Consider the following 144179-nt stretch of genomic DNA (forward strand, 5'->3'; position numbering starts at 1 on the left):
GGAAAGGATAGGGCCCAGACTAGGAAGGAGTCTAGTTTGTGAAAGAAGCTTATTGGAACATCTCTGAGGGTGAGATAATACCTGTAATCAGTTTCTTAGTGTATTAGGCTTAGACTTGCATTTTTTATTTTATTTTGCTTGGTGACTTACTTTGTTCTGTCTGTTATTACTTGAAACCACTTAAATCCTATGTGTTATACTTAATAAAATCACTTTTGTGTATTAATAAACCCCAGAGTAAGTGATTAATACCTGAGGCGGTAAACAGCTGTGCATCTCTCTCTATCCATGTTATAGAGGGCGGACAATTTATGAATTTACCCTGTATAAGCTTTATACAGAGTAAAACAGATGTATTTGGGGGTTGGATCCCATTGGGAGCTGGGTGTCTGGGTGCTAGAGACAGGAGCACTTCTTAAGCTGTTTTCACTTACAGCCTGCAGCTTTGGGGGGTGTGGTCCAGACCCTGGGTCTGTGTTGCAGCAGGCTAGAGTGTCTGCTTCAACAAGGCAGGGTTCTGAAGTCCTGAGTTGGCAGGGAAAACAGGCTCAGAGGTAATTTCAGCATGGCAGGTGACAGTCCCAAGGGGGGTCTCTGTGATGAACTGGTCACATCCAGTATGGTGGTGGTGATGTTCATAACACTGACACACAAATTAGAGGCAGTGTAAATTTGTGCTCCGTCTCCTTCGTCAGGGAAGGGATGTTGTCAAACTCCAGGTCATGACTGAAGGCACAGTGTGAACTACAATCTTTACTGTTCTTGAATGAATCGTACTGTGTAACTCATCAGATATAAGCAGAAAGGCTCCGTGGTCAGAACGCCGAGATTCCGACTTGCTCAGCAGAATTGTTTTCTTTCACAGCTTCAACCTATGCTGCATCGTTTGCCATACGTCGCAGGCTGGGGTGCCCCCGTTCCGCATTCCCCCTCCCGGTCAAGTGAAACACACACTCTGTCGCGCTCACTCGTCCCTCCCTGGTCGTCCCCCGCCCCCAGCTGAGCGATAGCTCCTGCGCCGCTGCCACCCAGCGGTGCTGGCCGCGGCTGCGAGACTGCGCCGCCGGCTGGGTGCCGCTCGCGGGCTGCGCTGCAGGTGGTGGCGGGAGAAGCAGGAAGCGGGCCGGGCCGGGGAGCAGGATGGCGGCCGGGGACTCGGAGAACATCCGCTACTGTGCGCGCTTCTCCTACCTCTGCCTCAAGTTCACCCTCATCACCTACGCCACGCTCTTCTGGGTGAGCGCGGGCGGGGGGCCGGGGAGAGACCCCGAGCCCCGCTGGGACCAGTCTGCAGCCACCGCCCTGCCCAGCAAATCCCCCCAGGCCAGGGCAGGGCGGGAGCTGCCCGCGCACTCCGCGGGGCAGAGTTGTTGGTTTTATTTATTGGGGGGTGGAGGAGAGGGAACGCTCGAGTCATCCTCCGCGTGGATGTGCGTTCCCGGTCCGCGAAGTGCGGGGGAAGGCCAGGGAGGTTTTCCCCTTCGGCGGGGTTTGGTGCGTGGGCATGGACGAATGTTGTAACCGAATGAGATCTCTGGCGTCAATGCACCGCCTGCCCTAGGAGGACCTTCGGAAGCCTCTGGGGCGCAGATCTGTGGTTGTCACTGGGTAACAATCAACTGGTGTTGGCAGTTAGCGACTTTCCGAGGTGGAAGCGTGTGGCAGGTGGCATGAAAATCAGTTGTGTACAGTAACAGCAAAACATTGCTTTGTCTCACTCAGATGGGAGTAGGAAAGCTAAGAAGGGGAAAGACCTCACCCACTAGAGAACCAGTTGTTTTGTGTCTGATTAATGTAGGATGGTTTCAATTTTAAGTTTGTGGGTTGTTCAGTGATGTTTCATCTGCTCTGTTCTGTGCTTTTAAAAGAGGAAGGTGCAATGTTGCTTGATGTCTTTTACTGATTTTCTTAGGAAAGGTAGTACAAACTCTCTGCGCGTGATATTTATACTATCGTGCAAAGCAGCAGACCAGCTCTCATAGTGCTGAAGACAATTGTTCAGGCTTGGTAGGTGAAGAACTTCTGTTGAAAGAGACATCATCCAGGCTGTTACAGCCCAAATCCAATTTACATGTTTGTCCTTCTCAAAAATGGCAACTTCACCTTTGATATGCATCCTGAGTATGAAAACAATGATCAGAGGCGAACACTCATTTAGGGGGAAAAAATAGCAAATTTCCATTTTCAGGGTGTGAAGTTCTGGATTTACAGCACAATCTGACAGACCATTTTCTGGTGAGATTTGTTTCTGTCTTTGTCTTCACAGGGCTCCAAATTCAAGACTACTGCATTTCTTGTTTTGAAGATCTGATAATTTTTCCCTAGTAGAGAGAGATTTTTAAAGTAAGACTTTTTGTTTTAAAGCATGAGTTGGGAGAACATGTTACTTTGGGTTTCTGAGTCTTCATAATGTAGTATCCCTTTAGGTTTTGTTTTGAAGAAACAACTACAATTTGAGGAATAACTGAAAATCAGAACATAAAGCACATTGCCTTTACTTCAGACTTTTTTGGGTATTCAGTATCTTTTAGCCTCTTTTGTTTTATTATTATTTTTTTTAATAGAAAATTAACCTTTTCTTCTCCTTGGATTCCTAATTTCACTCTAGCAACCATTCCCTAAGTAGAACCTTCTGCAAAAAATGGTCAGGGCAACAATAATTATAGTCTCCCAGATTAGGATACTTGTCCTAGTAATAACATTTTACTAATTTTGTTCTGTTGTTCTGTGTTCAAAGGGTTTCTAGTAAATTGATTTATATACAGATATGCCTTCTGTTCTTTCTTAAACACCACATTATCTTTTTTTCTGTAAGCAAACTTTCTGTAAAGGCACCCTTGTACCTCATTTACTTGTCTGCTCTTTCATTTGGCATGGTGGGCTTGTTCTAATGTGGCATATTACACCACTTAATAATACACCACTTAGTAACAGAAAAGTCAGCCCTGGTATCACTGAGTACCTGCCCAGACCAAAGTAGCTTTCAAACACCTTAAGAAATTTAGTCTTTATTTGTAATTCTCCCCTCCCTCCCCCCTGGATTTTCAACTAGGAAAGTATGCTAAACTTGTTCCTCCTATCATATATCAAAATACATAAAGTGCAGTCTAACACCATGGAATAGTTGTTAAAAGGAAATTAGATATAATGTTTTGGTAATTAGAAATGTTAGTTAATAATAATGTTCGGGTGAGCTAAGATTAGCTTATGTGAATGGAGTTTGCAAACATATAGTTTACAAAAACAATCCTGAAGAGACAGAATTTAAATTTGTACGTTAATGGAGGAAAGTTTATACACACTATCTTCCCTTAATAACTCCTTGACACCTCAGCACAGAGTCCAGGCAGGTTTTACCATGCCACCCCATCCTCAACAAAATTACTGTAAATGTTCCAAAAATGAAAAGAAGAAAAACTATAAATAACAGACCTGCAAATATAGAATTCCCAAGGCATCTATATTTTAGTGATCCTTTCAATTTATTTATTTTATTTATTTAAACTTTATTTATATCTAAATGCTTAACTCATTAATATATTAAGAAGGCGGTTTGGAACTTGAAAGTGGGACAGAGGCCACAATGAAAGAGCTGTTGGAGGAGGAAAGGATGGGGGCTGATAGCATTTATTCTTGCAGAGGGCTTCCTTTGTTAGTATAATTGTCTTCTTTCACAGATTGAATGTATGATGTATTGTTTGAAATATGTCGCAGGCTTGTGTTCCCTCTAAATTCTCCATTCTCCCAATGAAGTAAAACAGATCTCCTTACTTGTCCAAATGTGTAATAAGTACCTAAGGCTGAATTATTTTTTCTGTTATGCTGACACAATCCCACTGACTTCTGAGAGTAGATTTTTGTTCTTTATAGTGAACAACCCTTCTAGCTTGTGAAGGAATTTCAATATATTACTCACTTGTTTACATCTTTATTGACTGTACTTAACTGCTCTATACTTTCTCCTCTGTTAGGGTTATACTTTGGTTCATGCTGAGCACATTCACCTCCCATTTACTTCCATTAGTTTCTGTGGGCACTACTCTCTTAAGCACACTTGCAAAGCAGCCAGAGAGCTGGCCTACTGGGGCAACTGGGAATTCCTCTGGTGTCAGAGTTTTGCTAACCTGCAATAGGGGCCAAACCACTTGCTGGCAGTCTCAGCATAGAATTGAGGCAAAGGTGATGTAAAGCCAACTTAACCCCTTGTTTCTCCTGGTAATTGCCAGAATTACTGTTCTCGTCATATTTTTTAACGCTTAATAGTAATGATTTTTTTGCAATAATGGGTTCAAGGCTGGAGCATTTAATTAAAGAATAAGTATAAAATTTGTAAATTGTAAGACTTTTTTTTCTTAATTTGTGGGTTTGATCAAGCAAATGGGTCTCTCTCAAAATCTGATCCTGTTGCTTGCCCACATGCATTTTACAGATTTTCTGAGACAAATCTGTTTGTTTAAACTAATTTTTGCTCCTGTCAACATTATTGAAAATGCACAAAGAAGAATAAAAATAGTCTGCAAAAACTTGATTTGACTGTCAAAATGAATAAATTTGTTTCAAGGTCCTGTCTCTGCTATGGTTTCAACTGTGCATCTAGAACTCTGTTCAAAAACTGCTGACTTTTCTAGACAACTGATTTCCAACACTTCCAGCTAATGAGATAGTAGCATAATTTATCTCTCCAATGTGAAGAGGTATTTATGTTATGCTAGCCATAATAACATTATCAATTCCCTTCTCCTCCAAGGCCTGCATCCTAGGTTGGCCTGTAGTAGGGTTTGTAACAATAGTGAGTGTGATGTGAACATAAAGCATTTTATAACACTGTTAGACTGTAATTGAGTTTTGAAACTGGTGTCAAACACGAATACAGCCTTAATGTAGACAAGATGTTAGTCACTGATACAGGTTTAAAAAGCTGTTTTCCCAGAGGTTCTAACCATAATTATGTTTTAAAATAAAACCCATTTCCCCCATCCAAGGTTTCAAGATGAAAATAACTAGTGCTGATAGTCACAGAATTACTTGACACACTTAAACTTTTGTATGTGAATTAAATAGTAAATTTAGTGCTGGGACCAGTAGTTAAAAAACTGCTTTTTCTTCCACTTGGGAAAGTGACTCCACTCTTTTCCACACACACAAAAATACAGAGGATGTCCCTATCCTTTGGTGATACATATCCAATTAATACAAATAAAGGCCAAATCACTTCTGGCGTGAATAAAATATGATTTGCCAAATTTAAATTCAGTTGTGAAGGGATAGGATACAAAATATACATATGTCTTTGTGGTTATCTATGGCCTTGTCTACACTGCCATGTTTTGTTGCCAAAACTGCCCTTTGTCGACCAAAACAGTGAGTGCATACACTGCGAGGAGACTTTTGTTGGGAAAAGTCCCAGTAGCATAGGGAGCAGGGCAAAAGCCACAAGCATGGAGTAGATGTACCCTCGTTTCCCTGCTTACCCTTATCAGTGAGATGTCTGCTAGAATGATCTCCGCCTGTGGAAAAGTGTGGGGGAATTTTAGAATTTGTTCCCTAGAATGCTGCACCATGAACACACATGTGTTCTTTTCCCCGTGTGGAGAGCCCTCCCTCTCTCATCCCAGCCAACACTCACAATGCTTTGGCTGTTCGCAGAGATGTGTGCCTGGCTAGGGTCAGTGAGAAAGTGATGGCAATGTTGCAAAGGGTGTATTTAACCGAATTGTTTCAATGCTGTGTGTGAATTTAACAATCTCACTTCTGTGCATTGTCCCCTGTGCTTCGCCAGATGTGGCCTTCAGGAACACCCCATGCACCTGGCTGAGCGTCTCCACAGGTAAGAAAGCACCCAGACGTAGCAAAGAAGACATGTTCTGGGAGGTTCTGCAGTGCTCCATACAGAAAAGAGGGAACACAAGTAGTACTGGGAAGCCGAATGGCATGACAGAAAAGAGAATCGCGCATTTGTTAAGGATGGAACTGAGCGGATGATTAAAGTAATGGAGGAGCAAACGCAGATGCTGATGTCCTTAATAATGCTGCAGACTGAGCAGATCCGTGCTCCACCTCCACTGCAGAATATTCAGAACTATTTTCCATTGAGGCACCTCTGACAGAGATATGTTACTGGTGCTCATTGTCAAAGTGCTGCCTCAAAGCCTCCCTGATTCGAATAGCCCCCTTCTGGGCTCCTCTGACAGCCCTGGTATCTGGCTGCTCAAAATCAGCGGCCAAGCAGTCTGCTTCAACACTCTACCCCTGAGCAAATCTTTCACCCTTAGCTTCACAGAGATTATGCAACATACAGCACCCGGCTATGACCATGGATATATTATCCTCAGTGAGGGCTAATCTGCCATAAAGGCATCACCAGCATGCCTTTAATCTGCCAAAGGCACATTCAACTGTCATCTGGCACCCATGGATCCTGTTGTTGAACCATTCCTTACTGCTGTTCAGGTGTCCTGTATAAGGTTTCATGAGCCATGGCTGTAAGGGATACGTCGGATCCTCCAGGATCACTATGGGCATTTCAACATCCCCCACTGTAATCTTCTGGTTTGGAAAGAAAGTCCTCGCTTGAAGCTTTCTGTACAGGCCGGTGTTCCTGAAGATGCATGAGTCATGCACCTTTCCAGACCACCCTGCAATGATGTCAGTGAAATGCCCATGGTGATCCACAAGTGCCTGCAACACCATGGAGAAATACCCCTTCCTATTGATATACTCCATCGCAAGGTGTTCTGGTGCCAAAATGGGAATGTGTGCGCCATCTATCACCCCTCCGCCATTAGGGAAACCCATTTCTGCAAAGCCATCCACTAGCTCATGCACATTTCCCAGAGTCACAGTCCAGGATGTGATTTATTGCCCTGCACACTTGTATTAACACAGCCCCAATGGTCGACTTCCCCACGCCAAACTGATTCGTGACTGACTGGTAGCAGTCTGAAGTCACCAGCTTCCACACAGCGATTGCCACACGCTTCTCTACTGAAAGGGCAGCTCTCATTCTGGTGTCCTTGTGCCACAGATCTGGGGCGAGCTCCGCACACAGTTCCAGGAAGGTGGCTTTCAGCATCCGAAAGTTCTGTAGCCACTGCTCCTTATCCCACATGTGCATGATGATATGATCCCACCATTCAGTTCTTGCTTCCTGAGCCCAAAAGTGATGATCTATCCTATGCACCTGCTCTGTGAATGCCAAAAGCAATCTAAAGTTGCTCCTATCCATATCACATAGAATGTTGGGCACCTGCGAGTCTTCCTCAGTTAGGAACTTCACGATTAACTGCACTGCCATCTGCGAAGTCTTCATGACAGTTAACAGAGCATAGGCGAGCAGGGCAGGATCCATCCCTTCTCACAAAGATGCCAGGGTGCATAGCAAAGAAGGGCCATTGCAAAAATGCCACAAAAAAAGCCAGAAGACCCTGGAGTGCTGGGACAGAAAGCAATGCATCACAGGACATTTAGCCCTGTCCCAAAATGCACCGTGATCCACCGTGATTTGCTGGTTATGAGTATGCCATTTGTATGCATGTATCTTTTTTTATTTGAAGTTATTTGAAGTTATAAGTATTGGCTGTATACCCAGATTTCAAATGTTTGCTCCTGGGGTAACGCCCACAAGGTAGTTAGCCAGCACATCTTGGAGGTACTATTCAAATTGAGTGACCAATCAAAAGAACATTTAACTGACAATGAACCATGCAAGATTCCTATTACACTTAATGGAATTTCCTGTAATGACTATGCGAAATGCATGAACATGTGACTTGTCCATGTGACTCCAACCGCCATCTTGTTACTGTACTTTTCCACAGTAAGAACAATGGGATTCTCTCCACATGGCAGAAGATATCAAAGGCTCTGGAAACACCTCTGTTTTGCCTCTTTTCTGCTCCAGCCTCTGGACTATGAACTTACATTAATGGAAGCATTCTAACCAAGGAATTGAGGACCTTCCAGTGATTTGGAAGCAGCCAGAGACTTGACTTAGCAGTGATGGAATAAACTGCTGGCCTATGAGCCTGAACCAAGAACTTTGCGATTATTGTATGTATTTGATTCCTTTAACTAATTTTAACTCTCACCTTTCTTTCTTTTTATGAATAAACCTTTAGATTTTAGATACTAAAGGATTGGCATCAGCATGATTTTTGGGTAAGATCTGGGTTATATATTGATCTGGGTGTGTGGCTGGTCCTTTGGGATCAGGACAACCTTTTATTTGATGAGACTGGTTGTAAAGAACCACTCACCTTGAAATCCACCGTTTTTGGTGGTGATATAAGAACTGGAATGTCTAAGGAAACTGCTTTTATCGCTTCTTGTTAGCCAGTGTGGTGAAACAGAAGTTTACTTTTGTTGCTGGTTTGGTATATCCTATGGGGGATTAGCCACCAGTCTTGGGGCATGTCATCAGTTTTTCTCATCAGTTTTTCCTGAATTTGGCATCCTCAGTTGTGGCCCACAAAGGCACGGTTACAGGTGTCGTGCTGCACTGTGGGATAGGTACCCACAGTGCATTGCTCACACTGTCGATGGTGCCCCCACTGTGGACGCGATCTGCCGACAGAGGGAGGAAGTGTGAACATGAAATTGCGATTTTTATTATGTCAACTTTTGGGTGTCGACATCACTTTTGTCGACACAAATTGGTAGCGTAGACATGGCCTATGTGTGGTTTGGATTTCTGCAGCAGCTGGAAGAAGGAGAAGAGTCAACACTGGCAGAAAAGGGTAAGTTGGAGGGGTTAAAGTTCTTTCCCAATCTGTTACCTCTTGGTTGAGGCAAAGCAATGATGCCGGTTTTTTTAGTCATCTGTGTGAGGTTTTTTTTAGCCATTTAGGCTGTGAGTTTTGGTTTTTTTGATGGTTTGCCAATAGAAATAATGAATACAGTAATAAAGCTGGGTAGTATGCACATTTTACAAAAAATTATTCCACCTGTGTGTAAGAGAAGTGCACACGAGGACAAGTTTATTCAAGTAATGGTATTGCTGGATAGAGGGGTAATTATATTGTCAGCATCATACTTTTTGATCTGTATATTAATGCTAATTTAGGATTTTAAAAAAATTCACATTTCAAAAATGTACAAGTAAATATAAGCATAACCCACGTGCACAGGGATTATAATAATGTATCTATTCTTTCTTTAGGAATTCCCTCTGCTAAAAAAAAAGTCTTTATACAGTATGGAATATGTGTGTATTGCATGATGGTATGGAGTAAATGTTTTATTAGCATGATTGTGGGAAGGTAGCATTACTCCTGAATGGGAAAGCTACAAACGAGTGCCAGTAAATGCTTTATACCTCCCACATTTCTATGTCATGTTTTGCAGAATAACTATTTTAGAAATATTCTAGTGAGTTTTTATACATTTTATTGGCACCAAGTTTTGTAACTGTCTACCTGTCAAATGCCACTATTTTGAAATGTGAAATGTTGGAGCCTTCCAGAAGTAGAAGTACATGCTGTATGTCCTGTTGGGAAGCTCGGACTATCCCTTGTGTATAGTTTGCATTTCAAGTCTTGATGGGTTATGAGATATCACGTCTTAAACCTGTCATTTTTCCAACACTGAATAGTGTCCATTCTGGTTCTCAGGCAGCCCAGTGTAATCTTTTGGGGAATGGGAAGAAAGGAGACATAGTTGTGGTATGTTGATTTAATAAAAGAAAATAGCTGAAACTTCTTCTGAGTTTGGAATATCTAAAGTAGTCTTGGAGGAGATGGATGGGCAGAATGCAGGATTAAGTGGACAAAAGTGCATTTCGTCATATGGCCCTGCAGTTTTTTAGCTAGGTATCATCACCAGATATGCAAAATTTGTATGTGGAGCATATATGTTCCTACTTCCAGACAAAAATCTTTAGGAAGATGTGGTTAGGTTTGCAAATATGGATCAATAACTCAAGGGAAAAATCTTTCAACAGAATTTTCTAGTGTTAAAACTACAAACTTCTGAAAACCAGGGAATTCATATGTAAGTTTCTTTGTAGAAACTTAACTCTGACTTTATATCCCTACCATCTTGCGTGCCCTCTGTGTAAGGTATATACTTGCTTGACAAGTATTTCAGCTACTAGACAAAACAAATCCTCAAATCTTGATGGTTTGGCTATAAATGCTGACAGCTGAGGACATCTTAAACACTGTATACTGTACTTTAGTGTCTTATGTGCAGTTGCTTATGATAGTGCATAGTAAGTTCTACCAACTTCCTAGCAGAGTATACTTAGTATAACTGCAAGTCTATACTAGGTTTAAATTATCTGCAGTAGCAGGGGTGGCTCTAGGAATTGCGCCGCCCCAAGCAGGGCGGCACGCCGCGGGGGGCGCTCTGGCGGTCGCCGGTCCCGCGGCTCTGGTGGACCTCCTGCAGACATGCCTGCAGAGGGTCCGCTGGTCCCGCGGCTCCGGTGGACCTCCCGCAGGCACGCCTGCGGGAGGTCCACCGGAGCCGCCTGCCGCCCTCCCGCGGCACACCGCCCCAAGCACGCGCTTGGCACGCTGGGGTCTGGAGCCGGCCCTGTGCAGTAGTAGGGAGCTTGAACAGTGTATAGTAAAGGGTTGTAAAATTTCTAAGCTACGAGAGTGCAAACATACACCTGAAACTTGTTTTTCAGTTCTTACAATGTATACAAGAGATTATTGTGGACAGATTTCTTATTTTCTTTTTAAACAAACTAATTCCAAACAGGAAACATTGTATACCAGCTTTATTCTGGAGTAGATTTTATTGTTGAGATTTAAGTTCCTGAAAGTTGGAGTTTGTAATGGAAAAACGGACACAGTCCTAACTGTGGTGGCTGTGAGAGGCTTTGATATAGCAGAGTGTAAAGCAGGCATTTGAAATCATGGCAGATCTGAAGGTGCTGATTTAATCAAATTCAGATTTAGACCTGTACATCAGCAGCAGTGTGTAACAGAAAAAGCGGTGCTGTTTCTGGGCAGTAACACTAGGAACTTTATTGACTTAATAATGAGTGTATCTATTCTTAAAAGAGCACTTTTAAAATTTTTTATTGCAAATCATTTCACTGCATATTTATTTTTAAGGTCTTGGATAGGAAGATCTAACACACAAATTAATATAAAACTTTAAGCTAAGTAAGGAATATAGGGCTGTAAGGCTAGCCAAACCCAGATGTATATATTTTAACAAAAAAGGTATTTTCTAGACATTTTTAGTTATGTTAATATGCATGCTATAATAGCCGAAAAGCCGGCCATTTATCCATTAAGTTGGTACTGAAGATTTTTGATAAGACACTGTTTAAAGAGTGAACATGAAAAATCATATACAATTGTATTCAAGTGATGAGAGACAGATTTTAAATAAACACAGGACTAATCCATTTGTGTGTTCTGTTTTTGGCTTTTAGCAAACTATTTCCCCCATCTCAGAGTTTTTTGTAAACTGCAATAACCTCAAAGCATTATTCAGTATCAATATTTTTAGAATAAGATTAAAATACTACATTACATAATAATTCTTTTTAAATTAATGGACTTTGCAAATCTATTATTATACAATTGCTATTATAAGGTTTATTGAAGATTCTTTGGGTTGTTTGCCAATGTGCCTAAGTTTCATACCAGCTAAAGTAATATGAATTGTTATGATAAATAATATAATTTATAACTGATAATTCAAAACATTTTGCTTTTTAAAAGCTAAACTAACATTAGAGATCAGCCTTCTAAAGATGTAAAACCAGTTAAAAATAGCTACAGTAGAAAAGGGCTTGTAATGTAAATAGTAAAGTTGAATAAGCGCTGACTGTCTTTTCTCTTCTGTGATTCATAAACTCCCTTATACAAAAGGCACTCTGAAGTCAGGAAATCGTGTTAGCCTGAATTCAGTCTTATTGATTTAGTTATTTAATGGTTGAATTCAACAAGACAGTGAGAAGTGTTAATGCACAAAGAGAAAAAGACACTAATATCAAGTACACCATCTACACAAGCAGGGCTGACTCCAGGGGTTTGGCCGCCCCAAGCAGCCAAAAAAAAAAAAAAAAAGCCGCGATCGCAATCGGGAGGTCCTTTGCTCCGAGCGGGAGTGAGGGACCCTCCGCCGAATCCCTGAAAGTGCCGCCCCACTCCCGAGTTGCCGCCCCAAGCACCTGCTTGATTAGCTGGTGCCTGGAGCTGGCCCTGTACACAAGTACACCATCAGGTACACCCTTGCAAAGCTCTTGGAAGTTGCATAGTATTACTGGCTAGGTCTACACTACAGACCTTACCGGGGCACAGAAGCTGCACCATGGTAAGGTCTCCTGCGCTCTTTGCCAATTGGTGAGAGCTCTCCCATTGGCATAATTAAACCACCCCCAACGACTGGTGGTAGCTATGTTGGAGGAAGAGCGCCTCCCGCCGACAGAGCTGTCCACCACAGGCACTTAGGTCTGTCGGGAGTGTTTTTTCACGCCCCTGACTGGCAAAAGTTTTACTGACAAAAGTGCTAGTGCAGACATAGCCTAACACAGTGGTTCTCAAACTGGGGGCTTTCCCTACACAAGCGGTGGCCCCAGTTTGAGAACCGCTGGCCTAACAAGAGTAATAGAAACTGTGACCAAATACATGTGTCCATAGCTAATACGAGTCCAAATGCAATCATCTTGTGGACTGAATAGTAGAGAATTTGAATTGGCAGGTTGAAATAGCCATACAAGAGCAGAATAACAAGTATAATTATTTCCTGAAAGCTTGCATTTATGATGTAAAGGGGAAAATTGCTAATCTTGGCAAAATTGAATTATAGTAACAGTCATGCCTATAGTTTAAAGCAGTGGTTCTCAAACTGGGGTTGCCGCTTGTGTAGCGAAAGCCCCTGGCGGGCCGGGCTGGTTTGTTTACCTGCCGGGTCCGCAGGTTAGGCCGATCGCGGCTCCCACTGGCCACGGTTTGCAGCTCCAGGTCAATGAGGGCTGCGTGAAGCGGCGGCCAGCAAATTCCTTGTAAACAAACCAGCCCGGCCCACCAGGGGCTTTCCCTACACAAGCGGCGGCCCCACTTTGAGAACCACTGGTTTAACATGAGTAATATACAGACTTTTTTGCAATACTGATATACAAGTAGGAAGATCTTGTCTACAAGGAACATAAAATTCTCTCTTCAAATTCACTTGGAGGAGGGAAGGAAAAAAGGTAGGTTGGTAAAACTTGCACATGGACTAAGCCCTTGTACATCTTATGCAGAGATTTGGTAAGTGGAAAAGTGCCTGTGTGACTGTTCTTGTCATAATGTGGAGTTATGAGACTGACTCCCAAAAGAGTATCTATAGTGGAGTATCTATAGGTCCAATATCTATAGTAAACTTTTTTTATCAACTTTTCATTATAGTTCTCTTGGCATGAAGTGGTGTGCAAATGAATAACTATGTTCAGGATCACTTTGAACTCATTTGCTTGCAGTGTACTTTAATTTTGGGGTGTGTATAATCTGCAAAGAGAACATTATACAAGTTAAATGTAGAGACCAGTACTTTTAAGTTTTTTTTCTTAACCTAGTGCATGGTGATTGTAGAAGTAAATGATTTGTAATTCATTCCAAAGCAATTAGTGACAATATTTGTATATGACAAGAAGTGACAAAGACAAATTTAATACAATTCATTAAATGACATCTCTATATTTAAGGTAAATATTATTATTTGAAAAAAAATAACACCTGTTTTTCTTTTTTTCATTTCAGTTGATAGGAGCACTTGTTCTTGCTATTGGAATTTATGCAGAAGTTGAAAGACAGAAGTATAAAACCCTTGAAAGTGCCTTTCTAGCCCCAGCAATTATTTTAATACTCTTGGGCATTGTAATGTTTCTTGTATCATTTGTGGGTGTACTGGCTTCTTTAAGAGACAATATATGCCTTCTTCAAGCAGTAAGTACTCCATTTTTTACTGTCTTTTATAGTTTTTGTATTTTTAGATATTACTTGAACTCAACCACCCTAACCATTGCTTCATCTATCTTTTATAACACTGTATAAAAAAAACACAGTATTTTTTCCTCTCCTTCAATTAAATAATAGAGATAAACTATGTAAAGCAAGGCTGGTACACACAACTTTAAAAGCAATACAATCAAGTCACTTTTCTGACTTTAATTAAACATTATAAAATCCTTTATGACGACCTGTTCTTACAAATATTTCTTTGTACAGGCATCTTTGTAATGAATCATCTGGATTATTATTTAATATGTACAAGTGGGATTTTCACAAGTGCTCAGCATTGGCCTAGCTCTGCTCCCACTGATATCATTATTGACGTCTGTGGGAGCAGAGGTCAGCCAATTCTGAGCACTTTTGAAAATCTCATCGTGTGTGTGCATAGCGCCGTAAGTGAACAAATGATGAATAAATAAAAATGTCAAATATTGAGAGATTAGATTGTTTATTTATAAGTAGAATTAATATTATAAATACTTGTAATATTTTCTAATTAGTAGTAAGGTAATAAGATTCCCATCATCATAATATCTCATCTCACTTTATATACCTTGAGATTAGAAATGTACCAAACAGCATCTTCTAAAAACAAAGAGCATATTCTTTGCAGTCCTGAGTTGCAGTAAATCGAGCTTCTCTCAAGCGATCTATATCAGATGAAAATTGTAAATAAACAGTTTAAAGAGATTCCAAGGCTTACAGCTAGAGAAAAGCTAAAGAAAGGGATATCCTATACCTCACTTTAAAAGCCGGTGAATGCCTCGTGATATCTAATTCTAGAGGGTTCACCACTATGAATGCCCTACCTCAAAAGCTTCACCCTTGAAAAAGATAGCTGAAGCATTCTTTCTATGTGTAGTTGATATAACAGCACCTAGGAGGAGAATCAGTCTTTGGCCTGGTCTACACTAGGGTGGGAATCAATCTAAGATAAGCAACTTCAGCTATGAGAATAGTATAGCTGAAGTCGATGTATTTTAGGTCGACTTACCTCACGTCCTCACGGTGCAGGGTCGACTGCCACCGCTCCCCTGTCGCCACCGCTTCCGCCTCTTGCCGCGGTGGTGTACAGGGGTCGATGGCAGAGCGATCGGGGATCGATTTATCGCATTTACACTAGACACGATAAATCGATCCCTGATAGATCGATCACTACCGGCCGATCCGGCGGGTAGTGTAGATGTACCACTAGATGAGATAACTGGGACCTAGAGAAGTAAAGGCTTTATCGATAATAACCCCAATCATGAATAGGCAGTCAAAGTGGATTGCACTGTCTGACGCTTACAAATAGCTGTCTAAGTTAGCCCCAGGTACAATGTGTGCCATTTGTGTAGCCTAATGATAACAAAGGCATGTATTGTGGTAAGGGACTGCATTTGAGAGGAAATGGCACAGTCTCTAGGTCAGCTGAAAATGAAAGAAAAAATATCTGGCCACTGCAACTATTTGAGAACAGAGAAGAGTAGAACCTTGAAACTGCGAATTACTTTGATGGATGGATTTTGCAGCAGTTCTCAAACTGTGGGTTGGGACCCTGTAGACGGGCGGACTCACCCCTGCGGCGCCTCCTGCTGGTGACTTCTGGGAATTAGCTTGATTCAGCTCTGGAGCGCCCTCTGCAGGCCAGTGATCCGCCTGTCCTCTGGCCACCATGTCCCTCCCTGGACCTAGTGCCCCTTTTACATGGGGTGCTGTCCCCTGGCAGTAACCCCTTTCTCTCATGGTCTCCCCTCCCCAGGGAACCCCCACCCTCTATCCCCACCTTGCCTCAGTATATGGCTACTGCCAGTCATTGTCTAGCCCCAACGCCCTGGGGCAGACTGCAGTATCCGCCTACTCATCACTGGCAAGGAGGGTTTGGACCTGCTGCCTTGGCCTACCCCTGAGCTGCCCTCTGCAACCCCCAGTACCTATTAGCCCAATGCTAGGCCGCAGCCTGGGGCTTTCCAGGCTAGAGCTCCCCAGCGCTTCTGCCTTTCCCCAGCCCTGCTCCCCTCAGGTACCTTGTGTCTAGCTCCCTGCAGCCAGGCCCTTCTCCCACTACAAACAGAGAGAGACTAACTGGCTTCTGGCTTCCCTGGCCTTCTTATAAGGCCCTGTTGCTCAGTTTGGGGCATGGCCCCAGCTGCAGCCACTTCCCCCAATCAGCCCAGCCTAAAGGCTGCTTTCTCCAGCCACAACCCCCTCCCAGGGCTGTTTTTAACCCCTTCAGGGCAGGAGCAGGGTAAGCACCCTGCTACAGACCCCAAAGTGGGTTGTGACTCTGTTTTAATGGGGTCGCTAGGGCTGGCTTAGACTTGCTGGGGCCTGGGGCCAAAGCCCAAGGGCTTCAGCCCTGGGTGGCGGGGCTCAGGTTACAGGCCCCCTGCCTGACGCTGAAGCCCTTGGGCTTCGGCTTTGGCCTCCCTGTACAGGGTGGTGGGACGCGGGCTTTGGCCTCCCCACTCAGGGAGGCAGGGCTCGGGCGGGCTCAGGCTTCCATCCCCCCTCCTGGGATCATGTAGTAATTTTTGTTGTCAGAAGGGGCTCACTGCACAACGAAGTTTGAGAACTCCTGGGTTAAGGCATTAAACTGAGAAGCTAGTTGTCAGAAGAAGCATTTTGAGGAGATGGCAGACTCAGACTGAATCTAAACAAGTTGGCTCACATCCAGATCTCTGTCTACCGTTCATTGGGGAAAGCAGGGGGAATGGTTCTGTGGGGTTCATTGAAAAGGAGATGTACAACTGCATATTCAGTATATTGATGGCATTGTAGCACATAGCTCCTCAAAGTCTTAGAGCTGAGACCCCGAGGAGGAAACAGCAGTAACCTAGCACTTCTCTGCTATTTTTGTGAAAGAATGAGTGTAGCTATTTGAGGGCAATTCTGTTCACCCCTGCAGAGTGCTGTGGTCACAAACTTAAGTCATAAACATAAATTACAATAAGGAAAACATATAAACATAATTTTTATTCACCTGTCAAATTTTATTTACTGAATAGTTAAATGTGATACGTAATGTAGGCTAAAATGATGGGTGATTGCGATTTTAAAAAGTACACTGGAAATTGACAGATACCATACAGATACAGAGAAAACTGCTGAGAATCCGAGGTTGAATGATCATAGTCTCTAATTTTACAGCGGTATTGCTTCCCAATGAAGGTTCATGGTGCTTGTTTCTTAGACTAATTCTGTCTCTAGCAGAGGAAAAGACTTCGATCTGTAGTAGTTCCAGGTTGTTCACAACAGTCTGAATAAGATCAGTTTATTAATGTGGGCAGTCTGCAGTGTTTACTTCTGGGCCTTGTTTACCCTTGGTATGTGTCTGTGTTCACAAGTGACAAACTGTATTTTCCTGGTTGGGGGTTGGGAGAGGAAGGAGTAGGTCAGAAGCAGGAAGTACAAAAATTTCCAGTGCTCTACGTACATAGTACAGCACTAGTTTTTGCCCTCATGTTTCTGAAAAAGGGAAGTGTGGTGGTAGTTAACATCTGACCCTCTTAAAGCGCTCTCACTTTGCTATCAAATGTACTAAGTCCCAGATTTGGCTGACCTTGAATACTACTGATCTTTTCTGGAAGCACAAAAACATAATGTTCTGTGTTTGTTCTAGCAGTTTGTTAATATGCTATTCCAAGAGCTATGATGCTGTTATAAAGAGAGGAAGAGGTATTTTGGCATGATAAATGCAATGCAAGTCTTTAAAAGCTGAAATAAATTTGTTAGTCTCTAAGGTGCCACAAGTACTCCTGTTCTTTTTGCGGATACAGACTAACACGGCTTCTACTCTGAAACCTCTCAAACCACAGTTTATATATATATTAACCTTGAGTTTTCTTGTTGTCTTCAAAAGTATATCGAGATTTAGAAAATTGTTCAGTATGTTGGAGGTTAAAAATTCCTGATTTAAAGCAGAACAATTGAAGGAATAACTGAGGAAATTTGATCCTAAGCTTATTTAGGATATTTTTTTGCAATTACATTTTGCAGTTTATGTACATCCTTGGTATTTGTCTCCTCATTGAACTGGTCGGTGGAGTTGTGGCACTGATCTTCAGAAATAAGGTGAGCAAAATTAGTTTGTTTTTTACTCCTTAGTAATATTATGTATAATATGCAAATGCGTGGCTACACTGTTTACATCTGAACACTAAAAGGTGAGGGACTAAAGAAAGGTACTATTTTTAAAGTTTTTTTCAAATTAGTAGGAAAAAAGGAAGTGTCATAACTTGTGCAACTGGGAAAAGGTTATGTATATGGCTCATTAGTAAGGATCTGCAATACATGCAGAACTGGTTTGCAAAAGCTTTCTGTGTTGTGAAATGCTTTTCTTCGTTTTATCTCCCATGTTCCACCCTTTGCTGCTTTCTGAAAATTTCAGCTGCCTAGGGAGACTTGGGCACTTCTGGGTGAACAATCTGTTTTGCATTTCATTTTCACCTTACTCGTGTATGTTAGTACAGTAGTGCTTAACATTATCTCAGTTCTGTTACTAGGTCAGAGAATCTTTCTTTCAATAACCAAACTACTTTGCTCTGACAGACTAGATCAACCAAACACTTTGCATATTGATTAAATTAAAAAATGGACTGTTTAATCTATGTGTGTGTGTGTTTTTGGCAGATAGGTAATAGATTACTCTTTTCTGTTAAAGTTTTAGGACATAAATGTATATGCCAGGTTAAGTAGCAGAAGCCTATACACATTTATTTTATTTTTTCTATTGGCAAAATCAGTAAGAACATTCAAAAGGAACAAAGGAGCAAAAAACAAAGGGCCACCCCCCCCAGTGTCCTACATCTATCTCTTCGAAAGAAAGCGTTCTTATGGATAGCTTTAAACACATAATTTTTAAACAAGTTGCCATTTTACTTCTCACTGTTGTATTGAAACAAGCTTTCCCTTTCCCCAGCATTGCTCTTTCCACTTGATGCTACAGTGAAGTTCTGAAATTGAATTGTAACATCAAAAGATGGGTTATCTTCACTTTTAAAAGTTATATTTAACAGTGACAGTAACATATACTTAACATTGAGCAAATTATTCTTCTAAATTCCACTTAAAGTGAGAAACTAGACATCAGAATGGAACCCAACAAATGTGTTTACATTGTATTAGAATCAAAATGAGCGGACATTATAGTAAATAGAAGATTTGAGTCATGGTAAATAAAAAATCTGAAGTTCAATTTGCTGGTTTTTGAGTGTGGGGAAAGGGTTGCTATTGATTTTCATAAAGAAAAGGGTCCAATTGGTCATTCCTCTGACTCTCCCCTCACAACTTTATTTCTATTGGCTTAGTTGACTCTCTCAGCAGAGAGATTAATAACTGAAGGGATCTGGGGGCTGTACTGCCCTCTTTCAGGGTTGGTGGAGAGCTTGGTGCTAATGGTTTATGGGTAAGGAAATGATTTTAAACATCCTATTGTATTCAGTGATGCACTGAATTTAAATGCTGATGTTTTGCATAAGCCACTTCCCTCTGAAAGCTGAAATGTTACGTTGCTTTGCTTTGAGTCATACTTACTGTAAGAAACATCTTATAATGGCATCTGTTTACCATCCTTTATCTTTCATAACAGAGAAAGTATCAGTTATGTATTTATTTTTCATGCAGCTATTCTGTACAGTCAGTCCCTGTTATTCTAGTATGTAAGTGATGTTTGAAATTGTTATAACTATTTCATTTTTATGGGGCCATTTGTGTATTCTCTAGGGGATTTTGGTTGTTAATCTAGATTCGATATTTTTTGTGTGTGTTCATTTTACAGTTTAATTGTGCCTTGAAAAATATCATGTAACACTGAAGTGTACATCCTTCTTTTTAAAAACAGAGGTTATGTATTGTCCTTGAGCTTCTGACATAAAGGATGATTCCATGGAGTGCTGACTTGCTTATTCAGCCCACTGTTCTTTCTTGTTCTTGAACAAGTATATTTTATACTTCCTGAAAGTAACAAACAAGTACATTTTATATTCATTGCTACTGATTCTCTAGATGGCAGCATGAAACTGCACCACATCACATTAGCTCTAAGTTTCCCATGGGATAACCAAAATTGAGAATTTGACTAAGCACAAGTATCATCCCTTCTGGTATCCAATTAGGCAGAATATTGCTTCAATTTGATCAAGAAAGAAAACTATCATGCACGTGGAAATATGAAAGTTTGGTGGTGTGTATAAATATAAGATATACATCTCTTCTAGAAAAGCATCTTCTTATCTTCTCTTCCTACTTCTATTTGCCTGTGGAAGGTTGTTTTATTATTTCCTATTGTGCAGCAGAAATGAATTCATCAGGACAGCAGCACAATGTCTCTTGCACGCAATTATCAGCCAATAAGATACACCAGTTGGATCTCAACCTTCTGAAACATTATCAGATATAACTAAGCTGGAGAATCTTTATTCCCTCCCTCCCTTAGCAAATATCTGCAATCTTTTACATGTCAGATGAGCCCTCTCCTTTGCCTTTCTAGCCAAGGGATGAGCAATTACAGTTAACTAGAAGAGAAATAGATGAGGGCTTCAGAAGGGAAAATGAGATTCCCAGATGAAAGAGGTGAGATGACCACTGACCATCCTTTGGGGACTAAGGCACGGTCTATACTACAAAGGTAGATTGACATAAGCTGACTTGCGTTGATCTAATTGTGCATGTGTCTACACTTAAATTTGTCTCCCTCTGATCTAAGCACCCTGTTATGGCGATACCATAACACCACCTCCCCAAGCAGCGCTGAGTCTTGTTCGATGTACTGGGGTCAACACAGCATGTGTGTAGATGCTGCGTTACTTATGTTGACCCTAATTGTCCTCCAGCAGCTGTCCCACAATGCCCAACCCTGACTGCTCTGGTCACATTTGTGAACTGCACTGCCCAAAGGACATGGAGACCAGAAGACCTCTCCACCTGTAAAACCCCACAAATTTTTGAAATGCATTTTCCTGATTGTTCAGCTCAGCGAGCACACATGTTGGCTCTCCATTGTTATGTGCAAGTGCCCAGCTGTCCATGCCGGCTACACATTCCAGACATACTCTGGCCTGGACTAGACTGGAGATATTGGACCTCCTGGGACTGTGGGGAGAAGAGGCTGTGCAGGCACAGATATGGACCAGCCACAGAAATGTAGATATCTGCAAGCAGATTGCATGGAGGATCAGCAAAAGTGCCGTGTGAAAGTGAAGTACCTGTGGCAGGCATACCAGAAGGCCTGGGACGCCAACAGTCAAGCTGATGCTGAGCCACAGACCTGCCTTTTATACAATGAGTTGCATGCCATACTTGGTGGAGACCTGGCCACAACCCTGCAGATCACCGTGGATACCTGTGAACAGCAAGGATGATGATGATGATGGGGAACATGCAACCAGGGAGTCCAGCTATGCCATGAACCAGGACCTTTTTGAGATTCTACTTGTAATCCAGTCAGTCAGGCAGCTGAGCCCAGGTCAAGGGGAAGGAAATTGGAGTATGTGTATAAATGTATTTCTCCTTTCAGTTATGTACTAATGATGCCCCCAACTTAGCAGGACACAGCTATTGACTTTTCATTAATTTACTGGTATTGGAAGAAGCATTGGTACAACAAACAGAGATAGTGTTGTTATCTGCTTTTCATCCCCCTATAGAGTTATGTGGTGGGGGCCATACAGAGCACTTTGTGTGTGTACATGGGAATTTCCCTTGTCCTCCTGAAAGATATTGCTGAAACTTTCATCGAGGTACTCTGCAATCCTCTCCTGAAGGTTTCTGTGAAGGCAGCCTTATTTCTTCCTCTGTGGTAGGATGCTTCCCACGCCAGTTGGCTGTAACTTTGGCACACACCATTGCAGTAAACAGGCTAGTGGCATACGGGCCCATGCGGGATACTGGCAGCAGCTGTGCTCTCTGTGCTTTTGTTACCCTCAGGAGGGAGACATCAGTTAAAATGACCACCGCCTGTGAAAATGGTGCCAGTTTTCAGTGCCATTGCTCTATACTCATAGTCTCATGCAATCAAGCAATTTCCTCCTCATTTCCCTCACCCCTGGTGGGCCATACTCACCATGGCTGGTGTTGTGAGTGGTGCTGTGCACAAGCACTCTGAAGCAGAAGTGTCAGTAAGCATGTTTTGTTTAAAACTTTAGGGGAATGTGATGGGGTATACAAATCCCACACTGGGCAACAAGGGGTTAAGGAACTGCTCTGGGTTCAGCCAGCCCTGCCCCTCCACACCTGTAGGAAATGCACCAATTGGTAGAGGAGTTAAAAGGTAGGGGAGCAGCTCATTTGGTGGCAGAGGAGAGGAGAGACCAGAGCTGCAATCCCAGCAGAAGAGAGTGGAAGGAAAGGCAAAATCTTTCCCCAGGACAACTGCCAAAGGGTACCTCCCTGAGGGAAGGGAGGACCTGCTACAGAGACAGCCTGAGAGGGAAGCATTCCCCTCTTCCTCTCATATGAACTTCAATTATTAATTTCCCTTTGTTTTGTTTGGACTACCCCAGCAGGGGAAAGCCCTAGGATTGATCTGGCCCAGATGGGTGGGCTATACTGCAGAAGGAGGCAGTTGCCGCACGAGAAAGAGAGCTACCACACTACATGCAGTTGCCAGAAGGTGGCACAAAAATTATGGGATATGGATGAAATTATGGGATGGAATAGTTGCATGCTGGGAAGTTGATCCCTTGCTCCCAGTCACCTCTGCACAATTCATTACTGCCCCAACATGCAATGCCAAAACTTTCCAAAAGACAGTGCGCTGGATGGTGGTGAGTTGCACATTGGGTTACCTGCCCATGGTGCACCACACAGTGCATTGATGCAAGCAATCCTGGTGAGCGTGTGCAGCTCTGACTCAAGGAGCCAAGTATGCACGTGCATGAGTGATAGATATACTACTTGGGGCGTGTTTATACTGATATGTTGCAGTCAAAGTTTGTAGTGTAGACATAGCCTTAGTCATGATGAGGAACAAGCCACCCTGACAAGCTCATGGGACCTACCTTGTTGTAATGATGAAGGCTTTCCCTGGGGAGCTGACAGCTGAAGAAAATGAGTCCATCTTCTTGCATAGATATGTGTTGGCTATACTGTTAAACTACTGCTACTAATGTTAAGCTACCAGAGCTAAAGGGAAAGAACTACTGTGGCCTCAGTTAGCTTCTTCCTTGTGTGTCAGAACTGAACAAAAATGTCAAGAAAAGTTGAGGGCTTGGAGAGAGGAGAGACCAAATCCGTGATTGTGTGCAGATCTAGGTATACAAATGTATTATAAATCTTTAGCTTGCTTTATGTGTGCTCCCTTACAATTGTTTTCAACTAGGTATAAAGAAATACAGGTTTATAGACTCAAACTCTAAACTATTTATTTAATTTTCAGTTTTTTATAGTTTAATTTTGCATATTGTGAAGACAAATTTGGTTTTCTTATTGATATATTCTTGACTTTTACAGTGTTATTCTCTTCTTTTGGGATGCTCTTATATAAGTGTACAAAAGTTAGAAATTAAAAGATCCATCACTTGCAGGATTTTGATTCTTGGATAAAGGGTGTATTTGACATTGGCAAAAAGATGAAGATTAGATTTCTTATATAATCAATTGTTTTCTGCAGACATTTGTTTTATTGGGATTTAAGAAATCTAATATTAACAGAATAGAAGAAGTGAACACAATACTTTATTCTTTCTACAGACTTTATTTATTGTGGGGCATTCTCTGCATACCAAGGAAACTACTATACCTATTTCTGACCAGTGAAGTCTAGTCTTGATACATTTCTTAATTATGGAAGTTTTAGTTGTAAGGAAGATTGAGGTGTTCTGGTTCTGAGCACTGCCTATTTCAGGAAGGCTGTGACTGTACTGGATACTTAAAAGAGAAAAGTTCTAGACATTTTTTTCTTACCTCTTAGGCTCTCTTCTTGATTCATGTCTGTAGTTCCCATACACTGAGCTCAGGAGACATCACTTCTTATATCTACAGCTTCTTTTCTGGATAACTTTTATATGTGCTCAATGCCATGATTGTAAAGTATGCAAATATTCATTTCTTCCCTCTCCTTTCTATTCCAGCGAAACTGAAGCTCTTTTTTCACTAATGATCTTTAGCACAATTATTTATTTTCATGTTAGACCATAAACTATTTGTATGTTTGATGAGAGATTATTCTGCTTTGTATCATTGGGAATGGCAGGGGAGCAGTGAGGATAGAGACAGATACTGAAATATTTTGGCCAAGTAACTAGGGTTGCCAACTTTCTAATCTCAGAAAACCAAATACCCTTGCTCCACCCTCTGCCCTGTCTCTTCCCTGAGGCCACACTCCTGCCCTGTGCCTTCTTCAAGGCCTCGCCTCCCCTCATTCTCTCCCCCCACTCACTCTCTCGCTCATTTTCACTGGTCTGGGGCAGGGGGTTGGGGTGTGGGAGGGGCTGATGGCTCTGGCTAAGGGTGCAGGCTCTGGGGTGGGGCTGGGGATGAGGGATTTGGGATGCAGGAAGGGGCTCCGGGCTGGGGGTGTGGGACTGAGGGGTTTGGAGTGTAGGAGGGAGCTCCGAGCTGAGGCAGGGGGTTGGGGTGTGGGAGGGGCTATGGGGTCTGGGCTCTGGGAAGGAGTTTGAGTGCAGGAAGGGGCTCAGCACTGGGGCAGGGGGTTGGGGTGCAGGAGGGTGTTCAGGGTGCGGGCTCCTGGGAAGTAGCCGGCATGTCCCTCCGGCTCCTAGGTGGAGGGGCAGCCAGGAGGCTCTGTGCGCTGCCCCTGCCTGCAGGCGCTGCCCCCGCAGCTCCCATTGGCCGGGGGGAGCCAGCGCGTGGGGCGGGGGCAGTGCATGGAACCCCTGTGGCTGCCCTTATGCCTAGGAGCTGGGGGGACATGCCAGCTGCTTCCCGGGAGCTGTGCAGAGTCAGGTAGGGAGCCTGCCAGCCCCACATCAACCTGACTTTTAACAGTCCAGTCAGCTGTGCTGACTGGAGCCACCAGGGTCCCTTTTCGACCAGGTGGTCCAGTCTAAAACCAGACACCTGGCAACCTTATGAGTGACAGGAACTGTACTAAACTTTTAACTTAAACACAGTGTTTTCTAAAGGCACTTTTCCTGGCAGCAGTGAAAAGGAGAGAAGACCACTTTCCAATGCTCAAAGACAGAGCATCCTAACATATTCTGGCCCAAAGCAAACCCATGTTACTCTAAGACCTACCAAGTCTTGCAGCTGTTCTAAAACCTGATCGAGGTCAAAGTCTTGTGCAGACCTCTTCATGAGGCCTTACATAACAACCAGGCCTTACATAAGCAGTATTGCCAACTCAAGCATACAAAAATTGTGAGTCAGACCTCATAAAATGTGTCTTTTTAAAATAAAAACCAGATCCACTTATTGCCCTTCTGGTTTTACAGCCTTTAGGATTTATGTTTTCAATCTTTTCTCCGCAAACTTGAGGGTTAGAAACTTTTTAAAACATGGAAGCTGAGAGTCTTACATAATCACATGGTTCCATGAGTTTGGGATTAAGAAGAACAACCAAATATTGCAAGTCTTGGATAAAATTATGAGAGTGAACAACATTTTCTAAGTGCCTAGGCCTCCATGCATCTCCAGGCCCTTTTTTTAGACCCAATGTACTAGTAAGAGGCATTATTCTAACTCCTGACCACTGTAGGGTTGAGAGCACCAATAACCTCTTTGTTAATTTTATCACCTGAAGGGAATCTAACCCAATCTGCCAGGGAAAACCAGACAAAGTTGTGATTTTGCAAATCAAAGACAAATGAATTCTACCACATGTACCCATGAAATCTCTTCCAACCCAGTGAACCTCACAGCATGTACTTTCATGCAAGGAATAACCCTGAAGGAAGGAGGGCAACAGAGACTGGGATGTGGAGCAGCAAGGAAGGTAGAGCAGGAAGAAGCCTGGTTCCACTTTGTGCCTCCCTTTATGCAGTGTGCCTGGGTCCATCCAGCTAATCCTTTTAGTTTTAAGTGTAGGCATAGATCTTACTGGGCATGAGTAAACTTGCATATAGCTTGATTTGAGTGCAAGGTTACACAGTAAACAAGGGTGTGAGAGACTGTGTGCTGGAGACTGGTTGCGATAAGCGGGAACACCCTGATCTGATGAGCTTGTAATATTAAGGTGAGGACATAAGCAATTGTGTCTGGGCCTGGCCAGGATGGGCATAGAGTTGTTACATGCCTAATAAAGTAACCCGAATGAGTAGCTGGAGTTGCACTGAGTTTTTGGATCCCAGAGAACTGGATGAAGTGTTTTCCCAGAACTCAACTAGGTGTTCTGGGTAAGCTGAGAGGAAAAGTTCTCAGCGGGCATTCCAAAAATGAGAGAGGTTGTGAATTTACCATTTGTAGCTCCTCTAACCCAGGAGGGCTCCCTTTGGCAGGCCATTGCCCTCGAGCTGCCAGGGATCTGGACCATTCCCCAATCCCACAATCTGAGCTGACTTGTTAAGGATCAGGTTGCACTAGACTTGGTCTCAGATGACCTGGGCTGTTTCCTGTGTCTGCCACTAGCCTGCTGGGTGACCTTGGGCAAATCATTTCATTTCGCCATCCCTCGGTTTCCTTATCTGTAAAATGGGGATAATGATATTTGCCTCCTTTGTAAAGTGCTTTGTGTTCTATAGATGAAAAGTGCTATGTAAGAGCTAGGCAATGTTAATTATTTATACTATCATAAAAAGTGACATCTAAGGCACTGATTATCCAAAAACATATGCATGTGCTTAAACTTTAATCAGTGGTGTCAATGGGACTACTTATCTGCTTAAAATTAAGCAAGTGAATAAGTCTTTACATGATCAGGGCCTAATTTAGTAACTACCTGCATCTATTATGACAGAATATCTGTTTGTGATATTGATAGGGTAACTAATGGGCATAAAACTAAGTGCTGAGTCTTAAATATTGTTGTAGTATATGTAAGTGATGCATCTTATTTTGCTTTTATCCCCTAGACAATTGACTTTTTAAATGATAATATCCGAAGAGGAATTAAGAATTATTATGATGATCTGGACTTCAAAAACATAATGGATTTTGTTCAAAAGCAGGTTTGTTTGTCTGGGAGTATTTAATTAAAACTAATGCTAGAAGGGAACGTGGTAAACCCTTGAATGTCACTCTTGATAATAAATATTACGGAGCATATTCTTCCATTGGTGTGTTAATCTAACTCCCATTAACAGGGGGAATAGACTCCCTTGTGTGAGCTGGAAAATCTCTTGTAGACTTTCAACTGGCAGGGATTTTATGGAGTTCTAGTTGGCTTTTAAAGCCCCCTTTCCCTCTCAGGTGTGGATCCTGCTCTTCGGGAGCCCAATTCTTTAGCTGTCTTAATATTCTTTCTGTTTCAGGGGCAATACAATGTACACACACACCTGCTAATCAAAGCAAAGTTGATAGCCCCATTACAGCCCCAGCTTCAACACTGCCCATTAATGCATATGTACGTTAACAACAAACTAGATCTTTCAATTTAGCTTTTCCCTCCTTGTCAGTCAGATAGAAACTTTCCTGTGGATACAATTTTATGCAAAATATTGTATTTAACCATCTCTAAAGACATGTTGAGAGCTTTTCCTCTTTCATTTTGCCTCTAATCCTATGGTTTTACTGGTTTCTTCTATAGAAGATGTTTGGGCTTTTTACTTGAAACATTGACTCTGATCCAATGCATTTTAAATTTGATTTTCCCTTATCCTGCATATTTTATTTGTGACTTTGACTACAATTTTGGGACATGCTGTCCTAGAACTTTTGCTAATGAGTCAATGGTATGACAAGCAGATACCTTAGTAGTTGCTGCCTCGTTCCTCTCTGATATTTGAACTTTCTTAAAATTAATTCATTTTTATATTTGATTCATTCTGCAATTATTAGAAACATATTTTTAAGACAGATTTTTTTTCTTTTTTAAGTTTAAGTGTTGTGGTGGGGAAGATTTTAAAGACTGGTCACAGAATATGTACCATGAGTGTTCTGCACCAGGGCCGTTAGCCTGTGGAGTGCCTTATACTTGTTGTATTACAAATAAGGTATGTATACTCTATTTGATCTTATTATTTTAGCTGGTTTCTGTTAAATCTCACTGATTCACAGAAAAAGAACTATCCTAGATTACTCATTCTCTTAAAGAATAACTTTTCATCAGTTAAGAATCTTGGGAAATATGTCTGTTAATTAAGCAAAAAGGAACAGATTTTCATAGTTGCTAGGTTTTTATGCTAAATATAGTCTCCCCAAGGTTGTTACGGGGCCAATATAGTATATAGTGGGGTGCCACTTGACAGGGGCGCTGAGAGGATTCAGGGGGTCTGGGGCAAAGCAATTTCAAGGGCTCCTTCCATAAAAAAAGTTGCAATACTACAGAATACTATATTCTCGTGGGGTCCCCTGCGGGGCCTGGGGCAAATTGCCCCACTTGCCCCCCCCCCGGGCGGCCCTGCCACTTGAAGTGGGAGCTGGTGATCTGTGACTCTGAGGAACTTTAAAAGGGGAACGTAATTCTGATTTGGCTGAATACTAAATACTTCTCTTATCCTTGCTAATTTGCACATCACCTCTAAGTTCTTTTGACTGTTCATGCTTTTCCTTTAGCATTATATGCATTCTCATAAGTTGCATTCACATATGTATGTACACACACACTAGCTGTTCATCCCCAATGATGTGAGAAACCTGAATACATACAATGAGAAACTAACCTCTCCTTTCTTCAAATGGCATGACACACAGCAGGAAAATTGGTCTGCATAGCTCAAAAATACCCCTGCTCTTTCTGCTGCATGCCCAAAAGCAGTGAATGTCAGCTTGCTGTCAGAGAGACAGGCAGAAACTAACTTTTCTTTTTTTTCATCTGAACCCTTCCAAAAGTACTGGTTTGATTAGAGGTTTGGAACAGTTTCTAAATCTATCATACCCATCACAAGCATTCTGTAACCAGTGCTCTTACTTTGAAGGCTAAGTGTAACTCTAAGTTTGATAAGGAAATGGTCCACAATTAAAAAAAAAAACTGGAAATGCCTTTCCCACTTTGTTTCAGTCTTTAGAAGTGAGGTCTATGTACAAGACAGAAAAATAAGGTACTTGTATAGTTTTTCAACTTTCTTCATTGTGCAGTTCCATGTTTTCCTGATCCTGACCAAATTAGTTTTGAAATAAGGGAATTTGGCATTAACATCTATACTTGCTGCATACATCTTTCTGCATGTGCCCAGTAGGGGGCCAGACAGTAAGTGTGAAAAATGGGGACAGGAGATGGGGGGTAATAGGAGCCTATATAAGAAAAAGACCCCAAAATCGGGTCTGTCCCTATAAAATCGGGACATCTGGTCACCCTAGTGCCCAGGTACTTGTGGTTCTCCAACTTAGATAAAAGGCTACCCGATTGTCTTTTATACTGTATTTGTCATGCCAAATCTAAATGTTTGCTTTCTGCACAGATCCAGGCCCTGCCAACTTGAATACATCTAACTTATCTAAATATTCTTTAACTTGTTCTTTCCCTGTTCTGGCTTTTGTTCCTTCCCCCTCATCGTTAATATTAATTGTGTTAAGCATCTGGTCATTTTTTAGTGAAGACTAAAGCAAAACAGGTACAAAACACCTCAGCCTTCTTGGTGTCTTCCATTATTAGCTCTCCTTCTCTGCTAAGTAGTGGACCTACACTTTCTTTCATCCCGGTCTACACTACAAAGTTAGGTCAATGTAAGTCACTTTGTGTCAATCTATTTGTGCATGTGTCTATGCTCAAATTTGTATCCGGACGAAGTAAGTGTCCCATTACAGCGATGCAGTAAAACCACCTCTTTGAATGGCGTGAAGCCGTGGTCAACCTACTGAGATTGACACAGTGCAAGTGTAGACACTTTGTGACTTGTGTCTACCCTAACTGTCCTCCAACAGCTGTCTCACAATAATCCATTCCTTGTGACGGTGACTGCTCTAGTCACCATAAATTCTACTGGCCAGATGTCACAAAAACTGGAATCCACCCCTCTTTAAAATATACTTGTATTTTTGAATGCCTTTTCCTGACTGCCCACCTTGGCAAGCACACCTAGCAGCTCACCCTAGTGTGCAACTGCCTAACCAACCATGCTGGCTCCATGCACAAGACATGATTCTCCCTGGACAAGGAAGGCCTATGAGGAGAAGAGGTTGTGTAGGCACAGCTATGGCTTCACTGCCAGTTTTGAAGTTGCTTTTACATAAATCTGATAAGTGAAAAGTAAAAATAAATTTGCTTTTGTGAGTATTTTTTCCAATTTTTGACATTTATTTTTTCTTTTCAGACAGACATTATGAACACTATGTGTGGATATAAAACGATTGACAGAGAGGTAATTTAATTGTAAGGTCTCTTAATTGTAAAGTGTTTCATGTTCCTTCTTTCTGGATTTTGTTAAGGTTAAGTAAATTACTAATATAATGCTTACATTATTTTAACTTTTTTTGCCAATTTTTGAAGTATAAAGAAATCAAAGATTAACCTGATTTATCTAGAGTAATCCATGAGGAAACATATGGCTTGCCTGTGAAATGCTCTTTCTTCCACCTTTGGGTTTGCTGGTTTGACTCAGATGAAAAATCCCTTTCCAAATAGGAGAAATACAAACCACCATCTAATGCTGCATATTCAGTATACAACAGACTATTTCAGTAATGCTCATGCCATGACTACAACCAGGAAATTATTTTTTTGGAAAATCAAGGCTTCTCACTAAATAAAAACACATCTTCGTAAAGTGTCCTTTTAGTTCTTACAGTATCTTATATGCCATAGTAGTTGGTACATTATTTTGTGAAGTTTTCTAAATTTTATAACACTGGAGAGGAAGTAGGACATTCCGTATTTTTTGTGAGCAGGCTTTTAATGCTTTTTAAGTGTAGTTGTGACATATGGCCTAGTCCTGTAGATCTCACTCATGGAGTAGTCCATTGACTTTAGTGTTGTGGGCTTTGTTGGGACTAGCCATGTGAGAAAGGGCTGCATGCTCAGGCCCACAGTTCAGTAGTGGAGTGCATACTGAACAGAAGCCAATAACTTGATCTGCCACAGGTCTGTACTTCATAGGCTTGTAGAACACGAATTACTGTTGCACTAAAATACCTCTCTCATAAGGCATTTAGCATAAAATGTCAATTTCAACTGTTAATTTTTTTAGATTAGCAATCACCTTTAAAAATGATCTTTCCCTTCATTTAGTCTCATTGACTGAGGGCTTTATCCTGCAAGCTGCTAAGTATTCCAGTCTGGCCCTGGTCCAGCAAAGCATTTAAACATGTGCTTAATTTTAACCACATGAGCAGTTCCATTCATTTCAATGGGACTACTCATGGGCTCAAATGCCTTATCAGTCCAGGTCTAGAGTGCTCAAAATATTGTAGGATTGAGACTTATATTCTTTTGTCTCCAACCTACTTGGAGCCTATTGCAAGGCAGGATAGCACTTTGTCTATGGTTTTGTATTTTTTTATTCCAGCAGCAGCAGCTTGGAAAGTAGGGATGTAAAGGTGGATAGACGCCTCTGTATTCCATATGGTCTAAAATTAGGATCAGGTATATTTTTTTCAGCAAAGTATAAATGGAATGTAAAAAGCACTTGTTTAGACTTGAAAAACTTCAGAATACATTATTTGAGAGTTGGTGATAAACCCTCTGTGCCAAATTCAGAGGGGTTGCATGGATGTGAATGAGGCAGAATTTGCCCCTTTATATTCCAAAAATACATCTCTGTTCTCTTCTAATTAAACTGTTGTTTGAAGGTATATTTCATTATTTTACAGCATCTGAGTGTTCGAGACATTATATATGTCCGAGGATGCACAAATGCAGTACTCCTTTGGTTCTTAGACAACTACAGCATCATGGCTGGCGTCATGCTTGGCATATTGTTACCCCAGGTAAGGCTAGGTCATTACATTGTCCGTTAAAGGGAATATTTGGTTCACTGATTTGGTAAAAAAAAATTGGATTTAATTTTATAGTTCATAAAATACATTTTTATTTAAAATTTATGTATTCTGTAAACTTATGTGGCTGGACCTTTGTGCCTGTACAGACCCCCACTGATTTAGTGACAGCAATGTCATATTTTGCATTTTTTCATGACCCTAATCACCTCACCTGAACTCTGCCCACTAATCTGTCTCCACCAAGACTTATTCTAACATTCCATATCCCAGAGCGGTTTCAAACAGCCTCTATTGTCTTTTTAAAAATCAGCTGGTCATTAATATATTTCCTTTGTTCCTCCCAAATGTGGATTTTCCCTTCTCCAAGATTGCGCTGGCTTGAGGCCCCAATTTTTATATATAAAAATTTAGAGTGAGAGGTGTTGGATAAGCAGAACTTTGTCTCCTATTTATATTTGCTGTTTTATTTTACAGTTCCTTGGAGTGTTGTTATCTTTACTTTACATAACTCGCGTAGAGGATATCATTGCTGAATACAAACTTAGTGAGAATCTTTTAGATGAAACACAGCCGAAATCAGAAACTGAATTTGCAAGCACAGGTTGCTGTATGTGTTATCCTGAGTAATGTAGCTGCCATGCAAGACCTCAAGTGCTGTTTAAAAAAACCAAATCTTGTGTTATGGCTTGTATGTATTTCTGCAGATCTTAAAGATCTTGAGTCTAATTAATCTGTAAATCTTCTTGATTTTTTAAAAAAACATGTACTTCAAATCAGAAACTTAACTCTCTCCACCATGCGCTCTTAACTGCTTTTCCTATGTATTTCAGCTTGAGTATGCTTTGAATTTTTAAAGGCTCTCTCAGGCTGTGCATTCTGGGGCATTTCATACCCTGGAGAGTGCTAAATCTCATGAGAATTAAAACGTGGGCCAGGTAATCCATTGTATTTTAAAGGAATGTGGGTTCTGCAAAGGCAGAAGCATTGCCACCATATTATAGCTTAGTTCAAACATTTATTTTGGTGCTTTCCCCAACTCTGCTGCCCCAGGTGGCTGTTTGCCTCTAACACAGGCCCTGTATCTCCCATCCTGTCCTCATTTATATCTCTAAGGCAGCAAATGGCCTCCAAGGCTGACACAGGCCAGCTGTGGATTCATAGATTCTAGGACTGGAAGGGACCTCGAGAGGTCATCAAGTCCAGTCCCCTGCCCTCATGGCAGGACCAAATACTATCTAGACCATCCCTGATAGACATTTATCTAACCTACTCTTAAATATCTCCAGAGATGGAGATTCCACAACCACCCTGACAGTTAGGAACTTTTTTCCTAATGTCCACCCTAAACCTCCCTTGCTGCAGTTTAAGCCCATTGCTTCTTGTTCTATCCTTAGAGGCTAAGGTGAACAAGTTTTCTCCCTCCTCCTGATGACACCCTTTTAGGTACCTGAAAACTGCTATCATGTCCCCTCTCAGTCTTCTCTTTTCCAAACTAAACAAACCCAATTTTGTTTTATGGATGGTTAATTGCAGTGTAGATCTACCCTCAAAGCACAAGCCCAGGGGCCTACCCTGCTTGACAGTGGCTGACTGAACATTTTCTAATGATTACTGAAAGATCTGTGGTGAGGAATACTTTATGTTGGGGAAACTCAGAGCTAAATTTTTTTGAAAGAGCTTTTGTATTCTAGTTTGACATATTTAAATGTTTGTATTTTCATATTGATTCCTAATAATAAGGGAAACTTGTGTGTCTCTATAAGGGAAACTATATTGAGCTAAATTGTAATATCAAATACATGTTTAATAACTTTTTCATGCTGGTCCTGACTAGGGCTGCCAATTTTGGCTGGACATATTCCTGGAGGTTTCATCACATGACATAATCTTTAATTAAAGATTAATCTTTAATTCCTGGGAACGCCAGGACAATCCTGGAGGGTTGGCAACCCTAGTGACTGATTTAATGACATCATATAACTGCATGTAATGCAGCACACTTTCATAGATGAATCTTTTGTGCCTTTTAATAATGTCGGTATACACTAATGTTTGAGTCAGTCAGGTAATGCTTTGACAAACTTTTTAACGCAGTTTATTACTATACAGATTTTGTATGAGAGTTATTGGATGTTTGGCTAATTTAAATCTTGTAAATATTGTATTTTCCCCTCCAAGTAAATTAACTAGATTGCCTATTGATTTTTGGAGTTGTTCTGATATGTGCAGATATTTCAAACCGGATTGTTCTCATAAACAATAAATTTTTTGATTTGTTTTAAAAAACAAACACCTTATTTCAGGGATGGGCAAACTTCTTGACCTGAGGGCCACATCTGGGAATAGAAACTGTATGGAGGGCTACGAATGCTCACAAAATTGGCGTTGGGATGTGGGAGGGGTGAGGGCTCTGGTTGGGGAGTGCGGGCTCCGGGGTGGGGCCAGAAATGAGCAGTTCAGAGTGTGGGAGGGAGCTCTGGGCTGGGATGGGGGAGTGGGGTGCAGGATGGGGGTGAGGAGGGTGCTCTGGGCTGGGATCGAGGGGTTTGGAGAGCAGGAGGGGGATCAGGGCTGGGGTGGGCTTGGGGCGTGGGGAGAGGCTAAGGGGTGCAGGTTCCCAGCGGCGTTTACCTCAAGCGACTCCCGGAAGCAGCGGCATGTCCCTTCTTCGGCTCCGTCCGCAGGCACTGCCACTGCAGCTCCCATTGGAGTGCTGGAGGGGGGCCACTGGAGCAGGGCCATTGGAGCACGTAGGAGTTGGAGTGGGGCCATGCCACGGCTTCCGGGAGCTGCGTGGAGCGGCCCTCGACTCTGCTCCCCAGATGGAGTGCTGGGGCGGGGCAAGCCCCAGACCCCACTCCCCAGCGGGAGCTCGCGGGCCGGCTTAAAACGGTTTGCAGGCCGAATCCGGCCTGCGGGCTGTAGTTTGCCCACCCTGCCTTATTTAAATCTAATTTTGATTATAGTTTTAAAGGGGATTTGTTCGATCATTAACATTACTAGATTTGAGATACTGACAAGAAAAATCTCTCCCTAGTCTATTTTTCATGAACTCTCAGGTAAGTGCAGAGAAGTTCAGTTGTTCTTTGAGGAATGTCCCTGTGGGTGCTCCACTTGTAGGTGTTTGAGCGCCCCAGCGTTTCTAGTCGGTGATTTAAGGTAGCAGTGCCCTGGTTGGCCATGCACGTGCTGCAGCCAGCTCGTGCTGCTCTGAGTGGGTGTCGCATGCATGCAGCCAACCGTCCCCCAGTTCCTTCTGTGCTGCCGTTGGCTTTGGTCAGAGCAACAGCAGCGCCTCAGCATACTCTTCCTCAGAATACTTTTTCCTTTCTGCCCGAAATTACCCCTTCCTGTTCCCTGCAGGGTTTCTGTCTCTTCCCTTTCCATTTAAAAAAACAACAACCCCTGTCCCCCAGATACTCTCTTCAGACGGCTATGCCTGGCTTCCCAGGCTTTAAAGTAGAGGTGGGCAAACTTTTTGGCCTGAGGGCCACATCTGGGTATTGAAATTGTATGGCGGGACATGAATGTGGGAGGGGGTGAGGGCTCCGGCTGGGAGAGCGGGCTCTGGGGTGGGGCCAGAAATGAGGCGTTCAGGGTGAGGGAGGGTGCTCCGGGCTGGGACCGATGGGTTCGGAAGTCAGGAGGGGGATAAGGGCTGGCGCAGGGGGTTGGAGCGCGGGAGGGGGTCAGCAGTGCAGGCTCTGGGCGGTGCTTACCTCAAGCAGCGGAGGCACGGCCAGGCAGCTCTGTGCGTTGCCCTGTCTGCAGGCGCTGCCCCTACAGCTCCCATTAGCCATGGTTCCTGGCCAATGGGAGCTGCGGGGGCAGCACTTGGGGTGGGATGCAGCCCCCAAGCTGTAGTTTGTCCACCCCTGCTTTAAACATTGCCTCACCTGTAGACTATCAATACCAGTGTCTGATGGTCACTCCCAGTGTGTTCGCTGCCTGGGGGAGACTCACGTTACTCAGAAGTGCCAGCACTGCAAAAAGTTAACGGCAAGGACCAGAAAGGCTAGGGAACTCCAGCTCAAACTGATGCTTCTGGAGACATCCCTGTGTCCTATCTCTGACCCTGAGCAGGGGACCCCTCCCCACCAGCTCACTCACTCACCAACTCCCATGTCAGACATGGGATCCTCCTCTAAGATGAGCACAAAGGACCCAGCCCCCATGAAAACAAAGAAGCGGTCTCACTCCTCCCTCCAGGGAGACTCGCCATGCAAAAAGCGATCTCCGACTGCTAAATCTGCCCTGGTGCTGTCGGTACATAGATCCTTGGACCCTGTGGCATCGGGTTCCTCCAGTACAGAGGCAACCTGAGGAGTGAAAGACCCGGTATGGTCTAGCTCTGAGACAGGCAGCCGTGGCAAAAAAGACAGTTAGTTACCTTTCCATAACTGGTGTTCTTCGAGATGTGTTGCTCATGTGTATTCCACAATAGGTATGCGTGTTCGCCGTGTGCACCGGTGCCAGAAGATTTTTGCTGTAGCAGTACCTGTAGGGGAGCGCCCCTAGCAATCCCTGGAGTGGTGCCACTATGGTAGTGGTATAAGGGGCGCTGCGTGCTCCCTCAGTTCCTTCTTGCCAGAGACCTCTGACAGAGGGGAAGGAGGGTGGGATGTGGAATGGACATGAGCAAAACGTCTCGAAGAACACCAGTTATGGAAAAGGTAACTGTCTTTTCTTCTTCGAGTGATTGCTCATGTGCATTCCACAATAGGTGATTCCAAGTTATATCTGTTGGAGGTGGGTAGGAGTTTGCAGACACTAGAGATGGAGCACTGCCCTGCCGAACCTGGTGTCCTCCTTGGTTTGGGAGACGATCGCATAATGCGAGGTGAACGTGTGGACCACGACCATGTAGCAGCCCTACAGATGTCCTGAATAGGGTCGTGGGCCAGAAAGGCAGCCGACAAGGCTTGCGCCCTAGTTCAGTGCACTCTCACAATCGGCGGCAGGGGAACTCCCACCACGTCGTAACAAGTATCGATACACAAAGTGATCCAGTTGGAGGGACGCTGAGTGGCGATCAGCTGACCTTTCATGCATTCGGCCGTGGTGATGAACAGTTGCAAAGACTTCCTGAACAGCTTTGTATGTTCCAAGTAAAAAGCGAGAGCCCGTCTCACATCCAGCATGTGGAGGTGGCGCTCCTCACTGGATGCATAGGGTTTGGGACAGAGCACTGGCAGGAAAATGTCCTGGCCTATATGATAGGCAGAGACCACCTCGGGGAGGAACGAAGGGTGTGGGCAGAGCTGGACATTATCCTTATTGAACACCATGTACTAGGGTTTGGAGGTCAGGGCCTAGAGCTCCGAGATCCATCTAGCAGACGTGATCGCCACCAGAAAGGCTACTTTCCACGAGACGTGTGACCAGGAGCATGTAGCAAGCAGCTCAAATAGAGGTCCAGTTAGCCTGGCCAACACGAAGTTCAGGTCCCACTGGGGGACTCAGGGTCTAACATACGGAAAGAGGTGATCCAAGCCCTTAAGAAATTGACCGTCATGGCATGAGAGAATATCATGTGGCCCTGCACTGGCGGGTGGAAGGCTGATATGGATGCCAGGTGCACCTTGACGGACGAGGGCGCTAGGCCCTGGGCTCTAAGATGAAGGAGGTAGTCTAGTATAAGTTGGATCAGAGCAGTCACTGAGACACCCCAATCAGTGGTCTATTGGGAAAACGGAGACCATTTTGCCAGGTAGGCCTGACGCGTGGAGGGCCTCCTGCTCTCCAGGAGGACATGCTGAACACCTTCCGAGCAAGTCCTCTCCTCCAGGCCTAACCATTGAGCAGCCACGCCATGAGGTGGAGGCTGCTAGGTTGGGGTGGAGAAGGTGACCTTGGTCCGAGGAGAGCAGGTCCGGGTGGGTTGGCAACGGCCATGGCAGGGCGACTGCCAAGCTCGTGAGAGTCCCTTACCAATGCTGTCTGGGCCATGCTGGGGTGATCAGAAGGACACAGGCCCTGTCCATCTTTATCTTTTCCAAGTCCTTGCCAATCAGTGGAATCGGGGAAAAGGCATAGAAAAGCTGACCCAACCAAGACAGAAGGAAGGTGACAGAAGTCCTGGCTCAGCTGATCCGCCCGAGAGTTTCGGACGCCCGGTAAGTGGTGGGCTTCCAAGTAGATATCGTGGGCTATGCAGAAGTCCCACAGCCTGAGGGCTTCCCCGCAGAAGGCTGAGGAGCGAATCCCACCTTGCCTGTTGATGTAAAACATCGAGGCTGTGTTGTCCATGAGAACCCTGACCACTCTGCCTGCTAGGCACAAGCGAAAAGCCACGCAGGCTAGATGGACTTTGTCCATCCTGTCTCTGGACTGGGAGAATATGGTGTCAAGAATACCGAGGCCAACCAGAGCTGAAGGGGCCGCATCCTGAGACACCCCAAGTCCTGAGTCATGACCATGCCAATGAGCTCCCTTAGGGTTTCAAATCTGTCGAGTGGGAGGGAGGCTCTGACTGATGTCGCGTCCAGAATTGCCCCAGTGAACTCTATGCATTGCACCGGTACCAGTGTGGACTTGGTGTTGTTTACCAGCAGACCCACTGTGGTGCACGTGGACAGGAGGAATGTTACGTGGTCCTGTACCTGTGACCTGGAGCTGCCCTTGACCAGCCAGTCGTCAAGGTAGGGAAAGATCTGGACCCCCCGGTGCCTGAGGTAGGCTGCTACCACAAACATACACTTTGTGAAGACTCTGGGAGCCGTCGCTAGGCCAAATGGGAAGACTGAACTGGTAGTGCTCCTGCCCTACTGTGAAGCAGAGTCAAATGCCTATGGCCCTCGAATATATGAATGTGGAAGTATGCATCCTGTAGATTGAGGGTGATGTAGCAGTCTCCGGGATCCAGGGAGGGGATGATGGAGGCCAGAGAGACCATGCAAAACTTGAGCTTTACCATGTACTAGTTCAGGCCTCGCAGGTCCAGGATGGGCCTGAGCCCCCCTTTGGCCTTCGGGATAAGGAAACAGTGGGAGTAGAACCCCTTGTGTCTGAACTCCGCCGGCACCACTTCCACCACTCCTAAGCAAAGGAGCCGCCTCACCTCCTGCTCAAGGAAGATCTTGTGAGAGGGGTCCCTGAAGAGGGATGGGGAGGGAGGGTGGATAGGTGGGGTAGAAAGAAACTGGAGGGTATAGCCCCGGGAGATGGTGTTGAGGACCCATTGGTCCGAGGTCAGCAGCAACCACGCCGGGAGGAAAGTACATAGGCGGTTGGATAAATGAAGGTCGAGTGGATCCTTGTCACAAACTGGTAAGTCGTCCCTGGGAGTCCCATCAAAACTGGTGCTTACCTGACTGCTTGCCCTTAGAGGGCCCAGGCTGGGGCACAGGCCAAGATTGCCTTTGTAGGCGCTTTTTATAGTCCCTTGATTTTTTATAAGGGGGCTCGTATCTGGAGGGGGTGGCCTGACTGGGAGCCTGCTGCGGTTTGAACTTGGTCCTGGCCAGGGCCGGGACATAGAGACCAGAGGTTTTTAATGTCATGTGGGAGTCCTTAAGACTGTGTACCTTCAGGTCTGTTTGTTCTTCAAACAGGGCCTTGCCACTGAATAGAAGGTCCTGCAAGGAGTTCTCTGCCTCGCTGGACAACCCAGACAGCAGGAGCCACAACACTCTGCTCATCGACACCGTGGAGTCCATAGACTGTGCAGCCATAACCGCAGCGTCCGAGGCTGCCTGAAGGGCTGCCCTAGTGGCAGCCATGCCCTCCTCAACCAGAGCCTTAAACTCCTGCTTATTACGCTCCTGGAGGGAGTCCGCAAATTTGAGCATTGAACTCCACAAATTGAAGTCGTATCTGCCCAGCAGGGCGGGGTGGATAGCCACCCTCAGTTAGAAGCTCGAGAACAAATAAATCTTTCTACCAAATAAATCTAGTCTCCTTGGGTCCTTATTCTTAGGAGCAGGAGCAGGTTGACCTTGACACTCCCTATGGTTGACCACCTCGATCACCAGAGAGTTGGGGGTGTGGTGGGTATACAGATATTCGTGTCTCTTGGTGGGCATGAAATACTTCCGTTCTGACCTCTTAGAGATGTGGGGCAAGGAAGCCAGGGTTTGCCACAGGGCATTTGAGATCTTTGCGGCCCTTCATGGAGTGGGAGAGCCACCCTGACTGGTGCTGAAGCCGAGAGGACATTGAAGAAGGAGTCCGAGGGTTCCTCCACCTCCCCAGCTTGCAGGTTGAGGCTTGATGCTACCCTTTTCAACAGTTCCTGGTGGGCTTTCATGTCCTCCTGCAGGACAGGAGGAGGAGAGGCCATGATTGCCTCATCGGGGGAGGATGAGGAAGGGGATGCGGTGGTCTGTATCCCCACCGGTGACGCAGGCCCCACCACTTGGTCCCCTTCTAAGTGTGGGACTGGGGATAAGCGCTCTGCTGACCCTTTTCTGGGATGCTGAGAGAGGGAGGCCAACGGTCTTTCTGAGGCTCCGGCCACTGAGTGAGCCACCACTGGGGGCTGCATCGGGGCCCACGGGGCCCATTGGTACCATGGCGCTGGCCAGGGAGCCCGGTGCCACTGCACCTGCTGTGGCACCATCAGAGCAGACTGCCCTGCCTGACTCGCCTGGCCCACCGACTGTCGACTTTGAAGGGAGGCTGGGCTGGCATACAATCTACTGCTATCCCGGGATGGGGACAAGTAACGGCGTTGGGAGCAGTCCGAACACGAGACCACAATCCTGGCGTGGAGGAGCGGGAGTACCGTCTGTAGTGGCTGCTCCGCGAACAGCTCCGATGGGTAGATCCGTGGTGGCGGGGTGCCGGCAATTGACTCCTGGGACTGTGGGAGCGGTGCCGTGGTGGGGATCTTGAACGGGACAAAGAGTGGGAGCGGCGTCGACATCTGTACCACGAGGGGCTACGATAGCTTCTCGGAGATAACGACCTCTGGTGCTGTCTGTCCCAGTCTCGGCGGGGCATGCTCTCGTCACAAGGTCTGCGTTCCCTTGAGGCGGAGTGGTGCCTGGAACCCCTGCTGCTTGGTAGGTGTCTACAAGGACCAGCATGGGCGGCACGTGGGACAGTCACTGTGCAGAGAATAGCATCGGGAACCTTCCCTCGACCGTGACCGGTACCATCCAGGTGGTGACTGTGGGGGTCCAGGTGGCAGCTTGCCTCTGGACCAGGGAGCTGTTGACGGTGGTGTGACCAGTACCGGTAGAGACATAATGTCTCGGGCTGCCTGCAGGGCCTTCAGTGTGGAGGGCACCCAAATGTGGCCACTGGCATCCGGGGAGGTCGACTCGGAGTGGACTGGGCTACTCCGCTCGACTTGAGTCAGAGGCCGCGAGGCTGATGAGGACCAAGAGCTGCATAACCCGGGTCTAGTCTCTCCCCCAGCCTGCTCCGGTGCCTTGGCGGAGAAGGTCTCTTCTTCGCCTTTTTAGGGTGTCCCGTGGACGGGGAGCGGTGCCGACTGGTGGACGGCAGCGTTGGGTCGCCACGCATGGATGCTGTGGTGCTTGGTGCCAACTCAGAGCGGTGTTGGGGTCAGGGACGACTCCATCGAAATGGCTCGGAGCTGTATGTCCCGCTCCTTCTTGGTCCGAGGTTTGACGGATCTAAAAATTTTGCAGTGGTCACTGAGGTGGGTTTCTCCGAGACAGCGTAAATAGTCCACTCACAGGCATAGGCCGTTTGCAAGTGTCACACAACTTAAAGCGCAGGGCGCTGGGCATGCCCCGACCTGGGAGCGCTTATCTATTCTAACTAACTTTTTTTTTTTGGTAACTATAGGTACTAACTAACAAAGTCCAAAGAAGGAAAGCTACAGCAAAGCTCGAGCAGAGCAGTTCCGAAGCACCTTCACTGGTGGCAAGAAGGAACTTGTGGCGGGGGGGGAGGAGGAGCGTGCAGCTCTCTTTAAACCACACCATAGTGGCACCACTCCAGTGGTCACTAGGGGCGCTGCCTATGGGTACTGCTAAGGGAAAAACTTCCAGCACCGGTACACGTGGCAAGCTCACACACCTATTGTGGAATGCACATGAGCAATCACTCAAAGAAGAACAAAGCCTGTTCCCTCACAGCCTAGAGAGCTGAAGTCCTCAGCACTGAGCAGTGCTATGGCACCACCTGCTGTTCCTATATATTACAGTAAGCCCACAGCACCAGCGGCACAGATGCTGACTAACCTCTGTGTGCCTCATACGCTTCCCGGTGCCGCAGAATTTCATTAGTCAGGCAGACCTTGTTGTTGCCTCTACCCCCGTCATGCCTCTCTTCAGCACAGATGGCATCCCAGCCAGACCAGCCGTGAGTTTCACAGCTACACCTGCTGGCTTAGCCCCTCCTCTCTCAAGCGATGAGGAGGATGAAGTGGCTGTTGGGATGGGCACCCCACACCATTCATCACCAAACCTGGAACCTCAGGGCTACAACCCACAGTGTGGCAACCCCCTCAATGGATACCCCCCCAATGGCCCTCCCACCAAAGTGGCCATACTGAGACCCATCAGCACTGTACAGGTCTCACAATATTCAGCCCTCAAACCAGTCCAGGTCCTTATCACCAATATCAGCTAGACCTACCTCACTGGTTGCCCCAGTTTCCCCTGACGTCACCGGGGAGGAGCATTATGGCAATGAGGATTTAATAGAGGGTGACATCCAGCTCCTACCCATGTTTCTTCATCGTCCCCAGAGGACACAATCATGCCTCCCCACACACTGTGGGACGACTTTAAATCTTTCCAAGATCTATTCAAGCGTGTGGCTGATTTCCTAGGCATCGGCTTAAAAGAGCTGCCAGAAACACAGTATAAGCTCACTGACATTCTCCATGCCTCTCCTACAGCCAAGATTGCATTGCCTATTAATTCTGCCATATGGACCCGGCAGAAAGGGTCTGGCACATACCGACCATGGCCCCACCTTCTTGTAAACGTTCAGACAAGAAGTATTACGTGCCAGTAAAAAGGCCTGAGTTCCTCTTCACTCACCCTCGCCCAAACTCACTGGTTGTGGAAGCTGTTAATCAAGGGAAAAACAACACCTGGTTCGTACCACCTCTTATGACAAAGACTGGAAATGCCTTGACTTGTTTGGTAGAAAGGTCTATTCCTCAGCGTCTCTTCAGTTACACATTGCTTACTACTCCACGCTATTAGCCAAATACACTCACAACATTTTTGCACAGATGTCTACGTTCATTGAGCATCTCCAAACAGACAAAAAAGACCAATACTAAGTGAGCATCTCAGGTTCCCTGATTGCCAGGATGGCCTTGCAGGCATCATTGGATTCTGCAGACACAGCAACTCGCTCCATCACCACATCAGTAGTCATGCGGAGGGCCTCTTGGCTCCACCTTTCCAGCTTCCCCAAGGAAATCCAGGCCACGATCAAGGACTTACCTGTTGAGGGACAGAAACTCTTTGCAGACATCACGGATGCAGACTTGCATACAGTCAAGGACTCCCGTGCCACACTGAAAACCTTGGGAATTCATGTACTTGATAACAAAAAAAACAGGGTGCATTTTACACCCGTACTGCTCTGTATACCCAGCAACAGAGACAGTACTACCAACGTTGCAAACAATGTCAGCCAAGACGACGACAGACACTGGGGCAATCCACCACATCCCAACCATCTACTTCTAGACAGGCATTTTGAAGTATTGGTCGAGGGCATGAGAGCCCCTCAAATTCCATTGCCGCAACCATCTCCTGATTCCAGTCCATTTGGAGACCGCCTAACACCTTTCTATCCGGTCTGGGCAACCATTACATCAGACAAATGGGTTCTGGAAATTATACGCAAGGGGTATTCCATCCCCTTCACCTCTACTCACCCCTCTTCCCTGTCCCTCTTCAGGGACCCTTCTCACGAGCACTTACTACAGCAGGAAATAAATCACCTCCTGCAACTCGGTGCTGTAGAACCTGTATCTCCCAAACACAGGAGGACCGGGTTTTATTCACATTATTTCCTCACCCAAAAGAAAACGGGCAGCTGGAGGCCCATATTGGACTTGCACAAGCTAAACAAGTTTATCAGAGCTCAGTGTTTCAAGATGATTACTCTTGTAACCATAATCCCAGCATTGGAGAAGGGAGATTGGCTCTGAGCCCTCCACCTCCAGGATGCTTATTTCCATGTTACCATACATCCTGCACACAGAAATTTCCTTCCTTTCACAGTAGGCAACCTGCACTTCCAGTACAAAGTGCTCCTATTTGGACTTTCCATGACCCCACGAGTTTTCTCCAAAGTCCTCGCTGTGGTCGCAGCCCATTTTTGTGGACAGGGAGTAATTATATTCCCTTATCTGGATGATTGCCTATTGAAAGCTTCTGTATACCAACAGGCGGTGGATGCTTTGTCACTCACTGCAACTCTATTCAGAAGACTAGGCCTACAAATCAATGCCCTAAAATCCACCCTAATTCTGACCCAACAGTTGGAATTCATAGGTGCCCACCTGGACTAAACCACGGCATTGGCAAGTCTACCCCAACAATGCTTCCTGACATTAACGAACCTCATAGCAACCATACAAAACAGCTCAGAGACATCCGCCAGGTTATGCCTCCAACTTCTAGGACACATGTCAGCAACCACATTTGTCGTGAAACATGCACTACTTCTTATGAGGCACCTTCAGGCATGGCTCTGTACAGTAGACATTCCTCACAGACATGCCATTCATAAGCAACTCACCATGCCCACCATGATAAAGACCTCGTTATCCTGGTGGACAAACCATTCCAACGTCTGCACAAGTGTTCCGTTCCAATGACACACCCCGTCAGTAATGATAACCACGGATGAGTCTATCCTGGGCTGGGAGGCACATCTGTCTGAACATACCATCCAGGGAAGATGGTCCTTCATGGAGTCCATGCTCCATATAAATCTATTGGAGCTCCGGGCAGTCCGCAATGCATGCCACCATTTTCTGCTCCTCATTCGCGACAAGACAGTGCAGATCCTTACAGACAATTTGGCCACCAGGTTTTATATAAATCGCCAAGGTGGGGCTCGATCTTACCCACTCTGCACAGAAGCGGTTCACCTTTGGGAGTGGTGCATCTCCCACAATATAGACCTCAAAGCAGCCTACCTACTGGGAAGCCAAAACAGCACAGTGGAGGAGCTAAGCAGAAACTTCTCCCAGACACGTGACTGGGAAATGGATCTGGAAATCCTCACCACTATCTTCCAACAGTGGGGTTTCCCCACAATAGACCTTTTTGCAATGCCCCAAGTGCCCTCAATACTGCTCCTGGGCAGGACTCAGGGAAAAGTCCCTCAGGGACACCTTCCTCATGAAATGGGAAACACCTCTAATGTATGTTTTCCCCCGATTCCTCTGATATCTCATGTCCTTTACAAGATAAAACAGTACAGATCCCGAGTAATCCTGAGTGCACCAACGTGGCCCAGACAAACCTGGTTTCCCTACCTCAACCAGATGATCACAACAGCACTGTGGCCCCTCCCTCTCATACCTGACCTACTCACACAGGACTCAGGTCATCTCCGACACCCCAACATCCCAATCCTCCATCTTAAGGCATGGCTAATCTGTGGCTGACATCTCTGGAGGCAGACTGTTCCACAGAGGTCTGGGATATTTTGATGGACAGCAGACGATTAACCACACGAAAAACATATACTCAAATGTGGTGTCATTTCTCCATATGATGTGGAGACAAACAACTCTCCCCTTGAACGACTACATTACCCGCAATACTTGAATATTTGCTGACCCTAAAAAAATCGGGTCTTTCTATCAGTTCACTCCGGGTACACTTATCTGCAATCACAGCTTTCCATTCCAAAATAGATGGCCTCACTATATTTGCGCATCCTCTCACTAAATGCTTCCTCAAAGGTATACAGAATACTTACCCTATGGTCAGAGACCCTACCCCTATGTGGGACCTTAACTTAGTCCTCTGTACCCTCATGGGCAAACCTTTTGAGCCCCTGGCTACCTGCTCCCTTTTACACTTGTCCATGAAAGTCACCTTCCTAGTCACAATTATGTTGGCATGACGGGTTGGAGAGCTTGCTGCTTTGGTGGTAACTTCACTTACACCATATTCCTCAAGGACAAGGTAATCCTTTACCCACATCCAAAATTCATGCCTAAAGTGGTCTCATCCTTCCATCTCAACCAGTATATGTACTTACCTGTATTCTTCCCGAAGCCGCACACTGACAGCAGGGAAGCATCTCTTCACACGTTGAATGTTCGTAGAGCACTTGCATTCTATATAGATAGAACAAAGACATTCAGAAAACCCACCAGACTGTTCGTTTCCAAAACGGAATGATTTCAAGGACTAACCATTTTCAAACAATGACTTTCAGAATGGATATCGGAGTGCATCCGATTATGCTACCACGAACATGATCTAGAACCCCACTCTGTTCTTTGCACGCACTCCACCAGGGCTATATCCACATCAATAGCTTTTCTTAAAGATATACCCATCACTGATATATGTAAAACTGCTACCTGGGCATCAGCTCACATCTTCACCAGACATTATGCCTTATAGAAGCAATCAGCTGCTGACGCTCATTTTGGGGAATCTGAGTTATCCACCACTCAGTAAACATCTCCGAAGCCCGCCCTTCCACTGAACGGTACTGCTCCATAGTCACCTAAAAGTGGAGCACCCACAGGGACATTCCTCAAAGAAGAAGAGTCGGTTACTCATCTGTGCAGTAACTGACGTTCTTTGAGATGGTTGTCCCTGTGGGTGCTCTACTACCCCCCCCCATCTGCTTTGGAGTGTCTCTTTGATCCTCTGCAGCAGAGAAGGAACTGGGGGACGGTTGGCTGCACGTGCGCAATACCCACTCAGAGCAGCACAAACTGGCTGCAGCACCTGCATGGCCAACCAGGGCACTGCTACCTTAAATCTCCGACTAGAAGTGCAGGGGCGCTCAAACACCTAAAAGTGGAGCACCCACAGGGGCAACCATATCGAAGAACATCAGTTACTGCACAGGTGAGTAACCTTCTCTTATACTGCACTACCTGCAGTAATAAGATTTTTAAACAGCAACAGAATCCGTTTTTTCTTGAGACTTTTGAAGATTTGGATGTCAACAGTCTGCATAATATCTCAGCCTTTTTTGACTAGGGAAAAATATCCATTTTTTGTCTGAGCACCTTTTCTGTAGTATTTCCAACCCCTGTCATACTCACAGGCAAAAGGTGAAGATATAATTGGGTTCTGCAAATAAATAAAAGGCAAGTGTTATGCCAAGAAATCTTTTTCTGGTGTTTTGTTTTTGCCTTCATGAACCCTACCCGCCCCCCCCCCCCGCCTTTTTTTTTTGGATACTCGAAGTGGCATGGCAAAAATCCAGCATCACCGTTTTCTCCTTATTTCTTCTCCCATTCCTATTTTATTTCCTTTCCATCCACTTCTCTTGTTCTCTCTGTCCTCTTCCCGCATTTCCCCACTCATTTCTTCTTAGCTTTCCTCAACTACCAGAGGTATCTAATAAAGAAAGCTCCATATTTCTTCAAGGGTCCTTGGTGCCAGAAATGTCAAACTTGATCTTAAACTACTATCATAGGAATTAGAGAGGGGAAACGCCTACTGGATCATCCAGTCTACTCTGTGTCAGTGAGGTCATCCCTACAGTACATTTTCTAGAGTTGTGACCAGACCAGGGTTAAATATTTCTGATTATTTCACAGTTTTACAGATCTCAATGCCATTAAATTTTTCCTGATATTTATTCTGAATTGCACACGTCTTTCTCTGATAGGTCATCTTTGATAAGGTTAAGGAGAAAGGTGTTTTTTAATTCAGGATTTGAATAAAGAGAGAGAAGGAATTGTAAATGAAGGGGGCATCTTGAAAAGAAGAATCAAGATGAGTATTGGTGAAGGATAAAAAGGGGCATTTTGGAGGGGCTTAAGCAAAAGCAGGAAGCAGAAAACAATGAATGAGTAGAAAGAAGTGAAAGCTGAGATGTAGGTGGGGCATGGTATTGAACATGAGGACATATATCTTGAACTTACTGGGGAAAATGAGAGGAAGCCAATGTCAGATTGACCAGTGGGAATCAAGAGCGTGAGTACCAACCTCAGGGCAGACTCTTAAGAACTAGTGCACAAACCCCAAATTGGCTGTGAATTCCATACTTAGATTTCATCAACCAATTATCAAGTATAAACTCATCAGGCAGTATAACATCACAGACAACTCTCTTGGGTACTCCAATCTTTCTTGTCACCTAGGCAAGCTTGCCTTTGTGTCCCTTATACCACAAATCAGCAATATGTAGGTTACTTCCACTCCCAAAGGACTAGTCACTTACCCCAGGTCATTTGCACCTTACATCTCACACCAAAGGCAACGCTTGTAGCCAATCCGATAATAAACTAGACACAGATTTATTATATAGGAAAAGGAAATTAAAGAATTATTTACAAGGTTAAAGCAGGTAAACATAATATACAGACAAATGATTTCCAATCTTAAATTTCAATAAATAATAGACAATTTTGTAATAAGCAAGCTCTATTTGTCCTTTAGGGCTAACTCAGGCTTAGCAGCTGGGGATCCCTTGTTTATGCCTAGAAACCTTGCCACCAGAGTCCAAGGAGCAATGAGATACAGTTCCTTCTTGTTAGGGGTTTTTATTCCTGTTCCCCCTTCTGCTTTGAGCTGCAAATTTAGCTGATGTGAGGAATTCACTTGCAAGATTCTTCTTCATGGGTGGAAGGAGAGTAAACAATGAAGTCTTTTGTCCTCTTCAACATTCTACTCAGTCTGTCTGGTGTTGATGAGCCTTCCTTGTTGGGCAGGACATAACACCTTCTGTCGGAGACCAGCATTTCACACTGGTTAGTGTCTCTCTCCTATCTCATGATTTACACAATTACAGGGGCTTACAGTGCAAATGCTCAAATATTACCTTACAATATGGGATACGGATATTTTAAGTGAGATTAATGCATGCAGCAACTCACAAGCATTCTATAAAGTCTAAACACATTCTTATAATTCTAATACCTATTTTAACAATACAAAACACACAGGTGAGCCAAACTGATTTCAACTATGTATTTGTCAGTATTCAATTGAGGTATGGGAACCATGGTGTTTGCTGGCCCTTGATCTGCCAGCATCACAGCCAGAACACAGTTCTGAAGAGGTAAATTGATATAAGGATGTTTGGGGTATTTTGCATAGATAGTGATGAGCTGAGATGTGGTATGGCCAGAAAAGTAGAAGTTGGGGTAGTCATAGCAAATGATGACCAAAGCATAATCAAGAATTTGTGTAGTAAGGATGGAAAGGAAAGAATAATTATTGGTAGCTAGAGACAATTCTCCTTTAGCTAAGGGGTTAGTGGCTTGTCCTATGTTTTAGCAGAAAACTACCTTGAGTTCTGTTCACCACACTTTGTGTGAGGTTAGCTGATTATTATGGGCCATGGATTGTTATGAGTGTATCATATAATGTTTTCTACATAAAAAGGTAAAATACATTTTTATTTAATGAATGTTTTTACACACATGTTGACACTTTCCAGTCTGTCAGTCTTGGTCAAATTAACTTTGTATTTACGGCCTTCTGGTGGTTGAAGGGAAGAAGTGCACAAATCAGGAGGTATCCGAAACCAAGACTATACTGGTAGGAGGGGACAAAGTGAACTCTGCATGGCTGCTGCCCTGGTGGATGATAACTGGAAATTGCCCAGTTTACTTCCAGCGATTCACTCTTAACAGCTGGATGTAGGCAAAGAACAGGAATGCAAGTGACAAGCACAGGAGAGCAACCTCATTCTCCCACAAGCCCCAGGTGCTGTAGTTGATGCCTTGCTGCTGCAAGTACACCTCTCCAGGGACCCTGCAACAAACAGACATGGGTGTTTGACACTGTTCAAACAAATAAAACACAATGATTGTTTCTAATTTTAAATGTTACGATAAGTTTTAGTGGTGATACGTGAGAAAGTATTGATTAGAAGCAGGCACAGCAAAGGAGGGCACTGTGCAAGTCTCTCCTTCTGTTCCTTTCCCACAAATTTGCTAATGCAAATAGGTCCTGACCTGCAAGGTTGTCACTTCAAGTTATTCCAGTCTCTGAGCCGCATGTGGCTCTGTCAATGCACTGTGATCCTGTCCTGGACAAAGACTGCTCTCTGGAGGCTATCTGGAGAATACCAAATTCACTAACTCTTTTAATTTGTGTAATTAGTCATAAGAACTACTAATTAGTGAAAAATGGAGTGCGATAACTTTCTGCAACATCTAGCTCTATGATATTCCCTGTCGTGAAGTATTGCAGTGCTTCATTCAGAGAGTGCTATCTTCTCTTTATTTTACAGTTGCTTGGAAGCAACTGTGGGGAAGCCTTTTGCTTGGTGGGCTGCAGTAGATAAGGCGTGTTATGGAAGTGATGCATTTGCTCTTGTGGACAGCTGCTAGCCTTGACCCACCCACCTGGATGCTTCCTGAATGAAGAGGTGTAGTCCATGTTCAAATGCCTAGAAGACCCTTGACAAATAAATCTGGTTCTTCTAAATCAGGGATCGACAACCTTTGGTACGCGGCTTGCCAGGGTAAGCACCCTGGCGGGCCAGGCCGGTTTGTTTACCAGCTGTGTTCACAGATTTGGCCAATCGCGGCTCCCACTGGCCGCAGTTCGCCGCTCCAGGCCAATGGGGGCTGCAGGAAGCGGCATGGGCCGAGGGATGTGCTGGCCGCTGCTTCCCACCACCCTCATTGGCCTGGAGCGGCGAACTGCGGCCCGTAGGAGCCGCGATCAGCCAAATCTGTGGACGCGGCCAGTAAACAAACTGGCCCAGCCCGCCAGGGTACTAAAGGTTGCCGATCCCTGTTCTAAATAAATGAGCTGTCCTTGTTAATGGGACATTGTACTGGTTTTTATTGGGCCTATTGTATGCCTCTGTGTATTCTGTAATTCTACAATAGCTGTTGCTGTTTTATCAAGTTATAAAACTCCTGTAAGGGTGTATTAGGTGTCCTGCCCAGTGAGTTCCTATAATGAGCCCTTCTAAGTACTGATGATGTGACTATGTGAGTCCCCAGGTGAGCCATTAAGTGTTTGTAAATACTTTAACTGTAATACATATATATGCTCCTGTAACATCCCGCTATGAACTTCCTGTGGGCCCACTCTGCATGAACCTCTGTGGTGTCCCATATGTGCCCTGCCAATCCCTAAGTTACATAAATGCTTAATATGATCTTGTTGTTCACTTGCTATATGCCTCCTGTGTTGCCTAAAATTACCACGTGAAATGCCCCCATATATTTCTCTGGTCTGAAAATGCCTTGTAATTCCCGATAGGTGACCTCCGTGATATCCATGTTCTTTGTTTCCTGAAAGTTCCTTTGTCTTGCATCTGTCCTGACAAATTTTGGTATGGTGGTGCAGGTTATCTGCATGAGGAGCAGCCAGAACCAAATTCTAACCTAATAATTACAGTGACTCTTTGATTACCATGCCTGCTGAGTTACAATAGAGAAATCTAGTGACATTTACAGATTCACCTTCCCTTGGGTGAGGGAAGAAAGAGATAACTGGAGACACTGCACTGACTATCACACTTCAGAAGGGGAAAAATATTGCACACAAGGAATCAAACAAACACTCCTAGTTAGAGACATTTATCTATGCATTTTAAATAATTTTAGATTATAGATATCGGGTGAGATTCAGAGAAGTACTCAAGTTTCTTGAGCACTTCTGAAAATCTCACCCGTTGTGCTGTTTGTATTTAGTGCAGCATTTAAATTTATATGTACTGGTATGTGAAGAAATGTTGCTAAAGCATTATGTACCATTTATGCATGACACATTATGTTAAAAGAACATTTTAAAAATGGTGAAATTAGAGATTTTGGAAGAAGAATACTGTTATATATTGAAATGACTAACACGGGACCCTCTAATGTGTAATATTTATTACTTGATATTCCTGTGTACTGTTCTTCCTGCTAATAAGTTAGTTAAACATTGGCTCTCTGTATGTGTATTGACACTGCAGCTTCTCTTTCAACAGGTATCACATCATGGCCTCCTATTTATGCTTCATGCTGTGTGGTATGTCAGACTCCTCTGTATCCAAAAATACTCTATAAATTGAGTGCTTGTATGTACCCCTGTGGTGAAGTGTGTCAGATATGACAGCCTCTGCCTTCCCTCAGCTCTTTTGGGTTGTTTTTGGCGGTTGGTGAACAGAGTGAGTACTTACGTGGAAGAGTTCAAATGGAAAACTGCTCCTTGGAGCTCATTGATGGTCAGGGCCTAAAATAGGAAACATATGTTTAAAAAATCTAGTCTGTTAGAAAATGGCAGATGAAGAAATTATACAGCAAGAACAGCAGTGCCTCCCCAGAAACATGGAATGTTCCATTTTGACAGTGCTCCCTTCTCGACCTTTTCCCTACTGTATTCAGAGATTTGGGAAATGCAGCATGACCATGATGCCCTGACACAATTTTGGCAATGGTTCTTGACCTATTCCGTATCATGACCACCCTCTGTTCAGCAATTTAGGAAGTGCAGTGTGGCCATGATGCCCGACACCTATTCATGATCCCTGGTTGTGAACCCTTGGATTATGAGAATCAAAGATAATTAATTATGGGCTAATTATCAAATGAATCTGCCCTGTAGCTTTTAAAACATAGCTCCCTCTCTTTCATCAGGCATTTCAAGGTAGACACGCATCTGGGCTCCTTTTGTCTTTGGCTAGCATTGGAGAGACTCCATGGTGCCAGGATGTTTGGAGTGGAGTTAGGACAGGAGAGGGAAGAGGGAGGGGATGAGATTCTCATAAAAACAAAGCCCAAAACAACATTCAGCTAAAGGCTTTTCTTCTGCGAATCTTATTGTAAACATATATGGAAATGTTTATTCTTAGCCCCAGAAGCAGGAATTTAATCAATCTTCATTGAAAAGAAGATAGTGATTTATTTTACAGCATCAATATTGGATGCTGCCAGTAGATGGTGATGTAGTTTCTATAAGAATTATATTTAGGGCAGACTTCATATAAACTGTGTTTTATTATAGGAATACAGTAAAGCTCATGTTCTGGCATAGCTTGTGAATGTGCATGTATGCTTATTGTTTCCTTTACTTCTGATGAGTACCATTGTCTGTGACAAAGCACAGTACCAACTTTACAGAGTGAGAGACAGAAATGCAGATTTACAGATGTTGTCAGTCATACAAACTCAGACAGTTGGCATTTTCTTGGTCAGACAGACAGGGGCGGCTCCAGGCCCCAGCACGCCAAGCGCGTGCTTGGGGCAGCATGCCGTGGAGGGGGGGGGGCTCTGCCGGTCGCCGGGAGGGCGGCAGGCAGGCAGCCTTCGGTGGCATGCCTGCGGAGGGTCCGCTGGTCCCGCAGCTTCGGTGGGGCCGCGGGACCAGCGGACCCTCCGCAGGCATGCCTGCGGGAGGTCCACCAAAGCCGCGGGACCAGCGGACCCTCCGCAGGCACACCTGCGGGAGATCCACTGGAGTCGCGGGACCGGCGACCGGCAGAGCGCCCCCCGCGGCATGCTGCCGTGCTTGGGGCGGCAAAATGTCTAGAGCTGCACCTGCAGACAGAAGTGGGCTTCTAGGACTTCTTCAGAAGACATGTGAAGACGACAGTCTACCAACATAGACTGGATGATATTTTTTATTAGAACATGGTAGTATCAGGTGATTCTATTCTGTCTTTGGCTAAGAGCTTGTGAACAATCCGAGACATGAGAAGTGAGATGGCAAACAGGCTTGAGGGATTTTCTACAATTGGGGGATGAAGTTCACTTTACTTTTGAACCTTCTGTTTTGCACTTTGCCAAATCTTCCCCATAAGGGCTGTGACTCACATTCATTCCATAATGGAAGATGCTGATCCATTTGATCCAGGACAGCCAACTCAGCATGGAGTTCAGGTTTACAAGGAACCCACCAAAGACCTGTACGAGACAGTGCAAAAAAAACAAACAATGCAGAACACATTATAAATGATATGCTTGCCTTTTGTCCCCCAAATTGCTTGGGAGTTGTTCCTCAGTACCAGACATCTTGAGCCAAATAGTGGCCCTGATTCATGAAAGGGAGAATAGGGAAATTTATCAAATATATGGTGTTCCTATCCACTATATTCTGAGTAGGAAAATAAGAATGCTAAGGATGTTTCTCCAGTTTCTGTGTTGTTAAAAATAATCTAGTTTAAGATTACTAATATATTTATTAGCTAAAAATTGTTTTGTAAAATATTTGTTCAGACTATTTGGCCCTAAAGTTTACTAGGACTTCCTAATACTAGTAGCTTTCATTTAAAATGAGTAGCTTAGAACAGTGGCTAATGTGTGTGTTCAGTAACTACTTTTTCATAAGAGATGTCTCTAGTTGTTTTAGCATATAGTGTTTTAGGCACCTCCAGTGGCTACATGTTGTTTGTATTGTGCAGTGTATTACAATAAAAAATACAAAGCCCATTAAAGCCTGGACTGAAGCCTCTTCTAATCATACATCCCAGTGGGGAGGATAATGTACCATTCCACTGTTACTCAGGACATGGAATACAAATATGCATATTTTTCATACAATATGTGTGAGAAGTTAAAAAGTCTGTAATGTTTTCCATTATTAAATTGCTTTACAAATATTTAATAAACAGATCTCAAACCACCCATTTGAAATAGGTAAGGATTAACCTCATTTACAAGTGGAAAAACTGAGCCAGAGACTTTGTGACTTAATTAAGATCACAGGTACAGTAATGGAATGTTAAACTGCATTATACTGTTCAATCACTAGGTGCCGCTGCATGAAAATACCTGGCAGAGTGGTAAAGGATCTTATGATGAACACATCTGGGGTGTATAATAAGCAAGCTCTGTAGCCAGTCCATACCTGGTACAGGAATGTGACATGGTGTCAGGAGTAAACTAAGAACAGAAACAGAAGGAAAATAGCAACAATGTTGCAAACAGAAGGAACAAAGCAACAAAGATTGCAGGATCTCATCAACATGCCACTCTTTAATGCCCCAGAGAACTTCAGCTTTGATAGACAGACTGGAAACAATATTCTGCAAGATTTCATATTGCTAACCAGCTGCACAAAGAAACTGGAAATATACAGGTATCAAATCACCTTTATGCTACTATGGGGAAACAGGTAGAACATATCTTTAAATCTTTTGACTTTACTGAAGACAGTCACAAAGATGACTCTGAAAGGGTTCTGGCTATGTTTGATGCATGCTTTATACCTCAGAGAAATGTGGTTTATGAAAGAGCGTGTTTTCACCTGAGAATTCAAGAACCAGGGGAAAATGTTAAATGTTTTATAAGAGCTCTGCATACATTGGATTTGAGGAATGCAAAACATGAAAATACCAGAGAGAGGCTGGTTATTGGGTTAACAGAAAAAAACCTTTCACAGAAGTTATAGTTGAAGAGAGATTTAACCCTAGTCACAGCTATTGAAATAGCAAAACAGTCTGAAATGGTGAACAGCAAAACATAGAGAAATTTGTTTACAGTTTCTAAGCCAGTTTCAGTTTTTTCAAGTTTTTCAGACATTTGACTGTTAAAAGTCATTACCATAAAACCCCTGAAGCAAAGAGCAAGAACTCCCAGGCGACAAATTCCAGCCTAGATGCACAGGATATGGAAAAAGTCATATCCTAAGAGTTGATGCATGTCCAGACAGATGCACACAGTGTAATACATGCAGGAAATATGGACATATTGCAGGTGTTTTGTCACACCAAAGCAGTCTGGAAGTTGACTCATATTACAGACAAACAAGAGCCATTGTTTCTGGGATCTGTCACTTGTGATGACATAGAGCCTGCATGTAGAGTGAAATTTAATATTTATGACAAGACTCTTGACTTTCAAACTAACTCAGGAGCCGATGACACATCATCTCAGAAGGAACTTACAATCACCTTCAACCCCTTCTAGAGATGAAGTGACAGAACTCTGACTAGCCCTGGAGGTATTCTGAACTGCATGGTCCAGTTCACCACAGAAACAACCTACATAGACAAAAGCTATGCATTCAGTGTGCATGTGACTAAAGGATCAAACAACCTTCGCAGCTGCAGTGTGGCAGCCATGATGGGCCTAGTGAAAAACAAGGAAGAACCTGATGGAGGATTTGATGATATTGTACTTTTGAAAGGACATCCAGTACAAATCAACTTGAGGTAATACTGAACCATACAGTGTACAAACACTATTAGCAGAGAAACCTTGAAAGAAACTAGCTGCAGGATTTATGCAAATTTAGATTACATCATTACCTGGCTGTAGTGGGCTATTTTTCCAGGTATATAAAAAATAATGTGCTTGAAAGATATAACGTTGCAGTATTATCGAGAAATTCAAATGTACTTTTACTCACATCAGTATTCCAGAACAACTAGTGACAGACAAGGGACCACAGTTCACTGGAGCAGAATTTAACTGAATCCAAATGAAATATGTTTTTGACTATATTACTAGTGGCCCATGTTATCCACAAGAGAATGGAAAGGCTGAGAGACCTGTACAGATAGCCAAGAAAATCCTACAGCTGGAAGATCCATTTCTTGTTCTTCTGAGTTACAGATCAACACAAATAGTGGCTACTGGATATAGTCCAGGACAACTCCTGATGGAAAAATACCTCAGAATGACTGTTCCAGTTTTGGAAAAGAATGTATCCAAAGTGCCCAGACATGAAGAGACTAGCCAAGTCAGATAAAAAGGCTAAAAGGGTTTATGAACACTTTTACAACAGACGTCATTCAGTTCGAGAACTGCCGGATCTACAATATGGTGACTGTGTTCATGTCAAATTGGATGGAGAAAAAGGATGGACACCTCTAGCTGTTGTAAAGAAAATCCAGCACCCAGATTATATGTGATTGAGATTGGCAATGGAGAGTTCAGCAGAGACCACCAACATCTACAGTTTCTTTCCTCAGAAAGAACAATCAACAGAGCAAACGCTACAGATGACAGATGCAGAACAACAAGAAGAATACTCAGGCATTCCAAACCAACCACAACCTGTCATGGAAACTAATAGACAGCTAGATGACCAAGTTGTTACACATTTGGGTCATATAATTAGAATACCAGTATGATACAGATACACTTAGCTGACTGATACGTACTGAACTTCAAAGACAATGAGACAGTGTAAATATTATAAATGGTAGGAATATAGAACTTAAAGGGGGAGATGTACTGGAATGCTAAACTGTATTATGCTGTTCATACACTAGGTGGTGTTGTGTACAAAATACAGTAGAACCCTGTTTATCCGACCTGCATTATCTGGCTCTCCATATTAACCCAACAACCAGTACACACACATCCAGAAGCGGGCAGTGTCTCCTGTGGCCCTAGATGGCGCTGCAGCCTCACAATTTCCAATTCTCTGAATTAGCCGAATATTTGATTATCCAGTCTGGCCCTGGCCCCAATGAGATCAGATAAATGGGGTTCTGCTGTACCTTATTTACACTAACCTCAGCCATACCTGGCAATGTGGTAAAGGATCTTATGATGATCACATCTGGTGTGTATAAGCAAGCTGTAGTAGCCAGTCCATATCTGGTACAGGAACATGACAGGTCCAGAGGCAGGATTAGAACTCAGGCATTGCTGACTGCCTGTCTTGTGCTCAGAACAGACCAGACCTCTCCTCTTAGACCAGATGTACTAATAACATATTGTTTATAGCTACAGTTGCTCTGTATCTTGCTTTCCTATGTCATAAATACTCCCGGTTTTTTAAAAATGCACCTTCCCAGACCATTCCAGTAGGGACCCAAACCAAAGCCTCAGATCTGAGCACCCCTGCAATTTGGGATATTTGAACTGAATGCTGAGATTTAGGCCCATCTCTGATTCCAGTAGACTATACATCCTGCAAGGCAGCTCTTGAGTGGATAAAAAGTTCTCACCATCATGAAGACGAAGGGCAGTGCGATTAAGACATTAGCGATGGCGAAGGTGCTGACGCTGGCGCTCACCAGGAAGGCCATGCTCACGGCTGCCAGATTTGTCAGGCTGAGGGAAAGAACATACAGGAAGAAAGATCCTGCATCCTGTTTCAGACCTGTGTATGACGACAGAGAGAAAGTGACTCAGTACTGTGGGAAGGTCTGGATCCATAACAGGCATTGTCATGGAATTGCTACAGTATAAGGTGGTTCCCAGTACAAGACTCCAGCTTGGCATTTTCCGGAATTAAAGCCTTCATAACAAGCACTGCGGTGCATGCTTTCAGTGCTGGATCCATACAGTATCCTTCCAGGATAATGTTGTGAGAAATCTGCTATGACTAAATTTTGGATTGTATTTTGGGCATGGTTATGACAAAGCTCACTGGGTCCATGAGGAATTTGCAGGGTGGGGCAGTGAGTGCCAGATTTACCACTAAAGAGCTGCTAGAGAGTGCACCTCTCAACATGTTTTTATTTACTGGAAAGCTAGGCCTGTTTTCATCCTAGTGTATATAATCATGCTAAAATTAACAGTTTGGTTGCGTGGGTTTGTTTAACTCTTCACATGTCTCAAACATTGAGACCATCTGATTGGTTTTCCTGCACTATTACCTAAGCTCTGGGGGAACCTTAGAAGGCCACACTGCTGGAGTCCTGTCGGGAACTGATACAGCACTGCTTTGTGAAAACTCAACCAACTGGAGTCAGAGCTAGTGGTATGCTAGAAATAAGATGATTTTGTGTGTGGGTGTCTTATTGGGGGGAAAGAAAAAATGATGAACAGAGGCACCCTGGGAAGTTCTATACAAAGTTTGTACATAAGGAGAGAATTTTGTACCTCTGATTATGAGCAATGTAATATAACTGCACAAATTAATAACAAAGCACAATCACCACAGACATCTGTGCAATGACATTTCATTCTTGTCAGAGTTTGATATTACTCCCAAAGTTTTTGTGGCATTTTCCCATGGTGATTTTTGTCCTGAATCACTTCCTCAAAGAGTTGCTGAGCTAAGGGAAATTCAGTACTTACCCATCATGAAGTACGATATGCCAGAGAACATCAACAAGGGGATGATACGATTGGGAATCAGATCGGCAAACACCTTGGCCAGAAAATATGCTGAGGTCCTGTAGTATCCCCTAGAGCTCTCATGACTGGAAAAATGTATGCAATAAATAAAAATATTGAAAATCAAAGTAGCTACTTCATATATTTATGATATTTAACTCTATAACCGCTTTAGCATTTCAGTCCTTTCCTTACTCCTGTCTCCCTCAATTTCATCAGAACTTTCTTCACCTCCATATAGATATGCCATTAAATAATTAGTAAGCACAACAGCCTGAAGAAAAACTATCCCCTTCATCTTTGATACACTTCTCTCATTTACCCTTACTTTCTGAAACATATACATTTAGCTTTATCTTCTACTATTTCTGCCTCCTGTTTCTTCCTGGTCTGTAAATCTTCCTATCACATCTAAAACATCACCCACAGATGATACTATCCTGACTTCTCCTCTGATGAAACTCTCCTCCATGCCTCTATCTCCTCTTGTCTTACTGCTTGTAACTTCCTCCTTCAGTGGTCTTCCTCTGACCCAAATTTCAATTTGTCCAAAATGTGGTGGCCAGTCTCTTCATCCATATCTAGAAATGTGAAAACATCAGAAATCTTCTCCAGCTTCAAGTTTCCTGTCTACTTCAGAATCCAGTAATACAATTTCTCCTATTCAAGGCAGGGCTCTATCTTACTTTCATTGATTGCAAATGATATAGGGTTATACCTTAAATTCTTAGATGAACTTGCCCAAAATACACACACATACACACTCTCTATTTTTTTTTCCTTCAAAGTAATCTTTCCCTTTTCTGTAACCAGTCCTCGCTCTCCTCAAATATCCAATTCCTTTCTTTCTCCCCTCATGGTTTCTCCAGAGTAGGATGTAGAAACTGCACCTTCCCAGTATTTAGTCTTTTCTTTCTGAAATGTGTCCATTCACTTCTCTCTGCTGTTACTCTGCCATGTCTGTAGATGCTACTTGCATGCTATACTGTGACTGACCAAACAGTGTCCTTATATTTGCATGTATACATTTCAATTGTCTATGATTGTATTTGTTTTGAAACAATACTGAGCATTTTAATGTTGGGAGCTGAGCCAGACTTTCTCAGATCCATGATCTGCTGGCCATTTCTAAGGTTCAGCTGGACCTAAATTCTGTGGTAAGGCATTCTTATTTCTGAGGTGTTCCGTTGTGGAAATCTGGAAATTCTGTGGCGAGGTTTAGAAAAAGTGCACAATTTTTTTAAATGAGTGAAACCTGAAAATGAATAATACAATCTATTCATTATTCCTGTGTCATTTTTATTTTGATGTCAAAATCAAGTCATTTCACGCTGCCCCAGATTTTTAGTTTTTAAGGTGCTGCTGATTTTGGTATTGAAAATGCATAACTGTTGTAAAAGCCTGTTGGGGAAGCTGAAGATTTTGGTAACGGGACAGGGAACAGATGGGGCTTTTGGCATCTTGGGAAGGCATTGGAGATAGTTTGGGATCTGACATCTACAAGGCATCTGAGGCTTTTGGCATTGGGAGTGGGGATGCATTGTCTCTTTCCCTTCCTTTTTTAGACAGATGTGGACATGATTTGAAATTTTGGGAGGGCTTGATTATTGAAGCACAATTCTGTGGTGGTGTGTAGATCTGCAGCAAACTCTGCAGCCACAGCCAGTTTATGCCTGTTTCCAGCATTTTGATTTGAAGGAGTTTGAGTCACTCACATGAAGAGTTTTCTCTCATTGATGAAGAGCTCCACTGCAGACAGATTCCCAAAGACTTGATTAATGACCAGGAAGAAAAAAGCTCCCAACCTGCAGAGAAGGGAGGAAAAGGAAAAGAGATTTATTTGGAGTTCTCTGCTGGACTTGTATACAAAGGGCAGAGAGTTCTCTCATGCTTTGGACTGCTCTCACATTACACTGCCTTGGAAGTTAGATTTGAGAATCAGCTCCTCACCAAGGTAAGTATTCAATTAGAGGTGGAAAATTTTGGAGTCTGTCACTGTCCTTCCTACTGGGAATATTCTCTGATGTCTTCAGCAGATTTTGGTTCCATATAAGGTTCCCTCTCCTAACCCCTTGGGTGCCCCAGGATATTATGCTCACTTGGGCTACTTGAAAGGAACTTGTCTGCATCTCTTCATTCATTCTTTAAGTGTGTCACTCCTTTCATCTATCCATCCATCCTCCCTCATACTGCCAGCTGGAGGAAGGGAGTAAAGATTCTGTTCTTCCTCTCACCTGTTCTGAAAGGCTTCAGGTAGAGTGGTAGGTACTTGGTAGAAAATGAGCCCCACCAACACAGAGAAGAAAGTGCCCAAAAGGAGCTGACCAATGGATGTCTGAGGATTCCTCAGGATGTTCTTCACATTGCGATTACTCACAACATACAGCTAAGGGAACATACATGAAAACATAATTTATACATACATAAATTAAATCTCCTCCTTGAAATATCCCAGGCCAGTCCACTGGACTTGATTTTTTATTGAGGATTCTTTATAACCCTGGTTTTAAGTCCTGATGTTCCCTTTGTTTTTTCCTCTGCTTTCTCCATGCTCAAAACTGCATGTTGCAGCTACCTGCTGTCCTAGCAAAAGAAACTAGCTGCAAGTCCCTTTCAACTGCACTCTTCACAGGGATTTCTCTTGAGTGAACCTCACTCCCTAGACACTGAGCAAGACTGAGCCGTCCCAAGATGTGCCTGCTCTAATTGATTGGGGCTATGACCCATACTCACACATCATGCATGGCAGGTGCATAGCAATATCCACAAGACAACAGCCTCAGATTGGTGTGATATGAATTCTTTGAAACCAAGTAGTGAGGATTATGTGCAAGCTGTAGCTAGGGAGCCTGCCTCTAGTGGAGAATATAAACTGGAAAAGTTTAGCATCAATCTCATTTTCATAAAGATGGCTTCTAAACCAGACACAGGCAAATGTCAGAGAAACAGTCTCTCCATTGCCTGCAGCAATTGTCCGTTCACCTTTACTCTGGGACAATCGCAACCCATTTAACCCCCTAGAGCATACATGTTTTACTTATGTATCTTCACGTATCTATTCTTATTTAAATATACTTCAGTCATCTTCAGTGCACTATAGCAACTGTAAACTGCAGTATTCCGGATAATTACTGTAGAATACGGTAGGTTGGTTTTTTTTAAGGTATCTGACTTCTAATACTTAATTTTCGGATAGGCTTTTAAACTGTCCTCCTTCCCCGTACATACGTCATTTTGGTGGGATATGTGTAAAGGTTAGGAATTGAGTACATTTGAGCATGCCAGAGAACATTGCCTTATTTTCAAAGACTGCAATAGCAGTAGAAAGAGCTCTGAAGCTCTTGCCATTTGTTCACATATTTGCTTGCACAGAATTACATTTGCAATCAGAGAGAGACTGTGTTTGATTTTTCTCATGATTTAAAAAAATTAACACCACGCTCTCAGTGGTGCATTCTTTACAACTCCTGGCTGCCTGTGCCTGAGATGGAAGTCATGGTCATAGGTAAATGTTCACTTTCTGATTTTTGTTTCAATCTTCCCCTCTTCCTCGCCCTCCCCCCACCCACTCAGTGTGCTGGGTGACTTTGTAAGATCAGTAACGTTAAACATGAACCCCATTGATACAGAGGGCCAGATCCCTAGATGGTGTAAATCAGCACGGTGGCCTTGACTTTAATGAAGCGATGCCAATTTACACCAGCAGAGGGTCTGAGTCATGTTGTATAATGTAATTTACATATCTCTGAAAAAGTTTATTCTTTTCCATCCATTACATTATTTTTAAGGAAAGTTTTCAATTTACTTGCCTTAAATTGTTCCTTAATGTCACAGTTTATTTTGAATGGAGGACTATAGAAATCCTTCCCAAGCATGACAGCAAAAGTAGCTGCTTCTTCACTGTACACCGCAGGCTCAAATTACTGAAGGGGACCCTTCTGAGGTGAGTAGCTGGGGATGTGCTTTCTTACAGGAAGAGCAGGGTTTGGCTCCTCATTAAGGGAGAAATTCAACTCTGTGGCTGTGGAGGTTTCCTGGCAGTGGCACCTGTGCAAATCTGTGGCACAAAGGAGTTAAATATTGGGGGAGACTAGTGTGGTGCACAGCCCAGCTCCACTGGGTCTCCCTGCACAGCACAGTGTAAGGAGGAGTAGATCCTGAGAATCCACTGCTGTGTTAATCCTCTGGTTTTCATTCCCTAGAGCAGGGAAACTAGGGCCTTGCAGAGCTGCTTCAGCCCAATGCCTCTGCAGAGTGACTCAGTGGGCTTCTTCTCCCAATGGCCTCATGGAGATACTCAGCACACAACTTGCTAATTGGCCAGGGCACAGGATCCTTGAATCTGGTCTTATGTGGTTACCAAAAATAAGAATATTTTTGTTGCTAGAAGGATTTAATTGGGGTTGGTCCTTTTTTGAGCATGGGGTTGGACTAGATGACCTCCTGAGGTCTCTTCCAACCCTAATCTTCTATGAAGTCTTAGACTCAGATGTCTCACTGGAATTGCTGCACAGTGAATAAGTCTCTTGCAAAGGACCTCATGAATCTACTGATTGCATTTTCCTCCCCTTTCCCCTTTCCCTCACCTGGTGGAAGAATGAGGTGGCATAGGTGGCTTTTGTTGGAACTGCATCGCTGAGGTGGCTCTCAAATGACTGTAGGTTTTCCAACTCTTCCTGCAGCTGCTCATAGTAGCGGGACTTGTGGTAGTAGATGGGCAGTGGATTCTTGTCACTACAAGAGCTGCTATGAGAATCGGACTCTCTCACTGAGGCTGCAGACCAAATGGGACAGCCCTAGGTCAAAACTTTCCATTCCTGCTTCAACTTTGCTTTTGAAGGATTTTGAAAGTGTTAGCCAACTCCCAGAAAAGTGACGAAGATTGCTAATAATCACACCCGCATTTTTATGGTCATCGCTGCTAGTAACTTTCTGGTCATCATTTGCATACCCTTAAACACAACTGAAAAGCAAAAAGAACCACACAAATCTGCATATGAATTAGATGATGCCTTGGCAGGTCTGCTTGCTAAAGGAAAAATATAGCATAAAAATGTTACGCTGAGATTGTATCTGTATTTGCGTAACACTGGCAAGTGACTGAGGTAGAAGGGAATTAGCACCATGCGTGAACAAGAATTATTTTGCGGAGAATCCAGTGTGTTGTGTTCAGACTGTGAGCTAAATGCTGGAATGGGCACTGCAGAAGTTTGGCTACCTCTGTTTTACAATTCCTATATATTTTTTGTTGAAGTGGATTTGCAAGACATTGTCCTAGCTGCTGCCTCACCACCACTTCTTTCTTTCTCAGCCAATGTAATTTTACAGCACTCACCTAACTCTGGACTAGGCTGGGACTGCATGATCTCTCCACCAATGACATCCAGGAAGAAGTCCAAAGGATTGTTAAATGCTTCACACTGGTAACCTGAAACACACCATATCCCAAGAGAAAATCAAAGCTAACCCCACACCCAACTAGCAGTGTGAGAAAATGACAAAATCTCTGTGCTAAATATCATCCAAAATACTATATCTAGTTTCAGGACATTTTGTGGCACAGAAGTTTTCCTTTTTGACATGTTGGAAAAATAGACAGTTGCAATTAAAACCTGTGAAAATCTGAGTTCACACATTTTAATATGATAATTTGTCTTGATGCAATTAAAAATGTTGAGATTTTCAATGAACCGATTTTCACTCAAAATTGAATGCAAAAAATGTAAAATTACGTAGAGTAGGACTTTTTAAAAAATTAAGAAGAAAATGCAAAAACCTTTCATTTCAAGGGTTTTGAATTACATCGCAAACATTTTGTACTGCCCCATACCCAGCCTTCCCAGAGAGCCAAAGAGCTGTTCAGACCAACCAACCTCATGTCAAACTAGTGCCTCCTCAGCAACCAATAATTACCTTAGCCAAACCAGCCTTCTCTTAAAATACATCAACCAGCCTGCCCCTCTCACAGATCAGTCTTTCACAGCCAACTTCACTCCTAAACCAACTTACTAGTCAACACAATATCTCACAAAGGAAACTGAAATAAACCTCGTTTCTTTTAAATGGACCTGTCTGTCTTCCTCATGCATCATGCTTCTGTACATCCTCTAACCTTGTGTGAACTGAACTCCTTTTGGGGCCCAGCTACACTGCTTCTTGGATCAATTAAAAGATGTTGCTGTGCATTGATGCCCGTCATTCCTCTTCCTCAGGATGCATGTGGCACCTCTGCAGGCAGCACTTTCTTATGTTTTCCTCATCTGCTTCCCCCACTTAATCTACTATCTCTTAAATACACCCAGTCCCTGCTGTCTTTGTGAATTAGAGTCCTGGACAAAGAGTTAAATATAGCTCTTTTGCATGGGCAGTGCAAAGCACAACCATGAAGCAATTAAGTTGGCCTTTGCACACTGTGAGTTTGCTGATGCAGTTAAGATTTGAATCAAAGCAGTTTTCTGTGGTGTCCTTGAATAGTGAACTGCTTGTCTGTCTGTCCAAGGTTCTTCTAGTGCATTCTTTTATTAGCACTAGGCTTGTGCACCTAGAAACTTTGACTGCTACTCTTAAGGGCTCCATTTAAAAAAAACCTGATGTGTAGCTGCCCTGTAGCAGTAGGAAATATAATTCTCATCCTGCCACAGTCTCAACCCCTACCTATACTGTTGAAATAACCAGTGGACTCTTCGGCTGGTCCTGCATAAATTATTTCTCCCTTGTTCATCAGCGTTAGATGATCAAGCAGACGGAAGATGGAATAACGTGGCTGGTGAATAGAGAAAATCACAGTTCTTCCTTTCCTGGAGAGTCTGCAAAACAGAAGAAGCACATGGTGAATATCACAGTCCCAGGCCAGCTAGAATTTAGGCCTTAATGGAGCAGAGCATGAGAAACAGAGAATGGCTCACTGGTGCAGCAGCTGAATGATGGAATTAGCTGTGTTGGCATCCAGTCCTGTAGTTGGCTCATCCAGGAATACCAGTGAAGGTGCAGTGATTAGTTCCATGCCAATGCTGCACCGCTTCTTCTCACCCCCTGAGACACCACGCAAGAACTCAGTGCCAATCTGATACCACAGAGAAAAGAAAGGAAGCAAAGAATCTCAGAGAGGAGGCAGATGAGTTTAAATACAGGCCGTAGTGAGTGGGTTGATCTGAGATGGACACAAATGGTAAACATATAGCTAGGGGTGCTCCTGGTCCTTTCAGTCATCTTCCCACATTTTAACAGGGGGAGCTGTATCCTCTCCTGTATCCCCTCATTCTGAGCTCCAGAAGCCATGCTGGTTTCTCCTTATCATATCATGTTCACTAGATGTATTATAATTCCATTTGTTATTATTTCAAGCAATTCACTTGGCATTGAAATAATCCTTTCAGGTCTGTATTTCCCAGGATCAGGATCACCCTAGCCAGGGGCCAAACTGGAAACAAAGAAGTTGTGGTTCTCATACAAGAGCTGCCCATAAACCAAAGAACCCACCTCTAAGCTCTGTGAGCCTAACAAGAGCATAGCATTGCTCTCTTACCGGACCTGCCGCACTCCCCTCTCATCTCCATGTCTCCTTCCCCTTAGGGGGAGGAAGGAAGAGAGAGAAACGGCAGAAGAGCCCTGCATCTCCAATGTGTAACCCTCTAGGAGATTGAGGGACTTTGTCCCTCTCAATGTCTGGCCCATATGAAACATTGGAACCTGCTTCCAGATGACAGACTCAGTCCTTTTGCTCAGGCGGTAAAACCTCATGGTTTCAGCACTGAAAGTCCCAGATTGAAACCCTGCTGTTGGCCGAAGCAGGGCTGGATGTACAGTACATGCAAAGTTGCAAAAGCAAACACCTGTGTGTGCTCTGTTCACCCTGTGCATGCAAAGGATAGAATCTATACATGCAACTCAAATCACACACCAAATCACACACCTCTGTCAATGTTAGTGTGCGAAAAGGGTCCTATCAAGTGCTTGTGCACAAACATAAGGAGGCTACTGCTTTAAATGAGGGGTGTTGTCACCGTGTGAGTACATGTGCAACCTCTACCTTGTTTTAATAAAGAGAGAGTACAGTAACCTTGGTGTCAGCACACTCCTGTAGCCCCAGCTCCTGTATCACTGCATTGACCTTCAGCTGCTTTTCTGCTTCACTGTTCCGGCTCTGTGGGAGGCGCAAGCTGGCAGAGAACTGAAGGTTCTCACGGACAGTGAGTGTTCCCATGAGAATATCCTCCTGTGGCAGCACAAAACAATGGAAAACACTTGCTTTAAGAAGGAAAATCAGCCAGTGCTTTGAGAGAAAAGACCTCCACAGTGGGTCCTAATACCACCAACACGGTTCTAATAATGTGAAGTCCTTACAGATAGACCATACCCAAAGGGGATTCCTGGCAAGAGGAATACAGAGGTCTAATGGCTTACATAGAGTTCTCAATGGGAGGAGGAGACAGAGACTTGTAGTCTCTTAAGGAAAAGACAATGCTTCAAATGGAGAAAATGCCTATGATGACAGAGTCATGTGGTTATGGCTGAGTAAAGTGATACTTCAGGATCCTAAATGGATACTCTGCTGTAGCCATAAGGAATACACATCTGTGATTAACCAACATCATGAGTCCTTGCCACTGCGTGTCCTGGGCATTTCAGCTCAGCATACTATTCTAGTGAAAAATCAGATAGGCCTGTGCACAAACTGGCACCATGGGTTCTGCCCTGACTCACCTGTACTATGTAGGCCGAGCATAGGTGAAACTGTGAGTTTGCTGACTTCCCATCCATGAAGATTTGTCCACTTCTAAGCCCCTTTGGGTCTTTCCACCCCGCAAGTACATCAAGGAGTCTGAAGAAAAAAGGGTGACTTTTCACACAGTTTCTCAGTACAGGGCTTCTCCCTATATCACTCCAACCTATGGACGCTTCCAACCCAGTCCTGCATGCACTCTCCAAGTTCATTCAGCTTTGGATTTCCCAACACTGCTCTACTAAAGTAACTAAGTGTGACAGTGTACCCCATAAGGCTTGATGAGGGGTGCTTATAAATGTATGTATGATATAACTGGAATAGGGTTTTGCTACATATGCCATGTAACATATCTATGTAAAGGTTATGTTCATCCTAGTTGTATGCAGGCACCATTTGTGTGTTCAGAGTTATGAACATTGGCTGTATAATTGCTTGATTTCTAAGTAGCCTAAAACATTTGGTCACTTCTTGGGAAAGGAATGTGCAAATTAAGTGCTCAATCCAGAAGCACTTAATAGACAAAAGAGCTTGGAAGGCTCCAATCCACATAAGAAGTCTTCCTGGAGACATACAAGATACCATGTGTAAATTGGCTTCTGCCTATAAAGAATGAGTCATGCATGGACATGTGACTTGCCCAGGTGACTCCAGAACTCCATCTTGGAGCTGGACTTTGCATAGGAGTGAGGAAGGGGGTCTCCACCCACAAGAGAGAGTCTATTTAAACCCGTGAGAGACCCCCTCCATTTTGGTCTTGAGCTGGCTAAAGAAGGAGCCTCTCCACCCCCCCAGGATACTTAAAGGAAACTGGAACAAAGGACAGTAACTACAAGGGGTGTGAGTGATTGCTAGACCCAGGCTAAAAGGAGATTAGTCTGTAAAAGGGAGCATTCTGGAACTGGTGAGGATCTTATCTGTATTTAGTTTGATTAGACATAAATTTGCACATTTTATTTTATTTTGCTTGGCAACTTACTTTGTTCTGTCTGTTACTACTTGGAACCACTTAAATCCTACTTTCTGTATTTAATAAAATCACTTTTTACTTTTTAATTAACTCAGAATATGTGTTAATACCTGGGGGAGCAAACAACTGTGCATATCTCTCTGTCAGTGTTATAGAGGGCGAACAATTTATGAGTTTATCCTGCATAAGCTTTATACAGGGTAAAACGGATTTATTTGGGAGTTGGGCATCTGGGTGCTAAAGACAAGTACACTTCTGTGAGCTGTTTTCAGGTAAACCTGCAGTTTTGGGGCAGGTGATTCAGACTATGGGTCTTTGTTGAAGTAGACAAGAGTGTCTGGCTCGGCAAGACGGGGTGCTGAAGTCCCGAGCTGGCAGGGAAAGCAGGGGCAGAAGTAGTCTTGGCACATCGGTTGGCAGCTCCCAAGGGGGTTTCTGTGATCCAACTTGTCACACTAAGCAATTGCTTTCAGGAATCAATTTTGTCCTAGAGGTATTGCTGTTTCCTGGGGTGAGAGAGAAATGAATCCCAGTATTCACACTATGGCCTGCCAATGTACCCGAACCCAGAGCTGCAGATACCGACCCACCCTGGGGTGGGTGGGGATTGAATCTCAGCCCTTTTTCCTTCTTTGCAATAGAAGAGACATCAAAAGTGACGCAAGAGGCATTAATTTACACAGCCACACTTACGAGGTTTTGCCACTTCCGGTTGGTCCTAAAATGGCATTCATTCCAGGCTTCATAATGCCACTGTGAAAAGAAGTATTATAAACTGTTTAGGAAATGATTTCACATGACAAGAAACGCAGAGTGGGCAAGCAGAGTAAGTGAAAGCAAGAGGCCGTTATTGGCTGAAAAGGGAATGAGACACAAAACAGGCTTTATGATAGAGTGTGTGCTATTTGTGAAAAGTAAACTCCAGGATCGGCCTGGGCACAAATGGCTGCCCATGCTGTGTGATGGGAACTGAGCTGTTCTCAAAGCCGGTACAGACCCCCAAAGGAATGTTTGGGTCACAGTGTGACTTCTTGTGGAGCATCTGCACATGGGCACTGAGAGCTGGAGGTGGAGTTATTAATATAATCGTACAAGGTTAATTTCCAAAGAAAAGCACCCACTCAGGCCCAATCAAAATGTTGCTGCTAAGATCAGCTTCCTGGCTTGCCCTTCTGACCACATCATCTCCCACCCCCCCTTTAACTCTCTTCACAGGCTCCCCTTTCTCCACTACATCACAGAGCTCCTAATTCTTACCTTTAAGGCTGTTCACAATTTAACCCCACTTTGCCCACTTACTTTGTCTTTATAGTATTGTCAGCTGCCCTCTTTCTTCTACTGATTAAGCCAACTCTCATGGCCTATTTGTTCACTTCTCCCAAAAGCACCTATACACTTTCTTCCATGACTCCCTTTCCCAAATCTAATCCATAAAGTCACTATTCCATCCTCCTTCAGATCCCTCCTTGAGATCACTCCTACTGTGATCCTACCAAACACGAGCAGGTGATACTGAGCAGGCAGGCAGGGAACTGGGATTATTGTTACCAGTATCTTCATTTAGCTCAAAACTCACCCTTTAAACAGCACAGTGGGGACCTGATCTTAGCTGAAACCCCCTTTGTGCTACTAAAATATACATAATAATAAATGACAGTCATACTAAACACGTAGGTGTTGTGTGTAGCTGGAATCTTGGACTCCAGTGATTGTTCAGAGATCTTCTATATCCCAAGCAAAGATAGAGCTCATCTGCTGACACTGGCAATTAAATGATTCACGATAGTGTTACTGCCGCAGATACGAGGAACCGATATGAGGGGTGTTTTCTGGGAGGCATTCCAGCTCTCATAAAGTATGCACACCAGCCTGGTCAGTGTTTCAGAGGGCATCAATTAATCCCACAGCAAAGCACACACACTCGCTGCAGAATCTGCCCTTTGATACTTCTAGACTTCGGAATCCATGGCAGTGCCAGCCTCTTACGTGCTATTTCAGATTTAACACACTTACCACTTACTCTTGCAAGCCTGGGATTTGGCATCTGTAGTTTTGTGCCTTGAAGCCTCAGGAATAACTTGGGGTCACTAGCTGTCTGGTCCAATGAAGCTCTGGGAGGATAGCTGAAGAGATGTGATGGGTGATGACAGAGGAAAATGATAACTACTATAGACATGAATACCCCTTACCAATTGATAAGTGCAGGGGTACTAGAGTCACTCCCTGATTGACAGGGCATACAGAGGGTGCATAAGGGTGTTTCGTCTTCAAATGGTTGGTGTTCGGAGGAAAGGGAGTCTTGCTCTGTTGTGCCGTGAAGGAAAACCTTTGTGAAATTCCCAGTCTGCCTGCTGTCCCACAAACTGGAAGGGGCTGGCAGTGTAATACAGCCTATGGTGTTGTTTATTATTTAAGCCCCTTGTTTTAGGCACTGTACAGACATATAACAAAGAGATGGCCCCTGCCCCAAAGAGCTAGCATGCTCTGCCTCTTGAGGGAGGGGTGCCTTGTGTTCTTCATCAGTGACCCATTCAGTCAATTAAGGATCGGCCCTGATGGGTTGATAAAGGCACTCCTTTATCTTGGGGATCTGGATATTTCTTCAGGGGTAAAATGGTGGTTCCCTCAGGCTTGAGGAGCATGTATTCCTAGGACACGGTTGAATTTCTGAGCTAGCTTTGGTTGGACCAGACACGGAGAGTCCCACCTGCTTGCACTGGCCCCAGAGACATTAAAAATGTCATTTTGTTTTCAACAATAAATTGCTCATGAAACAGTGCTATGAATGTCACTGCCCTCATGGAAACCTGACTGGCGATGCCTGGAGCCTGCATGGGAGGGCTGCGGGCTGGGTCTCCAGGTAAGACTGGGTTATAATAACTGGGCCAGAGGGCCTGAGCATGATCTCCCCCAAGAAGTTGAAGCTCACACAGCAGCATACACACAATCCAACAAAGCCTGGTGTGAGCACTGGCTGCCTCTTCCTTTCCAAACTCAGTTGAAATCACCAGTAGTGATCTAGGAGCCACTTAGTGGTCGAGGTCCAAGCTGCCTCACTGATCACCTATCTTCCCCACTGACCCCTATTCGCTACTCTCAGAGATAGCAATGCTCCGCAGAGGTGCTTCAATCAGCCTGGCTCAGGATAAGGCTCTCCCGTGTATAGGACACTGCAGGAGCACCTTATTGCCGGACATCAGGCAGAATCCAACCCTCTTTGATAAGACCTTCCCTGGTGATGGCATCTCCCTTGGACTATTGGAGAGATTGGAAAGGAGGAAGAAGAAAGAAAGAAAGAATAACTCTATAATCAACCAGAGAAGCAGACAGAATCCAAGTGAGGCCATGAAAATATTGCCATTTAGAGCACACTCAGTGTGAGTATTAATTTTTGTGCAGTACTTAGTCATTGCTATGATAGGAACCATAGACAACCCTGAGACAGATAACTAATATTATTTGACAGAGCACAACTGTATTGCATAATACGGGGTGTTCAATACTTTGATATTTAAGATTTCCTAGGTCTCTATGGCCCCAGAGTCCCCGTGATTCCTTATTTTGGCTATGCCTTTACAGGGAAGAACCATTCTTTACCTGACATCCCTGAGAATTTCCTTTTCTTCTGCTTCTTTCAAGAAAAAGGACTTGCTGATGGAGACAAAGTAACTGATATTTTGGAAAGCCAGAGTTGGCCCAGGAACATTCAGCTGGGTAACAGCGTCCTGAGAATCAGAGAGTTCCATCCCTGGGAGTCAAAGATCAGTTCAAATTGGAGGGAGAGGGAATGTCCAGATGTTTCCCTTTGGATTAAAAACCTCTTCAGAAAAACAACAAAACAAAACAAAAACAGAAGATTTTTTCAGGGTCCTTGCCACCAAATCTCCGTATTGCTCCGTCTCTGTTTTCTCATGTCCTATTGTTGGGAAATCTTGCTTTTATCTGTAAAATGTGCTGCAAAATCTTAGTAGAGCCAAAGTCCTTCTCCACCAAACTGCAATATAATTGTGCAGCCAATAGTACGTTCAGCAGGGTTACAAATGCTGATATCAGACTGTAAAATACAATAGGCCAGATTCTTCCCTGATGAAACTCCACTGACTTCACTGGTCTTTACACTAAGAATGAGTTTGGCCTAATATGTGGGACATCACAAATGAATGGAACTTTGACACTAGAAAATAACAATAGAACAAAATAATTTGTGAAAGGACCAAAAGAGGGAATCCTCAGCAAGGGAAGGTGCACCCTGACCTTTACCTGCTGCACATCTCACTGTCTCCCTGCCTCTGTCAGTCCTGGAACTCCACATGGCTCTGCCTCAGTGTGTGACAGAAACAGTAAGAACATGGCAAGTTCTGTGAACTTTATAATGCACTGGAATTTCAGCCAGAGAGACACTGGTGAAAAAGGCCCAGATGGCTCCTTAAATGACATTTCCTTTAGTGTGCAGAGGGGTGGAAGGAGCGGGGGAGTGTCATAATCCCATTTGGACAGTAGGTGGCACTGATTACTTACAATTTTGACCTTTGCTTTTGGCATCGGCTCTTTGCCTGCTGGGAAAAGAGTGTATCCAAGTAAATCTACTGCGCTGTCTGCCTGGAGGCATTTTAGTCCTAGACAACTTCAGAGTGATGCAAAGTAAAGGCAGGGCCAGGGGCAGCTCTAGGTATTTTGCCGCCCCAAGCATGGCAGGCAGGCTGCCCTCGGTGGCTTGCCTGCGGGAGGTCCCTGGCCCCACGGATTCGGCGGCACACCTGCGGGAGGTCCCTGGCCCCGCAGATTCGGCGGCACACCTGCGGGAGGTCCCTGGCCCCACGGATTCGGCGGCACACCTGCGGGAGGTCCCTGGCCCCGCGGATTCAGCGGCACACCTGCGGGAGGTCCGCCGATGCCGCGGGACAAGCGGACCCTCCGTAGGCATGCCGCCGAAGGCAACCTGCCTGCCGCCCTCGCGGCAACCAGCAGAGCGCCCCCCGCGGCTTGCCGCCCCAAGCACGCGCTTGGCGTGCTGGTGCCTGGAGCCGCCCCTGGGCAGGGCCCCTTACTGTGGTGTGGCATGTGTGTGTGCTGTGTGTATAGGCCATGATGAAGGTGGGGTTTATATGTTTGAGGTTTCTGAAGGCCAAGGGGGCACAAAGAGAATCTTGTTCCAGGCGCTTCCTTCCCGTCATTTGCACAACAAATGTAACATAAGATGTGAAATGCAGGAGGAAAGGATCAGATTCAGAAGTGTCCAGAGGCAAAGACCTGGAGGAGTCTGGAGACGTGCAGAGATCTGCATGCTGGATAAATATTAGGCCCACCATCTTATCCAGCAGAACCTCACTAATTGTACAACAAGGAGACCTCCTGCAACAGTCCCCTTATTTCAATAGAAAATTGCCTGTCCTGTACTAAGTCAGTACAGGATGCCTTTTAGCCTGTGTTTCAACAGCAGGGAGGCTGTACTCACGGGTGCATCTTTCCACTCCCCTCCCAACCTGGCCCTTCAGTGCTGCACAGGGAAAGGCAGGCATGGCCATGTTCAGGAGCTAGGGTTGGGAGGAGTGTGAAAAGATGTACCCAAGAGTACTGGCTCCCTGCTGGAAAGGGCCCCCTGCTGACTCCAGCCCTTGGCCCAGTCTGCTTTCCCTGTGCAGGCCCTGTCTGGCAAGGCAAGTGGGTAGGGATGTGTGCTCTGGAACCGTGCTGAAGGGCCAGGATCAGGAAGGGGCTTTATCTGGCAGGGGGTCAGTACTTCCCGGGTGTAGCCTCCATGCTCACAGAGTCTCTGCCAACATCCCCTGCAGGATGCACAGCGCCGCAGCAGACAAATACCAGCCACTGCAGCCTCCAAGTCAGCTGCTGGCACCATGTGGAACCTGATCAGGAGTTGTAGCAGCTGCTCGCCCAGCATCTGAGGCCCTGGGTTCTCAGCAGCATCCAGAGCTGGAGAGGGAGAAACCCTAGGAAGCATGGGGGTGAGGGAAAGAGACCTGCCACCAGAGGTTCAAGTCAAGATTGGGGACATCTAAGGTCTGTCCTGTATTTTTTAAGAACCCTAATGCAAATGACCAATTTTTGCTAATTAGCAATTAAGGGGCCAGTCCTGCTCCCTCGCTCCAAAGTGAGGATGGTCTTCTAGCAACAAAACTCAACTTGGGCTGGGCTGCCTGTAGTGAGCAGAGTCCAGCCCTGTGGGGTGGTGGAGGGGAGGTGGGGCAGGCTGGAAGATCCACTGCTTACTGGATTTTCTAGTCCTTTCCCACTAGCAGATAGGGGTGGTGAGAAGGGATAGCTGGAAGGCACTGAATAAGGCTTGGTGAGGCAGCAGTCAGGGACATTCCATCTCTCCTGCAGACCCTCAGAGATTCATCGCTCCCTCTGTAATGATCACCAGGCCTCCTCTACCCCACCCCCACTCCATGGCAAACCAATGGAGTAGGTTTTTCGTGGGGTCCTGATGACCCTAAAAGTGATGGTCAGCACCCCGGAGTAGTCTCAGTAGGACTGCTGGGACACTAACCGGCCTATTCAGTCTTGTCTGGTAGTAGACAGACAATATAGTTTAGCTTGTCAAGGGCTAATAGGTTTCCTTGAGCTTGCAGGGAGAGGTGGGAGGTGCGTTGTGGCCTTGAATGCTAGCAGGAGGGCTGGGCTACTCTACTAATCTCTCAGAGCTCATGATTGGGGGCCCTCATGAACCTTTTACCATCTGCAGGTGGGTGACTGAGGGCCCCAACGAGTCTTCTAATACCTGTGGGAGAGTGTGGAGAGGATGCCTGACAAGCCTCCTAAGGCTCACTGGGGCACTGATGCATGTACCCAGCTAGAGACCTATTTTTGTGCACCCCCTAAAGTCCACAGGAGAGAATCTCCCCTCACCAAGCCCACAGGAGATCCTGTGGAAGGGAGGAAGAAGGTTTCCTGATGTTCTGTCCCGCAATCGCCTTGCCCACCTCCTTTCCCTCCCTTCCACAGACATCCTCTTTCTGTGACCCCTCTCATGGGCTTACCCAGCAGAAGAGATATTCTGGGCCAAAATATATGCTCTGTAAATTCCAAATGTATCCTTCCCAAAATGCTGAGGGGCCATCTAAAAAGTCCAGGGGACTCACAGAAGGATCATCCTTAAAGATCAAAACCTTAGGGGAGTTCCCTTTTCTCTCTCTGAACTTCATGAATCCATGATTGCATTTTAATGAACATTCACAGAATGATTTGTCTTCCAAAGCTTGCAGGTTTAATGGCTGATTCCAAATGCCATCCAACAAAGACTAGTAACATCATTACTAATGGTTCCTCATATATCAGGTGAGTAGGTCTGTGTTTTTCTCGTGTTCTCTGCATAGGCACATCCCTATTCCTTGTCAGAATGAAAGGAAATATCAGGAGCAGGTTTCCTTCCTGAATCCCTGGCTTTTGAACTGGAGGTGAATCACTGACAGGACTGCCATCCAACGGAATCGATGGTCTATAATATGCTCAGTTATTAAAGCGTAGTCCATTGTACTCATGAATAACTCCATGATTGTTTTCAGTAGAAGACAGCCTGGAACGTGGTAACTTTGGGCTTATAGTAACATGCATTTCATACACTATGATCAGTCTTAGCTATGAGATCCTGGGCAGAAACACATGGGAGCATCTCACCTCTTTTCTCTACAAGGTGAGCCTTTTAAAAATTGACATCTTTGGTACTGCTGTCCCAGTGTTTGCACAATCCGTTCAAGCAGGTTTAGTGATGGGTCTCCCTGTTGATTCTCTGGGTGGCTCTGCTTCAAGAAAATGTAAGTAACCATAAGGTAATGGGCAGTCCCTGTGAGTTTGTACAGTCAGAGCTCATGTCCTTCTCAGGCCACACAACAAAACCCAGGCTGTGTGAAATTCTTCTTTCTGTTACAAACATAACATCACTCTCACTCACCAGACCATGTGGACCAAATTAATCCTGGAGTAGCTCCATCCTTTTATTATCTGTCTTTGTGGGTTACAGTGTATATCAACACCTATCTCTGGGTTGCACTCTACTTTCTTATCAGATTTAAACCTATCTTCTCTCCCACTCTCTCTGAATTTTTTGAGGCTAAGGTTAGCTCTCTGGCAGTCTGTGCTTTGAGCTCTTTACATGTTCTGAGTGCACCTTAGTCATATCCTTCGGGATTTATGCCCAAAGTAAGAGCTTTGGTTCCTTTCCAGTCATAAGTCTGGTAAGTAACCATTAGTGTCATTCTTTGTACAGGCTGGCATGCAATTGAAGGCACAGACAGTTGTTCAGTGCAGTGCAGGCCCCTCAGATCTTTCTTCCTTTGCTATAACAGTTATGGTAGTTTTATTTGAGGGTGGCTGCTGTTCACAAACTGGGGGCTATGGTGCAGACAGGAGCACAAGAGCATTCTAGGGTTCAGTGGTTCACTTTGTCCTGGCAAAGCCAAATCGGGTTTGGTACTGCTGCCCATCAGTGGATGTAACTGGGCTCCTTCCAAGCGAAATACAGTGATATTTCTCCCCAATCCATGTGCTTCCTGTAAACCTCGCTCTTTATTAATCCTAGTTTGTCTCTTCCTCTTAGAGGTGATTTGATCTCTCGGGTTTCAGTGTTTTGTTCTTTTACAATAGCTGTGTTTGTGTCTGTCCACAAGTGAAATTACCCACTGTGCCTGCAAACAGTCTTTGTGAGCCTGATTTAGAGAGGAGATTTCCAGTTTGTGCCTGACCTCTGCATGTCTAAGGGTAGTCACCATCCTCCACTTACTGAGACACTGCTAGTGCCACTTAATAGCCATACCACTTGCTTTAACCAACCAAAGTGGAAGAGAGTCAGTTATATAGGTAGTGAGCTTCAGGGAACAAAGAAGACACCCACATCAGTTTGATGAGGTGGGATCTGATGGGAAAGAGGAGAAATTAAATGTAGGGTTTTGTTGTTGGTGGTGTTGTTATGCTAAAATGATAGGACTCTCAACGTCTGGCTTAGTTTCATGAAATGAGTACATGTAGAGTAGAATACTGTTAGCTTGAATTGGCCAACTCCTCTTTTGGTAATGGTTTTGTAGATTGAAACTACATTTGTGTGTGGAAATGCACATGTGCACACCTGAGTTCTGGATCACCCCAAAACATAGCCACCCCAAGCTGTGTACTCGAATTAGCCTGGCATGCACAATTATGGATGCACTCATTTGGAGGCTGGGTTGACGCTACTCTGACAATTTGTCCCTCTCTATAGAACCATAGAACAGTGAGCTTCCAAAATCAGACATGCATGAATGCAAAACTTCCATCCTTCAGGACAGGGAAGGCTCCATTGTTTTAGTACCAAAACAGGTCAGCATGCCTGGATTTCATTCACGCTCCCACCAACTGTTAATTTATTCACCTGCAGGTGCCTTGTACTCCCAGATGTGCAAAATTAATTCCTGCCTTTGAAAGCATCAGATAAAACTGCAGAAAGAATTTCCAATCTGCTCCTTACAAGCGTATACTCTGCTGATTAGTAAAGAACCAATCCTGTAAATAGGGAGCGCCTTCCACGCCCATTGATTCTGGTAGGGATTGTGGCTACTCAGCACCTTATCGGATCCAGTCCAATGAGCAAGGGGCGAACAAATCAGCAGAAATGAGAAATGGCTTTTGGAAAGTGAGTATTGGCCAGTGTAGCAAAATCATCACAATGGGTAATGATCAGTAAAACCAAATGCCAGTGTAAAGAGAAAACTGCATCCTCATGTTCTGGCCTGTGGGAAATGAATAATGAGATGAGCTGGAGAACCTCTGACTGACCACCTCTGTACTGCATGCGGTATTCCTGGCCCTGTTTTCTCTCCCTGTCTGTTCTTTTCAATCAGGGGAAGTTTCTGAATGGGCCAGACAGTGTCCCCGAAGCCCCTTGACCCAGTGACATATGAGAACAGCAGGCCAGCATCAAGACATGATTATTGTTGGGTGTCAAAAAATAAATGAAAAGCAAGAGGGAGAGCTTTGAAGAGGGTCACTCTAGTGGCTCTTTCATTTCTTGCTGAGGAGGAAGTTAGAAAAGCAGAGCCCTCAAAGCCTTATTGAAAGAGGGACAGAGACGGGACAATGTGTAGGGCTGAGGAAAGGAATCTCCGAGTGCTCACCTCAGTGTCTTAATTATCTGGCAACAATTAAGCCTTTCAGGGTGGAACATATGGTAGATGGTTTGCTTTTTAAAAAAAAGAAGTTACTTTAGAAACTTAAATGATGTTAGAAAATGGTAGAAATTGCTGTAAAGAGATGGGGGCAGGGAGACATGCTCCGGACATGCGGGAGCCTAGCCTCGTAGGAGTCGGCTGGGCTTGGTTTCCCTTGACTCAACACACTGCCAAGATCTGCCATCTCGCTGATTCACCACCATGTATTTGGAGCTCAGAAAAATAATAAAGAAATGAATATGTAACATCTTCGCCTGCTCAGGCTCAGCATGTCAAGCAGTGGGATGGTCCAGTGGGTAGGACACTAAGCTGGGAGGCCAGAGACTTGGGGACTATTCCCAGTTCAGCTGCTGACCCACTGGGTGAGTCACTTAACTTCTCTATTCCTCTGTATGACCTTTGTCAGTCTGGTCCCTTCCCCCAGAGTTTACGGTCCTTTACTATATGTATATATAGCATAATGGGCCACTGGTGGGGGCCCCTAGGTCCCAGCTGTGATACAATAAATGTTCTATATAAAGCTGGTCAGAACATTTCCAATGAAATGTGTTTTCCTTGAAGTATGCTGTCTCCTTGAAGCTGAAATGTGTTGTGGAGACATATCAGTTTTGATTAACTTTTTGATGGGAAGGTTTCTAGGGGCCAGGTCACTCTATGGCCAGGGAGAGAGAGGAACTGAAAACCTGACCTCTTCGATCTGAAAATGGATGTTTTGACATAAGCCTGCTTGTAAAAATATGGAAAGGTTTGTATTCCATTCCAGTGCAGAACAGAACCAAATGTCAGAACTTCAGAAGTTGTCACAAAACGGAATTGTCATCTTCTGCCAGCTCTCGTGCTAAACAAATCATCACTTGGTGGACGGAGGCTGTATAAACATATATGCCCAAAGGGGGTTAATGGCAACAGGGCTTGTTCTTCTCATTCAGAAAATGATTTGCAGTGAATGAGATGGTCTTGACAACCAGGGAATAGCTGCACCAGCTGGAGCCTAAGACAGTGCAAGCTGGAAGGGTGGAAGCTTCCCCCACACCGCTGGGAAGCAGTGGCAGTGCATTTAATTCCTCCTGACCTGCAGAATCACTGCAGCTCTCTCTTTCTTCAAACTGTAATCTTCTCTAATTCTAATGATCCTCAGTCCTGCCCTACAAGATCCTCGATATTCCTATCCTGGATCCTACACATCTCTGCCAGTGAATGTTATTACTGTATTACTGCCCGACTGCAATACCCTCTGCTATTCCAGTTTCAGGCCACCACACAACTCGGCCAAGCACCTCAGTGTAGACTCGCAGAATCTCCAGTTTTTCCAGTCCTGCACCCCATATAGTTCTGCCACCGCATGTCAGTCCGCCCCTGCAGACCCCAGATACTTCAATTCTGAGAGCCAAATATTCCTGACAGTTCACTATAATATAAATGTTAGAAGAATATGCACTGATTTAACTATTAAAAAGAGAGCACAAAAAATAAACAGTATCACTAAATGCCACCACAAGAAATCCCATTCCTGTGCCTTAATAGCAGATTAGAATAGATAAGATTATATTTAAGAAAAATCTCTCTCTTAAAGGTGGAGTAATAAATTAATTTTTTTTAAAAAGTTACACTGAAAAATCTTATACCAAAAAACTATTCTGATAACAAAATAGGAAGTTTCACTGATCTAAATAGTATCTTCTTTATTATGTTACTATAATTGTTGCTGCAGCAAGAACACATAGAGGCCCCACTCTATGATCAAAGCCCCATTGGCTAGGCACCCCCCCCCCACACAAACACACACAGAGATGGCCTCTGCCCCAATTTGTTTACAATTCTATGTGTATGACAAGCGACAACAGGTACATACAACAAATAAATGGGAAGCATAGGGTAACAGAAATGAGTATGATCCATGTAATACACCTCTACCTCGATATAACGCTGTCCTTGGGAGCCAAAAAATCTTACCGCATTATAGGTGAAACTGCGTTATATCAAACCTGCTTTGATCCACCTTGGAGCTCTGCTTTACCGCGTTATATCCTAATTTGTGTTATATCGGGTCACGTTATATCGAGGTAGAGGTGTAGTGGTAACAGCACATGAGCTGACTATCTGTGCTTTCCTACCTCTCTGCTTACTAATGGTGAAATTTTGTTTCAGAGTGAGTAGAGAAACGTGTATGTGAGTGTATATATTTCGTGCCCCATAATACGTTTGTAATGAACTTTCAAACTGTGGCTTTGGACAATAGTTCCTTTGAAATGGAACTGGGCAAGACTGAAAAGAGAGAACATTTATACAAAGCTGCTTACTTTGCCTGTATTTTTCTAAATACATCATTCTATTTTAAGTTATTTTAATTTAAAAGTGAACTTTCTCCTGCTGAGCCCAGCTTCATCTGTTGTAACTTGCCATTAACACAATATGATCAATTCAACATTATGATCAGTATCTAGTAAGAACAGGAATTGAAATAAGTAGGAGCAAATCCATATGTAGAACTAATATTCTAATTACAGTAACACTCATCGGCCCTAGCTGAGATCAGGGCCTCATTGTGCTCGGTGCTGTACAAAAACATAACACGAGACAGTCCCTGCCACCAAGAGCCTACAATCGAAGCAAGCAAGTGAGACAAAGGCCTGGTCTACACTAGGAGTTTATGTCGAATTTAGCAGCGTTAATTCGATTTAACCGTGCAACCGTCCACACCAGGAAACTAATTAGTTCGACCTAGAGGGCTCTTTAGTTCGAATTCGGTACTCATAGAATCATAGAATCATAGAATCTCAGGGTTGGAAGGGACCTCAGGAGGTCATCTAGTCCAACCCCCTGCTCAAAGCAGGACCAAACCCAACTAAATCATCCCAGCCAGGGCTTTGTCAAGCCTGACCTTAAAAACCTCTAAGGAAGGAGATTCCACTACCTCCCTAGGTAACCCATTCCAGTGCTTCACCACCCTACTAGTGAAAAAGTTTTTCCTAATATCCAACCTAAACCTCCCCCTCTGCAACTTGAGACCATTACTCCTTGTTCTGTCATCTTCTACCACTGAGAACAGTCTAGATCCATCCTCTTTGGAACCCCCTTTCAGGTAGTTGAAAGCAGCTATCAAATCCCCCCTCATTCTTCTCTTCTGCAGACTAAACAATCCCAGTTCCCTCAGCCTCTCCTCATAAGTCATGTGCTCCAGCCCCCTAATCATTTTTGTTGCCCTCCGCTGGACTCTCTCCAATTTATCCACATCCTTCTTGTAGTGTGGGGCCCAAAACTGGACACAGTACTCCAAATGAGGCCTCACCAGTGCTGAGTAGAGGGGGATGATCACATCCCTTGATCTGCTGGAAATGCCCCTACTTATACAACCCAAAATGCCATTAGCCTTCTTGGCAACAAGGGCACACTGTTGATTCATATTCAGCTTTTCGTCCACCGTAACCCCTAGGTCCTTTTCTGCAGAACTGCTACCCAGCCATTCGGTCCCTAGTCTGTAGCAGTGCATGGGATTCTTCCGTCCTAAGTGCAGGACTCTGCACTTGTCCTTGTTGAACCTCATCATATTTCTTTTGGCCCAATCCTCTAATTTGTCTAGGTCCCTCTGTATCCTATCCCTACCCTCCAGCGTATCAACCACTCCTCCCAGTTTAGTGTCATCTGCAAACTTGCTAAGGGTGCAGTCCACACCATCCTCCAGATCGTTAATGAAGATATTGAACAAAACCGGCCCCAGCACCGACCCTTGGGGCACTCCACTTGATACCGGCTGCCATCTAGACATGGAACCATTGATCACTACCCGTTGAGCCCGACCATCTAGCCAGTTTTCTATCCACCTTACCGTCCATTCATCCAGCCCAGACTTCTTTAACTTGCTGGCAAGAATACTGTGGGAGACTGTATCAAAAGCTTTGCTAAAATCCAGAAATAGTACATCCACTGCTTTCCCCTCATCCACAGAGCTGGTTATCTCGTCATAGAAGGCAATTAGGTTAGTCAGGCATGACTTGCCCTTGGTGAATCCATGCTGACTGTTCCTGATCACTTTCCCCTCCTTTAAGTGGTTCAGGATTGATTCCTTGAGGACCTGTTCCATGATTTTTCCAGGGACTGAGGTGAGACTGACTGGCCTGTAGTTCCCTGGATCTTCCTTCTTCCCTTTTTTAAAGATGGGCACTACATTAGCTTTTTTCCAGTCATCCGGGACCTCCCCCGATCGCCATGATTTTTCAAAGATAATGGCCAATGGCTCTGCAATCTCATCGGCCAACTCCTTTAGCACCCTCGGATGCAGCGCATCCGGCCCCATGGACTTGTGCTCGTCCAGCTTTCCTAAATAGCCCCGAACTACTTCTTTCTCCACAGAGAGCTGGTCACCTCCTCCCCATACCGTGCTGCAGAGTGCAGCAGTCTGGGAGCTGACCTTGTCTGTGAAGACAGAGGCAAAAAAAGCATTGAGTACACTAGCTTTCTCCACATCCTCTGTCACTAGGTTCCCTCCCTCATTCAGCAAGGGGCCCACACTTTCCTTGACTTTCTTCCTGTTGCTAACATACCTAAAGAAACCCTTCTTGTTACTCCTAACATCTCCGGCTAGCTGCAACTCCAAGTGTGATTTGGCCTTCCTGAGTGTGATTTGGCCCTCCACCCCGACGAGGGGAGTAGCGCTAAATTCGACATGGCTATGTCGAGTTAGCCTATGTGTGGACGGAAATCGACCTTAGTAGCTCCGGGAGCTATCCCACAGTGCACCACTGTGTTGACGCTCTGGACAGCAGTCCGAGCTCAGATGTTCTGATCAGCCATACAGGAAAAGCCCCAGGAAAATTTGAATTCCTTTTCCTGTCTGGCCAGTTTGAATCTCAATTCCTGGTTGGACATCGGGGCGAGCTCAGCAGCACCGGCAATGATGCAGAGCTCTCCAGCAGAGGGGTCCATGCAATCTCAGAGTAGAAAGAGGGCCCCACCATGGACTGACCGGGAAGCCTTGGATCTGATCGCTGTGTGGGGCGAGGAGTCTGTGCTGTCGGAGCTGCGCTCCAAAAAACGGAATGCAAAGACCTACGAGAAGGTCTCCAAAGCCATGGCACTCAGAGGATACAGCTGGGATGCAACGCAGTGCCGCGTGAAAATCAAGGACCTGAGACAAGGCTACCAAAAAAATCAAAGCGGCAAACGGACGCTCCGGAGCCCAGTCCCAGACATGCCGCTTCTGCAAGGCACTGCATGCCATTCTCGGTGGGTCTGCCACCACTGCCCCACCAGTGACCGTGGACTCTGAGGCTGGGATAGTGTCGACGGGCAGTTTCTCGGCAATGTTCGTGGATGGGGAAGATGAGGAAGGGTTTGTGGAGGACGAGGCAGGCGACAGCGCTTACAATACTGCTTTCCCCGACAGCCAGGATCTCTTCATCAGCCTCACAGAGATCCCCTACCAACCCTCCCCGGCCATTAACCCGGACTCTGAATCAGGGGAAGGATCAGTCGGTAAGTGCTATAAACATGTAAACATTTATTTTTTAAAAAACAGGAATAAAAACTATATGAAAAGAAGGTCAATGCATATGGGGATAGAACAGAAATCCTCTTGGGAGAGTTCCATGAAGCTCTCGTAGAGGTACTCGAAAAGCCTCCGCAGGAGGTTCCTGGGGAGAGGTGCCTTATTGGGTGCTCCGTGGAAGCACACTCTTCCGCGCCAGGCTATCCTCACGTACAGTGGGAGCATTGCCTCGACGAGCATGGCAGCATAGGGCCCTGGTCTGTGCAGGGTTTCCCGCAGCATGCGCTCTCTGTCTCTCTTAGTGACCCGCCTCAGGGTGATCTCGCTCGGCGTCTGCTGCATCTAATTAGGGGAATTAGTGTAATGTTACTATTGGGAATGCTTCACTTTTCCTTTGCATAACAATAAGCGTCGTTTAACAGCCACGTGGTGGAGGCTGCAGAGGGGAAGCATACAGGGATCTTTCCCGGGGACAGCCGCGAGGGAGTGGAACAGGGTCAGAGTTTATGCTTTCCAGATTGCCTGCAGCAGGAGGGCACTGCTATCCATTAACTTTTAAGCAGCCTAAAGTTTACGGCTTACCAGGCCTGGCTGCTACATGGATTCTGCTGTCCTGCCCCGCTTGTCTGATCTCCAGTGCAAGACCCCAGGCAATGAAAGCGAATGCCGAAAATTCGAACTTGTCCTGAGAGCGCATGAGATAGGTGCCGTGTATGGTCTTGTTCACAGAAACAGACTAGACTGTGTTCAGTGTTCGCAAACATGTATCTTTGCAAGGAAATCACTTCCTTTTTCCCATCACACAGCTGCGGCTGTTTCCCGACCTGCCCCTGCATCCCCCTCACAGAGGCTGGCGCAGATTAGGCGGCGAAAGAAAAAGACTCGGGACGAGATGTTCGCTGAACTGATGGCCTGCTCCAGAGCCGAGGCGGCCCAGCAGAGCCAGTGGAGGGAGACCCTCTCTCAGCAGCAGCGCTCACACAGCGAACGGGAGGAGAGGTGGCGTGAGGAAGACCAGCAGGTGACTCAAACGCTGCTTGGCCTAATGAGGGAGCAAACGGACACGCTCCGGCGCCTTGTGGATGTTCTGCAGGACCGCAGGCAGGAGGAGAGAGCCCCCCTGAACTGTATCTGCAACCTCCCTCCCCCGCCACAAAGTCCTGTCCCCCCCTCACCCAAAATAACAAGAAGGAGGGGCGCTAGGGGCCGTGAAAACTGTCACTCCACCCCAGCAGAGCGCTCATGTAACAAACAGCTCTCATTCCCTAAAGTATGAGAATTGCTTCCCTTCCTGGCTCACCCAATCCCAAATCCCAGTTTCATCCCCCAACTGTGTAGTTGAGTATTAAAAATAGTTTGCTGTTAATTACTGTTTCCGTCATGTTTCTTTGCAGAAGACTTTGTGTGAAGGGGAGATAGGGGTTTGTTAATTGCATAGGACAGCCACCATTACCAGGGTACAGACATGGGGGCAGGATCAACAGCAGGTCACACACAGAGTGCAGTCACTAGGCACCCGGGTCACTCTGGGAGGTGTCTGCTGCCCCAGGTCAGTCTGGGAGGTGTATGCTGCCCCAGGGTCCGAGCGCCTGGCATCCACAAATGGCAAGGCAGGCTGCCCTTACCATGCCCTTCCACCCTAGCCATGAGCCTCTCCGATGCCCTGAGCCCCAGCCAGAGCCATCATCCCCCTACACCTACTCACCCTTCCCACACACCCCTCACCCCTTCCTGCAAACCCACCCCTTCCTGCACACCCTCCTGTAACCGTCCTCCCCCCAGAGACCGCTGTAGGAGCAGGAGCCTGTCATTCCTCGAGTGTAGAAGCGGTCTGTACATCATTGCACACCGTACCCACCACAGTCTGTGTCCCTGTTTGAACCCTTTAACGCGAATTCGTTAGTAAAGAAAACTTTGTTTAATTAAAAATGTTCCAATAACTCTATTTTTAAACGTCTGTTGGAAGGGGGGAAACCTGGTGAACGGGGTATGTAACCGCTGAAAAAAGTCAATAGTAACTGAAACAGGGGCAGGTTCAGCTTCTCTGTAAAGAGACTGGACAGTCATAGGTTACCCTGCTCTCTGAGGAACCTAGCTTTCAAAGCCTCCCGGATGCACAGCGCTTCCCGCTGGGCTCTTCTAATCGCACGGGTGTCTGGCGGAGCGTAATCAGCAGCCAGGCGATTTGCCTCAACCTCCCATCCCGCCATAAAGGTCTCCCCCTTGCTCTCACAGAGATTGTGGAGCACACAGCAAGCTGCAATAACAATGGGGATATTGGTTTCACTGAGATCCGAGCGAGTCAGTAAGCTCCTCCATCTCCCCTTGAGACGTCCGAAAGCACACTCCACCACCATTCTGCACTTGCTCAGCTGGTAGTTGAAGAGTTCTTTGTCACTGTCCAGGGCGCCTGTATAGGGCTTCATGAGCCAGGGCATTAGCGGGTAGGCTGGGTCCCCGAGGATCACTGTAGGCATCTCCACATCCCCAACAGTTATTTTGTGGTCCGGGAAGAAACTACCTTCCTGCAGGTGTCTAAACAGACAAGAGTTCCTGAAAACACGCGCGTCATGAACCTTGCCCGGCCACCCGACGTAGATGTTGGTAAAACATCCCCTATGGTCCACCAGTGCTTGCAGCACCATTGAAAAGTAGCCCTTTTGGTTAATATACTGGCTGGCCTGGTGGGCCGGTCCCAGGATAGGGATGTGAGTCCCATCTATAGCCCCACCGCAGTTTGGGAATCCCATCGCGGCGAAGCCATCTATGACAACCTGGACGTTTCCCAGGGTCACTACCTTTGAGAGCAGTAGGTCAACGATTGCGTGGGCTACTTGCATCACAGCAACCCCCACGGTAGATTTGCCCACGCCAAAGTGGTTCACTACTGACCGGTAGCTGTCTGGCGTTGCAAGTTTCCAGAGGGCTATGGCCACTCGCTTCTGCACACTCAGGGCTGCTCGCATCCGGGTGTCCTGGCACTTCAGGGCAGGGGACAGCAAGTCACAGAGTTCAAGGAAAGTGCCCTTACGCATCCTGAAGTTTCGCAGCCACTGTGATTCATCCCAGACCTGCAGCACTATGCGGTCCCACCAGTCCGTGCTTGTTTCCCGGGCCCAGAATCGCCGTCCCATAGCATGAACGTGACCCATTGCCACCATGATCTCCGTGGCGCGGGGTCCCGTGCTTTGTGAGAGGTCTGTGCCACTCTGACACTTCATGTCCTCACCGCGCTGCCGGAGCCTCCTCGTCCGATTTCTCAGCAGCTGACTGTGGAAGAGGTGGACGATAAGGTGCGAGGAGTTGACAACGGCCATAAGTGCAGCGATGATCGCAGCGGGCTCCATGCTCGCAGTGCTGTGGCGTCCGCGCTGTCACTGACCAGAAAAGTGCGCAAACAGATTTCCCACCGGCGCTTTCAGGGAGGGAGGGCGGAAGTGATGGTTGAATGACGACAGTTACCCAAAACCACCCTCGACACATTTTTCCCCCAGCAGGCATTGGGGGCTCTACCCAGCATTCCAATGGGAAGCGGGGACTGCGGGAACTGTGGGATAGCTGCCCAGAATGCACCGCTTCCAGTGTCGATGCTTGCCCCGTTAGTGTGGACTCACAAAGTCGAATTAGTGTCCTTAGTGTGGATACACAAATTCGACTTCATAAGGTCGAATCCACAAATTCGACCTAAGTTAAATCGAACTACTCTTGTAGTGTAGACATACCCAAAGGGTGGGAGGGAAACAGTCCAGAGACTTGCCTGAGGTCACATAGCAGAGCAAAGGACAGAAGTCAGGTCTCCTGCTTCTCAGTCCAGTTGCCTTTCCACTAGAGCATGCTGCTCTTTGGTAAGATGCAAACGTGACAAAACTATTAACAACCAAATAACAGGATTTACCTTTTCCTATTTTCTGAGTGAAGTATGCTGGACTGAGACCTCTAAGGACTGAAGTCCTCTAGCCACAGAATAGGCTTGAGAAAGGAAGCAAAAGTGCAAGCTTCCCTGCATCACCCTACTAATATATTGCATAGCCATCCCAGAGGAGGAACCACTTCTTAGATTGTATCTTCACAGGACAGTAAGCTTGAGTGTTACCCCTAGCTTGACTCTCCTCCACACACACAATCTCCAGCTTGAACTAAGAGGTGCTTTAAGCTTGAGCTAGCTGGTCCATCAGGGGTAAGGTAGGGAAGGGTGAGTGGGTGAGTGGGTGGCTTAACCTCCAGATATGCTGATGCTTAAGCTAGTAATGCAGCGAGGATGCTACAGCTCAAATTACAACTCCATCAGCAGCTAATCCAATCACTCTGTGTAACTGCAGTGTTGCTTTGGAGCCAGGCTAGTTCAAGTGTAGTAACTTGAACTAACTGTTGCAGTGAAGCCCAGCCCTGAGGGTATAAGGATAATTTGGTCACTCATTGTAGCATAGAGAGTTTTTTTTAGGTCTTCATGCTGTGGCTGGGCTGAAGGTTCATAGAGCTTTATTGTCCTTCACTGCTGCTTTTGTGCAGATCTGATAGCCTGAACTGCGGTGAGCAATTAAGTTAATCCAGGCTGCCTCCACTCAGAAAGAATCAACATTGGCTCTCTATGAGGAATTGTCCATCTGCTCCGTGGATCAGATGGATCAGAGTCAGGCTGCTTTATCTGGCTCTGTGGCAGCAGAGCCGTGGATGGAGGTGGCAACGAATGAATGAAGGAGTTTTTTCAGTTTTGTTCATGGAGTTTCTGGAGTTGCTTGGAAACTGGAAAATAGAGCCAGGCCCTTTTTGTTTGGTAAAAACAAGAAGATTGGGAGGGGGAGTGTAAGGGAATATAATTGGTAGATATTAACCTCTCCTTATGAGAGCTTCAGTCAAATGAATGTCCAGTTCTTCATGGAAAAAAACAACACATTTTGACATTGACAAGCTTGCCACTTACTGCCCTGTTTTTACCTTCCCCATTTGAGGAAAGATGATTGAGAAGATTGTGAGAAAACAGCTCTGGCATCGTCTGGCACCCACTGATATCTTTTTCCCCCTTTCAGTTCAGTGTTAGGTCTGGATATGGTAATCAGACTTTGCTAGTCTCATTGCTCCATGCTCTCCTAGGCAAAGGTCAGATGTTCATTATGACTTTCTTTACTTCTGTCAGTGCACAAAGTGGTGGTGACTCGCATACAGACCTTGGCAGGACTAGATGGAGTCACACTTTAGTGGCTTCATTCTTAGAGATCTCAGAAGGTGATATTCTGCAGTTACTCATCTGTCCCAAGGTCTACTGCAAAGTTCCATTCTGTCAACCCTTTTCACTGTGTATGAGTGGCCCTCAAGAAGATAGTGAACCATCATGGGCTGCAGTACCATCAATATGTTGATTGTGTTCAGCTGTACATTTTGTTTTCTCAGACGCTGTCATTTGTGCTCAGAAATCAGGCTGATGTGGGCATGTCAAAATAGATAGACTAGATAGAAAGGATAGGAGCTGCTGGCAATCTTGTGGGTTTTCAGCCCATTTTCTGGATCTAGAATAAGTGTACAAATATTTGAATACTCCAAAACTCTGAATCTACTGAGATTCACCCACCATTACTTGTTGTCAAAATGATTTCCCATTCACAGCTTAGGGGGCTAGCTGTTTATGTCTCAGTTCACAAAGCTATGCTGCTGAAAAAATGACATTCAGATTAGGGCTGGTCAAAACATTCCTTCAAGCACTGTTTTTCAGTGGAAAGTTGGGTTTTTGACTGAGGTTTTTCATGAAAAGTTTCTGCTTTCTGTGGGAAATTTTGATTTTTTTTTGGTAAAAAAACAACACCCCCACATGCTCCAATCCCAAAACATTTAGATACTGATATTGTGCTGCAGTGTAGTGGTAGTTTGATATCCTCATGTCCCCATTCTCTGCTATGGATCAGGCTCCCCAGCCAGATTATAATTCCCATGGGGCAATGTGGCAATAATTCCAAATTTAAATATTTTATTTTTTGGCTGAAATATTTTGATTTTTGCTGAAATGTTCTACAGGGAAAAGCACATTTTTGAACCAGCTCTAATTCTGATTGAATTAGAATTAGCAGTTCTATCCTGCATTAACACATACTTTGGAACCATGTGCATTTCAGCTTTTCTTGATACAACCAACATCACATGCTGTCTTTTCACATGGTGCATTCTGCTCTAACTTCAGTCAGAGCTGGGTTTGCTGTCAACCGTCACTATTTCCTATGGCACACTGCACAGCAATCACCACAAGCTGTTTGGGAATTGTTACACTCTTTCACCCTGCACACCACACACAATATTATTACATGGTGCCATTGATGGTCAAGGTTCTTTAAAGTCAAGTGAGAAGACACAGTTTTTGCCCTGTGGAGCCTGCAATCTATGTTAGGTAAGTCAACCAAAAAAGGGCAATAGACCATGGTCTGTAGGGGGATGGGACTGAATAATGAAAGGGAAATAAAGTCACTGGGATAATGTCACTTTGTAAGGGTCCTGGTGGGAGAGATGGTGATTGTTGGTATTTTCATTTTCATTTCTTGTTTGTTTCTGTGGATTTTTTGTTTTATTTTACTTTTTTACAGTAAATATAAAGGTCTGGCCCTGGAGCAGGAGAAGAAAGCATCAGGTGGAGGTTAGTTTTGCAAAGCTTCCAGAAATAAGTGAACTTCAAGGAGGGAAGGAGGATAGTCAGTGAGGTTTCATGGTGGCAGAGAAGAGAGGGAGGTTGTTGGCTGGCCTGGGGAGCAATATGAAAAAAGAGCAGCAAGAAGTTAGGAGTGGGCACAGTGCACCACATAAATGGTGCCTAGGTCCAGAATTGTGTAAACACTTGAAGGCGAGGACAAGGAATTTGAACTTGACATAGAAAGTTACAGGAAGCCTGTAGGAAGGGACTTTAGGGGAGGTGATGTGGTGGGAAGGGTAGGAGAGGAAGATGATTTTGGCTGCAATGGTTTGTCTAGACTGGAGAGCTGAGAAGCAAGGAATCAGAGGACAAGGCTGTACGCACTTGTCTTTGATAATCTCCCCTCCCCCTTTCATTAACAAACAATAGTTATTATTGTGCTGTTGCTCCAACCTGTGTGTGAAATATGCTACCTATATGTGGAGGTTCCTAAGGGTCTGAATAGAATTCATGACTTCACCCTCTTGTGGATCCCACTGACCACCCGTCAGCTTAAAATGTCCTGAGAATCTGCTGCTGGGAATCCTTGGTTTTGTTTGATCTGAGATAACAGAAATCACATCAAGACCTCAACTTTACTGTCTGAAGATCTGATCCCTTTACACGATTGTCTGGAACATCGTATTCTGATATTTAATTCATTCTTGGTTGACACTATTATTAATTAGTAATTGCCCTTGTGCCAGGTTTTCCGTTACGTGGCTCAAACCTGGAAGGTGTTGAGCACACTCAATTGCCACTGAAGTTAATGGGAACTGATAATGTGTTTTCATCACATGCTAAGCCCATTTCCTGTTCAAAGACTCTAGTCCTACTTTTTATCAGTGCAGGCAACAACTGCTTTTGCCTAGTGGACTCTAATTAAATATCTTCCCAGAGATTAAAACAGTTTTCTTTTCTCATGCGTATAACTATGTGCCTTGTCCAAATCTGAAGTGACTTGCTATGGTACCCATATATGCCTTTATTATAGACAAGGCTGGTGGCTCACCTATTATTAAGGTTGCCCAATATTTCCCATTGTAAGACCCTGTTTTCAGTTACTTATAATTTTGCCAAACATTAACTATTTGGGCTGAAATTTGCGATGCCTGGTGTCTGTTTTTTGGAAAAATTCAGTCAAAGTTGTTCAGTCATTGCCAAGAACAAAGCTTGGGGAAAAAAACATTGTTTTGCCAAGTTAGAAAATGTTAGTGGTCTTTTTACTGAACAGCTCTAGTGCCCCCATGCTTTGGAGCAGGGACTTGAAATGTGGCTGGGCATGGCCTTTGCACCAGGAATGTGCCTTTTGCCACCATCTCCATGAAAATCTGTCTAAATTTGGGCATGTTATAAACACTTTTTAAAAAATAACCACATTGTGCACTTGTTTGTAGCGACTTCTTAGATTTTAGCAACAAAATTCCCCAAAGATTCTGGCTTCACTAGGCATACTCAGCCTGGGGTTGAGGAGGACTTTCCCTGCAATAATGACAGGTTTCAGAGTAGCAGCCATGTTTGTCTGTATCCTCAAAAAGAACAGGAGTACTTGTGGCACCTTAGAACCCATATATGCCTTTATTATAGACAAGGCTGGTGCATTCTATGCATCCAATGAAGTGGGCTGTAGCCCACGAAAGCTTATGCTCAAATAAATTTGTTAGTCTCTAAGGTGCCACAAGTACTCCTGTTCTTTTTCCCTGCAATTGCAGCTCTGGGCTGCTGCGGGCTGGTCCGATCCAACTTCCAAGCACCTGAACTGAGAGCAAAGAGACTGTCTTTTCTGTGCTCTCAATGATTCCCCTGCTGAGCCCAGGCTGTGTGGAGGAGGAAGCTGCCTGATTTGAATGCAGAGGTGATAAAAGTCAGCCCTTTGATGAGGGCAGGGGAAGTAGATTGGGTCAAGAAGCTTTGGAAGGGAGGGCAGACAGACTGCAGGCTAGACAAGGGGAAGAGGTAAACTGGGACTGGGAGATGAGGTGGGAGAAGATTGGAATTAGGAGCCAGGGTGGGGACTAGGACTGGGAATGTCTGGGCAAGGAAAGTGAGGCTGATAATGAGGAGGGAAATGGGGAGGGGACACTGGGATCCAGTTGGTGGTTAGAAACTGAGACTGGATGGGAAGACTGGGACTGATAATCAGTGGGGTGTGGGAAGGCAAGTGAGGGGGTGGGGAGACAGATCACACAAGGAGTAGAGATGTGGAGGCAAAACTGGTACTGGCTAGGAAAAGAGATGGAAAAGGTGGGGGGCATGACACTGAGATTGTATGAGAGGCTGAGGAGGGAGATTGGGATTGGAAGTTGGTGAGGATGGTCAATGTGTGTGTGTTTGGAAGGAAGGGAGAATGGAAGATTGGAAGGGAGAGACAGATCAGATGAGAAACCAGGAGATGTGGGGACTGGGAATGGGTGAGATGGGATGAGGCATCTGGATGGGCGAGACTAGGATTTACTGAGCAAGAAGACTGGGGCTGGGAATGGGGGAGACTGGGATGAGGTGTCTGGAGGGGTGAGACTAGGATTTGCTGAACAAGGAGACTGGGACTGGAATGAGAAGCCTGAGGAGTGGCGACTGGGACTAGCTAGGTGAGGAAAATGGAAATGGGATGAGGAGTCAGGTGGGGGAAGAGACAGAAGTGGGACAGGTTGGAGGGTCTGTGGCAGGAGGGTTTATGCTTGCAGGGAAAGGACAGAAGGGTCTGTGTCCCCCAGAGCACAGTTCTTCCAGAGCCAGGAGTGGAACATCAAGATTCCTGAGTCTCACCATTCCTCTGTTGAGAGCAAATATCTGTGAAACCCACTGACAAAGTGCTCAGCCCCCTCTAATGCTGGTCCAGACAGAGAATGACAACCTACTACTGCTATCAGTTCCTTCATTAGCTCAAGTGGCAGAGTTCTGTGTGATGGAGCTAAAATTCCAACTTTGTTGATGACCCAGGTGGGTATCAATATGTTTTCTGTTTTTCTTAGTTTGCTTTAAAAAAACAAAACAAAAAAACTAGGAAAGTACCCACAAAAATATGTTAAGAGAACATTATTAAGGTTTCAAAATCAAGCACTTTAAAGTCAGGAAATGCCAAATTAAGGTTGCTCATGTAACCTTAATTTGGCCCTCTTTGCATATGAATTATGATACAGTCTTTAATTACATAGAATCATAGATTATTGGGATTGGAAGGGACCTCAGGAGATCATCTAGTCTAATGCCCTGCTCAAAGCAGGACCAATCCCCAAATGGCCCCATCAAGGATTAAACTCACAATCCTGGGTTTAGCAGGCCAATGCTCAAACCTACATGATCATATATGATGGTTTTTCCCCAGGACCTCATTCAGTGCACAGGATGGATCTGCTCAAGAGTGAATCAGGGTTGTGTAGTGAAGAAGGTTGTTGTCTGTAGGACCCCTACCTCATTATTGCAGAAGTTGGAAGGTGTGTAGTGAAAGAGGCAGGCATTAGAGAAAGAAAAAGGATGGTCTCATGGGTAAGGTAGTTGAATACTGCCCTGGAGAACTGGATTCTATCCCTGCCTGTGCCAGAGTTTCCGGTGTGAGGCCGAGCTAGTCGCTTAAACCATACTTTTCACAAGTGGTCACTAATTGTGTGTTTCTCATTTGCTGAGTGCCTGACTTGAGACCCTGTGGTCTGATGTGTAGAAGTTGAAAGACTGTGCTGAAAGAGTAGTTAACAATGATTCACTGTCAAACTGCGAGGGTATATTTAGTGGAGCCCCACAGAGGTCAGTCGTGGGTCCAATAGTAGTCAAAATTTTCATTAATAACTTGTATAATGGAGTGGACACTGTGCTTATAAAATGTGAAGATGCCACTCTCAAGCTGTCTAGAGTGGCTCATGACCATGAATGCCAACCTCAGGGCAGACTGCAAAGGAGCAGGACACAAACTCCAAACTGACTGTGAGTTCTATGTTTAGATTTCACCAACCAAGTATCAAGTGTGAACTCCTCAGGGTCTACTCCTCAGGCCCTTATCATGGAGTCACAGACAGTCCTCTTGGGTGCTCTGGTCTATCTTAGCACTTAGGCAAGCTTGCCTTTGTGAGACATGTCCCTTACACCAAAAATTACATCAATATTCAGGCTACTCCCAGGAGTAACCAAAGGACCAGTCACTTACCCCAGGTCAATTGCAGCCCAGGTGTCTTACCAAAGACAATGCTTGTAGCTAATTTTGTAATAAACTAAAGATTTATTACGGTGTGTCTACACTATGAAATTAGGTCAAACTTATAGAAGTCATTTTTTTAGAAATTGTTTTTATACAGTTGATTGTGTGTGTCCCCACAAAAATGGTCTAAGTCCATTAAGTCGGTGGACTGCGTTCACAGTACCGAGGCTAGTGTCGACTTCCGAAGCGTTGCACTGTGGGTAGCTGTGGGTAGCTATCCCACAGTTCCTGCAGTCTCTGCTGCCCATTGGAATTCTGGGTTGAGATCCCAGTGCCTGATGAGGCAAAAACAGTGTCGTGGGTAATTCTGGGTACATGTCGTCAGGCCCCCACCCCATGAAAGCAACGGCATACAATCGTTTTGTGCCTTTTTTCCTGGGTTACCTGTGCAGACACCATACCATGGCAAGCATGGAGCCCGCACAGCTGACTGTCACCATAAATCTCCTGGGTGCTAGCAGACGTGGGACTGCATTGCTACACAGCAGCAGCTCATTGCCTTTTGGCAGCAGACGGTGCATTAAGACTGGTAGCCATCGTCATCATATTCCTGGGTGCTCTTAACCGACCTCAGTGAGGTCAGTTAGGGGCGCCTGGGCAGACATGGAAGTGACTCAGCCAGGTCATTCCTATCGTCTGCCGAGCACCGAGGAGATGCCGATGGCTAGCAGTCGTAATGCAGCATCTTCTGCCGAGCACCCAGGAGATGCCGATGGAAACTGCACCGTCTGCTGCCACCCTAAAGATGTAAAAGATAGATGGAGTGGATCAAAACAAGAAATAGACCTAATTTGTTTTGTATTCATTTGCTCCCTCCCTGCCTCTATGACATCAGCAGCCTGCTAAACCCAGGGTTTTGAGTTCAATCCTTGAGAGGGCAATTCTGTGTGACAGTTGTTTGTGTTTCTCCCTGATGCAAAGCCACCCCCTTTGTGGACTTTAATTCCCTGTAAGCCATGTCGTCAGTTGCCCCTCCCTCCGTCAGAGCAGACAATCGTTTCACGCCTTTTTTCAGCCCAGACGCCATAGCACTGGGATCATGGAGCCCGCTCAGATCACCGTGGCAATTGTGAGCACTGTAAACACCATGCACAGTATCCTGGAGTATATGAAGAACCAGAACCTGCCAAAGCAAAACCAGGCAAAGAGACAATGGCAGCACGGTAATGAGAGTGATGAGGACATAGACATGGACATAGACTTCTCGCAAAGTATGGGCCCCGGCAATGTGCACATCATGGTGTTAATGGGGCAGGTTCATGCTGTGAAACAACAATTCTGGGCCCGGGAAACAAGCACAGACTGGTGGGACTGCATAGTGTTGCAGGTCTGGGATGATTCTCAGTGTCTGCGAAACTTTTGCATGCATAGGGGCACTTTCATGGACCTTTGTGACTTGCTTTCCCCTGCCCTGAAGCGCCAGAATACCAAGATGAGAGCAGCCCTCACAGTTGAGAAGTGAGCGGTGATAGCCCTGTGGAAGCTTGCAACGCAAGACAGCTACTGGTCAGTCAGGCATCAATTTGGAGTGGGCAAATCTACTGTGGAGGCTGCTGTGATCCAAGAAGCCAACGCAATCAAAGAGCTGCTGATATCAAGGGTAGGGACTCTGGGAAATGTGCAGGTCATAGTAGATGGCTTTGCTGCAATGGGATTCCCTAACTGTGGTGGGGCGATAGACGGAACCCATATCCCTATCTTGGCACTGGAGCACCAAGCCTGTGAGTACATAAACTGAAAGGGGTACTTTTCAATGGTGCTGCAAGCACTGGTGGATCACAAGGGACATTTCGCCAACATCAGCGTGGGATGGCTGGGAAAGGTACATGACGCTCACGTCTTCAGGAACTCTCGTCTGTTTGAAAAGCTGCAGGAAGGGACTTTCTTCCCAGACCGGAGCTGAGCAAGTGCAGAATGGTGGTAGAATGTACATTTGGACATTTAAAAGAGTGCTGGTGCAGTTTACTGACTCGGATAGACCTCAGCGAAACCAATATTCCCATTGTTATTACTGCTTGCTGTGCGCTCCGCAATATCTGTGAGAGTAAGGGGGAGACGTTTATGGTGGGGTGGGAGGTTGAGACAAATCACCTGGCTGCTTATTATGCACAGCGAGACACCAGGGTGGTTAGAAGAGTTCAGGAGGGCATGCTGCACATCAAAGAAACTTTGAAAACCAGTTTCATGACTGGCCAGGCTACGGTGTGAAAGTTCTGTTTGTTTTTCCTTGATGAACCCCCCGCCCCCTTGGTTCACTCTACTTCCCTGTAAGCTAGCCACTCTCCCCTCCCCACTTCGATCACTGCTTGCAGAGGCAATAAAGTCATTGTTACATTCTTTATTAATTCATCACACAAATAGGGGGAAAACTGCCAAGGTAGCCAAGGAGGGAAGCACTGGGTGGGGTGGGGTGGTGGATGAGGGGAGGAGGGAAGGACAAGGACACACTGCACTTTAAAACTTATTGAAGGCCAGCCTTCTGTTGCTTGGGCAATCCTCTGGGGTGGATCCTCCGGAGGCCCCACCACCACGTTCTTGGGAATCTGGGTGAGGAGGCAATGGAACTTGGGCTGTTGGTTACACAGGGACTGTAGCGGCGGTCTGTGCTCCTGCCGCTCAACCATACGCTGGAGCATATGAGTTTGATCTTCCAGCAGCCTGAGCATCAGTTCTTGCCTTTTGTCAGCAAGCTAACACCACCTATCATCTTCAGCCCACCACTTACTCTCTTCAGCCCGCCACCTCTCCTCACATTCATATTGTGCTTTCCTGCACTCTGACATTGTCTGCCTCCACGCATTCTGCTGTGCTCTGTCAGTGTGGGAGGACAGCAGGAGCTCAGAGAACATTTCATCCCGAGTGTGTTTTTTTCACCTTCTAATCTTCACTAGCCCCTGCGAAGGAGAAACATTTGCAGCTGGTGGAGGAAAAGGAAGAGTGGTAGTTAAAAAGATACATTTTAGAGACAAATGGGTACACTCTTTCATGTTAAACCTTGCTGTTCACATTACACAGCTCATGTGCTTTCGTTACAAGGTTGCATTTTGCCTCTTGTATTGAGGGCCTGCCGGTTTGGTGTGAGAGATCACTCACGCTTCAACCCTCCCCACACCCCGCGGGGAACATTTCTGTTCAGTCACAGCCACAAAGCCGAGCAGGAAAGGGCACCTCTGAATGGCCCCTTAATAAAAGCACCCTATTTAAACCAGGTGACCATGAATGATATCACTCTCCTGAGGATAACACAGCGAGATAAAGAACGGATGTTGTTTGAATGCCAGCAAACACCGGGAGCATATGCTGCCATGCTTTGTTATGCATTGATTCCTGACTACGTGCTACTGTCCTGGCGTGGTAAAGTGTCCTACCATGGCGGACAGAATAAGGCCGCCCTCCCCAGAAACCTTTTGCAAAGGCTTTGGGAGTACAACCAGGAGAGCTTTATGGAGATGTCCCTGGAGGATTTCCGCTCCATCCCCATACACGTTATCAGACTTTTCCAGTAGCTGTACTGGCCACGAATGCCAGGGCAAATTAACCATTAAACACGCTTTTAAACCATGTGTGATATTTACAAAGGTACACTCACCAGAGGTCCCTTCTCCGCCTTCAGGGTCCGGGACCACACCTTGGTTGGGTTCGGGGGTTACTGGCTCCAGGTCCAGGGTGAGAAACATATCTTGGCTGTTGGGGAAACCGGTTTCTCCACTTCCTTGCTGTGAGCTATCTTCAATCTCTTCATCATCATCTTCCTCATCCCCCAAACCCGCTTTTGCGTTGCGTGATTCTCCATTGATGGAATCAAAGCACAGGATTGGGGTAGTGGTGGCTGCACCCCCTAGCATGGCATGCAGCTCATCATAGAAGCGGCATGTTCGGGGCTGTGATCCAGAGCAGCTGTTTGCCTCTCTGGTCTTTTGGTAGACTTGCCTTAGCTCCTTAATTTTCACGCGGCACTGCTGTGAGTCCCTGTTATGGCCTCTGTCCTTCATGCCCTTTGAGACTTTTTTTTAATGTTTTGGCATTTCGTTTACTGGAACGGAGTTCAGCTAGCATGGATTCATCTCCCCATATGGCGTGCAGATCCCGTACCTCCCGTTCGGTCCATGCTGGAGCTCTTTTGTGATCCTGGGACTCCATCATGGTCACCTCTGCTGATGAGATCTGCACTCACCTGCACCTTGCCATGCTGGCCAAACAGGAAATGAGATTCAAAAGTTCACAGGCCTTTTCCTGTCTACCTGGCCAGTGCATCTGAGTTGAGAGCGCTGTCCAGAGCGGTCACAATGGAGCATTCTGGGATAGCTCCTGGAGGCCAATACCATCGAATTGCGTCCATACTACCCCAAATTTGACCCAGCAAGGCCGATTTCAGCGCTAATCCCCTCGTCGGAGGTGGAGTAAAGAAATCGATTTAAAGAGCCCTTTAAGTTGGAAAAAAGGGCTTTGTCATGTGGATGGGTCCAGGCTTAAATTGAGGTAATGCTGCTAAATTCAACCTAAAATCGTAGTGTAGACCAGGCCCAAATTAAGAAAAGAAATGAGTTATTTACAAAGTTAAAGCAGGTAAACATACACGAATGAACCACAGTATTAGGTTTCAAAAGGTGATAGTAGCTGTTATATAAGCAAGCTCTATACGTCCTTTAAGGCTAACCCAAACTAAACTGCTTGGGGATCCCTTGCTTATGCTTAGAAATATTGCCCTCTCTGAATTCCAAGCAGCATAATGGTACACTTCCTTTTTGTCAGGCATTTATATTGCCTTCCCTAAAGAGTTCAAGCTCATGGGATGAGTTCACACATAGATCCTCTCTTCATGGGTGTGGAGGGAGCAATCAACAAAGTCTTTGTCCTTTGATGTTTCACAGTGGCTCATTTGGTTTCAATGGGCCTTCTTGTGTGCAGGACCAGCATTTGGCACTAATTAATGCTTCTTTCCTGTTTGGTGAGTTACACAATTACAGAGGTTTATAACATAAACACTCAATATAACTTTATACCATGGGCTACAGATGTTATAGGTGAGATCAATACATACAGCATCCTACAAGCATTTCATCAAGACTAAACACATTCTTATCAACTTAACATCTGTTTTAACAATGCTAACTCAAAGGTGAGCCAGATTGGTTTCCAACTGTGCAGGGAGGAGGGATAGCTCCATGGTTTGAGCATTGGCCTGCTAAACCCAGGGTTGTGAGTTCAATCCTTGAGGGGGCCATTTAGAGAACTGGGGTAAAAATCTGTATGGGGATTGGTCCTGTTTGAGCAGGGGGGTGGACTAGATGACTTCCTGAGGTCCCTTCCAACCTGGATATTCTATGATTTGTCAGTGTTCAGGGAGGCTTAGGGGCCTTGGCGCAGCTGGTCTGCCCGCATCATAGACACCAAGTTTGGAGGGGCTGCAAGCACTTTGGAGGACAGGGTTAGAATTCAAAACAACCATGACTGATTGGGGCATTGGTCTGAAATCAACAAGATGAAATTCAATGAAGATAAGTGCAAAGTACTTCTCTTAGGAAGGAAAAATCAAATGTACAACTAGAAGATGGGAAGTAACTGGTGGTAGTACTGCTTAAAAGGCTTTGAGGTTGTAGCAGATCACATATTGAATGAGTGAACAATGTGATGCAATTGTGGAAAAGGGCTAATATAATCCTAAGGTGTATTAACGGGAGTGTCATATATAAGACATGGGAGGTAATTGTCCCAATAAACTTGTCACTGGTGAGGCCTCAGCTGGAGTACTGTGTACAATTCTGGGTGCCACAGTTTAGGAAGGATGTGGACAAATTAGAGAAGAGTAAAACAAATATTACAAAGTTTAAGAAAACCTGACCTGTGAGAAAAGGTTAAAAAAACCTGGGTATGTTTAGTCTTGAGAAAAGAAGACTGAGGTGGAACTTATAAATCTTCAAATATGTTAAGGGGTTTTACAAAGAGGATGGGGATCAATTGTTCTCCATGTCCACTGAAAGTAGGACAAGAAGTAATGGGCTTAATTTGCAGCAGGAGTGATTTAGGTTAAATATTAGGAAAAAAAATTTCTAACTATTAGGGTAGCTGAGCTCTGGACTAGGCTCCAAAGGATGTTGTGGAATCCCTGTCATTGGAGGATTTTAAGAACCAGCTGGACAAACACCTGTGAAGAATGGTCTAGGTTTACTTGGTCCTGCCTCAGAGCAGGGGTCTGAACTTGATGACTTCTTGAGATCTCTTCCAGCTCTACATTTCTATGACTCTGTAAAGAGCTTGGCATTCACAGTTGCAAATGAAATCAATGGAAGCTGTGCTTTGGCAGTCTAAAGTGTTATATAATGCTAAATGCAGTGGAAAAGCAGGCCTTACAGGTTTCAAATTGGGCATCCAGAATTAGTGGATACTTTTGCCAATCTTATGTGGGCCTCAGTTCCACATCTGTAAAATGCAGATAATATCACTCCCTCATCTCACAGAGGTGTTGTGAAAATAAATTCATTGATAGCTGTGAAGCACTCAGATGCTACAGTGGTGAGTGCCACTGAAAAGACCTTGACGAAATTAATAATTCTGTCTTCAGAGCAGGATTTGAATAGGTTTGCAGGAAGTAAGGCGGAGGTCCACATACCGAGCAATGGGGATAAAACAAAATAGTGAGTAGCTGCTCATTAAGTGAGCACCATCCAGATGTAGAATGACAACATAGGAACATAATAACAGTCATACTGGGTCAGACCAAAGCTCCATCTAGCCCAGTATCCTGTCTTCCGACAGTGGCCAATGCCAGGTGCCCCAGAGGGAATTAACAGAACTGGTAATCATTTAATGATCCATCCCCTGTCGCCCATTCCAGACAAGGCTTCTCTGGAAAAAGTGGCATGTCATCACATAATTAAAGATTGCATGGTACTGCATATGCACAAGGGGGGAAGGGTGAATTGAGGTTGTACAGGCAACTTTAATTCTGTAATTTCCTAACTTTTTGATGCTTGACTTTGTGGTTGTAATAATGTTCTTCTAACATAATTTTTTCTGTGTGTGGTTATAAAAATGTTATTCACTCTTCTGCATGTTATATTTGTACCAGATTCTCAACCTTTTTGTATTTCTAGCTGCACTTATGTTTAGCATCTTCATTTTACATAAAGTGTGATGTGCAAAAACACAGCTAATTTTCACATCATGGCTCTTTCTCTTCTTCCTCTATGACTTATGAAATGGCACTTTCATACCCTAAGAGATTCCCTTGATACTATGTAATAATTCACAAAAGAAAGTTCCAACTTTGTCTATATATCTTCTGGCAGTATTTTACTCTGGGATTTGGAGAGGATATTATTCTTGGACCGATCTTTGTATTCACTATTATAGAGAAAAAAATCAGTTTTAAATACTACAGCTTTTAGTAATCATTCATTGCTATGCTTTGCCAATTCTCGCCTTTTGGTGTGTTTAACCTTTGATCAGTGGTGCTTTCATATTAGAGTGAAAGCCATTTCTCTGATTATTTTCAGAGGCCAGAAAGAATTGTGAATCTTTTTGAATGACACTTAGAGGCAGGTGAAGAGTTTAACTGCTTATAGGAGTACCAGTTGGAGCCAATTATAACTTGATTGATCTGTTAGGACCTCAAAATGCCTAGAAAAAATTGCTTTGTCCAGAATGGAGATTTTGTTTAGGAAGCTGATAGTTTGCTCTATATATGACCATATAGTGATCATTTTAAAGGAGGGCTTGCCCACATTTATCCTTATATCAAAATTCAGTATTTCACACCAGGTTGCTAAAGAAAACTGGGGCAGCCAGGGAGTTCTCCTGCTGAAAGGTTCCTTTTGCCTGAATTGTATCTGTATATGCCATTTTTAATTACAATTGCTCTTTAAGTCCCCAATTCAGCAGGATACTTAAGCACACGACTAACTTCAAGCAGGCGACTTCAAGTAAATGGAACCACTGACAGGCTTCAAGTCAGGCACATGCTTATGTGGCTGGATGAACTGGAGCCTAAGGGCCTATTCCTCACTTACTGAAAACTGCCCTTTCAATCAGAGTTTTGCTTTAGTAAATTCTTCAAGATTAAGCTAGAAGTTTGTCTTATCATTTAAAAGCACGACCCTTTGAAACAGGGGCGGCTCTACCTTTTTGGCCGCCCCAAGCAGTCATGCGCGGGAGATGCCCCGGAGCCGCGGGAGCAGCGGACCTCCCGCGGGCATGACTGCAGAGGGTCTGCTGGTCGCGCGGCTCGGCTGGACCTCCCGCAGCTGCGGATGGTTCGCAGGTCCCGTGGCTCTGCTTGAGCTGCCGCAGGCATGCCTGCGGGAGGTACAGCCGAGCCGCGGGACGAGCGCCCCCTCCGCAGTGATGCCTGCGGCAGGTCCAGTCGTCCCGGGGCTCCGGTGGACCTCCCTCAGGCATGACTGCGGCAGGTCCGCCGGCCCAGCCTGCCGCCCCCCCCGGAAAAGGGCCGCCCCACGCGCGTGCTTGCCGCGCTGGGGTCTGGAGCCGGCCCTGCTTTGAAAACCCAGAAGGGAAAAGTACTTGATGTAAATATGAACCCCATCTCTTTGCCCAGGCTTTCACGCAGCAGTACCCCCATTCCCACAAATCTAGTCTGATTTGGGATTGGATCCTGCTGCCATCCGACTCCCATTGACTCCTGTGGCAGAGAGATGGGACCCTTTAACCTGACAGCCGAGTATGTCACACATATGCCATATTCCTTCATGCATGGCCATGTTTTGCAACCCACTGGGAAAATGTTGTTTAAAGCCATTGGGGCCTGATCCTGCATTTCACACTCAGTGTCTTCTTTTGAGTTTTTGCCTCTTGGTGACTGCAGGATCCAGCCCATTTTCAAGAACTTCACAACTGTTGAGCCCCATCCTGCAAACCCTTCCTAAGGCAGGTTGTCCTTACTCATGTGGACATCCAATGGGTTACTCTGGGAGTAAGGCTGTGCAGGACTGGGCCCTTTGGTGGCAAACTGAGACTTTTCAATAACTCTGGCTCAGGAGCTGGGGGTGGGCTGCCTGTTGCTAGCTAACCCACAAGCATGTGTGCAAGTTGCTCAGGAAGATCCCAGAGACCTTATTCTATGTAGAAAGGGCTGATTTCTCTTGCGCTGCCTTTTGGACTCGCCACACAAAAGACAGCTAAACAGCAGGAAGATTTACTGTGCTAAATGGGATTTGCTGGGGCTTTTTTAAACATCCTTTGCTGCTTTTCCTATTCACTGACTTGGAGACTGATTGCTGCACAGCGTTTTCAAGTTAGCTGAGTAATTAATTATTTCCCAGGAAGACCCCAGGAGATGTCTTTAGCTCAGTGTGTGCGCGCCGGGGGGGGGGGGGGGGGCTGGAGAAGCGCTGGGGAAAGGGCACAGTGGGACACTGTTTAGCCTGATTGCCCACTCTGCGGCGGCCTGATGAGAAAGGGAACGATCCCCTTTCCCTCCTCATTCCTGATCAATTAAATGTGTAGCCCGGTTGTGGGGCGCTTGCCCCCCCCCATCTCTGCCCTCGCGAGTTTCATTCTTTCTGGAGGGGAGGGGATGGGATGGCACATTTCAAGGCCAGAGATGCTTCCCTGGAGGTGCCTTTTAGAGGCCGATGCTGAACTGGGCTTTAGAGCCAAAGACAAATAAAACCGCTCTGGCAGAACAGTCTCTGGGTTGATTAATTAGGAAAGGAGGAAAGTGCATTTAAAGGACAAAATAATCCATTTGCCAGCTACTGACAGTAAGGACCAGGATATCTGAGGTCCAGTATCTGGGTTCTTATGTTTTATCCCCTCCCCGATATGTAAACCACAGCACATGGTCATACGGAGTGTGTATTTATTTGATTGTACTGGTCTGTGTAGGGAAAGTCTAACTAACTTTTGTGTTCTTCACATTCGCAGGACCCACTTTGAAAAGGCAGGAAGATCAAGGAATGCGTCTGCCCTGAACAAATAATCCACACAAACTGGCTTTCCCCAGGTTTCTTCCGGGCGCTGCCCTTCCTTTTCCGCGAAAGGAATTAGTGGCAGGCACCTCCAGGCGTGGGGGTGCCTTGGGGAAGCCCCTTGTTTCGGAAGGTGAGGAGTTTCTTTGCAGGGTTCCCAGGAAGCATTTCTGGTAACAAGGACGGTGGAGTCTATGTTCAAATGTCAATGTCTCCCTCAAAGGTGTCTTGGGAAACTTACCAGCACGCGGAGAGGGAAACAAACGGGTCCTCTTCCCTTGTTCAGTGTATTTTACAGACGAGTCCAGTTTGATTATCAGGCTCGCTCTAGCCGCTACAGTGTAATTTCATAGCCGGCTCGAAAACTTGTTTCTAGAAATTCATTGTAGTAAAGCCTTTTCAGTTGGCATCCACGCTCACGCAAGGCCAGGTCTGTGGCCCCTTGGTCTCTGCCTCTTCCTTTCCCACTAACTTCTGTATCCTACGTGTCAAACCGGACCAGAGCTCTGCCCAAGGGGAAAAGATGCCTCTGAGACCAAAGATACAGGATATTTTTCCTACCGTCCTCCGAGTGATTTGACTCAGCTTTCCCAGTGGATAGGTCGGAGAAGGGGGCGCATAATGCTGCTGGGACAAACACAAATTTCCCCGGAGCCCAGACCAGAGAGGTCTTTGTAAGGATTTTGTCTGAACCATCTTTAATCCCCTGTTTTAGTGCGGTTACACCTGCCAGCCCCCTGGAGTGAATGCTGAGACTCATTCGGCAGGCTTCCCTTGCCCTGGTTGGCTCAGCTCTGGGTGCGCACCCTTGATACTCGCAGAAGGGAAGATATAGTTCATGGCACGTGCAGATCTCCACTTGGTGCAGTTTGGTTTGTTTTTGACCTCGAGAAAAAATATTGTTTGAATTAGCTTCCTTTCACAAAGGGGGGCATATGTGCACCTCGCGCCTGGCATATGCGGCCTTGTGTCGTAACAACACATTTGTGTATGCGTGGGTGAGAGTTGGGGGGGGGGGTAAAGAGAAATGTACATCTGTTGAACTTGACAATAAAGTCACAAAATAGAGCCGTTGTCAGCAAGATTAGTGGGTCTGTCATCTCAAAAGAGGGCGCAAGGATGCCGGCCACAGGTATTATATTATGGGTAGGTATGTTAGCCAGAGCAGCTGCTCTCTCTGTGTCTGTGAAGAGTATGCACATATTCGCTAAACATATGTCACCACAAATCACAGTATCTTTTTAATAGTCTTCCACATCCTGGCTGGGGTGGGAGGGGGGAGGAAGGGAAAGCAGAGAAACGGGGCTCTGAGACGCCTCCGCTCCCACAACAGGTGTTACGGTGCGCACTGCACCTTTTCACGCATTCAGTGCTGCCCAGCTCCTTAGTTTCCGCTAAAACGATCTCAAGAGTTTGTTTGTCATTTGCTGAATGGGGGACTCGGGGACGTGTAAATAAAGGCTCTGGCCACTTTGGAAGCCCCATCGCTTGTCTCTCTTCTTGTGTGTTTCCCCTCCCAAGTGCTTCCAGTGCGCCTTGGGCTCGCCTGTAAAATGGCATATGGTGACCCTCTCACCTATCCAAAAAGGCTCCCAGAGCGCATGGGGCTGCCCCTGGTGCAGACCGTTTATTTTATTTTATTAAATTGTATTTACATTCGAAGTTTGTGTGCGGGAGCGAGACAAAAACAGGCCAAGTGTTATCTCAACTCCCTTCCTTAAATTAAACAGCACCAGTTGGCCAGAGCAGCCTGCAGGCAAGCCCCAGATTGCAAAACATCCCCAACGTCTGGCAGATGAAAGATGGGATGGAGCTCAACTGGTTACCATATGTTTTCAATAAAATAAGACAAATAGGGCAGGGAGATAGGGATTGCAGTAAACCTGTTATAAAGTAGCATAAAATAGTCCAATGTAAACGACATAAGGGCCCCTCCTGGAAGGGCCATTTAATGCCAGCTCTGTATTGAAGCTGCCCAGACAGGTGTGAGTAGGAACCTAATGCAGTCCCCCCCTAGATTTTTATCACGTTTGTGGTAATATTGTGCTTGTTATGCTAACTATGAGTAAACAGAACCGACCAGTCATTGTGGCAATAGGAGAGAGTTATCAGAAAGTGGCAGTGTGAAGGTGATTTAACAATAAAGTTGCCTTGTTTCCCAGCAGGTGATGGCTGCCCCCAGCCCCATGATTAATGTTTCCCAAAGCACTCCACTTTACAATCTCTTGTAATTATTTATTAAACGAAATCTATTTATTATTATTTTAGCAAACAGTGGTACCAGGTGGGGCTTTCTTTTCCTCTTCAGCTTTTGTTTGAAGGACGTTTGAAGTGGGCAGTCTAAGGGTTGGAAACTCGCTCACCAGATTTTTGTCAACCATTTGCACAAGCACAAAAATCTGCCAGGGCCTTGCTATTCATTTTTCCCTTGTTGCAAATCTAAAAGGGCACACAAAATTCGAGAGGGAAGAAAAGTGCCCCCCCTTCCAGTCCCCCTGAAAAATGAACGAACAAGGCTTTCAAACCCCAAGCAGCCTCCCTTTTAAAAGCAATCACAGGCACTCACCAGATGCACATGCCCTTGGGAGCCTCATGTTAACCCTGCCTCTCTCCTGCGCTTCTGGATACTGCAGTGCGTAAAGGGGCACCATGTGCCAAGCTGGGGAGGGGGGAGCCCAAAGATCCCTGCTGAAGTGGGCAAGCAGTGAAGGGCCAGAGGACACGTTTCCAGCCCCCGAGAAGGAGCTGTTTCAGCACCACCGCTTTACACATAGATATCCGTTACAGCTCCCAGCCCGAATCCCCACGGCCAAACTCCAGTGATGTCAGGAGTGGTTTTGGTGAAGGAAAGTGAACCTTTAAAGGCTTCCAAACCATATCGTGTGTGCTTTAGAAGCACTCTTGTCTTTTCCCCCCTCTGGTCGATGAATGGCTTCTGGACATTTAGAAATGTCATATCCTTTAAAATCGAAACCCCGGGAAAGTAAACCTGCCCCCCGCAGAGACAATTCGTGCTGCTCAGAATAGTTATTGCGCAAAAACCCCTGGCACGTTTTGCGCACTGAAGTGACTGCTCCTGATCCTTTGCTCTGAGCGAGTTCTTCAGGGGGAAAAAGAGTTTAGGTCTCAAAATTGGTGACATCAGCTTTCCCCGGGGATTCTGTCTGCAGCAGGGCTCCAAACCATTCCCTGCGGGTGCTGGGAAAAGCTCCACTTCGTCCGAGGGAAAGAAAGCATCTAGCTGCGCTCATCGGGCGCTTCCCCACTTCTCCCGGACGGCTTGCAGGGAACAAGTTTCCCAGTAGAGCTCCTTTTCACTGGGCTCCCCCAAAAGCAAAACAAGTTATCTTTTTTGGCCAAAGGACCTAATAGCTCTCCAGCTGAGTCTTGAGAGCAAAACCTTATACTCATCTTAATGGGGAATGTTTTTTTCTCACGCACAGGCTGGAACACCAGCCTCCTACAATGTAAAGAAACCCAAATTGTCCCACTATTGGGCTAATAGCTAAATGCCATTGGTTTCCATCCTCGCTGCGTGGATCTGGTCTGTTTTCTATTAGTTTGGTCTCCTGCCTAATTTTTAGAAGCCTGCATAAGGTTCTAATCCAGAGCTTTTGTTGTGCTGTCAGCTATTTATAAGATTAAGCCCTCACCATCTAGTGATGTTCCTCCACCTACCGAATCAGTGGCTCATTCAAACTAAATACAGGTGTTGACTTATTTTTTCCTTATTCACATCATATAGCTATATATTTTTCCAAGTTAATTGGGCCATGTTGGAAACCAGGATCACAGCCTGGCATGAAAACCATTCTGCTCTTATAAGGGAGGAAAGTGAGAGCCTGGCCAGAGAGGCCTTCCCTCTCCTTGAATGAGAGGGGCAGCAGGCCTACCTAGTAAGACTGCCCTCTTCCCCCAAGTATCTGATTATAGAGTAGTGGGGGCAGGGGTGCTGAAGGGCAGAAACAAATCTGAAGGATGGTTCCTTGATTATTGCTGGGCAAGCCGCTCAGATACCACAGTTTGGGGCCTGTATAAACAGCTATAGATACAGAGCCTTTCTTTGGGGGTGTGGAATGGCCTAGAAGAGGCCTCACCATCTTGCTTTTCTTTATGGAGAGTGGGCAAGTGCCCTCTGGGAGACTCCTCCTGCTTTGCATTTTGCTGCATGGTGAAGGAGTTCACAGGTGGCTTCTGTCCTTTCCTCTTGTTCAGTGTAGAGAGGGGAAAGGGGGACAAAGGGAGCATGTGTTTTAGGAGGTCAACTTACATAGTGGGACAAGTGTCTCATGGGCAAGGGGATGTGAACTTGAGGCAGTTATTAAGTACTATTCTATTTACCTTGGTCAAGGCTAAACATATTACCCCAGTTCATTACAGCTGCCCCGTGTAGGCTTCTTAGGATCCTTGTGCTGAATTCACCAAAGAGAAAAAGGGTATATAAAAGACTGTACTGGATTCAAGTGATGAAAGGGGTGTCTGAGCCTACACACATAGAATCAAGTTGAAGCAGTTTAATGTTAGCTGATCTATAGAAATATTTCCCAAAGCTCCCTGGGCAGTTCAAGTATAGCAACCGCAGGAATTCTTACTGCTTCAGGCTATGCTTTTCCTTTAAAGTCTCTCATTGCCTATTTTCTCAGGGTTAGGACTCCTTGTTTTATTTGGCTAATATGGCACCTACATTTTATTATATGTATACATAGAGGCACTTAATTTAAATTTAAACAATTTAAATACCTCTATTCAGTGTTGAACTATGATGTGGATGTGGATGTTAGGACCTGCAAGTGGTGCACTTGGTGCAAGTGGTGCACTTGGTGCAAGTGGAAGGAATTGATGGGAATTCTCTGTGATAAGAATATGCCAACTAAACTAAAGAGTAAAGTGTATAAAATCAGGATTAGGCCAGCCATGAGGTATGGGTCAGAATGCTGGCCAATGAGGAAGAGAGAACAACAACTACTTCACACTGCCCAAGTGAGAATGCTTAGGTGGATGCTGGGCAAGATGAGAGCTGATAGGCTATGCAATTAAATAATATGAGACATGATGCAGGTTGCCCCCATCACAGAAAAGCTGAGGAGTATCAACTGAGACTGCTGGGTCATAGGAGATGCCTAGCTGTGGTATATGCTGGCCAGAGAGTACAAGAGCTTGTAGTCAGGGGACAAAGACCATGAGACAGACCTAGTAAAAGGTGATTCAAGACACTGAAATAGGGCATGAAGAAGGTTGGTGTCAAGAACGCTTGGTGATGAAGAACAAGAACCACCAACCTGGATTGACAGGGCAAGGCAAAGGCAAAGAAGACATACATAGAACATTGTCATTTTTCTCAACATATTTTTTCTTCCTGGAAACTCAATTTCTTGTATGAATCTAAATTTTAAAAAAGTGGGTTTCAAGTATTCATCTGTGGAAACCTCCAGTGTCTCTATCTGCTCCTAAAACAAACTGTGAAGTTGCTTCTTATGTTGGGGATTTGTGTGTATAAGGTTGCTGTTGCTTAAATATCTCTGAGATCATGTTTCACCATTCTTAAAATTAGGTGGGCTTGCAGGAAAAAGAGAAGCTGGCACTGAGATCATTTAATTGTACCATTTAAAGTACGTTCCGAAGTGATTTACTAAAGAAAAGAAGTGATGTTGTTTGTTGTTCGTCCCACCATTTCTTTTCCCCCCAACCTCGTAGTTACCGGGCTACACTAGATCAGATGTCTAATTCTCGGTAGGCGTTGAGCTCAACAAGAGCTGCTTTGCCCTTGCTAAGTCTGAAAACAAGGGATCAGGCGTGTTTAAGAATTTTGCGCCATTCTTCTGTAGCTTTGAAAGATTGTTGGGAGTGGTTTATTGTTGGTGATGCCTAGAGGGAATCGGAAATCTGAACTAGGGTGCATGGGAACTGTTAGGGATTTTGCTTGACCGCAGGGCTAAGGGGGCCCCTTTCTCCCCACCCCCAGAATGGAAATGAATAAACTGTAACCTTGTGAGAAGTTGGCGTAGCTAGTTGGGTTATTTACTTTGGATCATCTCTCCTGGCTGGAGCAGGTGCGGGCAGCACCTCGTTAGGGCACGCCAGTTAATCAGGTATAGTGAAATAGCAACTGGATTAAAGACGAGGAGAAGCAGCTGAGTTCAGGGGCTAAATGAGCACCGATCCTGTGTAGGGTGAGCACCAGCCGTGTCCTGCCAGAGCGGGGTGGTGCAGAAAAAACTAGTTGCAAAGGAAAGTTTCTCAGCTGAAGGGCGTGTTCTCTGGTGACCCGAGAGCTGCTGAAACGATCCTTTCAGGACTATCGCCGAGGGAGAATGGGGCTGTAGCCTCCCCTCTTCTTCCTGCTCCTCCTCCCCACGCTGGCCTTTGTTGGGATTCCAGCTGTGCGAGGAGTAGTGAGGGGCTCGCGTGGCTCGGCCCCAAGCCGCCTCTCTGATTGGCCGGTGGTGGGCAGGAATGAGCCAGGCACACTCCAACCGGGCTGATAAGATAAAGCGTGCCAAGGGGGCACACGCTGTATTGATCAGGAAATCCCCATTGTCTCAGGCCGGTATATATAGGAGCTCAAAGGCGGTCGTGTGCCTGACGCAAAGCCTTCACTCTGCTGCACTTGAGAGGAGGCTGCTCCGCATCCCCAAGGGGTCAGAAGACAAGGGGACCAATTTGGCTGGGTTCTTGCAACAGTGCTACTCCCTCAGCGCCAGCTTCACCCCCAGGGGATCCAGGTAAGCGCCCCCTTCACTCTTTCTGCCAATAGCAGCGGGGAGTTATTGCCCACTCGGATCTAAATCTGTATTTTACGAGTACCTGGGCTCTCCCCCACCCCATAGCCTGCAGATCCGGGAGTCCCAGGGGACAGTTGCCTTGTTGCCCTGAATTAGACACAGGATCAGTCCCCAGAGTGTCCGTGTGAACCGATTTTGTTGTGTAGCGTGCATGGAGCAGAATGGAAACTGACGATTCCCTGTGCCCTGGGTTTCCCTGCAGGATGTCTCCCAAGACCGATTGTTCTCCTGGTGCCCAGGTGAACAGTGAGGGGGAGCAGTACTACGGTGTGTCTGACGATGAAGGCTCCGCTTCCTCCCTTGGCACTGGCAGCCTGCCTTCCTCTCCCAACCCTTCCCTGGCTCGGCTGCAGGCAGGAGGCAGCCCTGCAGACGAGGGGCCCTCTCCGGAGTGCCCGCAGAAGAAACAGAAGGCCAGAAGGGGACGCACAAAAGCCAAAAGCGAAGTGGTGCTGACGAAGCAGAAGAGGAACCGCAGGATGAAAGCCAACGACAGGGAGAGGAACCGCATGCACAACCTCAACTCCGCCCTGGATGCTCTTCGCAGCGTCCTCCCCACCTTCCCCGACGACGCCAAGCTCACCAAGATTGAGACGCTTAGGTTTGCCCATAACTACATCTGGGCACTGACCGAAACCCTGCGGATGGCCGACCACAGCCTCCTGAGTGTGGGGCACCAGGAGCTGGCCAGGGAGCCTTTCCGGCAGCCTCCTACCACCGCCTGCCTGCTGGAGCTGACCAGTCCCGGCAGCATCTCGCCTTGTGAATGGGACTCGCTGTACTCTCCAGTCTCCCAGACCGGCAGCCTGAGCCCCACTGACTCCCTGGAGGAAGGGCGCTCTTACCAGGCTGCGGACGCCCCGGCCTGCCTCAGGCACAGCCCTTATGCCTTCCCGGAGTTTGTCTGAGGCTAGGACTGTGTTTTGGGGACTTTCCCCCCTTCTCTCTTTCTTTCCCTTCACTTGTTTGCAGCTGCAAACCCAAAAAACGATGCACGGATGGTTAAACCATGCGCCTCTTTGGACACGCGCTGCCTCCAGGCCCCAGGAGAGGAGAACGATCTTTGAAGTGACTCTCTGAAATCAGCTTTTCCCGCTTTGCCTTAAAACTTAATGGGGATCAACCCAATGGATATGCACTTTCCAGGGCTCCTGCTAGAGCCGGAGCACGTAGGGTGCGTTAGGAACTCTGAGTGTTTAGAGAGGGATACTTTTTTTCTTTTTGTAATTGGGGAACCTCTCGCTCACGTATGGGCGGTTTGGGTGTATGTGATCAATATTTCACCGGGTGGTAAGTTTCAGACAAAGTTCTTTTTGATGTAAGATGGTAGCACGTCTTTAAAAATCAAATTTTTTTACTTGGAAATGGTAAATTATATTAATTTTTTCACAGTTGGTATTTATTGATTATATTTCATAACGAATATATATTTTGTACATAAGATTATTTTTTGGCACCGGTTTAAATGATTGTACTAAGCAGGTTTGGCGGTGTTAATTAAAAAAAAAGGAAAATAAAGCCTGTCTCTTTTAGAGCTGTTATAGTACAGTGTCTTTGCAGAAGAATTTTTAGCACACACATTTGGGGCTACCAACCAATAAGTCACCAAGGAGTTGGGCATGCTACTGTCCGTAGAATATTGCTCCCGGGCTCCACTTTAAATGCAGAAACAAAGAGAAACATAGGGATTTACATAATGCCTTTGATCCCTGCATCCAACTCCTAGTAGTCTCAAAAATTGCGGCCGATATTCTGTCCTGAAGTCGCCCCATCCTACCGACATATCTCAGCGGATCTTCTCTCCCACTAAGAACACATGCAATCAAAGCTTCACACTTAACGCAGACTGAACGTAACAATCCTAGCTGCTTGGCTGTTGTGGGTTTAATAACACCTCCATGTGCGTTATTGTGTTAACACTTATGAAAACATTCTGGGAGAGTTATGCAGCTGGTATGCACATTCCTCTCTGCAGGGTAAATCATCACAGTGCGGCGAGCAGTTTTGAAAGTACCAAGTAGAAGTGCTAAAAAAATGAGAGAAGAAAATCTTGATAATACAATAGCCCCATAAAACTCTCGCACTTACTAACGCCACCACCATATACGCCATTTATATATAAAACTCAGTCTAATCTCTTTCTTCTTATCATTTTTCACAAGTAATCCATTTCACTTCCGCTGAAGTTTTCTACCTGAATTCAGAGAGAAGATATATGGCACTAATCAAAACCCGGATGGGGGGAACAGCAAACAGACGAATGAAGGAAGGTGTTGTTTAATGCCTGGGGATTTAATCTAATAACACGAGATTAATGAGTTATTGGTGGTTTCTTGCAATATTCAGTTGTTTACAGGACGAGAAAAGTGTGCACCTGGAAACTTCAGGCTGAAAGTGTTATAGTACCGCTGAATGAGACATTCACAGCAGGAAGGAGGGTTATAGGACAGCAATATATTTTGCTACTTTTTTTTTAAAGTCAGGTTTTCTAGTGTAGCTGCTTCAACACTTGAGGAGTATTTCCATGAATGAGGGAGTAGATTCTTTTTGTTAGCAAAATTGCCTCTAGAGCACTTTCCCTATAAAATCACTATTCCCTAGTCTTTAGTTAAATATGAAATGATTTAAATATGTTTTTGATGTTGTTGAACTTCCCCCACTTTTCACGCACAAAGAGTCTTAAACTAGTCTTCGTCTGAACACAACTCAGGCATTTGTAACAAAGAATATTTCATATTTCACCCCCCAAAAGAGATTGAGGTTACTTATACATTATGGGCCAAAGCTTCTTGCCTTACTAGAGGTCCCATTAACTTCAATGGGGATATTTTCATGAATAAGAGTAGCAGGATTTGGCCTAGGAATCGCTTCATCCTTAACTAAGATGCAGCTGGCTCTGGGGTGGAACGTGGTGAGTATTCAATAGGTCACAGTTTTCTCACAATGCACATCTTGGGACAGAGGATCCACAAATTATGGAATAAGAAGTAGAGAATCGTATAAACAGTGCTGTGGCCTTGTGGGCAGTCGGAATATGCATTGTATAACATTTCCCTAGATAAACTAAAGCCACAATGCAGTTTCTCTTCCTTCTGCAGCACAGTTGGACTTCTCCTGGCGTTTATCCTGTTTCATGTGGAGTGATTGGAAATCATGACACATCTTGCTTCCTTTACTCTCTCTCTACCATTGACTTCAGTGGGAGTTTTGCGTAAGGCGAGCAGAATTTGGCCTAATTATTGCAGTTTCAAATGCAGCTGCACCTCAGCATTTATACTCAGTAGCCTCCTGTTCTAAGCATCTTTAAAATCCCTGAGGCGATTGCTCTACAGAATTACCTGGTCTCTTTTCCCGGTGTCGTTATCACTTGTTTAGCTGAGCAGTTAAAAACGAAATAAAACATCTTTTCATTGCTGCTATCGCATGCTAAAAATGTAAGTAACTTTCAGGAGTTGTGTGCAAATGAATGTAGCATAGTTAGTGCTGATAGTGATAGAGCACTCTAGCTATTTAAAGAGCGCTTTACAAAACATGTATAAAGCTCGGTCCTTGCCCCAAAGAATCCCCATCACTCAGACCAATGCAGTGACACTGCACTGAATAACGCTGAAGGCAGAGAAGCAGCTCTACGGATCAGTGTTGGCGGGTTTAAAGTTTGTCTCTTAAATTAACTCGGTGCAAAATAATAAAATCTGAAACACGCTCACGGGGACGGAGCTCCGGGGGATTTTGCAGGATCCAGACTCCAGTTAGGTGCCATGTTTTCTATTCCTTGTAACTGGAAGCACCCTACCTTTGTCAAGCGACTGTAAAAAATCGAGTTGCTAATTACAGTGTAGAGTTTCTCCAAATCCCCAGCTTAGACTGGTTATAAAATGCTGCCTGAAAACATGAATCTTGTAATTTTTTTCCCCCTTCCAGGGGCTCAATTTGTAGTTGGTAGATTTATGGCCGCTCTTTATTTCCTCTTCTCCGCAGATTCTCGGAAAGCATTCTCCCCCTGCCCCATTGCAATGTGGCCGAGAAACAAAGAGGTGCTGCTGGGCCAAAAGGCTATTGTGATGCTAATTGTTGTCAGCTGAGCCGATTTGCAAGCAGCAAAGAGACGCTATTGAGGCAATTTGTAGAACAAAAGAAATTTGGGTATTGGGAACAAAACCTCACTCACAGCCCACACAAAAAAGGCAAGAGTGAAAAATAACAGCTCGGGCTGGGAGCCTCTTCTCAGATATTGTCACTGAGGCCTCGCCCATCAGAGCAACTTTCGTTCTTCACGGATGCACTCACTATACAGCCTGCCCCAGGGGCTGCTGGAATGAAGTGTCCTTGAAAGTGGGCAAGGCCACTGCCCTTCCTCTAGGGTGACCAGACAGCAAATGTGAAAAGTCAGGACAGGGGGTGGGGGGTAATAGGAGCCTCTATATGAAAAAGACCCAAAAATCAGGACTGTCCCTATAAAATCGGGACATCTGGTCACCCTACCTTCCTCCCCCTAACTTAGCGTGTGGGGAGAAAATGGGCCCCTGGAAAGTCAGAAGCCCATGCAGCCCCCTACCCATTCCTAGGGCAGAGACTGATTTGTAGGGTGAAGCCCAGGAGGCCCCCTCTTCCCAAGCGAGCCATGATCTAACCCTGCCCTCGCTGGCTAAGCCCCCCTCTCCTCCCCGGCTTGCATGAGCCTGAGCTAACTCTGTCGCAGCTGTTCCTAGAGCTGGCCACCGCTCTGAGAACTGGGGGCGGCTTCCCAGGGCCCAGCTCGCACAAGCATCCCCCAGCTTCGGCTCCAGCTGAAATCACGGGGAGCTTTGCCACCGATGTCCACGGGGAGGGAGTTCTCTGTTGAGAAAGGGGCATACAAGGCCCTTGCCCGTTTGTCGCTCCTGGCCCTTGCAGGGCCCTAGCTCGGCGTGGAGGGCGTTTAAAGCTGTTTGTCCTGAATTCCTCTCGCCCTTTTCTCCCCACCACCTCCAGACACCAGTCTCTGTCCCCCTCCCCACTGAGTCTACTAGTGAGTGCTCGCAGTTCATGAAGGGTTGGGCTGTCTCACAGTCAGCCCCAGAGGGAGGGTCGCGTGTGGGTGAGGAGGGAGAATGGGGGCGGTGAGCGTGAGAGAGGGGGGAGAGAGACGCTGAGAGTGGTAGGATGGGGGTGAGGGGCGGGAGAGTGGGGGCTGGGGAGAGGAGGTGAGGAGGGAGAGTGGAGCTGGGGTGTGTGAAGAGAGGGAGAGGGGCTCTGCCTGTGGGTGTGTGAGAGGGAAGGGAGAGGGGGGAGGGAGAGTGTCGCCTGTGGGTATGGGGAGGGAGAGTGGGGCTGTGGGGTGTGGGGAAGGGAGAGTGGGGTCTGGGGGGGTATGGAGAGGGAGAGTGGGGGGTGTGAGGGTGTGAGGAGAGGGAGAGTGGGGTCTGTGGGGGTATGGGGGAGGGAGAGTGGGGGCTGTGGGGTGTGGGGAAGGGAGAGTAGGGGTTGTGAGGGTGTGAGGAGAGGGAGAGTGGGGTCTGTGGGGGTATGGGGAAGGGAGAGTGGGGTCTGTGGGGGTATGGGGGAGGGAGAGTGGGGGCTGTGGGGTGTGGGGAAGGGAGAGTGGGGTCTGTGGGGGTATGGGGGAGGGAGATGGGGGCTGTGGGGTGTGGGGAAGGGAGAGTGGGGTCTGTGGGGGTATGGGGGAGGGAGAGCGGGGTCTGTGGGGGTATGGAGAGGGAGAGTGGGGGCGGCGAGGGTGTGTATATATGAGGGGTGTGGGTGTATTTATGTGTGGGGGGGTGATGACAGGCGGAGCAGGGCTGTTGTTCGGTGCACTGGAGTGATGAGAGGTGACGCCTGGGGGCTGTGGGGTGAGTCCAGGTGTGAGAGGAAGGGGAGCGTGGGGTACATGCATGTGGTGAGAGGAGGCGACGGGGTTGCATGTGCCAGGAGATGGGCATGGTGAGAGCCTCTACTAGCGTCTCCTGTTTCATTTAACAGCAGCCAGAAACGTCCCTCGCCTTGACTGCGGTCTTCATCGAGCACCTTCCGCAGGTGCAGGGCCAGGCCGCGCTGCAGGGACCTGGCCAGCATGTGGCTTGTGCTGGTGCTCAGTACGACCGGGTCCCCTTTGGTTTGTTGTTTCACTTCCCGTCTCTTTCCTTCAAACTGTTCGCGCTGCGTGGGGCCCGCGGGGCCCTTCCCGGCCCGCCTTAGTGCAGCGCCGCTCGGCAGCCAGGCCTGGCGTGGGGCAGCGCGTTCGGCGGGAGGCTCCCCCGGGGGAAAGCCAGGCCCTGCCCAGCCCCCGCTGCCGGCCCTGGGGCGCGTGGAGCAGCGTCGCTCTCAGCCGGATTCTCGGGCCGCTCGCACTTGCCCAGCGGTGCCTGTTGCGCAGACCGGCGGCTGTCGCGGCGGGGCTGCCTGCGCTGCCAAGACGGGTGCTTGGAGCAAAACACTGGCCATGGTGCTGAAAGCCGGGAGCCGTTCCCGTGACTGCCTGGAGCAGGCAGGGCAGCGGGTGTGCGGACCGTGGGGGCTGGAGGTTTGGGATTAAGCTGCCAGCCCCCCGTCAGGATCCGTCTCTCCTTTCTGCTTCCAGATGAGTCACCATTTACACGCGCCACGGGCCAGAGCCAAACCCAGGGCTGCGCTTTCCTTTAAAGAGTTGTTGTTTGTTTAAACGCGTTTATGGAAAGTTTCTGTCACTTGCGTCGAACTCGGCGCTGGAAAGGAGTTGGCTCTGGTGGGGCTTCCCCGCCCCTGTGTTAGAGACCTGGGCGCGCACGGGGAGGGATAGTGCCGTGTGGCGCTGGACTCGTCGGATCAGAAAAAGTTGTGGGGCACTGTGGTTTTGAGGGGGGGGGGTGGCAATTGGTCCCACCCTCTCCTCAACTAGCTACTGGGACCCAGCAAAGGAACTTCCCCACCGTGATCCGAAGCTGTTTTAGGAGAATATGCATCGGGAAGCACCATCAATCCGCCTTCACTTACTAAAGCTTCCCTCCCACCCACCCCCGGTCGGCACCGGTTGCTAGCACACTGCTCCCAGCCGCTGCTAGCGTTTGGGGACTTGAGAGGGAGCTGGTAGCCGGGGCAGCGAGTGGCGAGGTGCTTTGCTACTCACTGTCTCACTCAGGGATGGCTCCAGGCACCAGCAAAGGAAGCAGGTGCTTGGGGCGGCCCATGGAAGGGGCGGCGGGTCCCTCAGCCCCTCTCGGAGCGAAGGACCCACTGCCGAATGGCCACCGAAGAATGAAGTAGCGAGGCTGAGCTGCTGCTGAAGTGCCGCAGATCGGGGCTTCCCCCCCATCCCCCACCCCTTTGCTGCTCCGCTGCTTGGGGCGGCAAAAAAGCTGGAGCCGGCCCTGGTCTCACTGCAGAACTGGGGCCCGCTCCAGGGATGGGTCCGGGGTCTTCCTCTTTCTGTGAGTTCCCCTGAACATCTGCTCCCTCTACTGGCTGCAGACGGCAGGGAGCAGCCTGGGACCTCCCTCTTTCGTTGGCATTATGGACAGCAGTAGTGTTGGTCCACTCCCCTGCCTGTACAGTGGATCGGGAAGCCACTTGGAAGGTAATTTGGGCTGGTAGAGGGGAGGGGAGAGAAAGCGTGTGTCTAGGTGTGGAGTGGGGTGTTATATTCCTGAATGCTACCCAACCCCGACCTCCTCAGTGAAAGGACTAATAGCATTCCCCCGTCATCCGTTCTGGCTCCTTAGTATTTTAGTTTCCATACTGTGTCTTTTGACCCTTCCTTCCCCCAGTTCAGCTTCTCTCTGTTATCCACCTTGCCTAAGACTATCCCAGTGCCCTTTCTAGGTATGAGAATCAGAAAAAGAAGTGTAAGAAAGTATAGCACTTACACTCTCAAACAATGGCTTGATCAAAATCGCACTTTTGCAAAAGTCATGGTGTAAAGCTCCATGTTTGTATGCATGACAGAAGGGGAAGGAGACCTACAACGCAACAAATCACAGGTATTAGAGGAGGCTTGGAGGGCGATTGTTTTGTAAACAAGTTGTTTTTTCTAGAAAGAGTTCACTTACGTGGGTTTTACTGCATTGCAGCTCTTTTCTTTGGAGATTTAGGACGTCTCTGGTCTTCTTTTAGCCTTGGTTCTGTGCACTGGCAGGGAAATTTACAACCTCTGGAGAACTAGTGACTGCTTTGGGGTCTTGAATGCATCTTTTTTCTTTGCCTCCACATTATTAGGTTAATCATTGCTTGAACTGGTTGCTATGGTTTTGGCAAACCTTTGGAGACTTGATAATGAACACTGAAAGACTCCTTTTCCATTTATCTTTTTTCAGTGTTTAGTGCATGATGGTTTCATTTTTGTTCACTAGGCTGTCCCAGATCTGGTGTCCTACCATAATAATCAAGGCTTCTTTAAAGGCCTGTGCACTTTTGGATTTAAAATAAACAGGTGGCCATTTTAAATGCACCCATTCCAGAGATGCAGAAATTTACAGAATCTTCTGCTCATATAAACAATATTTTGAAAACTATTTAGCATGTGTTCTGCCAGATTTAGTTGCTGAGAAACTTTAGTTGCTGAGAAATTTGCAGGACTGACTTTTATTTTTGAAGACAGCCAACCCCTTGTAACATACTTACATTTTTTTGTGCCTGAGACACACAGTTCTAGGTATTCTCTTTCTGTTTAGATAAAAGGATTTGAACAATGAAAGGATCAGATGGAAACCAGAGGTGGCTGCATTTCAGTGGTGGGAGAATGTAATCCTTTATAGATTATGCTTTGTAATGCATTTAGGGATTCTTTGGGATGAAATAAGCCATGTAAAGACAAGACAATATATATTATAAAGGTGGGGATGCTTTAAACATCTCCAATTCAAACTCTCTTTCCTTAACAGGGTACATTTTTGGCCTGTTCTGGGTTTTTATATTAGTTTTCAGCCATAGAAGATTTGCTTTTAGGAACCACAGGCTTATTTTTCAGGCTGCATACAGTATTCAGTATTAGAGCAGGCCTGGCTCATTGCTGGTAGCTGGAGTTTCTTACATATAGATTGCTCATGTGTGTTTCTATCAAGATGACAAAAGGACAGTAAAAGTAATGAACAGTGAAAACAGAGAAGGTAAATAATTTACATGGGTAAAATGATAAGCAAGGCTAATTATTAAAAGGCCTTGCCAGAGCTCGTGACAGGGGAGCACAACGATGATTAGTGGAAATGTTGGGGTTATTTTCCTATCAGAAACTTCATCAAAAAACTTTTCTATGCTGATCCCTGCTCCAAGAGAAAGTAACTGGATCGAATAATGTCAGATAACTGAGAAACAGTTTATCTAGATTCCCATATTTCCAAGACAATTTATTTGACCTGTGGCCTTCAGTCTCTGCTTAAATATAGACTTAAGGGAAGTGCCTCCCCCCCATATGCTGTATACATCTGGCATGTCTGTTCAGTCCCCATCAATAGAAAGCATCACATTTTGTGAACTACTCTCCAGTCCCTTCATATAATTAATTATAGATTAGCTATAATTTCCACAAGTACACCAAACCCTCTTGTATTTTCTGTACACCCTCCTTATATAAACCAGTTCTATATTTAATCTGAGATACCACCACTGTGAAATATGTCTCCTTCATGTTTGTATTTCTCTCCAGCCAATATTTAGCGGGGCTCTTTAATTATGAATAATTAATTAAGGAGAGGCCTTCATGCATAATCTGCAAATTCATATGCTTACATGTTAAAGAGAAAGGTTTCCTCCTCAGTGAGGAAAAGGTCTAAAGCCCATAGCTGTAAAGGCTAAGAATCAGGATACTTTCACATGGGCAGATTTCAAAAGTCTCTCCTTTTTTTTCAGCTATAATGACAATCCAAAGAGTTCCTGATAGGGTTTTAAAAGATGGTTATTCATTCACTGTCCACCAAGCATGAAAATCCAGCTCATTTGTTTCCATTCTTAGTGCAAACGACCTCACAGGGTTCAGTTCAAGCTGAAGCCTGTTGCCCAGAACTTGTCACTCACACTTTTAACTTCTTTTTGTTGGGCTCCTTTTATTTAATTCTTCTGGGTCCCCACCTCATTCACATCCCCACCCTCTTCCCTAGTCACAAAAAGAAGTCTGGAAATCTCTTTAAAGCTGCAGAGCCCCCTTTAAAAATCAATACAAAAAGCAATAGCTGAAAAGAGATCACAAGTATGTGTAAAATAGAAACTTCATTTTGTCTGGCCAGTGGACTCTACACACTATAGGATTTAGAAAAGAAAATAGATCTGCTGCATGCCACAGTGCCTGAAAGCTGAACAGTCATGACCAGGAATGACTAGCTCTTTGGATATGAATCAAGTGTCACACAGTTAATATGAATTGGGGCTTTTTGTATGAAAGGAAGTGTAATTTGAAGGTTTTAGGACATTTTAAGGAAAACACAGCATGGTTCTTCAAGGGCAGAAATGCAGGTTCAATGGAAGTGTCTGGAAGAGTAAAAGCACCCCCAGTGTGCTGGGGGCAGAGTGAAAGTGTGGTTAGCTTGTATCAGCAACAGCACTGAAGGGCTCCCTGTTGGGAAGGATCACAGCACATTTTGGCCTCATGTCTCTTTTTGTTCCACTTGTCAGCAAAGAATAAGGATCCATCTTATCTTTCAGAAGGTGGATTTTCTTTTCAGTTTGGTGTTATTGGATGTTTTGGTGTATTGTGAGTAATGAGCAGAGCTGGCACCAGCGCAGCAAGCAGGTGCTTGGGGTGGCCAACGGAAAGGGGCGGCACATCTGGCTCCTCGGTGGCAATTCGGTGGCGGGTCCCTCAGTCCCTCTTGGAGGGAAGGACCTGCTGCCGAATTGCCACCGAAGAATGAAGTGGCTTTTTTTTTCCCCCGCTTGGGGCAGCAAAAACGGTGGAGCCAGCCCTGGTAATGAGTGTTCTGCTTTCCCAAAGAAATCATCACTTGCATTCCTCTTGGTATCCCACATGACTGTTCTTTTTGATGGCTAATAGTCCATATTAGAGAATGAACAAGCTGAGAAGTCAGTTCACCTGAGTGTTGTGGAGGCATTGATCAGAAAAACACAGGTTTGTATTTGGTGTAGAGAATCTGACTATAACCTTTTTATGAACATCTAAGCAGGGCCTGGGTGAAAAAATGACAATGTTTGGTGGGAATATTAACTTTATTTTCAATATGTGGACACTTGACCAAACCTCACCACTCTGTGAAAGATAAACATGGAAAGTGCCATGACCTCTTACTTCATTCCTTTACACTGGAGTCTTAAAGGGGGATTTTCAAAAGCACTCAGCATTGGCCTAATTCTTTTCCCATTGACTTCAATGGGAGCAATGATATCTTTTAAAAGTCTTACAATTCATGTTTTGTTGTGATTTCTAGAATACGATCTGTGACAGTATCTGAATCAGATGATTGGCTGCCTATGGTATAATAGGAAAGAAATCTACACTCTGATAGGTTTACAACAGTGTGCAGGTCAATGTCTCTGTTCTGAAGCAGTCATTTAAAGATGCAGCTAACACTCAAGAAATCCTGGCAACTGATTGAACTGAATGGAAAATTATAATGGGAAGAGAATGGTCATCTTCTAGAAGTCTGAAATGGAAAACTTCACACTGTTAAACACTTGTTATGATGCAAAGCACTTTGTATCCTTTTCTTTCCCCCCCAGCACCATGCTGCTTTGCTTTCCTCTAGTCTAGTATAAGCAGGGCCAGGATTTAGGAGTGGGAGAGGATGCGTTGATCAGATATTTGTATTATGTATGATAATGGAACAATCCCTTGAATGGAACTCACCACTGTTCATTAACTACCTTGATTTCGAGAAGGCATTTGATAGCGTCCACCATCCATCTCTCTGGAATATCCTAAAAACATATGGATTCCCTCTGAAAGTTATTAACATCCTCAAAGATATGTATGCCGATAATAAGTGTTGTGTTCGCCATGAAGGACAGCGGAGCGAGTGGTTCCATGTGAGAACGGGAGTTAGACAAGGATGTGTTATTTCGCCCATCCTATTTCTTGTGGTTATAGACTGGGTGATGCAGAAAGCCACCGAAGATAGGCCAAGAGGGATTGCATGGGGACCCTCTGGTCATATTGAAGATTGTGACTTTGCGGATGACATCACCCTGATTTCAAGCTCTCAGATGGACCTCCAAGAGAAGACTGATAGAGTAGGTAGAGCAGCAAGGTGCGTGGGACTTAATATCCACGCTGGTAAGAGCAAAACAATGAAAGTAAAAACAGCCAGCTCGACGACGACAGTAGTATGTGACGTAGAATTGGAGGAGGTGAACGATTTTAAATATCTTGGTAGTTACATATCGGCTGATGGTAATATTCAGAAGGAGATATCTACCAGAATCGGTCTTGCAGTAATTGCATTCTATAGACTTCAGAACATTTGGAGGTCGGCCATCTTGCAAATGAAAACCAAGGTAGAGATCTACAGGTCGAACGTCCGCTCTGTGTTGCTTCATGCAGCGGAAACATGGAGGACCAACAAGAAGATAGAAAGTCGGCTTCGGGGTTTTGAAGGAAGGTGTCTTAGGCGAATTCTTAACATACACTGGCCGCAGCCTATCACCAATGTTGAAGTGAGCCGATTAACGGGCATTAACAACATAGTGGATGAAGCCAAACAACGAAGATGGAGATGGTTGGGGCATGTGTTGAGAATGGGTGCTGATAGACACCCTCATATTGCCCTACGATGGACACCACAAGGAAGAAGGAGGAGAGGTAGACCATTGGGGACGTGGCGAAGGACCATTGAAGAGGAAATGAAAGGCATGGGAATGAAGTGGGATGAAATTTGCTGCCTCTCTCAAGAACGAAATGAATGGAGGAGAATGGTTGACGCCTTATGCTCCACTGGGAGTGAATAAGAGGAAGAAGAAGTCTAGTATAAGCAGAGGTAGGCCTGAGCCAATATCCCAGATCTGAGCAGCCCCAAACTCTGGGGAAGCTGGATTCAAATGTGGCTCAGGATAAAGCCCATCTCAATGGCAAGGGTCAAAGATGACAATAAATTTTTACTGTCTCTGTATCTCACGGTAAAATTTTAGATAGTTCATACACATCACAATGGAGATTTTCAAAGACACAAAGGGGAGCTGGGCACCCAACTACTACTCATGGCTTTGAACATTTGTCCCCATGTTTCCCTTTGATCTAGCCACTCGTTTGTCAGGTGATCATATTCTGTAAAGAGTTTGCTTTCGAGCTGCCTCTTTAGCTGTTTTTTAAATGTATTCTTGGTTATACCTTTTATTGCTGTTGTCGGCAGTTTGATACAATCTACACATTGTAATTACTGTCTGGGTAAAGGAATTCCTCATTACTGTTTTAACTCTACTTTGTACCTTCAGCTCATGCCTTCTGTTTGAACCCATCATCCTTCCATGAAATAGTTCAACGGAATTTATCTTCCCTATACTCATCAGAATGCCACACACCTCAATCAATTGCTGTCCTTTCTAATGGATATAAATGTAACTTTCCTATTCTCTACATAACACTACAGCCCTTGACACCATTTATCATCTTTGTTGCTCATTTGGCTTTTAATTTAAAATATTTACCCCATTCCATGTATGGTAGAGAGACATCTGCACAGTCATGAACTTTCCCCTTTCCTTTCCAAAAGAAACAGGCTGGAACCGAAGAAAAAAAATCTTTACCTGTCAGGTACCAATCCATCACCCATAAATACTTCAGAAAACAAGGAGTGTCAAATCCATCTGGTTAGCATCTGCAGGTAGAGTGAGATGGGGACCCTACCTCTGATTTTGCTCAATCCTTTTGCTTGGTCAGCAAACAGCTTGTTTTAAATACAGAGCCCTCACGTATGTGGGACAGAAGAAGATTAATTAAACAGGTGCTTTAAGCCCAGAGCTGGAAAATTCACTGATAACGTTTCTAACTGAGATATGGCTAAGTCTATACTTAGTTACAACCACTGTTGTATCCACCTGGAGAGTGTGCTTGGGTATGAGTAACATGCAGAGAGGGAAACAAAAGATATGCTCTTCTTTGGGAAGGAGCAAGGACTAGTTTTCTTTGTTCTGCATTATAGATTCTACCTGAGGAAGCTGACTAGTTTTCAGGTTCATAGTGCTGTGAGACAAGAAGGAATGAGAGGAAGATAGAATAAAAGAAAAGAAAAACATTGTTTTCTTCTGGGTGGTGGAGAAGGGTTTGTGGACTAATGCATGTGTGCTCTCTACTCTGAAGAACGGAGCTGAAATCTTGGATCAGGTCACTGGTGAAGGTAAGTATCTGGGTCTCAGCATAAAGCCTACTGAGCTTTTGTCTGCATTACACTTCTTCCCCGCCCTCTACCCTCCCACAATTTGGCACAATTTAAAATGATTGTGAGTTTCTCCTCAAGAGAGACTCGGAAGTTGAATACCAAGTAGCATGGGAGGGCAGCAGGACTGAAGGGATTTCACACTACTGTGTAGGGATTGATGACTGAGACACTGGGGTGCTGCAGGTCAGAACTGAGAAGGATATGGGAACCCACAAATGAAACAGCTGGAGTGTTCCATCTCACAGAGGAGATGCATTGACTGGAGCTGTGTGGGTGAAGCTTACGCAGTGCCTGCCCACTCAGGCCATGTCTACATTACAAAGTTAAGTCGACTTTATGTAAGTCGACATTGAGCCCCCTATTTAAGCAAGTCAATCTTGTGTGTCTACATTACACTCATTGTGTCGGTGGAGTGCATCCTCACTAGCAGGGCTTGCATCGACGCACGGAGCACTGCACTGTGGGTAGCTATCCCACAGTGCACATAGCTGAGTGAAAATTTGGGTAGTCAAGTGGAATTTTGGGTTGGGCTTGAAATGCCTTATGGGTCCAAAATATGGGCCTGGGTGATTATGGGAACATGGCGTTAGCCTCCAGCGATGCACTTACCTCCCTCCCTCCCTGAAATCAATGGCAAACAAACCTAGCCTTTTTCACGCTTCTTTGCGTAAGCCTGGGTTACCTGTGTGGATGCCATAAGCACGATAAGCATGGACCCTGCTCAGCTGTACAGTGTTGTGAGCATTACAAACACCTCACACCTTATCCTGAAGTATTTACACAGCCAATAGAGGAGCCGCCGCGCGGAACAATGTGATGCCACGCAAAGAGCCCTGCTGGAAAACATAGAGTGGAGCAATTCCCAGTTGCTGGCGACAGTCATGCATCACCTTGACATGGCTGAACACTGTTTCTGGTCCAGGAAAAAACTACTGACTGGTGGGACCGCATCATTATGCAGCTATGGGATGACGAGAATTGGCTGCAGAACTTTCGAATGCGTAAGGCCATTTTCCAGGAACTGTGTGAAGAACTTTCCCCACAGCACAGCAATACTAAACTGACAGTTGAGACATGAGTGGCAATAGCTCTGTGGAACTTGCAACGCTAGACTGCTACCGATCAGTGGGACATCAATTTGGAGTGGCTAAATCTACCACGGTGATCCAAGTTTGCAGGGCCATTAACAGACTTCTGCTAAGAAGGGTAGTCACTCTGGGCAACGTGCAGGACATAGTGGATGGCTTTGCTGCAATGGGGTTCCCTAACTGTGGTGGGGCAATAGACAGAATGCATATCCCCATCTTGGCACCAGTCCACCTTGCCAAAGAGTACATAAACTGAAAGGGGTATTTCTCAATGGTGTTGCAAATGCTAGTGGATCATATGGGCCATTACACCGACATCAATGTGGGATGGTCATGAAAGGTGCATGATGCATGCATCTTTAGGAACACAGGTCTGTTCAGAAAGCTGCAAGCAAGGAATTTCTTTCCAGACTGCAAAATAATCATTGGTGATGTTGAAATGCCAATGGTGATCCTGGGAGACCCAGCCAACTCCTTTCTCCCATGGCTCATGAAGCCATACACTGGCAGCCTGGACAGCAGTAAGAAACAGTTCAACCACAGGCTGAGCAAGTGCAGAATGGTGGTGGACGTGCCTTTGGATGTTTAAAAGGTCTCTGGCACTGTTTGCTTACTAGGTTAGACCTCAGTGAAAGCAATATCCCCATTGTTATTGCTGCCTGCTGTGTGCTCCATAATATCTGTGAAACAAAGGGAGAAAAGTTTCCACCAGGGTGGGAGGTTTAGGCAGATCTCCTGGCAGCCAATTTTGAGTAGGCAGACACCAGGGAAATAAGAAGAGCACATCGAGGGGCTCTGCGTCTTCATGAGGATTGGAAAACCAGTTTCAGCAACGAGCCAGAGTAACATGACACTTATCTGTGTTGTTCCTTACCAAACTGTCACCTCCACTGAATTTTCTCCCCTGTAAGTGTCACCCCCGCCAACTACTGTGTGTTGAATGACTAAAGAGCCTTTTCTCCTCAGCCTGTTAACTGTTATTATGTACACAAATCAGTGATGAGCTGCCAAATTTTTAACAACGGGTTCCCTCCTCCCTCCAAAATTTTAACAACGGGTTCCCTCCTTCCCCCCCCCCTCCGGGGGAGGGTCATGCCCCATCCAACCCCTCATGTTCCTTGACACACACACTCCGAGACCCCTGACCCATCCCCCTCTTCCCTGTCCCCTGACTGCCCCTTGCTGCCCCACCCAACCCCTCCTCTCATTCTCAATGGCCCCCCAGAACCCCTACCCCATACAACTACCCCTTCTCTCTGTCCCTGAGTGCCCCCACCACCTCATCCAACCCTGCTCTTTCCTGACTGCTCCCCCGGACCCGTGCCCCCATTCAATCCCCCTGTTCCCTGCCCTCTGACCCCCCCACCCCCAAACTCCCCTACCCTCTCTCCAACACCCCCTCCCTGCCCCCTTACCACGCTGCCTGGACGTGGCTGGGCCAGGACAGGAGTCGCGCGGCCGGAGCCGGAGGATGCGGCGGGAGCCCAGCGGCCGGAGCCAGGTGGCTGGCCGGGTGGAGCCAGGGAGGGCTGCAGCCAGAGCTGGAGCCGGGCAGCCGGGGCCGCCGCCACGCCCAGACCCGCGCTGCCGGAGCCCGGCCCCCTGGCAAAACAGCAGGGGCGGCTGGAGCCACGGGGCCAGGCCGGGCTGGAGGTGGGGGGCCGTGTCCAGAGCCGAGCATCCCGGTATAAGCAGGGCCAGGGAGGTGGGGGCACGGCAGGGCCGGGGGGGGTGCAGCCGGAGCCGGGCGGCCGGGGAGGGGTTGGGGGGGGGTCGGGGACGCGGGGCCGTGCCGCAGCCGGTGAGGGTCGGGCGGGGACCCGGGGACGGGGGGGGGGGGGACGGGCAGGGCCGGGAACGTGGGGCCGGGAACGCGGGGGGGGGGGACGCGGCCAGGGAGGGTCGGGCGGGGACCCGGGGATGGTAGGTGGGGGCACGGCAGGGCCAGGGGGGGTGCGGCCGGAGCTGGGCGGCCGGGGAGGGGTTCGGGGGGAGTCGGGGACGCGGGGCCGGGCAGGGTCGCGGCCGGGGAGGCGGGGACGGGCCGCGGCCAGGGACCGGCCGGGGCACACGCCCCCCTAGTTTCCTACCTTAGGGTCATCTTCCTGGGCCGGGGAAGCCTGCTTGCTTCTCAGCCCTCCCAGGCTTCCCGCGCGAACAGCTGATTCGCGGGAAGCCATGGGGGAGGAGAAGCAAGGAGGAGCTTCATGGCAGGAGGTGGAGGTAGAATTCGCAACGGTTCGCGCCAACCGTTTGCTAAAATTAGACGCCGGACAGAGAACTTTAGCATCCGGTTCTCTGTCTGGCGTCTAATTTTAGCAAATGGTTCGCGCGAACCGTTGCGAACCGTCTGCAGCTCACCCCTGACACAAATACACAGAGACAGCAAAGAAAAGTAAGATAACTTGGGCCAAAGGGCTGATAACACTGTGGGGGGAGAAACAAGGAAAGCTTGCTTACAGATGCACTGCGGTAACAATCAAAAGTGTGGGAATGGGCACCTTCTGGTCCTTGTATATTCTCCTGGTGTTGAATGCAAGGGATACTGAACTTTCCTTCTCCCACCCCCATAGGATGTTTGGGGGAGGAGGATGTAGAACTGAGCGATGCTGGCAGCAGGTTCAGCATCGGCTGCAGAGAGACTCTAGCATCCAGCTGCCTTTCTTGAACCTCAACCAGATGCCTCAACATGTCTGATTGCTCCTTCATAATCTGCAGCATCTCTTCCTGCATGGCATACTCTTGTTCCCTGCATGCTGTCCCGTCCTCCCTGTCCATGTCCAGGTTCTCGGACAGTGTAATCCTCCATGCTCTGAGCTCCACCTTGTCACTCTCGGAGATGCACAATAACTCATTGAACATGTCCTCCCGAGTCTTCTTTTTCTGCCTTCTAATCTGTGAAAGTCTCTGTCCTGGTGTGGAGGATGCGCCAATGGACAAGGTTTCAGCTGCAAGGAATGCAAAGCACAAGGGTAGTATTGACAGTGCATACATTGTTTCTGGTGCAAGGTTAATTTTTTTTTATAACAAAACCTCCCCTCAATACACTTCTTTGCAAGCCACAACATAATCACAACTGCTTACAGGCCACTTAGGTCAGCAGAAGGGACTCAGTAGAGTAGACACATACATTATTAGATTGACTTAATGAGGCTTATGTGGACCTAAGTTTGTAGTGTAGACCATGCCTCAGTGACCAGATTTTGTCTTTAAGCCACTAGTCACATTTGAGGGGTATGATCAGAGGCTGTACAGCAGGAATCCCCAAACAATTTCTAACTGATTCAGCCACATTCTGCCAGGGAGACAGGACACATGCTGGAGCAAAGCTCCTACACTCTATTGTAGCAGTCAGCATGGGTGGCAAGTTTGTAGACATTTTGGTGGTGCCCAGAACCCACTCCCCCAACTCTGCCCCCCCCAAACTCGGCCCCCACCTGCCTGAGGGGGTTGGGGGGGAGATCTGGGGTGCAGGTCCTGGGCTGGGGATTAGGGTGCAGGAAGGGTGCAGGCTTTGGGATGGAGTTTGGGTGCTGGGTGCAGGCTGGGGCAGGGGGTGGGTGTGCAGGCTTTGGAATGGAGTTTGGGTGCAGGATCTGGGCTGGGAGTGGGGGTGTAGGAAGAGGTGAGGGGTGCAGGCTCTGGGAGGGAGTTTGGGGGTGGGAAGGGGTGTGTGGGAAAGGGGAGGTGGTGCACGATCTGGGATGGAGTTTGGGGCTAGGAGGGAGTGCAGGGGTGAGGGTTGTGGGGCTGAGGATGAGGGGTTCATGATGTGGGGGGGCTCAGGGCTGGGGCAGAGGATCAGGGTGCGGGGGGATGAGGGTTGGGGCTGAGGATGAGGGGTTCATGCTGCAGGGGGGGCTCAGGGCTGGGGAAGAGGATCAGGGTGCAGGGGGATGAGGGCTCTGGCTGGGGCTGAGGGGTTTGGGGTGTTGGAGAGGCTCAGGGCTAGGGCCGAAGGGCAGGGTAAGGGCAGCCTGCCTTGCCATTAGGGAATGGCAGGCACTAGGACCCTGGGGCAGCAGACAGCAGTTCTGCCGGGAGCCATTCTACTCTGGCAGTAGAAGCAGGCAGGGGAGAGGCGCCGCGCTGCTTTCTGTCAGGCAGGGATGCGGCGGGGCGGGGCGAGACCCACGGGGGCCGGGGCCGATCCAGGCAGGGCTGGGGGAGAGACCCAGCTCCAAATATTGTTGGAGCAGGGCCCCCAGCCCTGAATATTCCTGGTGCTCGAGCACCGCAAACATATATAACCTGCCGCCTATGGCAGTCAGCATGTAGTCTCCCCATAGGTTAGGCCAGCTGTGCTGACTGATGTGGAGTGGGGTGAGGGCTGGAAGTAGGGCGGCCTGTGCCTCCTACATAGGCAGCAGAACTAGTCTAGAGCAGTGCATTGTGATTATGGCTGCCTCCTGCACAGGGTTGTAAAGGATGTGAGATGACTCCTTGTGCTGTCTTTCTGTTTCCCTTGAGCACCTGCACAGGATGGCCACATTCTGTCCCTTCATCTTGCTTTAGGATCTGATCCTGGAAAGAGATCTTCAAGAACAAACCCTTATGCCTGCACAGAGCCCCACTGACTGTAATGGGTCTTGTCTCTTCATGTGCCTGTATAGGTTCTTGCTTGCAGATCCCTTTGCAAGGTTGGAGCCTTGGCCATACTATCAGCTTCTCATTTTCTTGAGAACCACATTCAGGCACATACACACAAACACACATGAAACTAAAACAAAAGTACCTTCAACTTTAACATGCCTGGAACTGTTCATTTAATGAATTATTTAATACCTATCGCTTATACAGCACTTTTGATCAGTCGAGCTCAAAGGGCTTTACACAGGAGGTCAGGATCATTGTTCCCATTTTTACAGATGGGGAAACTGAGGTGCAGGGAGGTGAAGAGACTTGCCCAAGATCACTCAGCAGGCCAGTGAGTGATGTGATGGGTAAAAAGTAGTCCTCTTAAGCAGGATGTGACTGAGATATTAATGGAATTTTTTCAGTTGGGTCCTAATCTGGCACAGTTTTGACTGAGTAGATCTCTGTATGTAAGTTAGAGAAATACCACAGTAGTTTGGTAAAGGCAGCAGGGACACTAATGGAAACTCTTTGTGTTTATATGTAGAAAAGCCAGTGGGAACTCATATGATGGGCTGACTTCATGAGCTACAATCCTTCCCTCCCTCCCAAATCTTCCCAAGCAAGCACCTAAAAGAGATACTATAAACGAACTATAGCTGTGCATTACATCTGTGACCACAATCATTCATGTGGCAAGGTAAGAAAAACTGGTGCACTTTTTTCTGTTAGCTGTCAGTGAGCTGTACTTCTTTCTCTTTATTTTGAATGTTTCTTCCTATAGATTGAAGGTGTGAAAACAAAGTAGCTGAGTTGTTCTTCCACCTGAGAGATGTATGAAATGACACACATTAAAAGTGACAAATTGGCAAAAGGATTTGGAGACTCTTGAAATTAATAAATACTTACATGTTAATATTTTCATTATACCATGTATTTTAGCAATCTACCAACCTCACAGGGGTATTGAAGATTAATTAATCTTTGTGAATCCACATATTATATTATTTCTTTAGGTCAGGATTTTCAAAGTAGCCTAAGAGAGTTGGGCTTCTAAATCTCATTATCATTCAGTGGGAGTTGGTGTATGATTTTTTTTAGACTCCTTTGAAAATGATGGTTTGTAACCCATTAACAAATTAGCTTCCAAGGGAGTGCCCTGAGAGATGGGAGTATATTTGAATGTGCACACATGTCACTGCTTTGAAGATGGAGGAAGTGTTGTCTCTTTTTTAGCCTGCAGACATTTTCAACATTAAAATTAAACCAGGAGAAGAAAACGCCACTTTGAGAAATGTAATTTTTTTTAAAGGCATAAGGATCTAGCTCACTGAGGTCTCTGTCCAGCATGGCTGAAGCTAACATCTTAAGTTCTTTTTTTAGTAGCCAAGATTCCAGTTTCTAATAGAGTTTGTCAGCATTGTGGTTAACCTTATCATGGCTTCACTGATTGAGACAGACTGTGACAAAACAGAACTTTCACAGTTTACATAGTCTGATTTTATGAGTTAAACCTTTCCTGCAACTGCATCTCATCGTTTTTCTATCCAGAATATATATCTATATATAGATATATATATATAGAGAGAGAGATATAGAGAGAGATATAGAGATCACACACACACACACACACACACCCATTTGGTGGTGGCATCCATGGTATAAATTTCATTTTTTGTGAACCTCTGATGGTCTCATTTGTGCTCTGGCCAATAATCCATCTCCACTAGGTCTAATAGTAGAATTCCATTCTGAGGAACTGGTTCAGATAGTTGCCTTTATAACAGTTACAATAGCAGCAGCAGGAAAAAAAAAGAAAAAAGAAAGCCAACTAAATGTTTCCTCTCCTCTCCAATGTATGTAACAAATTATACCAGCCTGAGGCACAGGATGGACAATAGACTCTTCTAGACCAGTGACAGTTCAAGTCCAATTTCTTGTGAGCCCCTTTAGGGCTAGAATTGGAGAACTTTATATAATTGGAAAGAGGAGATTTCTAGCTTTCCAATGGGACATAGAGAATTAATTTTATCAGGTTTCATAGAAAAACTATTTTAAGGTAAGACAGAATTTTAAAATTTGTTAGGCCTGATTTTTCTCTCACTTATATCACTTTAGATAGAGAGTAACTTGATAGAAGTCCCATGACTAGATTATTGGGTCCAGCCAAGCCCAGCTCAGCACAGTACCTGAGGAAAAGGGGGCCAATGGTGGCTGTATGCCTGTTTCCTGGGATAGCCTCACATCTTGAAATGTGTTACGCTAATTGTTCTGTAAGCTTGTGAGTCTTCTGCTCCAAATCCACTAGGGCAGGGGAGCAGTTTGTGTTAGAGCAGTAAAAAGCATGAACTGTGTGTGTGGTAGTTAAGGGAGACTGGAACTGGGGTGCAGGAGCCCTGTGCCAGAATGGCCTTTGCATCAGACAGTCTGAAAGTGTGTGCATGTCAGGAGAGCTCTATGCTTAACAGTATTTCTATAGAAGCTAAAGAAACCAACCCCAAACTCTCATACAAACAAGCCAAGAAAAGGTCGATTTAGACCTTAATGTGAGGCAGCCAGCTCGGTGTCTGACCTTGTGGCTCTGGTAATGATTTAACTCCCTGAACGAGACATTCGTAAACCTGTCAGGAGTGAGGTTCTTGCTCCCTGTCACTGTGCAACTCCAGCCAAGCACTCTAGCTAAGGGGGAGGAATAGAGGGGGAAACCTTCAGCTCACGGACATAGTCTCTGTCCTCAGGGTCCCCCACCTGGCCTCCCTTCAGCCATCTGGTGTGGCTGGCTGGTTCTATTGATCAAATTCCACTCAATAGCCCTACTCTTCAGCTAGACTGGGCAAAGCCAAGGTTTCAACCTCCCTCCCCATTAATGATTCCAGAGGGACTGCTGACTTTAAATTTATCACTACTCCTTTAAAAATAAACCATTATTTATCTCCCCTCTCCCTCTCTTTTTCTCCCTCTGTCTCTCTTTCTTAAAGCTCTGGTATTTCATCATTCTGACCAGTGACTTCCAAACACTCCCCCCTCCCATTTCTTTTGGTTATATGAGGTTTTCCCCACCTTCCCTTGGGTGACTGACGATTGTTTCATTATTGCTACTGACATATATATATATTCCTGTTATTTCTCTGAGATTGTACCTATCCCCTTCCCTCCTCCTCACTAGCATCCCACTATGATATGTAAGTAGCTGTCTACCCAGCCTCTCTCCAGTTCATCGATAGCCGAGGCCACAGTAAAGCTGATCCATAACCTCCAAAGCATCAGGAAACGTCTTTTGAAACGGCTCTCCCTAAGAGAGATGGCATTCTGATGGTCACACATGCAAATTTTGATACCCTGGAGAACTGTAGACACTAAACAATATTTTAAATCGTGCTGCAACTGAGTTAGAGCTGGGTTCACACTAGTGAAAAGTATGGGTTTCAGTTTAAATAAATACCAAAAATATTAGATGCTTATGTTGATATGGGCACCTACATGACTTGATATAGACTCTTTTAATACAGCCTAACTATCAGTGACATGGCCTGAAACAGAGAATAATGTATTATTTTTGTTGCATGGCCATCTGTATGTGTCATGTTCCTTACAGGTTCAACAAGCACCTTCACTGCATCCATCTCTTGCCAAATGATGAACTATACAGTATGGTATTAACTTTATGTAATTCCTACATACGCAATTATGCCCCATCCTCTGGAAGGCATAATTGTAAGACCCATGTAAACCATGCTGAATTTTGTTCACAAAATGGTTTTCAAACTGAACCCTGATGGCAGGCTCACAGGGATTGGAAGAAAACCAACTCCTGTAGAGGTACTTGAAGGTACAAGATAGAAAGAACTCCTCATCCCTAAGCTGTACTGTTCCCTCCATCCTGTAACAAGTCTTAGGACTTCTTTACCTTCAGCATCTTCAGGGGAGTCCTGCAACTTATTATCAGGAAGGCTGTCAAGTTGGAGCAACAGAGCATGGCATAGGGAAGGGAGGTTTGCTAGCTTCATAGTTCTGAGAGAAACTTTAGGCTCATGGTCACTGAACTTTCATGAGGCTGGGTTGAGGTTAATGCATGCAGGTCTACCTGGAATCAAGGCTGATTTTAAGTGCTTTGTGCTTCGAGTCGAAATATTTTGCAGAGCTCTAATAACTGTACTCTTATTTTTTTCCTGCTATGCTAATTTATTAAGTATCCCTCTGTGCTTTTTCAATTTTGGAAGTGAGCATCTTTGAAATCATGTGTTAGGTACCCCCTCTGTTAAAAGTTGTGGTTAAAGGTTCTAGTTTCTTTGTATTTTATTTACTGGTTTACAATACAAAGCCAATGGGTCAAGTTTGCAGTGGAGATGGGTCCAAACCAAAACTCTGGATAAAAAACACCCTGAAATGTGGGGAAGTTCAGATAAACGTCTTGGCTGAAATCCTGACTTTGTTGAAGCCAATGGGAGTTTTGCGATTGCCTTCAATAGGGGTTTCCTCTCTAGCCTTTGTGGCTTGCCTCCATCCCTAACTGTCAATGATACCATGTTTATGGCACTTGTGACTCAAAATTGAGCCACAAACTCCTAGCCTGGCAACCTCAAACATTTCCAACAGCAAAACAGTTTTGCAATGGGTAAGTGAAATAAAAAGGCTACTGGAAGCCAATACAGTGTAATTGGAGATAATTTTTTTGTCACTTTTACAATGTTAAAAGAGATTTTTACTTTGGAAATATGTTACTTCAGTTGTCCTTGCATACAAACAATCTGCCTTTAAACACCAGAACCCAAGTTCACCAGTAATGGTACATGAAAGTTTAAGCTTTTCTGTTAGTGAGCTCCCTATGGGGGATTCTCTGTGAGGAAGGGCAGCCTCGGGTACCCTCTTGGTCTATCCATGTCACCTTTCCATTTTGTGCCACCTGCTTTTGGGGCTTTCCACTTTCCATCACTGCAACTTCCCCTCCTGGTGGAGTTTCCACATCTGGGGTATCAGCAACTGATATAAACCAAGGCTGGCTGGACCCAAATATCAGCTTCTAAGGAATAGTTCTGAAAGGTGGAGTTTATAAAGGAAAATGCTGGAAACATTATTCACCGTAGTCTTGTCCCTGCAGTCATGGGGCTATAATGCAGCCATGGATTTTTATTTTTATTTTTTGGAAGGGGGTCAAAGAAGAAACCCAAGTCAGAGAGGAAACTAATTCAGAAATAAATAAGTGCAGCTGGCTATGGAATAGGAGCACAGAATGGTCACTGTGCAGAACCAGTGCATTCTGGAGAGCTGTCTCAGCTTCCTGCAGGATGATGTGGACTTGTCTATAGAGTGTGGCAGCTAATTGCAACTGAAAGGGAAGCAGGAGAATCTCAGCCCCTGGGAAGGGAGAAGCACCCTGCAGGGACTAACTTGGATAGCTAGTTTCTAACCTTTTGCCCCCGGAGATGCTGTTTGGGACTCTAAGATCATTCATTGGATTGGAAAAGAATCTTTACCCCCCTTCTCCCATTTTCTTCTATCCCATCCCCGCCCCCTAGCCCATGCCCTTCACGGAGAAACCCCATTCAGTCATTTCGTAGAGGAGTTCAATTAGCTCAGTCAATCGTCAGTAGAAGAAAGACACAAAGGGTCACAATGTGTGGGCCTCATCCAGGCCTGCGATGGCTTTGAAGCTGTGATTTGCTCACCCTGGGCAGAACCAAACGAATGCTAATTCACCTGCAACTCACAGGGGCTGGGGGAGGGTAGGTCCGGGGTGTGTGTTCTCCTCTCAGGCTGTGGATGGTTGAACAGGCTGGCTGAATCTGACAGAGCAACTAGAAAGGATATCTTGTGTGTGTATGAACGGAGACCCCAGAATCTCATTACTTTCTTTTCCCCTTCCCCCACTCTCTCCCTGCTGTCTGGCCCCAGCTTCATTTAGGGTGACTGATGAAAGATATAATCCTTTTTCCTTTTCACTCCTCTGTGCTGGTGAAAGGGAAGCAGTCTGCAGCCAAACAAGAGAAGCAGTGGAGAGAAAGCAGTGACTGATGAGTGTGTGCACTGATACTACTCCTGCCACACAGGCCTGGGTAATGTCCCGTTTTAAGGTATTTCTGTCTCAAAGATCTATAGAGAGAGTGGTCCAGAGCCTCTGGTCTGGCCAAGCTGAATTTGGCTTTATCCTCTTTTATACTCTCCTGATTCTGAGGTCTGCCAGTGGCTGATCAGTCCCCAACATAAATCAGAGCAGCTTACAAGTTGCTGTAATTTGTACCCAGCTGCCCATGGCTCCAAAGAGCTGTTATGGCATCTGAGAATTGGCAGGGTATTGGAATGCCTGGACCATCCCCTCTTTCTTGTGGATGTGCCTTCTGGGTTGAGTCTGGGGAAGGAGAACACTCTTGGGGCTGGTTCTGCTAGATTCTGGCTATTTTGCACTACCAGACTGGTGAAAAACAACTGACATAGGACTAGGACTTGGCCTGGTCTCTCTCTGGGCCAACAAATCTTCCCTACCCTGGTCAAAAATGAGAATGTGCTCTGAAGTGCTTTTTTGTTCTTCTTGGTCCTTTCAAAAAAGACTTTGCATTTAGAGCCGTCCCAGGGCTAGTTACATCTGTCCCACACTCAAACAGGTAGCAACATTTTAATAATACTTTGCACAGCAACTTTAATCAGGGGGTATCAGATACTTTACCAGTATCAATTAAGTAACCTCACAACACCTTATGGTTGGAGGGGGAGTATTATTACCCTCATTTTATAGATGAAGTTAAGTGACACACAGCAAAGTCATATAGCCAGGAGTAGAACCCAGAACTCCTGGCTCCTAGTCCCATGTTCTAACTAGATTCCCTCTCTGTTGTCTTTTACAGCACTTAATTCTCTAATTAACAACAGGCATTAAACTTTCTTAGAGCTTTAATGAGTAATTTATATGCTGAAGAAAATTTTTAGATACCTCTCATGTAAACATAAATCTATAGACCTTCACACATTTCTAATTTTTTTTTGGTACTTTGGCTCATTTTCAAAGATATTTGTGCTTAAATAAGGGCTTTTCTTCCCTCACAGTCCATCTTCTCCCCCAAGAGGACATAATAATGAACCTGTCACATTACATCTGCCTTTGAGTTGGTTGGTACCCTGTGTGTGCCAGCAGAGCCTGGGCAAGCGGCAGGATGGCTGGTCCCCTCTGTAATTTGGTGCAGAAGGCAGCAACATTAAAAAGATGAACAGAGAAAGAAGATTTGAAGAAAAACTTCCAAGAATAATAATGTTGGAGAACATATAAACCCAGCCCATGTTCAGCATCCGCTTTCACTGGCTTTCTTTGCTTGCTTCCACTTTTTAAAATAGTTTTTGTAACAGTTAACCCTGGGACTTGTTACACTGCCCAGGGCACCAGTTGCATATTTCACCAGAGGTTATGGGTATAAGTAGGGGTTGACTAGAGGGAAAAAAAAGACCCATCTTCATGGCTTTGCAGCACAAACTGTTGCCCTTTTTTGGAAGTGGGCTACGAAGTTTGCAGAGGCTGGAGTAAATAGGATTCATGTACATTTCAGCCTTCTCCATATTGGGTCATGTAGCCACCGCATACATGCTGAGGCTGTAATGTTTTGTCTGAATGAAAACTAATTTCAAGTGACATGCCTCTGACTGGAATTCTAGTGCCCATGGCTCTCTTGATGCTTTGTTTACTGTACAATGCTCATTCAGGAAGGTGTTTCTTTCAGTTGCTCAATTTGCTGGGGCTGTGTTATTATTTATCGTGTAACAACCTTGCAACAGCAACACATTTAGCTTGGTTTTGGACATTCACTTTTATCAGGACTTCTTGGTTGCTTGCAGCCTGTTGCAGCAACGGGTTTGTTCTCTGGTCTGAGCAAATGTGATCATATTACACCCATCCTGCATTCATTACACTGCCCATAAGTGCCAGAATCAGATTGATTTTAAATTGGCCTTGATGGTGCTTAAAGCTTTTACTGGTGTAAGCCTATATCTGTGACCTCTTTGAGCCTGGTCCTGAGGGGAACTGACACCACCTACCTTTCAGGGCCCACACTGTTTCCTCTCATGTTAGCAGGTGGGCCCAAGGAGTGCAATTCACTTTTACATACCATCTTAAAACTGTGACTTTTCCCCCCTTTTTGAGCCTTTTATCTACATCCACCTCCTCTGCCTTTTTCCTGTGTGTCACATCTGGTTTTATGAGAGTAATTTTATGACACTCCTACATATTTATTGAATTATTGTGCCAGCTCCCAAGTGCTCAGATATGATCCGTGCAGGAAACATACATTTTCAAGATCTACACTGGAAACAGCTATTGCCATGATCTTTATGAATACTTTTCTCAGGGTCAGTGACCCTCTCCCTTCAAGAGAAAAAGAATATATTTTTGGAATCAAGTGATGATGAACAGAAAGTTTATGTGAAAAAGTGCTGAGATTCTTGATTTTGGGACTGGATGGTCATGTCAGTTAGTAGTCTACAGTGACCTAGAAATCTCAGTGTGAGGCCAGTATTTTTTCCCTAATAGCAAGAGAATTTTTCATAGGGACTTTTTTTTTTTTTTTTGAAGCGTGATCCCTGGCATCTGTCTGGCCTTAATCCAGTGTTGCTGCAGCCGGCAGTCCTTTACTATGGCCTGTTCTTCTCTCTGCCGGAACGCTGCCCACATTGTTCCTATCTGTGATATGTGGACACTGCAGATCCCCCGCCTCCCTAGACTTGGGTTTGGAGAATGCTTCCCTACCTCTTCTCGCTCCCCACACACACTCTCCAAGTTGCATGGCCTATTAGGGAGCCCCATTGTGATGTAATTGGATTTCTCCCCTTGTTAGTTTGCAATGAAAATGTCATCTATATCAGGGAGGCGCTCATTCATCTCGAATTAAATTCAGTCGTCTCTTCGGTGAGCTGTGAAACTATTCACACAGCAGCAGGCAGCTGCAACTGGAGGCTTCCTTGACAATACCCCACACTGCTGTCTGAGTGCAGCTTCCCCAGTCCTGCAGAGCTGGCTTGCTCCCATAGGGTGAGTCAGGGGAGTACTCTGTTTCCTGAAAGCTGCAGGTCCGCCCCAAATTTATTACCAAAAACTACCATCTTGGAAACACACGTACACACACACAACAGAGAGAGATTAGAGGTGTTCTGCATCTACAATTTCAAAAATGGCTACTGATTTTACATGTCCAACAAGAGGCAACTTGAGCCCCCAAAAGAAAAGGATCCAAACTCAGTAGCCAGTTTTGAAAATGTCAGCCACAATGCATTGATTAGTTTACAAGGGAAGTATACATTTAAAATTAAAGGCTGTTGGTGGCTGAATACGAGATGTTGTGATTAATAATTCATAATTGTATTAGGCTTTTAGGGAATTTTATATCACGGCTGCTCTAAGTGAAGTGTGACTTCCAGCCACACTAGATGGAGAGCATTACCATTACAATCTGTAGGGGAATGAACTTGATAGGGATTAGTGAAATTGCCTTTATAATACAAAGCCATGAAGTGTTTTCATATTTTTGCTCAGATATCTTGCTCTAACATCGCCATCAGACTACCGTTTATGTAGTCCACTTACAGAGAAACAAAGAGCCAAACTATCTTTTATTAAATTCTCTCTCACACAGCTAAACTTTTGGAATAGACAAAATATAGTAGATTGTGTCTGATTTTCATAAAATTGTACATATGCATTTATCTGTGTATGAACTAGGGAAAAATGTCTGACATTTGTGACATTAATTTTGCATTCATTTTATTCATCATTAACAATATCAATAGACTAGAATTGAATTCTAAATACAGTATGATTGCCCTCTGGTGGCCAAGTTAATGGCTATACTTTTTCAAACAACACTAACCTACTGAATACTGGGGAAAGTTTGTTTTAAATTTCAAAGCTATTTAATTCACATCCCATTGGGGCCAACTGCTAACTGAAGAGCCCATACGTTGCTTTTTTTCTTACTGTCAAGTGATCACTACAATTTTAACATTTAATTATCTTTATCCTCCAAAAATACTCAGCAATTAAAAATATCTAAACAACTTTACATACATATGACAAATATATGATAAACTTTAGTTACTAAGAAGCAGCAAAGAATCCTGTGGCACCTTATAGACTAACAGACGTTTTGCAGCATGAGCTTTCGTGGGTGAATACCCACTTCTTCGGATGCAAAGAAGAAGTGGGTATTCTTGTTAGTCTATAAGGTGCCACAGGATTCTTTGCTGCTTCTACAGAACCAGACTAACACGGCTACCCCTCTGATACTTTAGTTACTAAGGTGAATTTGCAATGAAAAAGCAAAACCAAACAAAAAGGCTGGATTTTAGGGGATTTCAGTGCTAATGGGGAGAGGGAAACTCTGGAAGAATAAATAGGAATCTCTGTTAGTTGAAACTCGTGGAGTTTTCTCTCCGCTACACTGAGGGAGAAGTGGGGCCCCAAACCAGTATGGCATTGGTATACAACACATCTGTCTAGAGGGTTAGTTTGGCTAACCATCTAAATTTTGAACCTCTTGAAATTTCCTCAGTTTTCAATTGGTAGGCCGGTTTGCTGAGTGCTTTTTTACTGGTTGGTCCGTTTGGTTTGTTCTGTGGAGGCTAGTCTACTACATACTCAGATGTAGTTTGTCTGAGATTTTATTTTTTATTTCAGTTCTCTTGTAATGATAGAAGCAGAGTATGAATAATTTAAAGTGGAAAAGAAAATTATTATTTCAGTTTAGTGTTAACTGGGCAGTGGAAAACTGTTGCCAGTATTAAGAGAAGTGTAAGCCTCCTGTCCCTCCAATGTGTATTCAAAGCGTGTGTTTAGTGAAGCATATACAGGTCAGATTCAGGAATGCTTTCCCTAAATACTTTAAACAGCGAGAAGGATTCTAACTGGGAAATCACAGAAAACCTGTCTACCTCTGCTACTGCTGATCCCGTGCCTGAATTTATGATGCCAATTTTATAGCTCATTATCACTCCTGTTGCTGTATATGTGCAGACCATAGGTCATAGGACTCAGTAATGCTTTGTTGTGTGTGTACACAATATATTGTAAATGCTATGTGTGATTATCTGTGTTTTGCTCTGCCTTCCCTTGTCATCTCTCCGCAAGCCAAAATTGCGACAAATAGTTGTCCATGACCCCATATTTGTACTTGAAATTTTGAAAATTGAAGTTGATCTGTGAAAAGTTTTTGGGTCCTCACAGTTTCACAAAAGGCTAAATTGAACAGGCTTGAACACTACGTGGAACAAACTGTTAAAAACTCCCCCAGAACATTTTTCAGCACTTGTGATCGGGACTAAATATGATCACATTAAACTCCTAGAAAGTTGCCAGCATGGTTTATCTGGCCAATGTAGACAGAACCTGGGATATGTGTGTGGCCTGTAGCACAAACAGACATTGCACACTTTATCCTTCAGATACTTGGAGCTGGAGAGATTGATTTTAAAGCCAAACCCAAAGGGATTTCCAGGAGTCAGAGGGCATCTGCAACATTCAGTTCAGTTTTAAAAGTATGTGAAATGTGTGGGCTAAAGGGTTTGACAGTGTCTCTTTAAGGATTTCTTTATTTCTGAAGGAGTGGGGGGAGGGGATTAATGTTGTGGTCCTAAACTCTCAACCAGCTTTCCCCACTTCCTTTTTGTTTTTTATCTATTAGAAAAGAAGGCAGCAATCTGTTAAACTCCATCACTAGAGCTCACAATGGAGACCCCCCCAACGAAGAAGGTCTATCTTTGTGAGTGTCCATCTTGGATGCTTTGCTTCCCCATGGAGGTGCAAGCAATGGGAGACCAGAGGAGATAAATAGGGTCATCACCCTGTCTCTCTGTCCATGTTACATGGTCCCGCCAGTTGATTTCAACTAAGATTATGCCAAAGGTCTAATTAGATCCAGACTGACGAAATATAACCCATCCTTATGTCAATAAACATGTCCCATTTAAAGCTTTCTGATCTTGAAAATGAACTGTTACTGTGAACTCTACACAGGGTAATTTGGACTGAGGAGAAATGGAGTGCCTCTACAAAGCAAAATTTGTTATGTCAGGGGACCTGACTGTGTCAGAACCAGGTAATACCCTCATGGTGTTATAAAGCAGTATATTCCTGTCTAGAGAGAACTAACCATGTTACTAAACTGTTTCAGAGTAGCAGCCATGTTAGTCTGTATCCGCAAAAAGAACAGGAGTACTTGTGACCTTAGAGATTAACAAATTTATTTAAGCATAAGCTTTCGTGGGCTACAGCCCACTTCATCTGATGCATAGAATATGTTCCATTCTATGCGTCCGATGAAGTGGGCTGTAGCCCACGAAAGCTTATGCTCAAATAAATTTGTTAATCTCTAAGGTCACAAGTACTCCTGTTCTTTTTACTAAACTGTGTTACAGTCCTGGAATTTACAAGTCTAGAGCAGCCTAAGCCTAGTCTG

General features: G+C 45.5%; 3 protein-coding genes across 4 annotated transcripts; 2 read left to right on the forward strand and 1 right to left on the reverse strand.

Annotated features, from left to right (window-relative positions):
* Positions 1–1060: 1060 nt before the first annotated feature.
* Positions 1061–33126, forward strand: TSPAN15 (tetraspanin 15). The gene is made up of 8 exons (XM_045025758.1): positions 1061–1236; positions 13704–13889; positions 17937–18011; positions 26906–27001; positions 27869–27985; positions 30245–30292; positions 31740–31856; positions 32343–33126. The coding sequence occupies exons 1-8, from the start codon at positions 1141–1143 to the stop codon at positions 32493–32495; spliced, it is 888 nt and encodes a 295-aa protein (XP_044881693.1). The 5' UTR covers positions 1061–1140; the 3' UTR covers positions 32496–33126.
* A 16452-nt stretch (positions 33127–49578) lies between these two features.
* LOC123374524 (broad substrate specificity ATP-binding cassette transporter ABCG2-like) lies at positions 49579–72376 on the reverse strand. The gene is made up of 16 exons (XM_045024597.1): positions 72228–72376; positions 69324–69383; positions 67642–67759; positions 66998–67153; positions 65844–66001; positions 65593–65744; positions 64274–64366; positions 63837–63890; positions 63525–63712; positions 61173–61324; positions 60654–60743; positions 58900–59024; positions 57822–57976; positions 53734–53823; positions 52101–52153; positions 49579–49726 (listed from the first exon to the last, which is right to left on the reverse strand). The coding sequence occupies exons 1-16, from the start codon at positions 72374–72376 to the stop codon at positions 49579–49581; spliced, it is 1941 nt and encodes a 646-aa protein (XP_044880532.1).
* Positions 72377–110121: 37745 nt separating this feature from the next.
* Positions 110122–113352, forward strand: NEUROG3 (neurogenin 3). Of its 2 annotated transcripts, XM_045024901.1 has the most exons (3): positions 110122–110433; positions 111580–111758; positions 112021–113352. In XM_045024901.1, the coding sequence occupies exons 1-3, from the start codon at positions 110413–110415 to the stop codon at positions 112724–112726; spliced, it is 906 nt and encodes a 301-aa protein (XP_044880836.1). In that variant the 5' UTR covers positions 110122–110412; the 3' UTR covers positions 112727–113352. The 2 variants fall into 2 exon arrangements, with proteins under 2 accessions (XP_044880836.1, XP_044880835.1); XM_045024900.1 differs by lacking the exon at positions 110122–110433 and having other exon boundaries at positions 111050–111758.
* Positions 113353–144179: the final 30827 nt, after the last annotated feature.

This window comes from Mauremys mutica, chromosome 7 (genome assembly GCF_020497125.1).
Source record: "Mauremys mutica isolate MM-2020 ecotype Southern chromosome 7, ASM2049712v1, whole genome shotgun sequence".
NCBI classification, from domain to species: Eukaryota; Metazoa; Chordata; order Testudines; family Geoemydidae; genus Mauremys; species Mauremys mutica.

Coding starts and splice junctions, on each gene's coding strand:
- NEUROG3 (XM_045024900.1), top strand. CDS start 111,490: ATGAGCCAGGCACACTCCAACCGGGCTGATAAGATAAAGCGTGCCAAG. Junction 111,759..112,020: donor TTCACCCCCAGGGGATCCAG/GTAAGCGCCCCC, acceptor GTTTCCCTGCAG/GATGTCTCCCAAGACCGATT.
- LOC123374524 (XM_045024597.1), bottom strand. CDS start 72,376: ATGGAACTCTCTGATTCTCAGGACGCTGTTACCCAGCTGAATGTTCCT. Junction 64,367..65,592: donor TGGTTATTTCAACAGTATAG/GTAGGGGTTGAG, acceptor GGTGTGTTTCAG/GTTACCAGTGTGAAGCATTT. Junction 49,727..52,100: donor TTCCATTTGAACTCTTCCAC/GTAAGTACTCAC, acceptor TGTTTGTTGCAG/GGTCCCTGGAGAGGTGTACT.
- TSPAN15 (XM_045025758.1), top strand. CDS start 1,141: ATGGCGGCCGGGGACTCGGAGAACATCCGCTACTGTGCGCGCTTCTCC. Junction 27,002..27,868: donor TGGATTTTGTTCAAAAGCAG/GTTTGTTTGTCT, acceptor TTCTTTTTTAAG/TTTAAGTGTTGTGGTGGGGA. Junction 27,986..30,244: donor CTTGTTGTATTACAAATAAG/GTATGTATACTC, acceptor TTTTCTTTTCAG/ACAGACATTATGAACACTAT.